Source organism: Coloeus monedula (assembly GCF_965178545.1).
Source record: "Coloeus monedula genome assembly, chromosome: Z".
In the NCBI taxonomy this organism is placed as follows: Eukaryota; Metazoa; Chordata; class Aves; order Passeriformes; family Corvidae; genus Coloeus; species Coloeus monedula.
Window position 1 is genome coordinate 65,473,957 of NC_138822.1, and position 144,179 is coordinate 65,618,135.

The following is a 144,179-nucleotide window of genomic DNA, read 5'->3' on the forward strand; positions in this document are numbered from 1 at the left end:
ATCAGAGCAGGAAAAACTGTGCCTTCTGGTTTTTGGAGTATTTCCTTGGTATTTTTGATGAAGTGAAATCTCTCCTTGGAGAAAACACATTGTCTGCTATAATGCATGCCTGATGGGAGCAGGGAAGAAAAGGCTTCCCTTTCAGAAGCAAATTGGAGGAAAAAGCATAAAATTTAAGGACAGAAATGAAGCAAAACTTTGAATGTAAAAATAGCCCTAGTCATCCAGGTGTTACTTTGTTAATCACAGCTCACTGGCAAGTCTCAGAATCAAGGGCATTGTGTCATATTAGGCTGAGGGAGTCTTGAAATGTGAGAGCAGGTAATTCAGTATCCACATGATATAAAAGGCTAGGCTGAATCATAGTCTTCAAACACATTATGAAACACTTCCATTCAAAAAGGATGCCATAGCCCTTGGCTTTCTCCAGCCAACATTATATAATGTGTACAATAACAGAATAAACAACTTGGAGAGGTATGACACAGAGCATGAACACCTACCTCATCATCCAAGCTAGATGAAAGATATCATTGTTGGAAAATGAAATGAAACAGGCTCACAAAAAAGTCCTGTTTCTTAATCTGGAGGATCATTACACAATGTAACATACTATTGACTAAGACTGTTTCAAAAACAATAGTGTTAACATTATGTTTTCTAATTGGAAATAAAAACTATGTATAGGACACAAAAATTTTCTTTAGGTGCCATCATCAGCGGACATTGTTGTCACTAGGACCACTGGTTTCAATTTAATAGAATATTCACTAAATATGTAATATATTCAATCCCCTGAGGCCACCTAGTCCACATGCTGTTTGATTCTGGCTATGAGATTTCTTTGAATCAGCTTTTTTGTAGAATCATTCTTTCCCTGTAAAAGGGTCCTTTTGAGATATGTAAATCTGTCCTATCCTTTACTAAATAAGTGTACATATATATTAGGCCATAAACAAGGCTCTTGACCCGTTGTAGATAATAAATATTTGCTAAATATTTCAACCCTTCCTGGACCAATTCTTTCACTAGAAGAAAATATAATCAAACATCCCAGTTATCCTGAACTCTGCTGGCTATAAGCTCATCTGCTTACTTGTCTTACCACCTTTCTGTAATTCTTATCTTCTGCTTTAGAATAAGAATTAATGCTTAGTTTTCCCTTTCTTGATATATATTATTTCTGAAAGAGTGGCTTTAATCTTCTCTCTAAATAGAGTAAATTAGACTGTATCATCTAATTTTTGACTTTGGGATGTCTGGTAAAACTTCTTTAAAAATTTCTAAAATCATTCATACTTTCTCTGTTCCTGTTAATAAGTTATTTAGCTTTTAATTAGTTACAACATTTTTTAATGAGAGAAGAAGATATGAATTACAATTTAGGAAATATACATATTAACCAACACAATGTTTTTAAACAAAAGGAATTCTGTAAGCAAAAGAAATTGCTTAAAAATAGGGCTCATTGCAGGTAAAGAAATGGTAGGTGGCAACATTTAGTGATGAAAAATAAAGTTAAAATTTTCCTAGTTGAATGGATTAACCTTGATAATCTGTGGTTTTTCATTTTCTTCGTTCATAAGTCTGGCATAAAAAGTGAAGTCTTGATGACAAAATTGGGTATCTGGAGTGTTGCTTTCCCCTGTCCAAGTGAGACAAGGAGATCAAAGCAAGCCCAGCAAATATATACAAAGATCATTAAGGGCTTGGAGTATTTATCATGCGAAGCAAGGATGCACGAGCCAGCACTGATCAGTCTGGAGAGGAGAATGCTCAGAGGGATCTTATCAGCCTGTACGGATAGCTGGCGGGTGGAATAGAAGGGGTGCAGAGAAGATGTAGCCAGACTCTTCCCTTTGGTGCCCGAAGGCAGGACCAGCAGCAATGAACATGAATCAGGAAATTCCCTTCCAATATAAGAAAAAACTTTCTTACTGAGAGGGCAGCCAAACACTGGAACAGATTACCCAGGGACGTTGTGGAGTCTCCACCCTTGGAGATGCTCAAAACCCTGCTGGATATGGTCTTGAGCATCTTGCTTTAGGTGACCCTTGCTCAAGTTGGACTAGATGATCCTGAGGTCCCTTACAACCTCAACCATTCTGTGACTCTGTGAACCTAGAGGATGATGCTGGCATAAAAACCAACCAAACAACCAATTTATAAACTAGCCATAAATAAATCAGATCAGAAATTTAAATGGTAAAAACCTTCAAAATAAAGAAATTCTGCAGAAACGCTCCAACAAGAAAAATTAATTTAGAGGTTGAATTTGATGAGTTTATCAAAAGTATTAGAAGACACAGTTTCACACAATAGTTTGTGATAAGACTAATCCACTCAGAAGATAATTTCTAGTCTTAATTTTCAAACCCAGGATTTTTAGAGCATGAAATATGTACAGATATTTCATACATTCTCATCTAGCCACAGTCGGTTTCAATTAAGTGGTCGCCTCCCCTAAAGGCCTACCAGCATTAGTGCATATGTAATTGTTTCCTCACCCAGTTCTCTAAAATTATGCAGTTAATCTTAAAAACACCGTAAACAGGTTATCTCAAGCATGTTTCTAAACCAAGTAATTTCAACAGAACTGTTAGAGAGCGATTACAAACATAAATCCAGATGAGTGGTGGTCCTTCACATAAAAGCTTTGGCCAGTAACAATGGGGACCAGCTTATCATCTTATATCAGCTATGGGCAGAACAGTTCACCTTACTGTGGCCAAAACTACTGGTATGGATCTTCATTTTTTTTCTAGACAAAGAAAAAGGAAGGCAACTGAGATTAAACAGAGCTGCGGTTGGAATACCAAGCTTTATTACGGCCCCAAGTACACCTCTTCTCCAGGAACTGTGGCCTCACCTCAAGTACTGTTTGAAATTTTGCACACCTCAATATATGAGGGACATCAAACCATTAGAGCATGTCCAGAGGAGAGTGGACATGATGGTGAAAGATCCTGAGGGTAAGACTTAGGACCAGCAGCTGATTTCACTTGTCTTCTTTGGCTTGGAGAAGACAAGGGTGAGAGGTGACCTCCTGGCAGCCTACAGCTTCCTCCAGGAGAGCAGTGGAGGGGATGGTCCTTATCTGCTCTCTCTGGTCCCCAGAGACAGGACACAAGGAAATGGAACCAAGCTGCATTAAGGAAAAGTTCAGATTGGACATTAGGAAATGGTTCTTCACTGAGAGGGTGGCCAGTCACTTGAACAGACTCCCCAGGGAAGTGATCATGGCAAAATGCCTTCCAGAGTTCAAGGAGCACATGGATGATGCTTTTAGTCATCATTAGGTTTAGTTTTAAGCAGTCCTGCGAAGAGCAGGGAGTTGGGCTCAAAGATCCTGCTAGCTTCCTTCCAACTGGAGATATTCTGTGTTTCTCTGATTCTATGATTTAGCTGACTAAGGCTCAAGCTCACCACTGGCTTCATGCAGCTCTGTGACCTTCAGTCAGAGGTGTGCCCAGAAAGAGTGGTGTGACAAAAAGTTGTAGGAAGTGGGGTCCTGTCCACTTTTGCTGTAGAGCTGCTTCTAAGCTCAGGCTCTTGCTCTCAGTCTCTTTGGTCTTCCACCTTCTGGGCTCTTGGCTCTGATCCTGACCTGGTCACATGATATTCTGGCTTGATCTTGGACTGTCTCATCACTACAGGCTTGTCTGGTGGTCTGATCTGTGAGCTGAGCCTTGATGCCACCACTAGACCTGCTCTGCTCTTTGTGCTCAGATACTGTGGGACTGCATCCTTGCCCATGTCCTGCCTGCTTTCACCCCTGGCTCACCTGTCCTTAAGGTGGCCTGCCCTCGCTGCTTCCTGCTCGGTATGGCAGGGATCCCTTGGAGGATTTGGAGTAAATTCCCATGCTAATCCTGTAGGTAGAGCTCTTAAAAATCATGAGTACATCAAGGAATAGCTCTACCTTTAAAAGTACCTGACCTCTTATATAGAATTTCTGCTACCAAGAAGTCAGATGAGTGTTTGAATCTACTGCTCTTCTATGCCTTAGAATGGAGAAAAAATTGAGGGGAAAGCACCTGATTTTGTTGCAGGGTGAAACATCCTGACAGCAGCTTTTGGCCATCTGAGCTTTGCAAGCTACTCTATCGAGCTGATTCTAAACAAATCAGATGAATGCTACTGTATTTGGTGACAATCTAGGTAACACAAGTTTAGCTTAGCGATAGTATTGTAAAAGAATACTCCATATGTTTGAAACTTAGTAGTGGACCTGGCATTGGCAAGGACAGACAAGCTGACATCTACCCAAACCGATAAGTGTGTCATGAACAATTCAATTTCAAGAACATACATTTTTACATTTGAAAAACTAACCCCCAGTGTTATGATAAAGGCAATTTTATGTTAGTGAGATTTCTCAGCTGTGAAGGCTCTTATAAGAACATTATTTCCTATAATCTGAGGAAGAAATAAATGAGTACAAATTCCACAGTAGTGGAACTACTTTTCTTTTCTGATTATCTTTTGAGCATGCAGTTACCATTTAAATATCTGATCATGAAGCTGAGGTGCTTCAGACAACAAAATCAGCATCAAGACTTGCTGATGTTTAAATACACTAATTGTGGGGATGTTTCTTTATGTTTAATCATTCTTCTTTGCTAAGAATGAGCTAAAAAAGCTTTTAACTTTAGGTGTTTTAATTCTAGCATGATAACTATTATTAGAATATTAGAATTTTTGTTTTGCTAAAGACTCCTTTACTGACTAGCAGAAGGCAGGAGGGATGTACACATAATGCTACAGATTGCTAAAGCATTCCATTCCACAGAGCTAAGAATTCATGTAAGGTACAGACTCCCACTTCCACTGACAACAGTTTCTTGCCATATAAGATAGAGCAGGAAGCAGCCAACAATGCTGGCTGTCTTTCAGATCTCAGTGACTCATGCATATACTACTTTTCTAAGTTAATTCTTAAATGGACTCTCATTACCAATACTGAAGATTTATACAGTGTCTTTCAGCAGCAGAGAGATCACAGTACTTTATAAAAAGTGTAAACTGTTTAAACACGCATAAACAAAAAAAAGGTACTGCCATGTTCAGATGGAAAATGACAGCTGTAGAACACACAGTAGCATATAAGGTCTAGTTGCGCAAAAATGAGTAAGGAATTAGCATTAGGGTGCCTTGCTATTACAGCAGTCCTGACTCATTAAATCATATCCTATTATAAGAGCCTCCAACTTCACTTTTACCCTGGATTACCTGTGCCCTGTAAGAAGGGAATCAAAATCACTAGAGTTGTGAAAAGGAATTTTGTTGAGGAAAATGTATTATTTGAACCTGAATTTAGCAAAGACAGTAGAACACCTGTGAGATGTACTCTGACTATCTAATGAACACTTCAGAGTACTGAAACAATAAACAGCACAATTATTATTACTGAGGTATCAGGAACTCATTCTTATGTAATATGCAGATCATGATGATTCAAGAAAAGAGGTTGCTGCAGACACTACCCTGGGACATTTTTCAGATCCAGTTAGGGACAGTGTGACCTGCAGAAAGCAGCTGTAACACTTAATGAAACAGTATTGTTACTTCTTACTGCTCTCAGAAAGAAACTATGAAAACAATAACCATGCTCAACTCACCCATGATGAAATGTGATGGTTAGACAGAAGCGTGGCTCCTGTTCTCTAGTTCTCAGAACGTACAAGGGACTTACGTACACTCTAAGTGTCCTACCTTACAGTGTATGTCGGTTATGTTAAAAAGGGATGTCATTGAAGACTTAAATGTCAATTACTCTTGTCAATTTTGTCTTATCTGCTGAACAAGCCACAAAAATAAACTCAGTTGTACACATTTTTGAGATGTCTAGCTGCACACCAGAAATACCAACCTCTATAAACAGGAATAGAGTAAGACCATAAATAGAAGAAGTTTTAGAAATGAAACTCCACTCCCTGAACTAGAAAAGGCTGTGTTTAAAACCCTTACTTGCACATAGCTTTATAATAGACATAAATTTCTTGTTACACTCAAGCTTCTACAAAATCAAGGAAAACCTGAATCCTAAAAGTTCAACTAATTCAAGAACCTCAAAGTATTTTAAGAAGGTGAATAAATATTAGCACCTACTATACATGGAGCTGATTCACTGGAAGATAAGCTGTTCGGTTTGTGTTCCCTGCACTTCAATTTGGCATTTCACTGAGGTGTTTAATCCTCAGTCCATAGGGCCCTCCATGGCCTGTGAGCCTAAGCAGGCAGCTTCAGAGAATGATTTGCATTGTGGAGGGCCTGTTCAGAGGTACCAATCTTTCTCCAGCTTTTCAACTTTGTTCAAATGTAGGTGAGACTTTTGTGGCAATGGCTAAAATTTTGCAAATCAGCCCAGGCATAATGTCACAGTTGGTATATTATCCTGTGATTCTCATTTCTTATCTGACCTGCTACACTAAACTACCTCTGGGAAAAGCTCTGAGAATTTATAAAGCTGTATTGATAATGATTTTTTTTCTCACCTTCCCTTTAAAATAATCCACAATTCTAGAAGTCAGTTATTACCTGCATCAGTCGTGACCATAACAGAATGGACTAATGATCCAGGAGAGGAAAAGATGTCAAATAGCTGCTTTATCTATCTTGGATAATTCTTTTTCCTTTTTGAACTGTAATAAGACCTATAGTGGGGACAAATGAAGGCTACATTAAGGCATGATACACTTTAGTTCTTCAGTTATTTATTACAAAAGTAGTAAAAACAATGCCATTACATAAATTAATCCACTTAGAGTACAGAAGCATTTGATCATTCTTTAATCAAATATTAAAGAAATGTACTTGTATGTTCTGTTACATTCTTAAGATACAAAAGCATGCAGCATGTTAACCTATGGAAAATGCACTGTCCCAACATGTCTTGTCCTTGAATATATATAGGAGTAGAACAATTTATAAGGGTTGTTTGAAGTGAATTAAGTACAGCAGCAATATTAATCATGATTTTCACTACTTTTGTCTCAGATACTCAGACCTAACTGTTAGGAATGACAGCCAAACTACAAATACTTGGGGTTGATCATGCAATTTACAGAATAAAGATAGACTGCAAATCTACTTAAACATGAAACACCAAAGTTCTCAAAGATTTGTAGCAGAAAAAGAATCCTTAATCCCCAGTGCTGCAAAGGAGTTTTGTTGGCTTAAGTACAGTTGTAAAAATCAGAATGTTTATTGGCTGGCACATACTGTGAATGTATCATACATGGTCAAAAATCTGCCAATAAAACTTTCACAGCTTAGATATTTAACAGGCTGGAGAAAAAAATAAATAGTCTATTTACTTGATAAAACTCTAAAAAAACCCACCATTGTGTAATGGCACAAGAATTCCACCTAGGTCTTCTAGAAACAGAGATATTCAGCAAGTGGAGTACACCATGCCCAGAACATTAATAAATATACATAAGGTTTACTGAAGAATTCATGCTGTATGTAGGAAAAAATTAGCTTCAAGGAATTAGTTTATCCTCAGACTGTACAAATGATAGAAGGGTAGCTTGAGATTACACTGAGTGAAATATTTAGCAGCTTCCTTATATATTTAGCAGGAAGATTCTGGACTACTGATACATGTCAACACATCTCAGTGAAATGAATACATTTACTCAAAGCTTGTCTTCACCACACACAACCAAACACTTCACAGACCGTTCAGTCACTGTTGTTGTGACCCTTCACACTGTTGGTGTGTTGCTTTCATGGAAGTAACTCTCCCATTTTACATGTCTGTATTACATTCCCAGCATTGTATCTTATTTTATTATTTCTGGATTTTTTGAGTGCTGTTTCCATTTCTCTGCCTACTCACTCTTTGTGATCTTTCATCAGTGGATCCTTCCCTGACAGATACAAAATTAATGACTATCTTAAAATACACTCAGGCACATACATGACTATAAATAAAATAACAGGGTCATTTAAAGGAATTCTAGATTAGATGTAAAAGAAAGTGCAGACTTGCAAAGTAGCAATTCAGTGACAAAACTACAGTTAACATAAACACATGCTTAATGTGGTCTTTTAAAGCACTCTGATGGTATACTAAGGGTTGTGCTGTTTTGTGCAAGTTGTAGTTAATGCTGAAATTTCTTTTCTCTCTTTGACTACCTAAAGTACAACAGCTGATGAATTCAGAAAACCAAAACAAGTATCCTGATCTACCATGGCCTCATGGTTGAATTATTCTGAATTTGGTAAAGTGCAAGCCACAAATGAAGCCTCCCCATCTGGTAGCATTCCCATAACCTCTCTTCATTCCTATTAAAGATGCACTGCAACTTTCAGTCATGGTGGTAGTCTGGGCCTGTCTTCTCTACCTAGCCATGTGTTTTCACAGATCTTAAAAGGAGCAAAATTATTGTGTACAAGACTTTTACTACTTTGCCAATATCACCAGTGAATAGCTTCATAAGCTATTAGGGGGAGAAGGACAGCCGGAAAAGTAATTACACAAGATCTGTTTTATAGGAAAAGTGAATTAAAAATCCCTGCCTTTTATTTCTTCCCTGCCACAATGAATAAGGTACTTTTCCTCTTTAAAACAATAAGGCAGAAAAGACATTGAAAGACAGACAGATGAGACAACTTCTATTGTGTGAAAGACTGGAACTGGAAATTAATTTTGCAGTGGTTATATTAAAAAGCTTGCATATAGCTGCTGACTAAGTCAGTGATTATTTTGGAAGATGTATCTGAATTTTTCATTCAAGCATCAGAAATGTAACTGTGTCCCCTCTTGCCGAGTACGCAATTTTACCAGAAATAGGATATACTTACGTAATGGCCCACCTACTTTTAACTTAGCTACACAGCACACAAAAACTTCTTATTGTGATACTATTACATACAACATCTCAGAAACAGTATCTAAGATCCAGTAAATTGAAGCTGTTATATTTTGCTAAGATTTACAAACTACAGACCAAATGGGGACCCATAACTTCTCTAGAGTTTTAATGCTCACATAAATGGCTGAGTAACACAAGTACAGAGATACATGTACAGATAGCTACCAAAGATCTTGGAGTCTTTGGGGGTCCTGGACTGGACCAACTTCATTACAATTTACAAAAATGGCATGAGGGAAGACCCAGGAAGACCTGTTGGTCTAAACTCAGTACCTGGAAAAATTATGAAGATCACACTGGCTGCAGTTGAAAGACGTAAAGACATTTAAAGAACAATGCAATCATCAGGCAGAGTCAACACAGTTTCACAAAAGGAAAGCCCTGTTTAACTCATTTGATACCCTTCTATGGCAAGGTCACCTGCCTCGTGGGTGAAGGAAGGAGGTGGATGTAGTTTTCCTGGATTTAGGAAGGATTAAGGATTCTTAATGGATTAATCTTGGATTAAGGCTTCTGATACTGCCTCTCACAGCATCCTTCTGGACACCTGCCCAGCTGTGGGATGAGCAGGTTCACGGTGTGCTGGGTGAAGACCTGGCTGAAGGGCAGAGCTCAGAGGGGTGCAGTGACTGGGGCTGCATCTGGCTGGTCACCAGCCACCAGCGGTGTTCCTCAGGGTGCAGTTCTTAACAACATGCTGTATCCTTGGCCAGCCCTGAAGTGGTCAGGCAGTTGTACCAGATAATGCTTGTAGGTACGTTTCAAAAGAAGTATCGTATCGTATCGTATCGTATCGTATTGTATCCTGTCCTGTCCTATCCTATCCTATCCTCAAAAGATATTACAACAGACTGAACATGACACACACTTTTTGAATAAAAATGCACAAATAATGCAATTTTCCACATAGCAAAAAATTGCATTCGATATACTGAAACTAAAGCAATTTAGATTATTAGTCAGGTGTCCTGTCAATAACTCTCTAACAAAACATATTTTTAGTTGCCTGTTTTCCGTCCTTGAAATAATATAAATATTCACATCAAGAAAAGGTATATGAAAGCAGAATGCTGTGGTGGCATTTGTTGGTATAGTACAGAGAACTGATCCTGAACTGATCAATACAATTTGAGTGATTGCAAGATCCTCTCATGTATTAAGCTAATATCCTAATCTACCCTTTGCACTGGAAACATAATGAAGCTGTTATTCACATCTGTGTGTCTGTGCAAAGGGAGAAGGGAAAGCTTGGTGCAACAGACGACATTTTTTGATTGATTTTTCAGTATGAGCATATTAAAGGCTCAGAATAAACCGAGATCAGCTAACTATTTTTGCTGACGTCAGGCCAGTGGGGAGCAGTGCAACAGACAGCGGCTCCTGTCCGGCCATGTAGGCCCGGGAACAGCCACGGTGTGCCCACCCGAGCGGGTCAGTAGTCTCTAAAGGACCAGGACATACAGGTGGCATCTTTCCGAAGTAGTGGCAAGGTACCCGCGGTCTCATCCGATCGTTCCTCACATCCGAGCGGCCCCAAAAGGGGCGAGCGCACGGAGACACCACAGGGCTCCCAGCTCTGGGGCGAGCGGCGTTCCAGCTTCCACAGTGTATTCCACGTCGTGAGCTGCCCATCCGGGTACCTCGGAAACGCCTTCTCCCCGGCTTACAGCTTTTTTCTTAATGGACTGACGAGCTCCTCCGCTCCTCGTCGTGGAAGCGCCCGCCCCGCGGAGGCTCCGGGCGGGGCTCGGGCAGAGGCAGCTGCGGACGGGGCGCGGCCGGGCCGCTCCAGCCCCCGCGGCGGGCGGGCTCTGCTCCCCGCTCCCGCCCGGCCGGGCTGGGCGGGGCAGGCGCCTCCTTCCTGTTTCCGCTCGGAATCCCGGAGCCCTCCAGGGCCGCGGTACCGCGGGGCAGCGGCGGGCGGGGGGCGGCCCCGGGAGCGCGGCTCGGGCGGGGGGCGCCGGCGGCGGGGGGCATCGCCGTCCCCTCACGGCCCGTGTGTTCTCTCCGCAGGGAGCTCGGCTCGCCCTTCCGCCGCTCGGCAGGCCCGGAGGGTGCCCGGGGCCGCAGGTGAGGCGGTGCCGGCCGGGGCGGGGCGGGAGGCACGGAGGGAGGCGGTCGAGCCTTTCGCCACGGAGGCGCTGCGGTGGGCTGGGCTGCCCGACTGCCGCCAGTTCAGTACCCAAAGCACTGCCGGGGCTCCCTCGCCTCCTCTGTAGTGAAACCTACAGAGGGATAAACCAACGAGACTGCCTTTCCTTCACTTCCAGAGAACGGCAAACCGCACTTTTTTTCCATTTAGAGTGTATTCTTGGTAGCATTTGCAGCTCTGTTGGATTAAATGCCTAATTATTCTATAAGCACTGAACTTTAACGTAGGGTCAATGCTTTGTATTATATTTTCACATACTATGCACTGCTTTTAATTTCCAGCAAAAATGGTCTTGTCCTTTGATAGTGAACAATGACAACTTATATTAAAATCAGAGAATCGTTAGGGTTGGAAGGGACCTCTGGGGATCATCCAGTCCAACCGAACTGCCAAGGCAGGGTCACCTAGAGCAGGTGACACAGGAACCTGTCGAAGTGGGCTTTGAATATCTCCAGAGGGAGACTCCATGACCTCCCTGAGCAACCTGTTCCAGTGCTCAGCCACCCTCAATATAAAGAAGTTCTTCCTCACATGAAGGTGTAATTTCTTGTGTTTGGTTCTTGTGTATGTGTGCTTTATTTTTCTGAGTACTCAGAAATTTTTTTTTTTTATTATTCCATAGGGTTTTCCCAATAGCAAAACAGAAAAGATGTTCGATATTAAGGCTTGGGCTGAGTACATCGTGGAGTGGGCTGCCAAGGACCCCTATGGCTTTCTCACAACCGTGATCTTGGCCCTCACGCCGCTGTTTGTAATTAGTGCAGCACTGTCATGGAAGCTTGCAAAAATGATTGAGGCCAGGGAACGAGAGCAAAAGAAGAAACAGAAACGCCAGGAGAACATTGCAAAAGCCAAACGAACAAAGAAGGATTAAATGGGCAAAAATGGCCTTCCTTGTGCAAATAATCCACTTTTTAAATGAAATACTTCTACATTTTGTGTTGTAACTGTCCTTTGATACTTGATCCTGTTATTTCTTGAAGTATGAAATTTAATACTTCCAGTGTATTTTTTTTCCTGCTGATTTGTGTTAAAATTTGCCCAAGTGACACTTGTTAGTCGCTATATTTACTACTTGTATTCTAGTGGAGATTGCTTTTCTAAATTCGCATGTTAAATTAAAAAATTAACCTGTTGGGTGGCTCTGGAGGTAGATTTTTTGTTTCTCTTAGCCAAGCTATGACTTAACAAGTGTCTTAAAATTGTCAAATGTAGGGGAAAATGTGAATAAACTGGATTACAGAAATGTAAGTTTTGGCATACCTTGAGAAGAGCTGTAGAGACAAGCTAGCTGTAGCATTAGATAGCAGACATGACTGATTTTTTTTAAGGTCACTGCATATGGCTGTGTGTGCCCATAGTGGCTGCTGCAGTGTCTTTGATGGTGGTGTTTGTCTGCAGAAATAATGTACCTGAGCTTTTCCTGTTTCCTGAACTACCAGCCATCAACAGCCTTTAACTTCAGCCCAGGTTCTAGGAAACGGATTGCTTGTTCTTATTAGCTTCATTTCTCTTAAGGCACTCATGTTCTATAAAATGCAGTACTATGTTGTTTGGTCTTCCCTAACAATCACCTGAACACTCCACCTGTAACAGATTTGTTTTTACCTTCATAAATTCTTTATGCCTCAAAGAATAGCATAAATGGAGTGAGACCAAAGACCCAGGTGGCCTAGTCTTTTTCCCCAGAGACCTACAGCAGATGGCTGTGCAAGGATGATGCACAAGCTGGTGACAGTAGTTCCGCTTGCTAACCTTCTGGCTACCTTTGATTTAAGACTGGAGTTTAGGTGGGATTTTTGTTCTTATGGCCCTTGAAACTCGGCTGCCTTACAGGTTGCAAGATGCTGAAATAGTTAAAAAAGTCAGGTTTGTGTTGCAGATGCATCAAAATTATTTAACCTTATTTCCAATTCATCTCTTCTTAACAGAACGGATTAATTTTTCAAAGCCTAATTTCTAATAATAGTCTGTGGTGGCCGAGCTCGTAGCAGTCATTAAAATTTTACATTTTGCATATTTCTGAACAGCAGCACGGAGTTGTGCATTCTAGCAGCTACACTTTGATCAGGTTTAAAAATAAAACCTTAAAATAATACCATTGTTCAAATGGAGAGAGACCTATAGAGCTGGCTGACACCAAGGGGGATCAGAAGTGGGGAGTCTAACTGAAATTACTTTAAGTAAATGTGAAGTTGATCCCATTTCAATTTTGTTGGTGAAAGCTAGCATTATTAGAATACGACATTTGGGCATTTTATAAATATGTGAGATTAAGTCTCCTTGTTTTGTATGAAGTGTTGTCAAATATGTATGTGTTCCACCTTTGATACCTACATAGCTTGAAACACAGGGAGGAGAACTGATGAGGGATACACTCCATAAATAAATTTGATACTTTTTGAAAAAAATTGTGTGGTCTCTATTTTTATTTGAAGTTCTCAAATATCATCTCTAAGGAAATAATCTGCACATTTCATGTATCTAAACTATGGCCAAAATGATCTAATCATCTAGAGAAGTCCATGGATACACCAGGAATAAAACTAATTTTTTTTTAATATTCATGACAGTCCCTTGTCCCACACCTAGTGTTATTTTCCAGGAGCTTTATCAAATATTCTAGCTTCTATTATAACAGTTTTATGTTGTTTAACTGATTTTACCCTGTGCAGATTGCCGTCTGCACATCAAACATTACTGAAATATGTTGACTGGTTTTTAAGTTACAAGAACGTCTCTACAATGAGTACAGTGCGTAATCAGTGCAGTGTCATAGTGATTCCTGTTAATGAAATCAACTTTTCTGTCTGCTTGCCAACGGAAAGCACACTGGCACTGCCAAGGGATTTATTTTGAAGAGACATCTTGGGCAAGGTTTGGGAGAATGTAAGTGTACTAACTACTATTTTTACATCAAGAACAGTTTTTAAACTAAATTATTATTCAAAGAAAAAGCCAATTTAGACTTTAAGAAAATTTAGATAGTCTTTTAACTGTGAATTCAAGAGTAACCTGATGAACAGCAACTGTCAAAACCAAACTTAGTTACACATCCTGTTTTTCACTAAACCGAAACATTTTACAATACTTTGTCATGATTCAGCCTATTCGAATAGTTCTGCAAAAAAACGCGCAACTGCTTTAATACTACTTTATTGCACTTTTGTATATAACAGCTGTGTATGTTCTCTGTTAAAATATTTATCCATTAGCAGTATCTGTCCATTAAATTGCTTATTTATTTTGACTACTACCAGTGCCTGGTGGCATCCAGGCCCCTGGCTGGAAGGTATTAGCAGTGCTTGTGGGGTCTTGTGAGGGCTCCTTCTTTCCATAGTAAGGGGCAGATGCGTGGCCTTTAACCTGAGTATGACTTGGTTCAGCAACAAGTCCTTCCTCATATTCCTTGGCCTGAAGCAGCTTATCCTTTTCAGATACATCCTTGACTTTCTGTTTCATTTCTTCTCTATAATTTTCATTCCTAAGAATCTCCTAAGAACACAATAGAAAGATAATTAGGTAAGTGAGAAGCAAATGCAATACAGTTGCAATAAAACATTTTAAGCAGTCATTGCTTTTCTTAATTTTATAAACTGCATTTTCAGGTATTTAAGTAAAATAAAACGTGGCAAAATTAATTGGTTTCCCACAACTGCAAATTCAACCCCATTTTAGAATGTTCTTAATGTCTGGATCATCTTGTTGAAGCAAAACTGCATTGTAGTGTCCACTTCGCTATTCTGTTGGAGCAAAAAGAAGAAATTAAGAAATTAAACACAGTCATCAATAAATGTGAAAATACATTGAAAATAATAATACTTTTTGCATTGTTTCCTATATAGGAGTTGGTACTTACAGGTATTTATCATTTGCATCTCTTAATGTAATTCACTATGCCTGTGGTGTTAGGTATCTGTGCCTCGGGGTACAGTTTTGGGAGAAACAGATGTGCAACCTTTGGGGTCTTACTAGTGCAAGATTAAAAAATAAATAATTAAAATCATAAAATCACAGATTGGTCAGGTTGGAAGATAGTGCAGTGGGTCATTTGGTCCAACCTCATTCAACCTCCATGCTCCAGCAGGGTCATCCCAGAGCCCAGGGCACAGGACTGTGTCCAGATGGTGCTTGATTACTTCCAGTAAGGAAGACTCTTCAACCTCTCTGGTCAATCTGTTACAGTGCTTGGTCAACCCCACAGTAAAGAAGTTCCTCCTCATGTTCAGGTGGAACTCCTGTGCATCAGTTTCTGCCCATTGCCTCTTGTCCTGTTGCTTGGCACCACTGAGCAGAGCTTTGCTCCATCCTCTTGGCACCCTCCCTTCAGATACTGATAGACATTGATCAGGTCCCCTCTCAGTCATCTCTTCTCCGCTTTTCCTCAGTCCCCTCAGCCTTTCCTTGCAGGAGAGACACTCCAGCTGCTAATCAGCTTCGTTGCCCTCTGCTGGACCTGCTCCAGGAGCTCCATGTCTCTCTTGTCCTGAGGAGCCCAGAACCAGGTGAGGTTCTCACCATGGCTGAGTACAGGCACAGGATCACCTCCCTCCACCTGCTGGCAATGGTCTTCCTAGTGCCCTCCAGGATCCCACTGGCCTCCCTGGCCACCAGACACTCTGCAGGTCCATGGACAGCTTGTTGTCCACCAGGACCCCCAGGTCCTTCTCTGCAGAGCTGCCCCCCAGCAGGTCAGCCCCAGCCTGTGCTGGTGCCTGGGGTTGTTCTTCCCCAGGTGGAGGGCCTGGCATTTGCCTTTGCTGAATTTCAGATGGTTCTTCTCTGCCCATCTCTCCAACCTGTTGAGGTCCTTCTGAAGGGCTGCACAGCACTCTGGGGTATCAGCCACTCCTCCCGGGTTTGTGTCAGCAGCAAACTTGCTGAGGAGGCATTTGTCCCTTCATCCAAGTCACTGGTGATAAGTTAAACAATACTGGGCCCAGTACTGAACCTTGGGGGGCACCACCAGTGACAGACCTTCAACTGAATCCTGTGCTACTGATTACAATCCTTTGGGTTCTGCCATTCAGCCAGTTCTCAATCCACCTCATTGTCCACTCATCCAATCCACACCCCTTGAGTTTTCCTACAAGGATGTTGTGAGAGACAGTGTCAAAAGCCTTGCTGAAGCTGAGGTTCCACTGCTCTCCCCTCCTCCATCCAGGGAGTTGTTCCATCATAAAAGTCATTCAGGTTGGTCAAGCTTGATTTATCTGCAGTGAATCCATGCTGACTACTCCTGATCACCTTCCAGTCAGCCATGTAGATAGAGATGGCCTCCAGAATGAAGAAAAAGGCTGAATTCTTTTCTCCAGATTACAAGTATATGGGAAGAGTTAAGGAGAAACTATGTTAGTACCCTTTTCCATGAGCAGAAGACCATGACATTATTTTAGGAATTCAGGTGTTAAAATATATGTGATACCACCAAGAGTTGAAATAGCAATTATGAATACCTAAGAATGCTTTAAAAGACAGTATTTAAAGTATTTAAAGAAAACCTTATACAGTGGGTTGACCATGGCTGGATGCCAGATGTCCTCCAAAGCTTGTCACTCCCCTCCACAGCTGGACAGGGGAGAGAAAATATAATGAAGAGTTCACAAGATAAGGACTATGAGAAATCACACACCAAAATACTGTAACAGGCAAAACAGACTCGATACTATCACAGGATGATGAGAAGTAAAATAAGATCTTAAAATCACCTTCCCCCTACTCCTCCCTCCTTCCCAGCTCTGTCTCCTTCCCCTAGCAAGCACAGGGAGACAGGGAATGGGGGTTGTGGTCAGTTATCATGTGTTCTTGGCGCTGCTCAGGGAGAGGAGTCCTTCTCCTGTACCATCATCGGATCCTGCCCATGGGAGACAGTTCACCATGAACTTCCATGAGTCCATCTCATGAGCAACAGTCCACCCCAAACTGCTCCAGTGTAGGTCCCTTCCAGGGGGTACAATCCTTCAGGCACAGCCTGCCCCAGTGTGGGTCCCCCACAGGGTCACAAGTCCTACCAGGAAACCTGCTCCAGCATGGGCTCCTCTCCATGGGTCTGCAGGTCCCTGCTAGGACCCTGCTCCAGCCCAGGCCTCCCATGGGATCACAGCCTCCTCTCAGGCATCCACCTGCTCCAGCATGGGTCTCCTCCCTTGTGGATCTCCATGGGCTCAGGGGCACAGCTGCCTTACCATGGTCTGCACCATGGGCTGCAGGGGAACCTCAGCTCTGGTGCCTGAAGCACCTCCTGCCCCTCCTTCTCCCCTGACCTGGCTGTCTGCAGGGCTCTTCCTCTCACATACTGTCACCCTGTTCTTCTCTGAGCACAGTTACAACTCCACAAAACTTTTTTTTAAGTCTTCTTAAATATATCATCAGAGAGGCGTTACCACCATTTCCAATGGGCCCAGCCTTGACCAGAGCCACATACATCCTGGAGCTGGCTGGGACTCTCTCTGCCAGACATGGAGGAAGCTTTTGGCAGCTTCTCACAGAAGCCACCCCTGTAGCTGCCCCACTATCAACACCTGGCCATACAAACCCAATATACCTTATCTTAGAGGTACCATGGAAAATAACTCCTTAGTTCTTAGTTGCCTCTCTACTTAAATTCACAGATATGCAGAGCAAAGGCAGAACCCTTCACACAGGAATACTGAATGGAAATACACAAGTAATACACAAATGACTTTGCAAACTGAAGAGGGGTGAAAATTCTCACATGCTCAAATAGAAATATTGCCAAGCATAACAAGTTCAAGTTTTCAACAGTCAGTATAGCAAGACCTCTTTGTGGCATCTCTCAATTCCATCCTTGTTTACCACACGTCTATGTAAATCCACCATGACCTTATTGATTTCAAGTGTATGGTGTTTGTGTTAAACCACTACAAAGAAACAAGGTCAAATACCTTTGTGATAACTGAAGACCACATCATTGTCTCTGCTAAAACAACAGGAAATTATTTATTAAACAAACATAATTTCCTTACTGTGAACAGTTGTTATTAATTTAAAATCTCTTCAAGTGATTACTTCAACATGAAGTTATCATAGTCAGGTAAGAGAAGCTGTAACCAAACTCCAGATGCTCCAAGTCCATTTTAAATGTTGATATATAATTGTTCTCTGGTTTTCAGACTCAAATAAGGCTCTTTTAATCAGCTTTCTGTGGACAGAGTATAGCTGTGATATAGTAAAATAAAAAAGTGGATCTTAAAAAAAAAAGAAAAAGGAAAAACATAAGAAATTATCTTTATCAGTAAATGCAGCAAAAAAACCCCAAACTGAAGTGACTTACTCAGAATTTTCTATACAATTCATACCAGGACAAAAATTTTTCAACTATGAAGTATCTGTAGACATCCATTTTTGGCAATAAATTCATGCCACTAACACGTACACTGAAATCACTGGGATCCTGTGCTCAAATGAAAGAAAATATGAATTAGAAATATTGGGTCAATTGGCATGTTAGAAAAATTGGGTCAAATAGATTCTCACTTTGAGACTCCACTGCTAACCAATCCTTTACTCTCTGATTTGCTACAAAAAGTAACTGAGGGCTAAAAGTTAGTTTGTTTGTGGTTTTTTTAAGTTCCATTGTCAGGTTCAGAACACTTACCTTCTATCCTCCTCCAAGATGAATCACAGTATTTTATAAGATGGCTATCTTCACTATAAATTGCCCCCCAGTAAGTTTTCTGCTAAAATATAAGTACGTGAACATGTAATGTGTGCTGACCATTAAGGGAAATACAGAGTCTTTCTATCCAACCCAGAGAACATAGTATCTACCAGACAGCTGCAGTTTTCTAAGGATTAGCTTGTTCTTCCAACACTGTCTTTTTGTACAAATAAATTATATAAGCCCTTTGAACCAGCAGTTCTCAGGAAGTACATGGCATATTAAGAGTATCAGAAAGGTCCTTCAACACTTTTATTAAAAGAGAAATCTCAGAACCGGGGTTATGCTGCAAAACTAAAAAAAAAAAAAAAAAAAAAAAGCCTTAAGATATCCAGCCACATTTTCAAACAGTTGAAATCCCTACATGCAGGGGTTCACTTTGAAATGCATCAGGTCCCAGCATACATTACACATGAATAGGATACACATGATATGCCAAAAGCTAGGTCCAACTACATGTTCTACAGTTTATTTTTAGGTGAAAAGTAAACCAAGATATTTTACTCACTGCAGGTTGTCCAGCTTTGGTGATTATTTTAAGTTGTATGAGGTTTTTAACGCTTCTAACATTTGGAGCTGCATGTCTTCCCTCCTCAGGAAGGCAGAGTTTAAGAAAGTGATGTCTAAGGTTTTCTTGAAGAACATTATTATTAAGGAAATACCAAAGCAGCCCTTTGTGGAGTTTGAGGCAGCTGCTTTTCATCCAGAAACTGCTGACTTCTGCATATAATCTGACATCTTAGTATTGGTTAACAGCTGCATGATCAAAGAATGAAAGATGGCCTGCTCATAGTAGCAACACAGCCCAAGACATGTTGCTGTCTTCCAAGGGTGTTTCTGCAGAAGTCATCGGGCTGTATTTCCTGCCACTGGCATGAAATTTTCACTTTTGTTGCAAACTATGTATTTTTCAAAGCTCTCACGTAACTCTGGCAGCTGAGTTGTATCACAAAGTTGCTGCTGCAGCATGGAAATTGTATTCGCCTCCACTCCATACAAGGAGAAAAATTTAGACGAAGGATTCTAGATGCCTACAAGACTACTGGAATACCTGCTTTGTAGGGTCAATATTTGGAATGCAGTGTTCTTTTCTTTGTAAAGACTCCCACATTGTAACTTCTTTCCACTTCCTGAATAAGCTAGTAGCCTTACAGAATGAATAAAATTAGTTCCTCCTGGAAGGAAAACGTCATGAATACAAAAGAGGGTTATCCAGACTCACTCATTCCTTCAGGTGGGTCTAGCTCAGTAGTGACCAATCTTGGCTGGACACCTGTTGCTATACTTCTCCACAGGCAAACAATGGCACTGAATGCCTTCTATCCTGCAGCACCTGCTGAACCCCACAGCCTGAGGAACCACTCCTCCCCTACTCTTTCTCCCTCACTGTATCCCCCTCGGCCCTCAAGCCAGCCGTCACTAACACCAGCACTTGCCTCCCACAGAGCATTTTCAAACTTCTGAGCACAAAGCTGGGAATGGAGCACTATGGATGCAGGTGGCTAGACAGGCAGTACCAATGTACAGTGCCTAAGGGGGATGATTTAAAGGTTATTTTAACAGATTGGCACTTTCCAGAAGGTTTTCTAAAGACACTAGACCTAACTCTTTAATTACATGGGTTTTATTTATTAGTAAGTCTGAGAAAAAAATCACATTTCATTTCATATAGGTTTGTATATTGATAAATTAGAAATAAATAGCTTCTTTATGTTGTCTTAGAAACTATTTCAACTTCCTGAGTTATCTTTAAATACATATGTTGAAATACTCAGAATTTCACTTGATTTGAATAGGGTTAGCTAGTTACTGTTTGATGCCAGAACTGAGAAACAGCTGGACAGATTAATGATCTTTGAACTGTAGACAGTGCATATTCATAGAATACTTGCATTTTGTGTCTAGATTGAATCATGAATGAACTTGAACTTAGAACGCTGCCTGTTAAAAATTCATACCTACAAATCGACAAAAATTTTAAAAATAACAAATGGAATTTAAAAAATAGTTTTAGCATAGTATTAAAAAGGTTGATTGTTGTAAGACAATTTAAAATGTCAGAATCTTTCTTCATTGTCAAATTAACTAAAATTCTGGCAAAATGCTAGACATTAAGCTGTATCACCATTTTTTAGAATATCACCAAACTAGTTAACTAAACTTCATTTTCCAGTTTGACAAGTTAAATAAGCAAGATGAAATAACTGGCTATTACATCATATTTCAAGAGTAGGAGGCAGAGAGCAGACCTCATCTTTGGGAAGCACTGAATGTTCTGATCCAGGGCAGGTCTTGAAAACTCAGCAACTGAACATGATCTTAGCAGTACCAGCTTGGGAATGAGAAATAATGTGGTAAATGAAAGGCTGTCACTGCATGGCAAAAACAGAGGAGCAGTTTGAAATAGAAGCCTTACCTGGATTAGCTAAAATACTTATTTAAATCAAACACTGACTCAACTGACTGCTAATTTTGTAAAGAACATACACTAAATATCTTTGGTCAATCAACAAACGTTAATCAAATCAATGTAAGATTTGCTTTATGCAGGTTCAGTTTTTGAGCAAATCTCTGATCAGTTGCAATATCTAGTTTCAAATGCAGTACTAATACCACATTACTACCAAGATAAATCAGTTAAATACTAATTCTAACTCACAGTAATTTTTGTTTAAATTAAATCTGCAGGCAAGCAGTGCTAAATACTGTAGTACTACTTATGAACTACAGAATCTCTGGCATGAGCTGACATAGTTTCTAGGGCACCACAGTGTAACACGTGTTTGGCAAGAACACATATCAAGAGGCAAAAGAAAGAGACACTGGACTATAAAGCATATCACAAACACGTGGAGACAGTAGGAGTTTGTGCCTGAATTATTTTTATAATTCTGCAAAGATATTTGTCCAGATCTACACACATATTCAAGATCACCAATGAAACTGTAGAAGCAGCAAAAACCACAAACTAGCCTGGCACCACTGCACTCTGCCCTGAATAAAGGGCAATGCATAGCCCTGATCCCCACAAAGCAAACAAGGAACTGTAGCTGTGACTCAGTTTCAGTTTGGTCCTTGCTTTCCCCTTCATCTGCATATGATGTACTCTGTACCAGCCCTTTTCCTGGTACACTTCACTTTGCCCTCCACCCCCACTCAGCTGTGCTGTCAGTGAATTAGGACACAGAGCCAGTGCTCCATGCGTTCCCTCCCACATGGATAGGAATGGAAGAGCAGCAGCAGCTCTTTGCTCTGCAGCCTTAAAATCTGCAGCGTGGGCAACCTGGAAGCAATGGGACAAATTGGTGCCCCAATATACCTCTGTGGAGGTTGACAAGCACTTACATTTCAAATATGAAGAGAAATTTAAAACAAATAGGAGGAAAAAATCTAAAAGATGATGGCTTCTGCAAACGCTTGATTTTTTTTTTATTGACTTCTATGACTACTCCCTTCTATTTAAGGTCTTTGTATCTAAGTTCTTTATATCATCAAGTTTTTCTGCCTTTTTTTACTGAATAATAATCCTCTCTGGAATCAAGCGTAATTTACTATGCAAAATGCTATTTAATGCAACCTAAGTTATTTGAATATGGCCCAAATCCTGGTTGTGATTCTGGACAACAACAGTGGGAAATATTTTGCTCAGTGACATGTTTATCCCTCTGCTTTTTAAATATTTTTTCCTCAAACTGTAAATCATAGTGTGCAGCTTTTGGTGGCTTCAGGAGTAAACTACTCATGTGCTAAGCCCTAGTCTCTATGTAAGAATGTACAATCTCCCTGTCAGTGTTCTCATTTTACAACTTCTCAACTGAAGCATCTGAAAGCAGACAGAGGCAGAACTGTAACATGCAATCCCAACAGTGTCAAACAAAGCATTTTTCTAAACTGCATTCCATTCTCCTGAAAGGAATGTGAATTCTGGGTAAACTAATAACTGAACGTACTTTTGATCATACCATCTCTCAAATAAATAATACTTACGATCAAACAAATGGGGAGAGTGGGTATGCATTGTGCAAACTAAACAGAATTTAATTTCAATGTAAAAATTCAGGGGGTGGGAGGAAGAAACCTTATGCTTATTACAACTCACTGAAGTATGTTTCTTCCTCCCTTGACAAGGAGTTTGTCAAAACAGATAATTATGGAAATCCTAGAAATAGTTTGAAAGAATGGAGGCGTCATCACAGAATTTTTTTTAATATTTCACTTTCTATCCAACTGTGCAATTCAGAACCCACTGAAATTTATTACTGTGTAACAAGTACATACTGCATGAGAAAAGCAGTCATTTACTGTGGTTTTCAAACTATTTTCAGATCTTGATGCTAATTAAAAGAACATGCAATTCTACTCTACTTCCCATGAAATATTAATATAACACACACATGCATACGGAGCAACAGAGAGGTTTCAGTTCAAACTGAGATTTGTGGTTGTGCAGCCCAGTGTGTGCTACAGAGGAAGCAGTGTCTGTATCAACAGGGAAGTGCTATCTAGTACAAAGATCTATGTACACAGGCATGTGTTACTATAGGTTCACATCTATCACTCACAGGATACCACGTTGGTGGGTTCAGAGATAAACCACATTTCCCTCCATACCAGTTTCTCTCAGCATTGCCATAATTGCAAGTTTCCTCATTAGTTTTCTGACACCCCAAGAAAATCTGTAACTCTGTTTCTATTTCCATTATACAGACATGGCCTTAAACAGTGCCAAGTATCTCAGATACCTTTGAACCTCAGCACATTGTCAGAAGTAGTGTGTAGCTATAAGATCTGTTATAGGAGAAAATACGGGTTAGATCTCTAAATACATTCAGATACCTTGTGTTATAGATTGCAGAATTCTTTAAAAGCCTCTACAAATCTGATGCCCTCTGAAACAAGAAAAAAAATCAAATATAATTTAGGTACAGAAAGGCCAGAAGAAATAAGGTTTCCTCCCTGTCCTCCATGAGTATCTTTTCTTTCCTTTCCAAACAAGATGTGAAAAATCCAAAATATAAAGATGCCATGTTTAAAGTCAATAGAGAAGTCTGTAGTCAGAAGGAGATAGGAGCACATGCAAGACAGCACATTTACATTTACCTTACAGATTTTTGGAAGAGCCATACAGAAGGTGGACTATGGCTCAAAGAATGTAAGAGAATAGCCTCTTAAAGAAATAATTTGCACGAATGGAGCATCCTTTCTATAAAATAACCGCTGTATCTCAAGACAATTTTTCTTAACAAATTTTGACAACATGAAAGCTTAGCAGGTGAACTAATATGCATGTAAAGTGATAAATTATTAAATCTGCTTCTACAAAATAGCATTTGATTAAAATTATTTTAGTATTAGCAGCCTTTAAAACATTTTCATTAATTTAAAACTGTAAGGTCCCTATACAATGACACATTTCCTATTTGCCAAAACACTTGCTACATACATCTAGTTTTCTATATACACAATAAAGAACTGTATTAATCAACCTAGTTATTCATTACTTGTTAAACTGGTTAAAATACAACTTAGAACTGCTCAGGAATAAAGGTAATGATTTTCCTCAGCCAACCATATATGATCATTCTTAATATACATATAAAGGGGCAGATGACAGGATGCTACAGTACAGCAAAAATATATATATTCAAGCACAGATTCTCATGTTTTATTAAGGAGTATATGTACTATACACATACTGTACACATGCTCAGACAGGGCGAAGGCATGATCCAGAATTCTATATCAAGACTGATTCCCTGATTACCATAGGAACAGAATATGTTTAAGCAGAACATAAGAAACAACTTGATCTGCATTAATTTGTCAGGTTATCACCCTTATCACAACTGAGTTGAGACTTGGCATATTTCCAACTGTAAAAAAATCAAAAGGCAACCAACTGTTAACCAGTATCCCAGAAAATGACTTTAAAACCTTCCAGCACTAACATTCCTTATGTAACTGGCTAGGTTAGAAATAACCAAGGTGATGAGCAGCATTCATGAGTTATGTCTGGCCAGACACAGAAGTCCAAGTGACTTCCTTCAAAAATGAAGAAAAAGGGATGGGGGCACAAGGAGGAAAGAAACCATTAGGGATGTGGTACAACTAACACTGTACAAGTTGACTTGGAGTATTCTTCCATTAAAAAAAAAAAAAAAAAGATAGAGAGGGAAACTAAAGAAAGTGAGAGGTAAAGCAACAACTTCCGAGCAAAAGTGAAAGATTTATAATGGAAACAAGCAAACAAACAAAATAAGATCCGTTAGGTGTTTGTGGAAGAATTAATGGCCTGAATACAAAACATGATCAAGTCTCAAGAAAATCATCAACAGATTTAGCTGGTGTCATGACCCAACTACTCTGACCACTGGTGAGGCAGAACAACTCACATTTGTTCTCAGTTAAATGACTGACATGTCCTGATGATTATGAATGACATTTTATTAGCCTACAGTATTTACCAAACCATTGGTTCCCAACACGTGGTCATCAGTGCGATCAGTAAGATTTAGCTGCTTTGTGAAACTGTATCTCTCCAGTATTTTCAATTAAAAATTCATCATAGACCTCATCATGAAACCTGGTAGCCTGAGCAGCTTGGCAACCTCTATCATCAATAGCCAAGAGCTCAATCAAAGATCAGACAGACAAATATAAAATCCTCAAATGTAAGATTCAAAAAGGGATGGTAGGCTAACAGAAGTGGAACAGAAATTTTAATAAGGTTTAACATATGTCATTTGATATTACAAAGAAAAAAGAAGTGAAGGGCAAAGGACAGGAAAGAAAGGAAAACCATCCAAAAAAGTAGTTTTACAGACTGCAAAGGTAGGAACATAGGCACAGCTCCAGAAACTTATGCTTTAGGAACTTTAGGGTTGTTACAATATGTTGAGAGCAAAGTGTCATTAAAGCAAAAATGCAAAACTTGTGGGCTTTACCTCCTTTTTCAGAAATAGTCTGGTCTCACAAGAAATACATGAAAGAACAAGGAGATTTGTTATACAGGGTTCCAACATGGAATATGCCACAAATACTCCCTTTTTTCATAGCTGTCAAACAGCAGTTTACCATACCATCTTTACTGTTAAAAGGGGAATATAATATGGAATAGCAGCCAGTAAAGTTTCTGTAGCTAAAACACTAAAGCAAATCAGCCCTACAAATAGGGACCAAACAATATGCTATATGCACTTCACTACTATAATTATATTTGTAATGATATGGTGATGTAAGGGTTTGTGCCAGTTTCAAATTTGGAGAAAAGTAGATAATACATAGTGTCCCACACTATTCTCTGTAATACAGAGAAAAAAATTAGGCTTCACTATCACATATTAAAAATATGACTGGAGCACTCTTTTCACAATACTAGCACGAATTTTTAACATACTTTAACATACTTTTGAACAACTTCTTCTTACACAGGAAAATACCTATTTAGAGATTACTTGAAAAAAGGTAACTATTTTCAAATTCCTAGGTTATCACTTCTGCTCTGTGATAACGTCAATGCACAGCCCTGCAGGTAAAGTACCTTGCTGCTAAATTATTTTTCAGATCTATTACCTCATGAATCTGAAAATATAAGCAGTCCTGTAACTCTGAATGCACCATTAGTCCCAGCAATCTTTCATTCTCCATAAATTGCTTTTTCTGGAAGGTAAAATATTTAGAACACTATTGTTCCACAGTTCTCTCACCTGTGGAGACTTGCTCCCTATTTCAAAAATGAACCAACATCTCTAGCGCCAGGAGGAGTTTTATTGCACCAATTCCAGACCCAAGGCTGCCTGCCTTGGAGCAGGTTTACCTCAGAGCAACTATCATAGCAGCCTTGCTCACAGAAATGACAGAACAAAAACCAAGACACCTCCCATCTTCAGGTATCACATTAATTGGTAATTTCAACAATAAAGCTTGTTTTCATACAGTTGGTATAAGCCAGAAGTAATTATAATGAGGTCAGTCCAAACTTAGATGGAACAACTGTTTCATGACTCTGCGTAAGTAACTAGATTGGGGAGGGAAGGGAAAAAAATAAAAACAAACAAACAAACAAACAAAACAAACAAACAAAAAATCCAAACTCACATTTAGTACTTCCCTGAATAGCTTTTAGGATAAATTTAACTTGAACTTCTTTCATTCATAGGTGTATTATAGCCCTTACTGCCTCTATAGACTCAGTGGCAAGTGGGAAAGAAGGGCAGAGAGAATTAGTTGAAAGCTGTATGTTGTGTGGGAGCTTGTTTCAATGAGTTACAGTTTGTCAGCATAAGCTGACAAGCTTCCTGAGGTCATCTCAACACACAGGAAGTCAGGACAACTTTTCACAGGCCAGGATGTTCCAGAAGATCTCAGTGACCAAATGGCTGGAGATGCCAACATATCTTCACTGAACGTGACACAGTTATTTCTGATGCAAGTCAGGTATCTGCCTCTGTGGGTGTCATTTTGAATCTTCTGCAGCAAACAGTGTCTTATCTTCTCTCTCATTCCTAGCTGGTGCTTAAGCAACTTGCAGTAGAAATGCTGGGCAAGTCATGTATGTGTGTGCATGCATCTGCATACACAGATCAGCAGTAAAACTTGTTTGCAAACTCTTTACAAACTCATCAGCATGGAAGACACTGTTGGACATTTCTCTGCTTTCTCTTATGGAAAAAGACGTCGTTGTAACTCCCCCACCTCATTAGCACTCTAAAATGTTAGTGCAATTGGTTTTCCTGTTTTGATGAATCCACTGGCAGCTGGGTTTGAAACCTATGTTTTAGTATCAACCACAGTGAAAAAAACCTTGCATTAATTAAAAAGTCATAGCAGTAATTTAAGAACTTGTTTAATTGAAGAGACTTTTCAATGGTCATGATCATCTTAAAGAACCTACATATACCATCTTAAAAGAATTCACACAGATAATGACTAATAAATAATGGAGTTTATATTTCCACTTATTTTCCTTTTTTCTAAGTGTTAGATACCTACCCAGTGTGTATTTTCATCAATTAGGCAAGGAACATACTAAATTCTCCCCACAAGTGACAGATTACTGCACAGATGAGTCCACTATAAATTAAGTAATGGTAGTTTCATTACAACAATTGAAAATTTAAAGACATTTCATCTCACCTCAATGGTGGGTGGATCTTCTCTCTTTTTTCTTATCCATGCTGGAAAAAAAAAATCAAACTGATTATTTCAAAGATCACAAACAGTATCAAAACTCAAAATTATTATGAATTTGTAAAAGAAAGCAGATATTTATGAAAAAATTATAATAGAATTTGCCACAACCTGGCAAGCCATGTCATTTCCCAGAATGTCAGCACAAGACGTTATTTCCAGTTTCAATACTCAGTCTTTAGAGAAGGAAGAGGTAGGGGATGGTGTCAACTTTGTGTGGAGACCTTGGGCACAGTTTACATATCACCTTGGCTGTCAAAACAGGGCTTAAAAAGCAGGGCTTATGGCACAGGTTTATTGTTGAGCTTGCAATACAGCTTTGAGGTATACCCTAAGAAAATGACAAGTTGACCAAAGAAAAGTAAGAACAGCCTTAGACCACTGTGGAGAAAAAGGATTCTTACAGGCTTCAGGCTTTCTTAAAGCTGAACACATTTTATGTTACTACCAGGTAGAATTCCTTTACGAGTATGAAAGGTACAGCCCCAGACCTGACTGAGGGATTGCAGAGCCTGGACTGAAGCACATCCTGTGGCTCTGGGGGTTTATCCACTTCATGGAGGGGCAAGTACTGTGCCTGGGAGAAGGATCCCTCCATTTCAGTCAATTCATGCTGGAAAAGACAGCAGAGGAATGGAGGAATGAAAGCAGAACAATTGTCCTGTGGCTCAGGTTTTCTGAACAAAATCTGTAGACAGATGCCCACTCCCATCACTAACACTGCTGTTAGCTGGGACTGTTGGGAGGCAGCAATATAGAGACTCCATTGTAGATGCTGACAGGTGTCACTTTGTACTGACAATGAATTAAAGGAGAGAGCTCCAACTATTACATTATTACATTATTTAGAGGAATTACCTGACACCACTTTTTAGAAATACCACTACTGTAGCAGTTTTTCATGCCTTTTCAATTCACACTATTGGTAGGTACATGTTGGATACTTCAATGACATTTGTCTTTTCCGCTCATATTTTTTAAATTAATTAGTAGCAGAATACAAGTAGCCAGTAATGAACAGAATGACAAACATACGGAAAGCCACTTCCAAGTGCTGAGGACACAGCAAAATGTTATTTCATATGTTTGCTTTGATAATTAAGATTTTTGTTACTATGCTTGAAAATTAGAGCAAAAATAACATTTTGCTATAACCCACTCAAATTCCTGGCCTCACAGGTAGCCGTCTATAAAGTTTCAGAAATGCTTTAAGAAGGAACTCTTCCGAATTTTAGTTTTCTAATACCATCTGTGCTGTATTTTGAGGGGAACCAGGGAATGATTTAGACTAGTCTAAGACACTAAAATCTGCACAGAGTCATAGCATCATCTCACTTCTGAAAATACAATTACATAGAAGGTGAAACACTAACACCATGGCTTCAACAGCATTATGCAAGTTGTTTTAGGGAGAATAGCTTCCAATTAACATATGAACAAAGGGAGACACAGCTTAGAATTTAGCAAGGATGGGAACTGGTTAATGCTAAAGTTTAATGGTAAAATACCTGTAAAGGTATGAAGAAAGGTAATACTTTTGGTTCTTGTCTATCAGATGCCACTTCCTGAAAATACGTACTTTTAAATATCTTTCTCAAACTACTTTTCTTAAAAGCAGTCCCTGTCAGCTCTTCTCAGAGGCCTAACAAAGAATAGATCCAAATTTGCCACTGTGGACAAGTGACAGAACTATGAGCAGTCAACATCACCCTTCCTGTAAGTTTTATGTCAGTGGAAAGAAAAACAGCCCCTTAAGGTAATTCAAAATACAACTAAGTGACTTTCTATTAAATCTATAGAATTATAGGATTTATAGAACTACATGCACCTGTAGTACTTACAAGCATTTAAATTTTACAAAGATTTCAAAGTGCAAAATCTGGAAAGATCAGAGACTAAACTGAGACTGCCACTTCTCAGCTGGCAGCCTTGCAGATACTCTGTAAAAAAACCAACAATTTTATTGAAGAAAATCTTACCACATAAGCCTTTCCTCCTGACAGAAGTTACCTATGTCCATACATAGCAACAGCTTCAGAATACTGAAATACTTAGCAACATCATTCAGAAAAAAGCAAAAAAATAGTAGAGGTTTCAGATATGTATACCAGACACTAAACAGTAAAAGATACAGCTGGAGAAAAAAAAAGGAAAGATAGTACTTCAAAATGTCTCATAGAAATTAAAGCTTTAAACCATCAAAATTTAACACATTACTTTCAACAAAATATCATCTTCTACCTTGCCATGCCTTGCTTCTGACCTATGGAAGGATAATACCACTGTTTTCAATCCCACAACTCTCAGCATGTAAAAATTGATTTACTTTTTTTGAAATTGCCAGTATTTTCTTAAAACACCCGCTGCATTTTAAACTTCAGATGACTACAACAACTGCTCCCTAAAGAAAAAATTTGAAATACTACAAAAAATTATGCTGCAGTTAAAAAGTATTGCTGAAATATAAACATTACAATAGATTTTCTTTCCAGAGCACCTGTGACTTTTAGCAGTTATTTGACTAATGATTTTCAGATGAATGGAATAATTCTAGTAAAAGATTTTATCATTTAATTATCTAGCTCATTTAACAAGCTGCAAACAAAACAGTGAAGGGTAACACAATAACACATGTCCTGTGAACAGAGGCTGTGAAGTCAGAAGCATTACACAACATATTTTCATTCATTAACTGAACTCACTACCAACACTCAAAAGCAATGAAACAAACCTTAATTTAGGAAGATTTCTCATAGCAAACATTCCATAATAAAATTGTATCTATTTAAATACGTAAGTAATACACACAGTTTTAACATTGCGCTCTTTTTCTTTCCAGTTTTAACAACACTCGAATGCATGGTTTTATAAGAGCTATCAACCTTCCTTTTTTTCTAATAAATGTCAGGAGCCCAAATCTTTTTCAGCTTAACGGTACATAAAACTTGTTGGCACAAACAATGATACTATTTTCTGAATTACTACAAGGAAATAATTTTAGTATCTCTAATGAAGTGCCTAAGAAAGTCATTATTTAATGAAAGATTTCTTCACTGCCATGTGGCTGAGGGAGAAATACAGTAACAAAATGTACTAAAACCTTTTTATATCCATAAGGTGAAGTTAGTTAGATTTAATATTATCATATTCCTCTGTGCAAATCCACTTCTTAAATACTCTTCATAAAGCTCAAGATGCAATACAAGATTAAATGCAAAGAAAACATCATCTGAATTCAGGGTATTTTAGCATACTGCAGTTTAGCATCTAATAGTTTTATCAGTCTTTCAAAAGCAGTACATTTTACTAATAATTCACCTGACCACTCCTTAATCTTTGGGTTATCCCAAAGAATGGGAGGACTCATATATTTAAATCTCACCATTTTTCATGTGGTTCTCTTTGAGATAGGGAAATTCTTAAAAGACTTTCAAATCTTTGATTTTTAAGTTATCGATAAAATTTTGAGCACCCAGCACACGGTTCAGAAAAGCACCAGCACCTTATAACTCACGTGTAAGAGAAATTCATGGTAGTAAAGGAAGAATGAAGGTGTACAAAAATATAACCAATTTGCTAGTGAGTTAGCACTAGCTTTAATAAAATCCAAGTAAATAATTTATTGAAGTTTAGATATTTTGCATTCTCTCTGGAAAATATATCCAAGACAGCTGAGTAAAGAAAAAGCTCTTGCACCTTTCTTTATGATCAGCATTACACCTTTGGTGAACGCACTTTTAAATTACTGAACAGCTTTATATCACAGTCAAATATTTGTTGATGGAAAGAAGGTAAGTAGGTGCTTTATTTCGTTTTATTTGAACATATGCACACATGCATATACTTAATTAAAAGTTGATAGTTACAGCTGGGGAAAATTTCTACATGACATTCCCATTCCCCAAGCTAACAAAACAAAATGCCTTCACCACTGTCATCCAAGATGTTTTAAACCTGGCAGAGAAGGTAACACATATGTACAGAGTGCAACCAAAACATCTTCCCTGCCCTGCAGAGCTTTGACAAAATGAATCATTGCCTCCACTTAAAACTGCTGTTTCTAATTCTATCTGGATGTATTCATCTTAATTCCACCTTTGTCTGAAAGGAATTTTGCAAGTAAGCTGGATATTTCCTAACCTGAGACATTTGCATTCTTTCATCAGCACTCATTTGCATTCTTATTAGTATGCATGAAATTTTTGTTGAACCATAAGACTCCTACTGGCAGACAACACACTGCCATGACCATAAAAGTGAACATGCAAATTAAGACTCCTGGTAATCTCTAAATGTTACCAAGAAAAAGAAAAGAGAGATTAAGAGTAGATGGCAATAATACACGGCATGAAGCATGCCATCTCCTGAATCCTTGTGGTATGTAAAATTACAGATCTCCCTTCATGAGCACTTATTGACATGTCCTGAGGAGGTAAATTACACGTTCTTCAGTAGGTGAACATTCAGAACTAAAATACAGAAATGCTATCTGTTGTGTGCATCCATACTGCCTGAGGAAAAGTAGGCACTCCCACTTTGAAGCAAAATGTAAGAGACTTCACCTAAACAAAACCAGGCAATATTTGTATTATACATATGGATTGCATTCTAAATTCAAAACTATAGTACAACAGGAAATACACTTTTGGATTTTTAAAAATAAAATTAATTGAATTTTATGTATACAAAGGGCTAACACTAAGGGATTCTGTTTTAGTTTTACAAAAGCCTTAATGGACATTTCAGAACTTTCATAAAATTCACAGGTCTGAGAACGTAGATAATTTAATCCCACAGAGTGCTTAAAACATCTTTAGGATGAAATTTCCAGACAAGTCCTTCAGGAGTAAACCCTTGGCCCTGCATTCAGTAAGCTCCCACGATCAGTACACAAACACCCTTTCCAGAGTCAAAGAAACAGCTTGCACAGCTTAAGTCTATGATCTGAATGATGCTTTATAGCTTTCTACTTGGTCTCCTTTACCTTATTATATGTTTAAAACTTGACAAACACAGCACCAGAATCAGTTCCTTAGGCTACCAGCTATCCAAATTTAATGTCTTAGGTATAGAATGAGATTTAACTTGCACCCTTTTCCAATTTCACTACAGCCTGTTCCCGCTCCTTACACTGTCCTTTGTCCCTGGTTTTGTGAAAGTTCTCCTCAGACAAGTAATGCCTGTAAGTATTTCCAGGGACGGTACTTTTATTAATTTTTGTCACAAGAGGTTTCTTTTTCTAGTCATACAGTCAGTCATACAGTTGTGTAGGGCAACTAAGAAAGGGGAAGGGTGCTGGGATGACTGCTTTTAAATCAGGTGGCCATTAAGAATTGTCCACAAGTAAAAAAACCTGAGTCCTGGCAGAACAAAGACAGGTAAAAGCAGCTCTCTACAGGTCCCAAGAAAAGAAGAGGAAACAGACTCTTCAGCACAGTTCTAAAAGTGAAAACCCTGAGAGGGATAGAAAGGAGAGCCAGCCAAAACTTAAGCAGAGGCCATGGATGTCAAAGTACATACACAGGGTTTGGAGAGGAGGCCCCTGGAGATGTAAGCTTGTGCCCAACAGATTCCAAGAGCAAAGCGCAAATAAAGTAAGAAACATTAAATAAGCTTCTAACCTTATATTCATCTTTTACTGTTCAGAGGAAACAGCAAGTATTTCCTTCTGCAAAGTCTCAGTCTATTTGCTGGAATGATCAGCATCCATAATAGCACAAATTATAACATGAACACCCACAGAAAGAATGCAATGAAAATTTCAAGAGTCTGGACAGAAGATAGAAAGTTCAGCACAGGTCCTTTGGGCCTGGGAAACTTCTGGACCAATCCTAAGGAGGAAAAAATTGGGACAGAAATGTGATGAGCCTTTCAGCAAAGAGTGGCTAAAAATCTTGAATTAAACTGTTCTTACTCACATAACTGGCTTCTGTAGTATTATTTGAACTACCTACACTTTCCATTCCTTCTCATTTTTAACTCATTGAGAATTTTTCTTTTTAGAAGAGGCAAAAAAGAAGTAGTGATGAATTGAAATTCAGAGCATCCTACATCCCTAACTCACACTCCAATATGTAGCAAAGACATAACAGTTCTTCAAACAGCTTCTATACCCACAGCAGAAGTACCAGTTTTGGCTTTTTAAAATTCTACATCTACAAAACCATTTCCAAAGGTTAGACTAGCATTGGACAAAAAAGTACAGGTTAGCCTTTTTTCTGGAATTCCCACCTTTACCTATCAGAAGCATACACTACACACCCATTCTGCACTGGGGAAAAAAGCATGCATGATTCTCATCTTTCTAGAGAAATGCAGTACTGTTGTGGTTGAGGAATGGTACTGCCCAATTTGGTTCTCACACAAAAGCTCCCCAAACCACACTGTCATCCGCTTGCCCCTTCTCGCCTCCTTTTCCACCCTTCCCCACTGAGGGTGGCTGGGGTAGAGGATGGGAGGCACAAAAGACAAAGATTATGGAGTGAGATAACAATTGACTGGAAACAGTAGTGAGATAAGGAAACAAACATATATTAATACTAATAACAAAAGCATACAAAAGAGAGGGTAATTTATGTGGAAAATGCTCACTGAGGGTGATGTGAGATGACCACAGCCATGTTTTTTCTGAACCAGAAGCCACACCCTTTTTCTCAGAAGCCAGAATCCCCTTCCCCTACTCCCAGCATTGATCTGAGGTGGTATTGTATAACATCTGGATTCTGGCCACACCCCCTCAGCCACACCCTCTCCTGGCCTTTGCAAAAAATTAATGCCATCCTTGGCCAAAACCAGGACTACAGGAAAAGACTATTACTCAATCTGCAAACTGCAAATTTTCCTTTCCTCTGTGAATTCTTTGTATTTGCTGACAAAATCACAAAGAAAAAACCTCATAGTAACAAAGATGAGGAAGTTAAGCAATAAAACTGTAAACATAGTTCATAAAAACAGGAATGGCCGGTTCATCGTTTCTTCTCTAAACCAAACCTGAACAGGATGCCTTGATTTGAAAAGTCTATCTTAGGTCTGGCAGCTGCAGCTTTTTAGGCAAGTCCATATTCCCATGAGGGTACGTGATATTTGACTTCAAGGTCTCATCACATGTAAACTCCCAAAAAGCTGCAACCTCGCAGGCACCACAAATCACAGGGATTTGTGCTACATTTCTGTAGAGAGATCTAGCAGAGTCTTTTTAGTGCTACATAGATCCCAGCAGTACGAAGCAATGGGTTTGGATAGCAATTTGCTTGAACCAGTCTAAGACCATTTGTGCAAGCATGATTAGTCCACACCCATGTGAGACAGTCTGACTGTCCATGTTGTTTCCTGTTAATTCCAGCCAAGTTGTTGGGGTCTTAGGAGTTCTCCTTCTGTTTTCTTTTTCTCTTGTGGAATTTTCCCCATATATGTTTCTGGTGTGACAGGTTGCTGGGTGCTTGGGAGAAAACAAAAGACCTGGCCACAGAGGGAGGGATCCAATTGGCTACTCTCTTTCACCTGGGGTTTTCTCGTGTAAGGTGGGGGGATGCCGCGAGACTTGAACTGGAAAAAAGGGGGTTGGCTGCAGCTCCTGGTGGGCTGGTGTTCTCGGTGTTCAGAGGGAGAGAGGCTGCCATAGCTGTGGATGGATGTCCTCAGCACTGCAGGCTTCTGCTTTTGGTTGCCCTCCTTCTACTGTGAGTGGAGCTTGCTTGTTGGAGCAGCTGTTACACTGGGACCCTATTTAACACCCTACCTCACTAAAAGAGGGACTTTCTCACCATCTGCTCAGGTGCCTCAGGGAAAACCCCGGGATTCCCAAGCCAGCCTTTCCCTGCCCTGCTGGGAGCCTGGCTGCGGCCGCCCTGCCCCTGCTGCTGCTTTGAGCCTTTGCTGCTCTGTAGCCCTGCACCCCCTGCCTGCACAGGCCTCCCAGGGTTCCCGCCGCAGCTCCTGAGTTTGATACATCTCATCTCCCACCCGGGATTTGTGCTCTCCCTGCCGTTCCAGCCTGCTGTTCCCAAGGGTCCGGCCGGACACCGGGATCGGCTGTCCAGGGGTTTGTGGAGCCTTTGTCCCATCCCTTCCCGGGATCCCAGGCCGCCAGTGCCGCGTGCTCCCCGAGCTCGCTCCGGAGCGCCCCCTGCAGCCGCGGGGGAACCATCGCACCTGCCCTGCTCACCGGGAGCCGCCAGCGCCCCTGCCGGCTGCGAGCGGAACTGCACCCGAGGGGAAAGGGCCCGACAGCCGAGAAGGCTGGCACTGGGTGTGTGATTGTTTGCTGGTACTGCCAGAGTTACTGCTGTTTGTTTGCCTTGTTTTATATATATATATATATATATAAATATATATATATATATATGCATATATATATATTAGTAAAGAACTGTTGTTCCTATTCCTCATATCTTTGCCTGAAAGCCCCTTAATTTCAAAATTATAATAATTTGGAGGGAAGGGAGTTGCATTTTTCATTTCAAAAGAGGCTCCTGCCTTCCTTGGCAGACACCTGTCTCTCAATACAAGACACAAGTGCAGACAGTTAAAATTATTAAAAAATGTCCTGGATGAGAATTCATTCACAGCAAAACAGTTACCTGAAGCTTCATATATGTTTCTCAGTGTCTGTGATGCAGTGTTTGCATGACAGTCACAGAGAATTAAGATGAGCACTGGTGGCTAGAGAACTTTTGGATGAGGAAGAAGACCTTCAGAAAATTGGATAAATAGATCTCTATTCAAGCACCAGATGATTTACAGGACAAGCTTATCAGGTAGCTGCTCTCCTTCAGAAGATGGCTATCTTGGACTGACAAAGAACCAGGAACAACTAGGGTAAGACTTGCTAACCCACTGTGGGTACTGCAGCAGTATAGACAGAAAATGTTGACACTGTGGTTTTGCCATAGCTGGCAAACACTGCCAATAGTGCTGAAACACCTTTCAGAAGCTTTCAGCTGTTAATACTAGCCTCAGTTGATCACAGCAAAAATCCTAGGATTTCGTGTAATGACAATGACAAAATACAAGATGAGAACATTTTCTATTTCTCTACTGATTCCATGAAGGGATATGATGGGTCTGAAGTTTTCTCTTTGCTCAGTATCATCTCCCTCAGAGAAGAGCATGAGGCCTAATGGGAAGAGAATGAGGTAAAGCAAGTATACCAAGACATTTCCTCAAAACATGTTGTAGACTCAATTAATTTGCAGCTGACTGACAAATTAAACCACAGTAATACCTATGTATAAAAACAATTTTTCTTCCACCAATACTTTTAATCTCTTTTTGAACTCATGCAAACTTCCTGCAAGCAGAATCATTCAACAACAAGGAATTCCAGAGCTTAAATACATACTGCTTAAAATCTGTTTGCTTTAAACCTACCAACTTCTCGGAGATGTCAAGGTATCTTTCTCTCCAAAAAGCAAGTTGAGTGATGGGTAGCTTCTATGTACTGTTTCAGGGGATCCTTGCTTATGCTTCAAAATCCTGGATTTCTAGGGGTCTGAGTGCTGGAGAGCTGGCCAGAGTAACAACACATACACCAATATGATTCGAGCATCATTCTCCCCTTTATTGTTTACCTATACAAGCTTATATCTACTTTTGCAAAGATTCCCGCCCAGTCCCTCTAGACGGCCTCTAATCCGCGGGGGAGACGACCAGTGTATTGCTTTGCCAAGGACTTTCAGGGCTGCCTGCAGCCAGGTGCTTTCGAGGCTTGCCTGCAGCCAGGGGCCAGTTCGGGGTCTTTTCCTCAGCAACCCTGGTCTGTCCAATCTTTCCAGGGGTATCATATGCCCCTGTTCTGCAAGGAATCCCTCTACACTGGATTTTAAGTCACATTGTCATGGGTTAGCAAAGCATAGTCCCGGAAGTGATGTTCTTGCAAAGGGGTTCTTACAGATCCTCTATGACCTGACAGAACCTATCACCTGGCCAGTCTGAATATGAACAATTCTTTAAGCCACTTAAAATTGTGACCACCTCTGTGGTTCATATTTAAGAATGGACAAAGCCCAGCCAGAGCTCTCTCTCGTTTCTGGTGCTGGGACAGGTGGCTGCGGGTCCCATGCAGGGGCCGGTGGGCCCAGCCCAGGCCCTGCTTGGGTCAGGCCAGGCCGGGCCACGGCCATCCTGGAGCCGATGGGCCCTGTTCCACCTGTGGAACCGCCAGAGCCCTGCTGTGGGCAGTCAGAGCAGCTCAGCTCCCCCTCTCCAGTGCACCCAAGATTCAGCCAAAAGCTGCACCGCTGTCCAGCACAGATCATGTGACCAACAGCAATAAGTGACATTCCAGCTGCAAGGGTTAGGTGAGATTAACCCTTTTTGTGCTGTGAAGAGCTGAAGACCTGAGGGAGGAGAAAGAGGAGATGCTTAAAGCTGAAATTCTGTTGTAAAGCTGTGATATATCTGAGTACCCATTGTAATTTCATGAAGGCATGGGGGGTGGAGTGTTCAACTTGTACTGGTCAGCAAAAGCACCTGTGCTGAGATAGGCAGATGCTGAAGCAGCTGTAATTTGATGAGAAGTTTGAACAGGGAGAGATGGACCAGATGAGGACTTTTATCCCACATGGAAAGGGGAAGACCTCTGTTCCTAGAGATGCTCCCAGAGATAGTCCTAGAGATGAAGACAAGGAGGACCCTTTGCTCCCAGGGAAGGAGGAGGGCCTCTGTTCTTAGCGAAAAAATGCTCCCAGAGATGGGTGAAGAGAACTTTTGTTTCTGAACAGCTCAACCTTAAAATTGTACCCCAGTAATTCAAGAGTGGACCCTCGAAAGCAGTTGTGGGAAAAGCTGCAAGTCGGGGGAAGGGACTCACATGCAAGCAGAGAACCAACCCGGGCAGCTGTCTCATTGTGATAATGTTTTCATAGCATGGGCAAGAAGAGACTCCTCTTCCTAAATGGACCGAACAAGGTTATTATGGAAGTGGTAAACAGACTGAACATCTCAAGGGTTGTCTTTTTACATTGTCAGTGGGAAAAGGGAGGAAGGTAGGGGGAGGAGAAGTGTTCTGAAGGTGTGGTATGATTTTTTTTTCCCTCTTTCTTCTTTTAGGTCTGTTAATAAACTTCTTTATATTTTTCAAGTTCTGTGCCTGCTTTGCTTTTCTCCTAATTCTTATCTCACAGAAGGTAAACAGTAATGAGTATTTTGGACCAAACCACAACACTAAATTGGTGTTTCTACCCGGTTAGAAACCGAACTTGCTACACACATTTAGCCCCATACTTGGCTCAAGCACCTACCAACCTCAAAGACTGACATACACTCCTCTCATTTCTTTTTCTTCAAGAGCTGATCAGTTAATCCTAAGGAAATGCTCTAACTTCCCCAAAATTTTTACTGTATCCCAAATTTTCAGACAAGAATTTGATCAGCAGTAGCGGGATAAATTGGGTAATTATTAACAGGGTGTCCAACTCTCTACTAGAGAGAGCCCTCATACAATCTAGTAGAGAGTTGGACACCCTGTTTCCAACATAGGAAACCAAAAAACCATAAAAAAAGCAAGCCCCATCACTGTGCCACCAATAACTCAACTGACCTACATATCAATACTGCTCTGAAGGAACAATAAGAAGTTCTGTGTTATTCAATGCATTTCATGCCGGTTATTCAATCAGATCCTCCACAGGCACATATATTTTCACATTTAATAGGAATAAGTCATGTCCACATAGGCTTTATTTTTATTAAGTACTGACTTCTCAAGCAAAATTTATCCTATTTTTAAAGAGGTTACTTTAAGAATTCATCATTGTTATGTATTTAAATAAAAGCCTGCCTTACTTAAAATGAAAGATAACAAACAACTTGTTCACATAGTCAGACTTTCATTAAAAATACAGCGTCTACATTCAATGGCAAAATTATCTTGAAATAAACCCAAAATATTTACCTTCCCATTCTGCAGGAAAGTCACCAATTTGATACTGATACGCTTCACGATTAACTGCTTCTACAAATCTTCTTTCTGGTACAATCTGCCCTATAGCAGAAAAAAAGAAAGAAAAAGGCATGTATATATTTTCTATATTCTATATTCTATATTCTATACGATACATTATATTTTTAATATAATATGTATTATATATTATAGATTTTCAAATAAATTTATAATGGCTGCTCACCTTATTATTTTGGAAGAACTGTATTTATTCACATGAGTGCAATGATATATACAGGACAAAAATGAAAGATTAAAATACTGAGAAAATTATTACCATCTAGATGTCAACTTGAGATGTTATATTCCAGTAATTTCAAAAAAAGCTTCCATGTTCTATAGTTGACTTGTATTATTAATGACGAAAAACAGCACTCAAAGATCACTGGCTAGGTTTGCAAAGCAGTCAGGCCACAGCGTCTCCAGTCACTGGCAACTGCCTCATGCCTGTGAGATTTTTCACAACTGCCTATAAACTAAACATTTTCTTTGTTAAAAACCCAGAGCCAGTAGGTTGGAATCTGATAGGGAACATTCAGTATATTGAAAGCGGAGCCACTGTGGGGAACCTAAATCTACATCCCGCATTCTGATTTTACTACTACCAAAGAAGAAGAATTCAAAAGATCGAACAGTAAGGTGGTGCACAGCAGACTGACTGTCAGATATTATGCTACTGTGTAGAGAAGGAATATCTTAATTTGCTTTTTAAATTAGCAGGTACTAGAAATATATGCAAGGTTCCCATCCCTCATAGGGAAAAACTTAACAATATTCCCTAGGCTTTTTCTACCAGCTTTTTCTCTTCCTGGGGTGCTGATATGGAGAAATTTGACATTTTGAGGAAACACAAAGGATATCTGCATAAAACATTTCATTTCATAATGAAGTGATTAATGTCATTACTTCAGTATGCTTTTAACAAGTATTTCAACTGAAGTTACTTTGAAACTGAGACTTAGAACCATTAGTAGCTAAAGTCCACTCTATTATTCATTATTATTTAATACACTAAAATAAGAACTTGTATAGAATCTGAAATTCCTTTTCTAAGTATCTTCTTTAGCTTTATATTTTAATTTTTAAGCAATGAAACATTTTTCTTTCAAGACATGCCATCATGTATTGTGTGTAGCATGCCTTCATCCTTAAAATTAGATACTTTTAATCAATGTTGAAAGCTGTATGCTAGATACTTATTTGTTTTATAACTATACAATTCCTATATGCTGAGGAAATTATAGTTCGTATCTTGCTATAATATAATTTTTTTCAACAATACCATTGATGATTTAATTTCTTAAACTCTTTATCTACAAAGCAAAGCAAAACTACAGAATTACTTTCTTTCCATACAGAAGATTTCCAAAAAAGCTGAACAGGTATCTAATTAGGGCTGTTCCTATACAAGTCTCCGAAAAAAACTCTCTTCTCCAATGTTGTAAAGTTACTAGACTTTACTGTTAGAACAGCACCTTTTAAAAAACTGTCCATAATTTGAGTATTACACCATCTGAATAAACTGCCATAAGAAAGAATAATGAAGAAGTGTTTTATTTCTAACTGCCACCACAACTTCTGACTGATACTATTTAACAAAATATTCCACTTCTTATTCTGCTGCAAGCTTTCATAAAACTCCCATAAAAATTCATTCTCCAGATCCCACAGTCAAATCATACTGTAGAGCCAAACTCAGAAATTCTTTCCCAGATGTGTTATTTTGTGTACTGATGGTGGCTTTTAAGCCTCTCTGCACTTGTGATGCACACATGACACTAATTAACTTCAACTGTCTGATTTGCCTTGTCCCCTAGATTTTTTTGGCAGACCACCACTGACAAATAATTTACATAGCCTTTTGTAAAGTGAAGATTGCACTGAGGCCTCTTTAGATGTAATTAAAACCTTTTACAGTTCAGGGAAGTGGGTTTTTTTCATACTAAAGATCGACTTTATTGACTGTTTTGCTTCATATTAATTAATTCCCATGTTTTCAAACAAATACTGGGGTCTTTGCTGCAGCAATGCACAAAACTTCACTTGTAAGAGCATACATATGAAGCAATTAAAAATATCACCAACGAAGGACAGTTTTAAAATTAAAATTAACCTCATTTTCATGTGACCACTGGATGTTAGAAACACTGAAGAACCATTAATGCTTCGAGTTGGGATTATATATGTAATACAGTATATCCAATTGTGTCTTAAAACAAAAAGCAGGTCACTTCAGAAAGAATTTACCAGATGTACAGAATGTTCACATAGAATATCCGCTACAACATTGTTTACACTGAACACCAAAGTAGCCAAGATTTTCAGTTTTGCAGTTTTCAAGCAGGCAAAATGGCCAAGAAGCCTAAGTAATTGACAGATCGCTCAGCAAGTGATACAGTATTTACATATGTTATATTTATATACTTTCTTACTTCACATATTTTCTCTAAACCTGTCAGTCCCAGCCTATCCAAAAACCAATGTGTCATGACTGAAGCAGATTTGAATAAAAGCCTGAAAACAAAAGTGTTTAGCAGAAGTTTTGCAGCCTGCTGGCATAAGAAGGGCATAGCCAAAGCCAGCAAAGGAAATACACAGTGAAACATAACAGGGTAGCCAATGGTGTAATGAATCAGTTTCTAAATTTCTACAGCCTTATCTTTAGACTAAGGAGCCTAGAAATTAGGCTATATTTGCACAACAAAACCCATGGTTAACAGTAGATAAGTGTAGATGTTATAAAATTAATATTTTTATATTTCAGTAACTTCTAAGGAAGAGTCCTTCTCTGGGCAAAATATCCTAGTTATTCCACTGCAGTCACTAAATATGACATATATGTATTTACAGTTAGAAAAAGCCATGGAAGAACCTTCCAGATGAAAATAAATAATGAATCCCAAAATTGTGGTGTTCTATAACCAAATTATTACTATTCTGATATCAATTTCTAAAAACAAAAGTATACACACTATTCTAAAGATCTTTAGCAGCCCTAGATTGATTTTCACTGTTTACAAAACCATTATTTGAAAAATATTTCCTGTTAACCCTCACACAAATTTGTATAATGTGTACAGCTAAACAAACTACAGTGACACTTCACCGTGCCGTAAACCAAGTCTCTCCTGATGGGAGAGAATTTACTGAAAGTTCTTGCAAGGAGCTTCAAAGATAAATGGAGACTTTTTCTTGAGTTTCAATGCTTCCAGATAGTTGTTTATTAAGTCTTATCAGAGGAACAGAGCCACTAGCGTGACCCAGGTACAGCATAGAAGGAAGAAAAGCAGGAGTGAGAGCTTCTTCTGACTCTTTATCAAGATTTACACAGCCTTTTAAAGATATTTTAACCAATAGTTACTAAAAACGTACATTATTTTCACTTTCCTACCAATTATTCAGTAACACTGACAGGAACTGCGGAATTTTCTATCCAGTCATTCCAAACTACTTTTACTGCAGAATATGGAGTAGTAGTAGAAGAAGAAGGTTTAGAGAACAACAACAATCCTCCATTTTGATATTTTTTACTTTTATCTATCTACTATAAAGAGAAGCCCAAAACCTCTAAATTTTTCACTCTGTGAAAATCTTACATAGTAGTCTATCACCTAATTCACACCACTGTGTTTTCTAGTTCTTGTCTGACTGTTGGTAATTTTTTCCAAGGTTTGAAGCTAAAACAGTGTTGTTCAGGGGGGTAAGAACCCTTAAAAAAAGGCAGAGAAATATTCTCGGCACTCTGGGTTCCTACACTACAGCACATATAATCAGTGAGAGCAGAATTTGGACCAGCAACAGGGAAATGGATGTTTTTGGTACCTGAACTGAGCTACCTGAACATGAGCCCCTGCCAGCTATAAAGTATTAGCATGTTTTGCAGTCAGCAGATGCAAATGGTATCTCCCTCTCACACACTACTATGTTAAAGTAACAATCCCCATTCAAACTGAATGAATATCAGATGTTCATGAGAACTCAGGACCAGGACTCTTTTGGCTTGCTGATTTGCAATGTCTGTATGGTAAGAGTCCATCAAAGAAACACTCCACTAAGATTTTGGTTTTTAAATGCACAGACTGAATATGCAACCTTTGTGAATTCAAGGCAAATGGCCTGAATTCCAGTTGCCTAGCAGTGCTTTAAACTTCATGATGAAAGAAACATTTTTAAACCATACCTTTTTACTTAAGTGTTACGTGCTTTGAAGAGATTAATTTGTACTTCATTCACTAACAGACTATTAATTAATTGTCAGCAACACAACATAAACTTCACCTACTCCAAACAAAGGTTTCTAAAATTTTTTTCAGCAGTATCTACAATACTCACAGAATAGGTCACCCATTTCTTTCCTGTTTGTTAACCACCAAATAAACTGCAGTTTTTGCTAAATGTGAAGCAGTAATTAAATTACCAAAGCAACTGAACTATGAGCAGTTCTTCATACAAAGCAGAGGAAGAACTACTCCAGCACTAACAAATGTAGATTTACTTAGCTACAGGCTGCAGGAACAGCCCATCACTGTCAGAACAAGATCCAAAGTTTTCATCTCCACTGAAGAAAGGAAATACGTTTGTTGTGAAGAAAGTGAAAAGGCAACCCTTTTGAAGGTAAGTATTAATTTATGAAAGCCACTATCTTTCCTTTGCATAGATTTTTAACTGAGGGAGTCTGTTCACTGATGACTATCTTCATGTTACCTCGTGGTCAGAATTACAATGTTTCTGCAATAATTATCTTCACCTTAGGAAAGACCTAAATATTTTAAATAAATCAATACAGTATTCTGAAATACAAAAAAGTTAAGTATTTGTACCTAACATCTAACACTTACAGATGTAGTTATATTTTCTCCAATAATTAATACATTTGAAATCATCAAAAATGCTTTCTGCTTTATAAAATCATAACAGAAACACATTTCAGCTTTTAAGAGTGGCAAGGCCACAGATGTTCTATGGTTCTGATTTCCATTAACCTCAAATGAACCAGGATCAGTGATTTCCAGTTTTACAGCAATGCAGGATGAAGCAATATTAAACTTGTTCAGTGCTGACTGAGCAAGTCCAAAAAAGCTGTAAGTACCAGGCATTCATGGTCAAAAATTGTGGTTAAATTTTGCTATTTGTATTTACACCTTAACAACAATACATTTGGCTTTTCAGAGTTGTCTGCAAGTACTATTTTCTTTTCAAAGGAAAAGACATTTCTCTAGACTTCTATTGAAGGTTTCAAGCCAGGGCAATTGCTTCCATTTTTGGGAACATTTACTGTCAAAGAAAGACTCACATACACTACAAACATCACAGTCCCTTTTCACTTCTCAAAAGAATTGCCAGCTGACAAAGTCAGTAACTTCCTCTGGGATCAGTGGCCATGGAGTTTATATACATTCACACAAATCTTACGTTTTGAAAACCTGCTGTATCTTAGACTGTGGAAGTTAAATTAAATAACATTTGTTCGAGAAACAATTTCCTTCAACGGACAGACAAATCCCTCTGCTAAATACCCACTGTCATTGTAGTCCCTGAGCTCTCTCAATCTGGCAGCAGGATGCAGTGCCACCAGTTCCCACTCCCTGCTCACTTGGAAAGCCTTATGTCTTCCTCCTCATCTGTGAAGCCCAACACATACCATGTCTTTACAAAGAATCATTGTTTTGTAAATGAGTCTACAATAAGCCTACAAGAATCATGCAGCATTACATTCTTTTGGGAACATAAGTGCAAATGATAGTAGTAAAAATGACAGTTCCTTGGAGAGCTGATGGAAGCTCAGTGGTCTGCCATGAAGAAGCTTTCTCCCAACTGTTCTTTTGGTTTCTTTTGGTCTATCAGATTTAAGAAACATTTTTCTACCAATTACTGTCAAAATGTGAATAGATCCAAGAATGAAGTGCTGAATTTATTTTGTAAATATATGAAAAATAGCTTAAAATGGGAACTCAGCATGTATACAGGGAGTTTAGCAAGCAGGTAGAAATAGCACAATAACTTGTACTCTTATAAATAAAAATGTAATGCAGAAAGATAAACAAAAAGGCAGTCATAAAGGGAGGAGAAATGGGTAAATTACAGCAAGGGTATGAATTGTAAATAAAATGAAAAGAAAGACACAGCTGTGAAGAACATCCATTCTGCAATATGACCCAACACAGTGGTGTTATGGACTGGTTTGGATGATTCACTACATTTCAATTACAAATCCTTTGCAAAAACTCATTTACCATCTCCACTATTTCCAGAATAAATGCAATTACTAAACTAGCTGCACATACATTCTCAGGGTACTAAGGCTATTTTTGGGTTTCAGTAGATTTTAATGAATTTTACAAAAGCAATACAGGTGAGACATTTGCAAAGAAAATTCAGTCTTATACAAGAGGTGAGGTCTGTACACAGTTACAGCTAATATTGTACTGTACTTGAAGGATTAAAGAATACTGGTACTACTGTTTTACTATGTTTGGCTTTTATTGTGGAGGTTAGGGAAGAACACTCATCTATATCAACCACAGTCAGCCCAACAGTGCAACTTCTGAAGAAAGTTAGCTAAAGTCCTTGAGATGTATTACCCAATCCACTAATATGCATATCCTACAAACATGCAAAGAGCCTTAAATGTTATTCTTTATTCTACAATTGATGTGTTGCTCATTTTATCATATAAATTACAAAAGTAGCATCTGAAGTTGCACTTGTACTACAAGACTGCCTATTTTAAGAGAAGTGTGTGTATATGTATATAACCCCACCTGGTCCTTTTGTTAACAGGAGTCTCACATATAGAGAGTCAGATGAAAAACTGGGATGAAAATATGTCAAAAGAACACAACAAATACACTTCTGCTGTAGGTAAATTGCTTGTTCACACCTATATAGTAATTACACAAAAACTCTTGCAAAGTTGACATCTGCGCAAGATATGACCGAACAGAGGTCCTAACATTTCAGACACAGCAAGAAGGTGGAGGTAGTGCCCCTCTAAACATACCAACGTGGCTCTGAAATTGATGGTGTTGTTGAAAATCCGGGTAGAAAAAGAAGGAGCTCCAGCCCCCTTTGCAAAAATCAGTAGACATGCTGAATACTGGTGTTCTGTTCAAAAAAGCCTCTTGGGTCATCCAACAGGGGAAGTGCTACTCTTTATGGGTTACAATAGAGCTTTAAGGAAGAAAACTAGAAATACTGTTGGGAAAGCTCAAGAAAAAAAAAGGAGCTGGTGTGGCAGGGGTGTGTGTATGTGTGTACATGCAGAAATACCAGAGAATAGGGTCAAAACTTGATGTAGACTTCCCAGAACACCATCTGTGGGATACTGGCAGTCCGACAGCCCCCCAGGCAAGTTAATGGGGATCCTGACAAAGAGAAGGAGGTCTTCCTTGAAAAAAGAGGAAGCAATCTCAATACAACAGGACAAGTGACTACAGCAAGACCCTGAACAAGAAAAAATTTGTGCGGATGTCTGCTAAGTGCAGCCTGCTACAGTCAAGAGAAATGCCAAAAGCTCAAGGAAATGAAATAAGTAACAAAGACTGAAATAAATATACAGAACGGTAGAGTCTGACAGGGTGCCAAAACAGAACATGTTTTCTGTTCCATCATGGAGCTGCATCTAACAGGAAGTTTTGTACTTCAAAAATAACCTCATGGCAAAGCTAAGTCCTGCGAGATGAGGCAGTCAAGTTGACATAACGGGGTGAAGTGGCAACAGGGACTCTTCTCCCTCAGATCTCAGATATTAGCAACCTAAAGGGCTGTGATGGCACAGACACCAACATGACAAGTGACACTACTCCACAGCACCAGAGGGTGCACCTAGGGGCACTGCTGCCCAGCTGAGAATGCAACCATAGGCCTGGGATCTGGCAACCATCTTCTGCACCCGGATATTATATTCATGTTTTTATAAAACAATACTGAAGTTCCTACTTGACTCCTGGGATTCAGCTTTAACTAATCCTAAAGAATTAATTTGAGATGGAATAAAAATCTATTCTGAGACAAAAGAACATCACCTGGCCTGGGAAAGATGCATGATACATTACACTTAAAAGCTGAAAATGCTGTCACAGAATGTTCCAGTGCTTCAAAATGCCAATATTATGTACCAGATAAATATTGCAGCAATGAGTTCCAAAAATGTATGTTACCACTCTTTACCAACTTGAAAGTTTAAGCTTTCACTCAGATAAGCTAATTGAATTTGAATACCTTACCCCACAAGCAAACCATGCCTTACTTCTACTATGAGAAAGAAAAAGAAAATATTACTTGAGGGCTTAAAGACAACTCTGTATCTATAAGACAATAGGACTATACATCTTGAATTCAAAACTGTCATCTCAGTTCTAAAACAACAGAGGATATGCCTCATCCTCGATGATTTAGATTAATTATTACAATACCATTTCAACCTTAGAGTCGTTAAGAAGAAGCTGCTAGGCAGTTAATAGGCCGAAAGAAATCTTGCCACATTTTCACAATTGTTTCCTAATTTGTGAAGGTTCAAAGGGAGATACTTAAAATTAAATATCTCAAAAAGTAGTGCAAACTAGTTTAGAAACAAGCTTCTAAACATTTCTGACTCATTAACTTGAAACTGATATATGACTACAATAGGATTTTTTATGTTTATCAGTTGTATTTTTCTTTACTTTTGTGTTTATACTTACAGTAAATTTCTAGTGTGTTTTTTCACATATCTTTATACATGTATAACATATGTTATTTAACATTACATTTAAAATTTATTTAAAAGGCATTGAAGTAAAAAATAGGAAATAAATTGCAAGCATAAGTAGTAATACAATTTTTTAAAAAAAGATTGAAAGAATGCTCTACTAATGTTTATAGGAACTTAAGTTTCATGGTTATTCAGGTTAGTATGCACTTCTACAGCTTTTTATATCTGAAGTTTGCAAAATGGCATTTTTAATTTACACAGAAATAAAAGAATGTTTAGTTTATTTGGTTAGAGTTCTAAGATAAACAAGTATTTCAAATGTAATTGGTACTTTTTTAAACAATGTTAAACAACACATATTAGCAAGCAATAATTTAGTTGATTAATACTAGCAATGTAAAATCATTTACCATTCAACAGATGATTTTTTTTGTGTGTGATTACCCCCTAGCTTTACGTTGTTAGGTTACTTTTAAAACTCTTTCCAACAATTTGTTTCTTTAAGTTGGCCTGTGTGTGTGCACCCGTTAGCTAAGGTGCTTTCCAGTAACACTGATCTGGAAAAAAAACCCATACTTCAGGTGATTTTGGTGAGCTCAGAGTGGTGTAGGTGGCTAAAAAACTTAAAAAGCCTTCACATACCCAAGGAAATGCAGCAATACCTGATACACTTTCAAAGCTAATTTGAGCAGAAAAAAGATTTAAAGTGTAACAGCTGGGAATAAGGACTAACCCATTTTTTTTTTTGTACTTTTCTACTCAACTCTCGGACTTTGTGTGGTCTCTTTTCACGTTAGAAAGAGTAAATGTATACACAAAAAGCAATGAAAGAGTCCACACTTGACACTTTTCCCTGTTCTAGTTCCACAGTTCCATCTTAACTAAATTGTAGACTAAACAGAAAAAACTGAGCTCCGTGTGCTTTCACAGTATGTAAGTACCTAATCATCAAGTACTTAAATACCTATTTGAGTGCTTATTGATTTGAGAGTATTTTGCTGCCACTAAAAGCACCAGGTGAAACTATTGTAATAGCTGCCAGTAAGTTTATACAAAAATTTCTATGTGAAAGCATTTACCCTTACGCCACTGAAAGAAAAGAAGACCACTTTTTGATGCTGACCTTTAAAATTGTATAGCTTGTAATTTGTAACACTGTAATACAAGTGTTTGATACACAGAGTTTGCAACTACTGAAAACACAAGCTGTGATACTTATAAACTCTATAACCAAACAATTTCATTTCTTTGTACATCAAAGACTAGTAGGTTCCTAAATCTACTGGTAGTAAAATCAAAAAGTTACTCTACTACGCTTTATCAATTTAATCTCCAAAATGCAAGCTCTCAGAAATAAAGACACTCAGAGATTTCCATTATTGCAAAGTTGCTCAGTTAACCTAATTAGTATTCTGACTCATTCCTTTCTGGTGTGAGCAGCTAAGACGTGATCCCCATGTCTTTATATTAAGATGTCAAACAAGCAACTTTAATTCTTAAATATCAAAACCACACGACTTGTGTCTCACCATAATAAATCACAACCCTGCAGTGTCCAGCTCTGGGGAACTCCCTTCTTAGTTTCTGCAACACTTGGGTGTCTACTGACCTCAAAACTTGTATTTGTTGACCTTCCTTAACCACAGCAAAGGATGGCACCAATGCAGACTACAAACGATGAGGAAAAGGCTTCTGGGCACAGCTCAGTGGGTGTAGCTGCCTTGCAGTGCATTGAGAGCTGCAGGCAGAAATCTCTAATACCAAGATTAAAGAACACACCTAAATATTGAACTTCTCCACAGTCTTTAAGATGCATAGATATTCTGAAACAAAGTTGTCAACGAATTGACAACAAGGATACTGCTTTACTGCTTCCATCAAAAAACAAGATACTTCAGAAATATTTAACATTTTCCCTCTCCTGCCCTCTTTCTCCCTGTCTCGGTTTTGAAGACAAAACTTCAGGAGGAAACAAGCCAGAGCGAGTGTCTCCTCCGAAGGGAAAAGGGCCTCCCCTTTTCCTCGGTCAATAAGACAAATGAGTCACAAGAAGTGAAAGTGGGAAAAGAAACCAAACTGTTTATTAACACACAAACAAAACAGGGTAGAACAGCATAAAACCCCCCTCCCCCCCCAAAATACAACAATTCCTGGACAGGGAACAGACACGTGGGCTCGGACCAGCCGGGGCCACCCCGCGGGCCCGCCGGGGCCGCCCCCGCAGGCTCCCCCGACCAGTGAGGAGGGAAGGCAGGCAGGGAGGCAAGGAGGAGGGAAGGGGAAAAGAACAAGAAAAAACCCAACAGAACCTTTTCCCAGCCAGCTGGAACACAAAGGAACCCCAGAAAAGCAGCACAGCGCTCCCGGCGCGCTCGCTCCCGAGCCCCGCCGAGCCCCCGGAGCCCTTGGGCTGAGCCGTTCAACCGCCCCGCAGGTCCCGGCTCCGGCCCCGCCCCCTTCAGGGCCCGTCCTAAAGAAACAGCGTCCTTGGGCATTGAGCGGATGCTTAAGGAATAAAGCGGCTTCGTAACATCGCCCCCGGACACTCCCATAAAAACAGAAAGAGACAGGAATATACAAAATCTTGTAACCAAAAAAAGATACATTTGTTCTGTTCCATCATAGCATTTGTCTCAATGGCATTTCTTACTAATTGTTTTGATAACATGAATTTGTTTTATGTGAATGCATATTTGTTTTTTTAAGTGGCCAACATAATGAGACTTGTTACTCAGAAAAATAAATTCTGATCTTACACATTCTCTCCTATCTGTGTATGTGTATGAATGAGAGGGAGCATGCCTCAGATGAGATGAGATGAGATGAGGTTTTCACTCCTAATAAAGATAACCTATTTTAGTATATTTCAATACTATTCAATTTCTATCCTGGGAATTTATTATAAAATCAAATTACAAGTATGATAAACCTTCTGCAATTATCAGTAAGAGTCTTATTTTTCAGTTTAAAGACAATTCTGATTTACAGTTGCATTTTACATACTGTACAGATGACTAAATGTATATTTAAATATCAAAATTCAGACATTTTTAGTTCAAATCAGTTAAACTGAAAAAATCTTTGCCTTCTAGCTGCCTATATTTCTCTTTAATCGTGGTCAGTTATTTATTTTATTTATTTATTTATTTATTTATTATTATTATAGAATAATTACTTATTACAAGTAATTTGTTACTATAGGGCTGAGGAAAAAATGCTAGCCTCAGAGGTTTTGTCCTTCTTCCCCCCACTTCCCCTGCAGGCTGCTATTGTTGATGGCCTTTATGGAAATATAAATTCAATCAGCATCTGCAAATTTCATGAGACGTCCATCTTCCTGCTGAATTTCTAACTGAGTGTCAAAACAATCTGTGGATTTCTCCCTGAAGAAACACACTTTGAATTGTAAATTTCTGCAATTTTCTCATGTTAGAATTTGAACTGCACTAAAATACAGCCAGCCCAGATACAGTGCCCGCCAGATTGAGACAAGTAATTTTCTCTCTCAATCTCTGAACTCTGCCATTGAAAGGGTTAAAAATAACCCACGAAAATTTGCCTGTTTCTTTTTTATTTTACATTAAAAAATTAGATTCCATTTGCTGTTCTTTTTAGAAGAAAAATAGAAAGGCCTTCAAAACACTCCAAATACTCTCAAATCAGTTATTTGAACCCACTATTCATTCTGCAGTATTTTTGCAGTGATAAACCCCCAGAAATTTGTTGCAATAGAACTTAAAGAATTTCCTACAGTGCCAAAATGGTTCATAGCTTGTTTCTTCTAAATCTTAACTTACATTAAATGTTGATGGAAAATAGAAAATAGATGCATAAATTACAAACATCAAAACTTTAGTAGAGTTTTGAACAGTTTATTGTTTTCTGAACACAATAAAACAAAATAAAATTTCTCATTCAATTACTGTTTCTTGTAGTAGCTCAGGAGGCACACATAGCCTACCAAGTATATTATAGCAGTTCAAATACTTTGCTTTAAAGAAACATTTGTTTCTCTCTTCTGTAGGCACTGACATGGAATATATAAAACAACACCACTTGACCAATTTGCAAGCAAACTAAATAATCTGTTTATTATATAGCAAGGAGGTAAGAAAAATTCACACAGAGAAATTCACTAACAATGATTTATCTATTAATGTAGTTGAGAACTAACTGACATTCTGTTTGTTTTCTTCTCTCTGGGGATAAATACTGTGGTGGGATGGGTGAGGGGTTTACTGAACTGCACTTCACCATTACCAAAAAGAATGGCACTGTTTTGGATGTTTCAGGACAAATACCACATTCTAAAACACAAGACTGTCTTTCAGTTTAGAGAAAATTCAAATGGGCATCTTCTTTTTGTATACATCAAACTTTCAGTTCATTATCGGAATGAGGAAAGAAACGTAAAAGTGAGCTACAGAGTATTTGTGTTGCAAAAGACTTTGAATGCACTAAGGTTTTATCACCTTATAATTTCTATTTCTTTTATCACTATATCATTTCTTCAGCTGAGTCATTCCCTCTTCCCTGCCCCCTCCCTCAGTTACCTGCCCTGCATTCTGGTTTATGTGAACTGGAATGACCTGAGAGTTGATCATAAACCCTTAAAATTGATCTATACAGTTTCCCTGACTGGTTTCTTAAGTACAATTTGCTGATTTAAAAAACAATAAATATGCAAGAGCACTAGTCTATGTCAAAAATCAAGTTAGTCTCCAAAAAAGACCCAAGGAAAAAATGCTGGTACGTAGCTGGAGAAGGACTTGCACTAGGTGTTAGGTGAAATCTTATGCTCTGGCAAACAGGCAGGTCAGAGGGGCATGCTGCTCAGAGGAAAATTACTGGGCTTCCTACACTTACTAATCTCACCCCTATAAACTTGCTATTCTTAGAATGTTCCCTACTCAGCATGACAAAAAAACACCCCAACTTTGCTGAAAATTTCAACAGAACTCTGGTTTGGTTTCATTGAGTTAAAACATCCAAATCAAATAATCTTGAGACTTTATTTCACTTTTACATTGTCATATATTTATTATCTTTAACAGCAAAACAAAGACACTCACTAATCTCTCCTCTAATACAAGTAATTTTATATAGTGGAGCAGATGTTCTATCGCACATGGTTTCCAGTCACAAGTTTTAGCTACAAATTCTGCTAGGGTAGGTAGTAAGAGTGGTAATTACTGAATGTATTATAATAGCTTTCATTATAATAGATTCTTGAATATTATTTGGTTATTTTTATCTGTGGAGCCTGCCAGAAAGGAAGGTAGGCATAACAAGACAATCTAGTTCTATTTCTCAAAATATTGAGAGTACTACAGATAAGAGTTTGCTTTAATAATTGCGAAGTACAAGAACCAAGAATCCTTTCTAATGGTATTAATCATCATATAATAACCGGCCTCTTAAGGGTTTAACTTTATTTTGCATTATTTCAAAACCTCAGCATTTCTCAAAAACAATTACTTCTATTTTATCTATATCTTCCAAGTTCTAGGCCATAACACTTTATTAAAATGCAGGGTGTTGAAGCACTTCCAAAGGGAGCTGATTAAACTTCCATTGAATACATTAAAGTGCAGAATTTTCCAATTTGTGTGTGGAATTGGGCTTGCTAACCTCTAGGCATCCTACCAAAACTGAAAACACCAAAGTAATTCAAAACTTAGGGAAGTAAATGAAAATTGAAAACAGTGTTAGTAAGCAACACAAAGCTGCATAGAAGAAAACCTACAGTAGTACAAACCCAACTATAAAGTGATCCTATAAAATCTAGTATGTTCTATGTATTTCCCCAATGCCATCTTCTGCACTGTAAAGCCACTGCAGAAGTGTGATTTCTTTTTTCCTTCCAATATAATCTTGAAAGTCATTTGTGTATCAATTGCATAAGAATGCTTAAAAAGAGCAGCACTCTAAAAGGCCCCTCACCCTGAGCAAACCAGTTTTAGAACTTTATGCTGTGTAAAAAACTGCATTAGGAGGGGAATTCAGGCACCTGCTGATACGAAAAAAAAATGGATCCAGTAGCAATGTCACAAGTCAGATAAACCTAGGATGACACTAAGACTACATTTTGGCAAGGTATCAGAAGTACTACAAATAAACAAAATTTTAACTTCTATGGCATTAAGGTACATCACCTGCAGATTGCATGACTTTCCTCCCACATTAAAAACTTTTAATTTAGTAACACCTCCTACTTATACATGCATAGAAGTTCATGAAGATTTCCTTCTTCTTACCTTCTTCCTAAGACAACTAGAAAAGTTTGTAAATGGCAAGACTGCCTAAAAAGGTCGAAAGCACTACCACCTTATGAAGCTGATTTTTAAAATACAGCATAATCATTGCTAATATTGGAAGCAGGTAAAAGGGAAGTGAATAATAATAAAAAACCAAAAGGTTCAAAAGGTTACTTTCTCATTCAAAGTATTCTGTTGCAAGGCAGTCCCTATGTAATGTAATAATTCCATTCAAAAACTTAAAAAATATCTCGTTGAAAATTGACGTGAGGTTTAACCAAGTGTTATGAAGCAAACAATAAATAGTTTCCAAAGCAGACATATGCAGTAGTTAAAACTGTATTATTGGGAGGACTGTCAGTTGATTCAACATAGGCATGAAATACATACCCTCTCTGGGAACATGAACTCTCATATGCTCTACATGGCCTTCACAGTTTATGGCACTTTGATAAGGAAACAGGGATGTGATACACAAAGAACACTGCAACAGTGGCCAGTTGTCCAGTGGCATAATCTTGTACCTAAATGCTCCAGGAAAAGCCTGTAGAAAAGCACTTGGACATAAGCAAGAATGGAAAAAAGAAATGTTACAGTTGTTACTGTTGAAGGAGAAGGAAACAGAATCACAGTTCTCCTGTCAGCTGATGGATACCTAGAGAAAAATTGTCATATTAACCCAGTAAAATCCTAGGGAAATTAAAAAGTAGATGGAAATGTCAGTTTACCCCTCAGGCAAAATCTGATTAATTTCTAGAATTCTATAAGCATTGCTTAGATAACGGCATCTATAAAAACACTGCATCACCCCCAATATACACAAGGTTTATCTATTAAAAGGAAACACAGTTAATATCCAGCCTCTCAAAAAATATTTCTCAGTATAATAGATATTTGTGTGCAAATTTCCAGAAATGCTTGTGTTCCAGATCTTTGAACCATTTGCAAAACTGTAAGAATAATCATGTTGCTCAGTGATCTCCAATATCACTATTTATGATAGCCTTGAAAGCCTCATCTGGAGTGATGCCAGCTAATTAATGCATAATCAAGCACATATTATAATTTTTCTGTTATTCTACATATTAAGTATAATTTTCAAATATTTTCCAGAAATAAGATGATCAACAAAAAGAATTTAGAATTATCAAGAAGCTTGGTGTAAAAGGAAAAAGATAAGCACTAAACAATTTTTAGGTATCAGCTATCAAATGCTAGCCTTCCATGCCCATTAATAATTACAGCTGCATTCCTAGTCCCTACTAAAATTAGCACAAGTTCCAACGTCTTTCTTTCACTTATTCAAAGATTAGCTCAAACAGCTTTCTGTTATTTGCTATTTTCTCTTGACAAAGGGAAAAACCCAACTAACCAACTACCATCAAAAAACTGTTCCGCAGTGGTTTTCTATGACATTGCATCTCCTCTACACAAACTTCTCTCCCTAAAGGACTTGAGTCTTACAGAACTTAGCAGTCAACAATGCAGAAAGAGATGTTGAAGACTCTAAGTTTAATTCCTCTTGTAATATGCATCACAAATAGCAGATTCAGAGTACCACCCTAAAGAGAAAGTATGGAAAGGAGAGCAGTGTTATAAATTCATGAGTAGCAAAAAGAAAACAGGAGTGTGGACTAACTTGTACGGATTCTTCCATTCAAGGCTTTCTACACCTTTGGAATAACAAAAGAGGCAAGCATAGGAGATCCACCTTCTTTTCTGAAGGCAAACAGGGGAAGTCCTATCTATGACACAAGGTATTAGCTATCAGACTAATCCAGCATCATATCCTATACATCCATCAGGCAAGTTGTCTTCTAACAATTTTTTTCACCTTTTTATTTTCTTTAGCACCTATGAAACATCTATCTATCTTAACACTTACTAATACTGTACTGAAGAAACTACCAGTTACTTTCTTTTCAGTTCATTATTTCATTGTTTGTCAGATGAAGACACACTATTTGCTAGGTCTTTATCACACTTAAAAAAATATTCTAATGAATACTACTTCTACTGTCCACATTAAATATATTTTGCATTCTGTCTTTCATTTTACAACATGTTGCAGGTTCTTTTTCTCTACACTGAATTAAATACTATGTTTATGTCATTCATCTTCAGCCATTTTTTACTCATCACATTTACACAAATCTTTGGATGCATCCAATAGCACATTTTCCTTTGAGCCAACTCTAAGTCACTTTTTATACTTTTGGCCAACTTCCTTATGCTGTACCTTTTCCTAATTAGCGATGTCACAATTTTTTTTAGTCAGCTTAGTCTTCATTCTAGTCCCCTCTTCTCTCCCCAGTTTAGTTGATCTAAATGAAGTAATTTAATCTAGTCCAACTAGATAAAACAGGTAGACATACATACTTAACAGATTCAAATCCAGAGCCAATGTATTCTTGAACCTCATTGCACAGAAATGACTCAGTATGTTACAGAAACATCTCAGAATCTCCACATCCCCACTTGTTCACTTACAAAATGCACCAGAACCCCATTATGCCAATGTCAGTCCAAGAGTTTGCCATCTTACTCATGCAGACTATCCACCCTGGCCTAGAAATTACCTCCTATAAACTGTTCCAATTTCAGTAGCAGTTATGAGGTCTTCCATTACGTATGATTTCAGGATAACACCATAATTTTAAAATACTAACACTTTAAAGTATTAAATAGTGATGATTTAACCTACTGTGTGAACTTTAACTACAGTAACATAGGACAAAAGTTTCAGAATGCCAATAACTCTTCAAAAATAAATCTGGATGCCTTTTCAAAAGACTCAAAGCAATACTGAGTAAATTACAAACTTCTATCTAAGAACACAAAACTTTCTAAATTCACAGAAATATTGCCTTCATTGTCTGCAAGCTCTTTCAGCATGACAGAAGGCAAACTACAGAATATGCCTTGAGAAAGACGCCTGAGAAAAAGGGGCGTGTACTGCTATTCAGAGATACGCTGGTGTTGTCAAAAGGGGTAAAATATTATTGCTACTTGTGAATTGTTACTAAAATTACTCACAGTGGTTACTACACTTTTCACAGCTCGAGGGTATGAGGGGGAGGTAGGTTAAAAGTCTAGTGAATACTGCATACATATCATAATTTGCGTGGCCACTGCAGGGCCACAGAAGTGACAGAAAAAAATCTCGTAATTTGAGATAGGTCAGTTTTTGACTCTTTCTGAATCAAAACTTTACCAAAAGTCACCTTGGTTTAAATAAAATCTAAAAAAAACCCCAAAACCAACAGATTATGCTGCCAGTTTTAGAAATGATAATGTGCTTGAGAGATTGTCTCGGTTTTGAAAAACAGGTGTCTGCTAAGGAAGGCAGAAGCCCCCCTTGAAGTGGCAGATATAACCCTTTTTCCCTCCAAGTTATTATATTTTGAAATCAAGGGCCTTTAGGCAAAGATGTGGGAAAGAGGAATAACAGTTCTTTACTATTATATATCTATATGTGTATAACCAGTCAAACAAACAGCAATAACTCTGGCAGTAACAGCAAACAATCCCAAACCCAGTCCCAGCCTTCTCGGCTGTCGGGCCCTTTCCCCTCGGGTGCAGTTCCGCTCGCAGCCGGCAGGGGCGCTGGCGGCTCCCGGTGAGCAGGGCAGGTGCGATGGTTCCCCCGCGGCTGCAGGGGGCGCTCCGGAGCGAGCTCGGGGAGCACGCGGCACTGGCGGCCTGGGATCCCGGGAAGGGATGGGACAAAGGCTCCACAAACCCCTGGGCAGCCGATCCCGGACTCTCAGGAGCAGCAGGCTGGAAACGGCAGGCGAGAGCAGCAGGCTAAAGCGGCAGGCTAGAGCGGCAGGGACGAACGCAAATCCCGGGTGGCAGGCGAGATGTATCCAGATGGGAGAACCCCACGGATGCCCAGGCAGGCAGGGCGAGCAGGGCTACAGCGTAGCGAAAGCTCGAAGCAGCAGCAGCGGGGCAGGGCAGCCACAGCTCGGCCTCCAGCAGGGCAGGGAAAGCGGCTTTTGGGGTCCCGGCGTTGTTTCCAGCAGGAAGAGAAGAACGGCCAAAAAGAAGAAACAGCAGCTCCTTTCTCTGCAGCTTCTCTCTCCGGACGCTCAGAGTGAACTGACCCCACACCCAGGTGTAGACAAAAAAGTAGCCAGGCCCGCCCCACTCCCTTTTTTGTCTTTCTTAAGTACAGCTATTTGTCCCCTAGCAACATGCATATGGGAGAAAATTCCTTTAACAGAAAAAAAACCTAAGACTAAACTAAAACCCCAACAGAGATAAAACATTCTTCTACACAATTGAACAGATGGAATTTCTTATTGTTTGTTAACTGGACCAATACCTTAAATGTAATTCAAATTAAACTGAAAGATACTGCCTTCTAAGAAGAGGTGCACCATCCCAAAAACAATGAGTACTGTAGAGACTAAGATGACATTATATCACATTATACATTTATGAAATACTTAAACTAAATGTTAAAGATTAATACACAGTGGGTTAATTTGAGGAAAAATAGCCGCATTTCATACTGGCAGTTGTCATGCATAAACATGTATTTTGTGTCTCCCTTTATTTAGGGTGAGTCTGTGAGATTTAGCAATTTTTTATCTAAAAATATGTGGTTACTTGTTGTTAATTCTTGCCTGTTGCTGTTCTGCTTGTTAGTAAACTGTTATTTTTTTCATGTATATCTACTCATATTCATTCCTTATCAGTGGAATTGCTTGAACTTATAAAGGGAAGGATTGGTTGAACCTATAAAGGGAGGCAACTCATTTTGGAGTGTTCTCCTTTAGTCTCAAAGAGCAGAGGAAAAAAAAAGACATTGCAGCATAAGACTCCCCTAAATCTCAAGTGCCAATACATTTCTGTTCACTTTCCCCCTCTGAATTGTTTTACCAGTTCCAAGACTAGTTATAAATGGACCGAATCATAAATACCAATCATCGTCCAACATTAGAGCTCCCACTGAAGACTGTTTCTCTTAACTTTTCAGTCCTTTTAATATCATTTGTTTCTAACTATATTCATTAAGAGGAAATTTTCTGATTCAATCCAAGCCTTTTCCCCCTCTCATCTTATTGCCAATATTTACTTAGTTAGCCTTTCATGACATTTCCTCTATACAGTCTGCCAACAATACTGCTTTCAAAAAAACTCCACCATACCTTTTCTCACTATAGTTTCACTATACATTTTCTCTCTACGCTACTTCATTGGTTTACAGCTTTTTCTGTTGCATCAGCAAGATAAGCTAGAAAAGCCCCAGTGCACTACTGCATTTACAGCAACTTCTAACAGCTGCTCTCAGATGTATATATAACTAATAATTATCTTGCAGTACTTACAAGGCAAGTGCCTCACGGCACTGCCTGTCCTTCATCCCCACTTGTCTTCCTGTGTTTCACCTCTGGAGACACTGCAATCTTTGCAACACAAACACCCTTCAGACAAGTATTTGTAGTACAGACACCAAAACATAACTCCAATTACTTTTACTATTTCCTTCTGATTCAAGCTAAGCACCCTCCACAGTTCTGCTGAGTTTCCTATCAAGGTTCACCCATCTTATACACAGAAACAAATTCTTCTCTACCAAGAGTTTAGTCCTGCCTCCTTCTGTCTTACCATCTCCCTCTCTCTCTGGCATCTCCAAATATGTGTATGATCTTCATATTAAAATTAGCGTGTCTAAACCAGGTCTCATTATCCTCCCTTTCTATATAATCATGATGAATGCCATCATTCTCCTCCTTCCTTTCTGGTACTCAGGATTTCTCTCCAACATGTAAGTTGGAGAGATATTTTCATAAATAATCTTACATGCATACGATATTTTCAGTAAGACTTTTCTGATTTTCCACAATGCTCAATCTACCATTCAGGCACAACTACAACAACATCATTTTCTCTTGAAATGGCATATGCATCCTACCCTACTCATGAATTTATAACACTGCTGTAAAGACTGGTTTGCTAGTCAGGTGTTGGGGTCTCCTCCCCCTGCCATGGAGCCCTGGGAGAGGGGCCCTGAGGGCACAGACACGGGGTCTCCCTGCCCCTGGTCAGTCTCATTTCCCATGGGTTGGTTTGTGTTCCCCGGGGTGGCCAAGGACCCTCGGGTCCCGTGACTGCAGAGTTCTTGAGCACAGCCCCGGCCATGCGGCTGGAGAAATAAACATCTCTGAAACATCTACCACGAATCTGTCCATATATACTTTGGTTTCCACGGGACTCCTGGTTTGAAATATACTTGTTGCAGTAATCCCCGCTGCGACAGTCAGGAACTGTGGGAACTCAACTGCATCTTCAGACCCTCTGCAGGGTTTCTGTTTTCCACTTGGACTACAAGGTGCTTTGTTTTCATACTTCTATGCAAGAAGGAGTCTCCTCTGTACCCTTCTCCTCTTTCTATAGCCTGAGACAGGTGGAGTCCTATCACATATGGGTCTGTATCAATCAAGCTAAATTTATTTTCTGTCTCCTTCACTAAATGGAAGAACTCCATGAATATCCTCAAAGTAATTTCAAAATTTTCCTTTACCTTCTATTTGACGTGAAGTATAAGAATTGTACCATGAGTGGGTTGTGTTTTTGCTAATAAGGATGGCCATTACTATCCGAATTTATCTACAGTACCTCTTCTCAGGCACCAACTTTAAACACTCTGGATAAAGGGTATCCTTCCATCTCAATGACCAAGCAGCTGCTAGAGATGCAAGACACTACTGTGGTTCATAAGCATAATAAAAATCTGAAAATAAATTCAAACAACACAGATGGGAAAAAATCACGCTGTAATATCCAGGAAGATAAAATAAAAGTAGAGATGGCTCTTGTTCTTTGCCCAGCAGTACAGCAAATTTTGAAGTAGTTCTACAGCAGATGTTTTTTTTCATAATAGAGAGATGTTTTGGTTATTGCTGAGCAGAGCTTACACAGACCCAAAGCATTTTCTGCTTTGTATACGGCCACGCTGGTGAGGAGACCAGGGGTTCCTGGGAGGCTGGGAGGTGACACAGCCAGGACAGGTGACCCCAACTGACTAAAAGGATATTCCAGACCCTGTCCAGACATCATGCTCAGGATATAAAGCAGGGGCAAAAAGGAGGAAGGGGGGACCTTTGGAGCAACGGCATTTATTTTCCTCAGTAATCATGCTGCTCTCCTGAGATGGCTATTTTTCTGCATACATGGCTTTTGCTTTCCCTATTGAACTGTCTTTATCTCAACCCTCAAGTTTTCCAGCTTTTACCCTTCCAATTCTTACCCTGATCCTGCTGGAGGGGGAAGGAGCAAGCGGCTGTGTGGGACTTGGTGGATGGTTGGGGTTAAACCACAACAAGCCTCTATAAATTCACACTTGATAACATGCAGAACATATGATCTAGCAGGAGTAATTTTATCATTAAGTAATGCCTGAGTATTTTATCTAATACATCTATTACACATAGAGAGCCAAGAGGCTAGACACTGAAGCCAGACCTGATCTCAGGACATGTTTGCCAACAGAAGAAAAAAAAACAAAAACAATTTTACAGAACAGCAGTTAAAATTTACTTCCTTCCCTCACCCATCTATGAAGAAGCCCTGCATTTGCACTTCACATATTTGAACAGGATACAGCATCACACTGAATGTCTTTGGCTTCCACTGTGCTACTGTAACAGATTATCAATTTTTTCTCTTCTAGCTCATGCAGGTTATTTCCACTTAAATGCCCATTTACATTTAGGTAGTTTCAGTCCTGCCTCCTGTTATGCCATACCTTTCTACTAGAGAAAGATTTCCTTCATGTGCAGAGCACAGGGATAATACAGCTACAGGGACGCAAGAACACTTGAGAAGGAACACAATCCCTTTCACCTCAAAAGAGGACAGAGTCTGCAAGCTGATGTATGTTAATCCCCAGTTCCTTTGTCTTGATTACCAGAGGTAATGTAACTTTGTACAGGCAATTTCATTACAAACCCTTTTAAAGAGTACCAGCCATGCTGTAAACATTTGCCACAAACCAGATTACTGAATGGTGAACTAAACAATACTTACAGCCTAATCAATTATGTGGTAAAATTCAATGCAATCTTTTTTAGGTCATGAGATAGTAATTCATATTAAAAGACCTGACATCTTATGTACTTCAATAACTCACAAATGCATTACTACAAAATAGTTTGGTGACCACCCTTCATGCAAAAGGTTACTGTACAACTTCAGAGATACAGTCATAATTTGTAAAAAACAGAGAGTAAGAGACAGTGCCAAGCTGTCACTCAGGAGATAGGTCAGGATGTGTAAGTAGTTGAAGCCCTCTCTCCTTTTTAGACGCAACTGTAAGTGGTTCTAAGGTGCTTGGGTAACACACTTATTTCTTTACTTCAACTGTCTGCTCACCAGCTGCCTCAACACTACTAAAGCAAATCTAATATGCAACAACTAACTTGTGACTTACAGAACAAGCATATTTCTTGCTGGTTTTCTGGTACATTGAAACTATTTTGGTGGGCTGGTATGGTCAGGCATTTAAGGCCTCTAAATCTGATTTGGATTAGCCACCTTTCTTTTACTGAGGGGAAGATGTGAACAATCAAAGGACATGGAAGAGTCAGGCTTACGGACTGTACTGAACTGTCTTGTTGCACAGAAGCAACAGCAGCAGAAATCAGTTAACCAATTAATTACTCCAGAAACTAATTAATTACACCTCTTTGAAAATACCTATAGTCTGTTTCAGAGGACAGAGTTAGTCACTTTGGGAATACTGTGCCTGCTGCAAAAGTCTAAAAATTAATATGCTCTCCAAGAGATTGTGCCTTCCTAACTCCTCCCTGCTCTCCGAGGAAAGTCCTTGTCTGGAATGGACAAAGACCTCCTCAGAAGCATTACCTTACCATTGTACAGGATCTGCACAGACCACACAGACCTATTAGTAGAGACTCCACTGGCAAAAAGTTTATATAAAGCTTGTTAAAATACTCAACTTTATAATCTTCCCTTCTTGTGACAGGGTTAAATGGCTTCTTCCAGAACTGAAAAACTGTTTAATATACCTGCTAAAACCCTGTGTGATCATAGCAACAAATCATAGCAAATTTTCTATTTCAGCAAATATTACCACTTCTTTCTCATGTAAGAGATCTGTTTTAATCTAACACAAAACAAAAATCAGAATCTCATCAGTAATCCTACAGAAACACTAAGGAGTAAGCTACACAAGGAGGCACAAGCTCCCCTGGCAGTCTTCTAGGTTCCTCCACCCAAAGTCACCAATCTCCCACCTCACTTTAGCTCAAAGGTGCACCTTCTTTCTTTGTCCCACCTTCATAACTCACGGGACAACATGTTCAGCTTTCTCAACTGAATTACACTAGCTTAGCAACAGTTCTCATGAATGCTACTGTCAGCTTGAAGAAGAGAAGGTAAAGGATGAATAAGATCTCTCCCCTTCATCAATTACAAACTCATGTTAATCAACAGAGTCAACCTAATTTCACCTTCAGGTTCACAAGAAATTCTGGCTCCAGTTTTTTGGACTTTTTCCCATGCTATTACATATCTGGGTCAGATGCAAACCCAGAGCTGCCCATTTTCCAGTTCTGGCTCAGAAGTTGCTTACACAGCATGTCTTTTCAATTTGAGATGAAAAAAATGTCACAAAACCAGCTGATTTCATAAACTACTTGTCATCTCCTGCTTAATTATTTCAAGAACAACCTAGGAAGTTTTGGTACGTTACACTGAACCAATGCCAATGCTTATGGATACTGCATTCTTGGTTCTCAAATCAGGGACAGACTAAGAAAACTTTTTTCCTTAAAATTATCCATATAGAAATATCATGTGCATTTTAATAGCATGGAAAAATGTCTCCATTTTGATCTGAAGAAACTGTTACACAGATACAAACTATTACACTGAATAGTAAAAAGAAATATCCCAAACAGATAAGATAATAATCACAACTTATTTCTAAAACTACTCTTTTGCTTATTTTATAATCATTAATAGATTTTAGATTTTTGTTTTGTATAAGACAACAGTGGCAAAGTTCTATTGCTATTACAAATAGGAACAAAGAAAAACAATACCAGTACTTGCAAATCTCCACAGATAGGTAAAAATGTAGCCTTTGACTCGTCAGAATTACCAGAATTACCTGGATTAGTAGTTCAACTAGCATTTCAAATTAGAGGAGCCACAGAAAGTAGCCGACCTGGATTGTTCTGATCCCTGGATGCTTCTTAGCTCTTTACACAGCTTGTGCCATGAACCAGACCAAGTAACTCCTCTTGTTGAAAAAAACCAGCACACTAGGTTAGACAGGCAACAGACTCACCACAAGGCTGCACAAACACTTGTAATGAGTATTAGAAAGCAGACATGAGCAGCCAGAGGAATGAAGAGGACTGCTCTGCTGTTTTTTGGCAGAAATACTAGACTCTACGAACTCTCAGATCAGAGATTTACTTCATGACACAAATAAATATGGATGATAATTTTACTATAGCCAAATAATTTTGCAGAAAATAGAACCATTAGGAGTTTAATTTTTGGCAATTTTAGAGTCCAGTGTTTCTATTATATTGCCTAGATCATGTATTCACAGTTTGTGTTTATACATTGGGTTAAACACCAAAACACAACACATGCATTAACATAGCCATTTAAACAGATAACTGTCTCAATAGGTATTTTGCAAAAATGGCAAGAAGAAAAGTGAAATTCTGGGAGACAATGGACATTCTGTCATTGACTTCAAATTTCTTATAGAAGAACATTCAAAGTCTGCATTTTAAAAACCTGATGCAGTAAAAGAAAAAGCATAAAGATGATTCTGCTCATAATCAAGCCAGCATTTAGTAACCAACATTTCTTCACTGACCAAAAATAGGAAAAGATACATTACAACTGCTTTTGAAAGTTGTGTCACTATATCTGAAACATTCATAGTTCCACAATTAGAGGTTGTTGACACCAGATTAAACCTTTTTTAAAAGTTTCTGGAGGATCAGTCCATCTGAAGCTTTAATTTTTTCACTACTGTGATGACTGCACTAACCAGCGCTGTAGCTAACATACAGGGAAAAGCCACCACTTCTGAAGTACAAGTATATAAGGTCTCATGGGTAAACATCAACTCTAGCACTTTTCAGGCATATTTAAACAGTCTTTGCAGTCTCCTGGTAATAACCAGCTCCGAGGCTTCTCTCTTGCTCTGCCTGAACCTTTCACAACTCTCATACAGCATGAAGCTCTCGTGCATGAAGCAGGCTTATCTGTTTTTTAGTTCCTTTCAACACAAAATGAAGGCCTGTTGATAGGGGAATAGGAGAACACAGAAGGCTGCTAGATACAAACAAATTAAGCTAACACTGAACTTGCTGTGCCTGGTCTTGTGCTGGTCTGCAAAAGTAGTAGCAAGGACCACTCTGCTTTACAGGAGCAAGAGCAGAAGCAGCCAGCAGTCTTCTCTGAGTATCAATTTATTGTACTGAAGATGATGAATTAAGACAAGACTTCAAATTCCTCTCTTATGCACTGTACATTCAGAGAAACAGTATCAATATTCAGCTGACTTAAGTTCAACAATGCAGCAGTAAATTTACTTATCAACCTCCATGATTAACCTTTCTATGAATCAAACATGAACTATACTCCTGGATGAATTCCTCCCCTGATTCAGGCAGAACCTTCACCTTGACTGGTATCAGTCTTTGGGTAGCACATTATGATCCAGAGATCAAAACATGATATGAAAGAGTTCAATTAGCTTATCTGAATTTCTTCATTACATAGTATATCTTCCTGTTACAACTTTTAAATGGAAGTATTCTTGACCATAACAAGTCACTGCTATACACTAATATATTGGGTTTGTGTGGCCAGGTTCTGGTAGTGGAGGGGATGGCTACAGGGAGCTTCTCTTCCCTGAGAAGCTGTTAGAAGCTCCCCCATGCCTGACAGAGGCAATGCCAGATGTCTCCAGGACAGACACACCACTGGCCAAGGCCAAGCCCATCAGCAACACTGGTGGCACTTCTGGTTTAACATACTTAATAAGGAAAAAACGTATTGCGCAGATGAAATTGCAGCCAGAGAAGAGTGAGAATAGTGAGAGATAAAACTCTGCAGACACCAAAGTAAAGCAAAGAATGAGGGTAAGAAGGTGTTCTAGGTGCCAAAACAGAGATTCTCCTGTAGCCCAAACTTATTTCGCTAGGAGTCTTTTGTGGTCATTTGGGAACACCCCATTCCTCAAAATTCCCTTTTATGGTCCCAAATCTTCTGATGAATCTTCTTTCCTTGAGAGTATCTCAAGTATGTGGTCAGGTCATGATGCACTTCTCTTATCTTTCCTTACTCCAGCATTCTATCTCTGTTCTCAAAACTAAGACATCAACTAGTACATATTAATCACTAATATAAATTAACAATGAAGCATTAGGTGTCACAAGACTTATTAGTCACAACAAGGAGTTAGCACAAGGCCACATTGACCTCTGGGACTTGTACTAAGCACTGCATGGTACAAAACTAAGCATTAACCATGAATATAGGGGTCATACACTACTGTGCTAAAGTTAAAAGAATTTTCCAACACCTTTCCCCACTGCTGCACAGACCTCTACTCTAAGAAGTATCACTTGTTCAGTAACATCTGTAGTGGATGTTATGTTCAGTGGACATCCTGCTGCATATTGCTATGTATCTTTCTATTCTATCTTCCTGTTTGTAGTTGTGTGCACTAACTTTTCTTCCTCTTGGAGTTTAATATCCCTCTTACAGACACAAAATACCAGTCAGTACATGTGCTCATTAAATTCCAAAGCTTGTGACATTTTCAGTTCCTACAGCCCTGACCACTGCCTGGAGAAGTCTGCCAGAATCCACCCTTTCTTTGATCTCTTCTAAAATTCATACTGACTGCAATTTCTGCTGATGCTGTCTCCAGATCATCTGGATGAAAGAGGCTAGTCAAATCATTTCTTCACTTCAAGAAGGATGAAATAGCATGCTGTTTTTCATACACACATGGCCATAAACAAGAGACAGTTAGAATTTAAGATCTCACCTCTCTATTTCATCATTTCCAGTCCCTCAACCTGTCACACTCATTTCTCGATGTTCTTCCTTTCTGTGCAACCCCTGTTCCCACAGCCTGAGGATGAAACTGATGCTTCCCTCTCCTCAAAGCAAAGCAGTTCTTGTATCTGAAAATCTGGCCTTAAAATTATAAAGCCTCTGGTGACAGAACTTATTACTTTAAAAATCTAAAAAGAACACAATAGACTTACAGCACAAAGCAGAAGCCAGACCTAATTCTTTACCACCTTCTCTATTCTTCAGGAGAACTTTAAAAGGTTACAGTAGTCCACAGGGTAGCATGTCAACCTTATTCAGCTCCTTTTAACCTTTTCTACTGTGGTTTCTCAGCTGCACTCTTTTGTTAAGCTTTTTGTCATTTTATTTTATCCCTTTTTAAAACAACAGCATAGCCTCACTGCTTTTATTTAAATGCTTAATTTTATTTGTGGTCTTATTTTACAGTAAGATTTAACAAACAATTTCTAAAAAAGATACACCAAATTAGGCACCAGCAAAAACGGACACTGAAAATTTTCACATCAGAATCACAAGTGACAAAGCACATATAGAGTATTTATAATCTTGTTTACCTAAATTCATGTAAATAATGCACTGAAATTTATACACACATATTAGAAAAAATGTTTTCTGTACTGACATACTTGCACTCTCTTTTGTAAAATCTGTTCTTTTATTTCCCAACACGATTTGAAATACTAAAACTTTACACAGAGTAGGTGATTTGTTCTTTTTATGCATAGTAATAATGGATTTTTTTCCTCCTTTGGAACCAGAAAAGTAAGTTAAATTCTCCTTGTACTTCAGAATAATGAAACTGAAAGGCATTTTAGTCACAAAGCAGGCACAATGATATGCCAACAATCCTGATTGATATAACGATCATATTTGCAACACTCTCACCCCTGTTACTCCGAGCTCCACAGGTGTGAGCTGTTCAAATTGCCATGATTTAAAAACTCTGCTAAGATTTTTCTACCTATTAAAAACACCTATCTTTCTAGCACTACACTTCTTTTTTCTTTCCATACACAATAGAAGAGAGCTATTAACACAAGGAAATTTTTTTAAAGTTGTTTTACTATCTGATTTTTTGGCAAAGAGACCTAAAAAAAAGATATCCACACAAAACATTACCTCTCCACACATTTCTACTGAAAGAATCAAAACAGCTTTTCAAGCCAAATGCACAATAATTAACTTAAAAATGTACAGCATATGAATGTTAATAGTAGCAGGTAGACTGCAACAATATCAGCATCTCAGTTTAATACCAACATATACACCGAAGTTCAAACCTGGCTGTAGCAATGGCCAGATAATATGCAAGTTACTACCTGTCCTTATGACAGGCAGGTACTTATTGCAATTCCTGTTTTTTCAAGTCAGAGAGATTAACATACCATGCCTCTTGCCAGTTTGCTTCTGGCAGCTAAAGAAAAACATATGGAACAGATTATCATGAGTGCCCTCATGAGGCACATCCAGGAGAATGAGGAAATCAGGCCCAACCAGAATGTGTTTAGGAAAGGCAGGTCCTGCTTGAGCAACTTGCTCTCCTTTTATGACCAGGTGAGCCCCTTAGTGGATGAGGAAAAGGCTGGGGATGTTATCTACTCAGGCTTTGGTAAAGCCTTCAGTACTGTGGTCCATGGCAACCTCCTGGAAATGCTGGCAGCCCACGGCTTGGACAGGTACACTTATCTCACAAAAAACTGTTTGGATAGGTGAGCCCAGGGAGTGGTGAATGGAGTTACATCCAGCTGGTGGCTGGTCATGAGTGAGGCTCCCCAGGGCTCGGTAGTGGGGCCAACCCTGTTCAATTTCCTTACTGATGATCTCAATGAGGGGACTGAATGCACTGTCAGTGAGTTGGCAGAAGACACCAAGTTGGGTGGGAGCATTATCTATTGGAGTGATCTGGACAGGCTGAGGCCGATGGTGTTCAACAAGGCCCAGTGCCGGGTCCTGCCCTTGGGTCACAACAACCCCAGGCAGTGCCACAGGCTGGGCCAGAGTGGCAGGAAAGTGCCCAGTGGAAAAGGGCCTGGGGGTGCTGGTGACAGCAGCTGAACATGAGCCAGGGTGTGCCCAAGTGGCCAAGAAGGCCAGTGGCACCCTGGCCTGGATCAGCAATAGTGTGGCCAGCAGGACCAGGGCAGGGATTGTACCCCTGTACTTGGGCCAGGTGAGGCCACACATATATTTGGTTGTAATAGATACATAAACTGTATGAGGAATTTATTTTTCAGTTAAAAATATATGAACACTCTAAGTATCACTGCATGTTCTACTTCAAGAACATTTAATCATGTACCAAGCTATGGCAATGCCCTTGAATGCTCTGGCCAGTTCTGGGCCCCTCACTCCAAGAAAGACATTGAGGTGCTGGAGTGAGTCCGGAGAAGGGCAATGAAGCTGGTGAAGGATCTGGAGCTCAAGACCTGTGAGGAGCATCTGAGGGAGCTGGGGGTGTTTATCCCGCAGAAAAGGAGGCTCAGGGGTGACCTTATTGCTCTCTACGACTTTTGCCTGACAGAAGGCTGTAGCCAGGGGTCAGCCTCCTGTCTCGGGCAACTTGTGACACGACAAGAGGAAATGAGCTCAAGTTGTATCAACGGAGGTTCAGGTTGGACATCAGGAAGAATTTCTTCATGGAAAGGGCTGTTAAACTTTGGAACGGCCAGGGAAGTGGTGGAGTCACCATCCCTGGAACTGTTCACTAAACAACTGGATGTGGCACTTAGTGCTGTGGTTTAGTTGACATGGTGGTGTTGGTCATAGGTTATACTAAATGAACTCCGAGGTCTTTTTGATACCTTTATGATTCTATATCACTGCAAACAAACTTGGATTTTTCAAATATTAATGCTTTTATAATCTGCGATGAGCTCTTCAAAGTGCAATTGCTTTGCTATGTAATGTATCAGCCAGATTGAAAAGCTATTTTGTCATTCCAGAATTACTGTCCTAGCAACTGGCAGTCTGCAGTGAAAGTTTTATTTCTGTACAAACATACATACACACAATTATTTTAGAACTATGTTTCTGTATTCTATAGTCTCTCCAGAAAGGAACACTCAGTGAGCTGGCAGTACTTGCTGTTCTTCTTGAAACAACGTTGCCACCACCTGGACAAACCTCTAAATGCCAGGTATTGCTGGGGTGTGAGAGTCTGTACCAGAAAACAAACAAACACACACTTTCTCCATAGAATTATTTCCATAACCAAGATAATTAAATCTTCTAAAATTTGGTTTTCTATATATGAATCAATATTCAAATTCTGTGTTTCATTAGTATCTTAACATTAGACATGTAAAACTAAAATTTATTAGCTTTCCACCAACATTTGAAAAACTAACTTGAGAAAATACTTTTTATGCTCAGTAGTATTATTTACCTGCAATTCTCAACAATCAGCTTACAAATGCTTCATACAATCACTATCAGTTTCTGCCTCTTCCTCAGACTTCATTCCTGTTAGCAAGGAAGCTAACATTCAGAGTCAAAAGAAAACCATAGCTTTTATCTCTGAAGATATGCTTTGAAAATTTGTTGCTTCTTCCACTCTCTCCTATTCATTGTAAAGCATTACAGGAATGTTTCAGTCTAGTCTTCAATAAAAAAACTGTATTTTATACAAGATTTTGAAGAAAAGTAGAAATTCTACTCTAAACCTCTGATGCACAGGAAGGTGACAGGCTACTATCCAAAACAGAAAACAAGGAGCTACTAAAGCTATCAGAGAAGATTCCTTTATTCTCAACAGAACGTTAAATCTTTCTAACTTTCATTAAAAAATGTACATACTTCCACTGAAGACTGAATTCAACTAGATATAGGACAACATATATATAATGCAACTGAATAATTAGTACTTTTCTTCATATAGAATTCTTCTTCATACAGTTCTGGTTTGTTGAGAATTTAGTGCACAAGATACAGGCTTATGCAAATGTGAGTGGGCATTTCACCTGAAGAAAATGTTTCTCACAGAGGTCAGTGCTTCCTTCAATTATGAGCAACAAAATTTACAACTGAAACTTGGTAATGCCACATGTATTTCTCAATGGTATTTAATAAGAGTATTGAGAAATTTTAGCTTACCACTTTCCTTCTTAAAGCCCACAGCATCAGAAGTTTAGGCTGCATATGGCCCCTAACGCAGAGCTTGTGCAACATATAAAACCTATGGAATACAGAAGGCTTTGCGCTTTTTCCAGCAGTTCCTGATAAGCTGAAGGTCCAAATCAAGTCAAACCTGAGTATGCTGTTCCCATAAAGAGAACTTTAAAACTTAAGTCATGCTTTTAACACTCCTATATAATGTTTGAAATAAACTGACCTCTTGATGATGACCTACTGTTCTTATAAAAATTTGCATATGCTGGTACTTAACAATGCTCATTTAAACTCTTAATCATTGTAATAGATAAGAGTACAAACGAAGATATTGAAAAAGTTTAAATATAACCTGCTCATTAATCAGCCTTTTGAAGAAAAAACTATATACCAGATCTTAAGTATTTAGGGCCCCTTATCTTCCTGCATTTTTATAATAAATTGGTTATTAAGAGTCTTTATAAATTATTTTCAATGGAAATGGAATCAACTATTCCCAGCAAGATATATTTGGCTGTAATAAATGCATAAACTGCATGAGGAATTTGTTTTTCAATTAAAAATATATGAACACTCTAAGTATCACTCCATGTTCTACTGCAAGAACAATTAATCATGTACCAAAGCTATGGCAATGCCAACAGTATGTTATATAATAAGAAAAATAAATTACTTACATTGATAAATCTAGTCTATTTAGTGAAATACTTGTCCAAGATACTGAAATGAGTCATCAATTACTACTACTCAATCGCCTATTCCCATCTTTTATCACAACCAACTGAAGAGATATCTCAGAGTTAATGAGTGATGCTGGACATTCCTCTCATTACAAGCTTGGTGTAGTTGTAATATTTTATCACTGTCATCACTTTAAGGTGATCTTGTAAAAACCCACCACTTATAGAAAGTCATTAAGTACAGAACCATCTTTACATTCAAATAAGCCCATCTCATTATGTTGTTGAAGGTCTAACCTGACTTTCAAGATCATAGCTTTTTCCCCCATCTGAAAATCAAAGTTCTTGATAAACATTAAACAATGTACCTTATCTCCAGTTTCATGTTTTCAGGAAATTAAATACTCTAATTTTGAATTCTCCCATATTCCTGTTGAGAGAACAGTTAATTTTTTAGGGACTTTTCACTCTATATTGGCACTTAGTTTCCATAACTCTTTTTCTATTTCTAGCCATTACTTTCTTTACTGAATCTAATGACTTCTCATTCTTATAGTCTAGGGACTTTGAACATTCACTTTCTCTCTTTCAAGAAAAATAAGACAACCAGACTGAAACAGCATTATTTTACATCTGTCTTCCCTTCCACTCCAAAATGCTAATCCTTTCTATATTCACCCAGGAGAATTACAATACTCTCGCAAACTCATGTATTTTTGCAATTACTCATTAGAACATTTTGAATGAAGGCAAAACACATGTTAAAATCAGCACTTGCATATCACTGACACTTCTTTAATCTCCACAATTATTCCTTTCATCCCAACAAAACCTGTTCAAGTTGCTGGCTCTTCTCCTAAGAACCTAATTACTCAGAGGCAGTCAAAATCAGGAATGCAAGGTAACTTTCCTATGATGACAAAGAGGTAAAGGTGGTCTCAGGGTACACTTGCTATATCTTGAGTTTGACCTGGACATCCAAGAGCTTAGGATATTGGTGAGACTACATCTACTGTAGTGACTTGAAGCAAAGCAAGTGTGGTTTTGTAGATAATCCTGTGTTGTCTCTACTTACCATGTGCTGATTTGGATCTTGAAGTAGTTTTTGAGTGCATAACTTGTTTTTTTTAAGAAGAAATCCTCATTTATAAAAAATTTCAAAAAATAACAGCATATTAGGTACCATGGCAACATGAAAGCCATACCTGCAGCATACACCTAACAGTTTTTTTACCCCTTTGACATTTACGAGGTCTGTATTGCAGATACTCGGTCCTGGAAAACAGACTAAATTTAACCTTAAGTAAACTCTCTGAATCACAGATGATGGAGGTGTAAAGAAACTCAACATCAACCACTTGTATACACTGACCTGCTCCTACTAGTCCCTACTACTGACAAGGCCCCAGGTTCCAAGAGTGTCCTGGACGCTGGACTGAGTGTAGAAGAGTGCAATTCACAAGAGACAGAAAAAAAGCCATGAATTCTTTGCATCACACTCTCCATTATTCTGTTCCAAACCCCTGCGAAAGACCAAGGCAGGCCAAAAGAAAGGTATCAGATGACTTTTGATTGAAGCAGAAGGTGGCAGAGATACTACTATTTACTCTCACCTCCAGCTTAAGGTGGGATAATGGTCTGAAACAAAGTCTGGCCTGTCCTGATAGACCTACCCTGTCTAAATGAAGAGAGAGAAAGCAAGACCTGTCTGTTTTATACTGTCTTTCTGCAATATTTGATTGATCCAGTCCAGTACAAAGGGATCAAGCCATCAGGCCCGGCACGGTCCTAGAGATATTCAGTCCTCCCTAAATCCATAAGGCAGACAGCAAAGCATGGTGCAGACACACTGCAGTGACCTTGCAATGAAACCTGCGCACAACAGCTCACTGGTTTCCTCTACAACTCATTTTCTTTCCAGGGTTGTTCCCACCCTGCACTGGTCTCTGTATGGTTAGGACACTGGGTGAGCTATGAATCACATACATGCTGCAGATCTTCCTAATGTACAACAAATATTGCTTGTTTTTAACACTTCAAAAGAGAGCATTGCTTTCTCAGCACTTTTACATTCCTAGTTTCTTTTAAAAACTGACCGTCAGAAATTTTCTGTTTACATTTTAACTTCTATAGACCTTCCTCAATTTCTATTACCTTCACCACCCATATCTTTAAACTTCTTCACAAAGTTACTAAAGTCCACAAATGCCAGGTGTAACCCTGTTTGTACAGCACAGGATGCTATTCAAAAATGTTGTGGGAGGCAGTTAGTTACCACCACCAAAGGCAGCAACCTTCTGTAATCACTTCACTACTGTCAGAATGAATTTTCTCCTCAGCCACAAGCCTGAGGGAGAATTGGCACTATCCTGCTCTGGAATAGATGAAACTTTGTATCATTTCTATATTGACACTGTAAGGATGGCCATCCACAGAAATAACAAATTCCACACATTAATTACACACAAATTACAAGTGGAAATGAATAATGAGTGTGTGGGGAAATTTAATGGACATAGAATCTCCTACATCCAAGTAACCCCAAACAACAAAGGTCAGGGAGAACTGTATCTTAAAACAATAGTGAACATTCACAAAGAAGTCCATTTAGTAAGGGAAGTGGATGATAGTCTGTCAACTGGAAATGTAGGAAGCAAATGGGTATCCAAATTAAGAGGTCACAGATATGAAATTTGTAACAGCACAATACTTTGATACATGCTGTACCACAGTAAATTTGTCAGTTGTGTAGATCCATGTTCTCAGAACCCTTTAACCAATAAATTATATGCTTTCTTTTTAAATAAGTATGTCTTCCTCCCAGCTGGTCCCCTAGTTGAATTTTATGGCAGTTTGACAGTGACTTGCCATGAAATACTCACAGCTACTTCCCATTTCCTCCTGCACAGTTTGGCCTGCAAATGTAATAAAAATGTTTTATTGTTCTTCATCCAAATGTCTCATAAAAACTTTTGAGTAGTTCTGCCTTTGACAGGCAACCAGTGGATTCCCTGCATCTGACAGGGTAGCATTTCAGACTACTCCAAGAACAGTTGCTAGCCTCCTATGCATCTGCATAGCAAATTCATAACCCATATTCTTAAATTTTGCACACAAAAAGGTCTAAAAACCACTGAAGTTTGTCCAAGCAGAAAAAAAATTTGATACGAACGTAGCTTCTCAAACCAACAATTTCACATCAGTTTTCACTCACTACCTTGTGAATATACTTAGGAGACACTGCTTCTCAATTTTTCCAGCACTCATACCAGTTCATATGACTCACAGAGGTTTTTTTCTTTTGTGGTCACTAAAAACTTATTATTTAGCCCAGGTAATTTATTGCTGTACTTCCTGGTCTTCATCCACATTAAGGTAATTTGTACTTGTTCTTTTAACCACTGGAAGAGGTACAGCTATGAGATGTCCTATGTAAGTTTTCACTGATTCTTCCTAAGACATTCACAGAGTATTTCCTGTCTGTTTTCACAATTTTTTGAAGCCTGATGCTGTTTTCATTCTACTTATTTCCCTCTCTCCTTAATGACTGTTAAAACCCACATCTCATGGTCAAGTATGTCTAACAGTGAGTACCAGCAACTACTGCAACACAGGACAAATCAACAGAATAAAAAGCAACATTTGATCACTTTCATAAAAAGAAATCACCATCAATTTCCTGTTAGTGGAAGTCATGCTTCTTTCAGAGTTCTGTCACTCTGCTGATACTGAGGGATTAAGGGTTTTTTTAGATCAAGCTAAAGGACAGTGACAAATATACAGAAAATAAGCAGAATTCTTACAAGCAGTATTTTCACAAAATCATAGCAGTAGTATTTCCCACATGAACTCTCCTGTTCTTTAATTACATAAAAAAAGAATAAGGGAGAAATTACCAACTATGAATAATCTGACACTCACCGACATAGAAGATGTCATCTTATTCCTCAGCATGTCAAATTTCAGATGATTTGTAAAAAGCCTTCTCTTAATTTGATGCCAAAGATGGAAGAGAAGAATGGGAAGAGTGAATTAAACATTAGGCCTTTGCCAGATTCCTTATTCTGCCTTTTAATACACATTTTTTCCCAGATAATATGCATTTGACTGGGTCAAACCAAAGGAATTAAAAAGCTTAAGGGTAAACTGTTAGAAAAAACTAAGGTAAGTATGGTTAGGAATTATTAGACACTTTGTAGAAGTTCCAGCTTTTCTCTTTGTTTCAAGACATCTTGCAGAACCTTATGCCATTTAACTGTTTATCCACTTCATTCCCACTTCTGTGCCATTTCCAGCTTGCAATTTATTCTTCATCAGTCATTTTATTTTATTGTTTTATTGAAGTTTTCTACAGGAAGTAGAAAAGTATTTTCAACATCAAATAAATGATTGTGAAAAGATAGCAGTGAGGAAGAAAATAGAGAAAAGAGAAGATCCCTCCCTTCTGGTGGCAGTAAAAGATTGTGTCAGGGCAAGCTGGTGGTGCAGAATTTTCAACATATCAAGTGAAAGTTAAGCAGAAGAATGAGAGAAAAAAACCTACTAACAGAGGAATACTGATAATTCAGCAGATCTGCATTGTGTGATCTGTATAACTGAAACAGACTTCAGGCGCAAGAGCCTTAAGATTCACATAAGTACTGTTCTCACAGACTACAGCCAGAGCAGCAAGTGTGGAGCATTTAAGAGCCAGTCCTTCCTGTCAAAGCAAAATTGGAGCAACTTCAGCTGTGGAGTGTAATTCTCAGTATTCTTGCAGTCCATCTGAAGAAAAACTGGGAAACACAAGGGCTGCCACAATGTGTTAGATACAACTATTCCAATTCTTTACTAACTTTAAAAGCCTCTTATACTGTGCTCCTGCAGAGTTCAATAGCTACGTTCCACCTCTCCTGTCCTCCTACTGACACTACACCTAAAGTTCCAAACACAGAGGTAAACCTTAAAGTTGCAGCAGTTGGCTTTCACTGTGAAAGGCATGCCAGCATAAATCCTAATATTGAGAAAAAACTACCACTATTTCTGACAGAAGTAATTTTTAGCTGTTTAGTAGGAACTGACACTGCAGCAATCACACAGAAGAACTCTGACTGTAGTTTTCACTGTTTCTTGTTGCTAAAAGACAAAGCCTTTTGTACACTCCTCAATGTCACCATGAACCCCAACAGTGAGAAGAGCAGAAGTTGAAAGCAGGATCGAGAAACCTGGAAGCATATTAACTATAGCAGCACATTAACCCTGAGGAAAAACACACTACTGACAAAAGGATGTTCACAATTTCTTCCCAGATACTTGTCTGACACTTGCTTTAAGTCACTGCCAGTTGTTCAGGAAGTTGCACAGCAAAACAGGTCAGGCCAACTGCTTTGAAGGGAAAATGACTCCAACTGACATTATGTGTTTCTAAAGAGAAGGTGTACTGGTCAAGTAACTACACAGTCTCAGACTTTCTGCTTCTCTTTGTATTCTGAAGAATACCGAGTAAAAATACCTCCACAGTCTCAGGATGCTCTAGCTGATGCAGTTATACAAAAGATGTGCAGTACAGCAAGCAGATAAACAAGCCTGTGCAGGGAGAGGAAAGAGGACTGTGAAACATTATAGCATGTGCATCTGGCCATCTTCAGGGAACCTGCCTTCCATTATTTATACATAGCACAGCATATCCATAGAGAATAAAGGCATCCATAGACAGTAAGCGCATCCACACTCCTGGAATAAAGACAGAAACCTAGAAAAGTGTTTTTCTACAGGAGTGGGATAAATGTACATGTAAGAATTAATTTCACAGAATAACATCATCAGTCAGGTTGGAAAAGACCTCTGAGATCATCAAGTGCAACCTATGACCAACACCACCATGTCAACTAAACCACAGCACTAAGTGCCACATCCAGTTGTTTAGTGAACAGTTCCAGGGATGGTGACTCCACCACTTCCCTGGCCGTTCCAAAGTTTAACAGCCCTTTCCATGAAGAAATTCTTCCTGATGTCCAACCTGAACCTCCGTTGATACAACTTGAGCCCATTTCCTCTTGTCGTGTCACAAGTTGCCCGAGACAGGAGGCTGACCCCTGGCTACAGCCTTCTGTCAGGCAAAAGTCGTAGAGAGCAATAAGGTCACCCCTGAGCCTCCTTTTCTGCGGGATAAACACCCCCAGCTCCCTCAGCTGCTCCTCACAGGTCTTGAGCTCCAGATCCTTCACCAGCTTCACTGCCCTTCTCTGGACTCTAGCTTTTAAAAGCATATGCTGAAGCGCTCTGAATTACCAAGAACAGTAAATAATTACTGCCTGCCTATCAACTTAGTACAGGCTGCGCTCCGAAACCCTCCAGTGATTGGCTTTACGGTTATTATGGCATTAGCCTACTGAGAAACCCGCACGTGTTTCCCGATGCGCGGAACGGGCCCGCCCTCGACTCCCTCGGCAGAGGCACTTTCCTTCCCTTTACTGATCAAGCCACTATTTTTTATCAGCCGCTGTCCAGCCGCCCCGCCGGCTGCGGGTGAGGGGCCGCGCAGGAGGGCGGGGCGCGGCTCCCCCCGCGCCCGCCCGCAGCCGCCAGCGCGGCCCCCGTGCGTACCTGCCCGCCTCTCGTGCTTGGGCACCCGGTAGTACTTGTTGCCAAACTGGTCGGTGCCCACCAGCTCCTTGGTGGGCCCCACGAGGCGCTGCCGCAAAGCGCGGAGTGCCTGCCAGGCGCGGCTCATGCCGGGATCCCGACGGCAAGGCCTCCACCCACAGACACCGAGACGGCGACACGGGACACAGAGCACGCACCGCGCTTCGGCTCCGCCCCCCTCCCGCCTGAGGGCGCCCAGCGCCGCCCTGCTCCGCCCGATGCCGCCCATGGGCGTCGGGCGCGCCAGCAACGCTGGTTGCCATTGGCGCGCGCCGGCCCCCCCCGAGCCAATCCCGGCCGCGCCCGCGACAAGATGGCGGCGTGGCGCGGAACGGGCCGGGCGCTCTCGCCATGTTGGGGCTCATGGCTGCTCGCCAGGCCGGGCTGGACGACCCCGCACGGCTGCGCCGGGCCGAGCGCACCCGGAGGTACCGGGGCCGGGGCGGGTGTCCCTGCGTGGAGAGGCCCTGGAGCGGCAGCCCCTGGCTCCGCCTTGCCGCCGAGCCTCATTTGGCCCGGCCCGCGGTGGGGCGGCCCGGGGCGGGGTGAGGGGCTGCACCGCCGCAGCCCGACTGTCCGTGTGGGCCGGGGCGGAAGAGCTGGGCAGCCGCTCTCCGTGCCCACCCGCCTCGGAGTGCCCCGTGGGGTTGTGGTGGCGTGCGTGGGTCAGCAGCCCTGCTGTTTGTGTACGGTGTACTCCGCCCTGGGCGGAGTGCGCGCAGCGCGGTCAGCTGTGCCTCACTCCCTGCAGCTCGGTGTTACTGCCCTTGCTGTGGGCGCGGTTCCTCCAGGGGGTTCAATCCGCGAGCGGCTGTGCTCCGCTTGTCAGGAAACAGGTGTTTGTAATGCTCATGAGCCCTCATCTGCTCCTCCTTCCTTTTCCCAAACCCGGCATTTTGGCAGGTTGAAGAAGAGTTAAAATGCAGGGGGTTTATTAGCTTCCTAGCAGTTTTTGTGGGAAGCGGTGGCAGCACAGACGGATTTGTTAGTACTCCTGCTAAAGGTTATGATGTGATGTTAGTTCAATATCAGCGAATTTACTTTGCAGCTGTGTTTCAAGATAAATCCAATAAATCCTACCTACCGTTCAGTCACTCACACAATTCCATCAGGAGGATCTGTGTTGGCGACTTACGGCTTTATGGGGCTGTATCATCGTAGAACAGATATTTAAAATTGAAATGAATTGTGGCTAATTCAGGAAGCTTCTTTCTGGGTGCATTTTGACAACACAATTATGTCCCTCTGTGCCCTCAGCACTCATGTAGCATTCAGTGCTGAGGACTGTAACACCCTGGACAGACTTAACCTTACTTAGATAATTGTCTGCTTAGCATTTCCCTTCCTAAACTTTTAAATTTTGACTTAAAAAAAAATCCGTAGTATTAAGTGGATTGTATTTATAGCTGCTTTTTAAAAGTTATATGTTTTAACACATTTCCACAGGGGGATTTCTTGTTTCCTAAAATTTCATCAGGAACTCAAAGGTTTTAAATTGGGTATCTTGTATATGTCAGAATTCTTATTCTAGGTGAATGCTTGCATAACTATATTAAACATGTTTTGAGAGAGCTTAAATGACTTGCTGCTTTTATAGCATGTCTACAGACATGATGTTGGGGACCTGCCCATAGCAACCTAAGGTTTTCACATCAGGATTTTTTGCCCCTCAAGCTGAAGCAAGTAGGGACACTCTGCCTCACAGCTTTTCGGTTGCCTACTTAGTTACGTTTTTGTTGTGGTGGTGGTGTTGTGGTTTGTACAAAGTGGTGCTGTAGAAAGCTCTGATGATCTTGTGAGGCTAAATTTTATACCAGGTAATATGATTTAATGAAGCAGAATATCTCTTTTTTGACTATGTAATATTAGCATATTTAAAAATACAAGCTAAGAATTGCAAGTCAGAAAAGGTTGTCTTGGAAGCTTTGTCATTGAGGGTAGCCTAGTTTTTTTTTAAGGTTGCAGAAAATGTAGCATACAAACTTCGTTTCATTAAAGGAAATACTGTAAACTTGATAAACTAAATCTATTCGTCCACTAGGTGTCCGTAGTTCCAAGCAGGATGAAGCTGGAAAGGCTGCTACATGGTGAAGCTTCAAAGTAGCCAGTATTTGTTGTGATTACAAGATTGTTAATGATTCTTTTTCTCAGTACTGTCAAATTACATTCCAGGTTTTGCTTAATGTGTTGACCCCAAGAGCAGCTCTGCTTTTTCTTTGAGCCTGTATTACATATTTATTTCTCTTACCTTCCAAACAACAAAGTATTTTTTCTGCCAACTTCACAAGACTTATTTCTATCGCCGTATCATGTAGTTTTGCCAAAAAAAAAAAAAAAAAAAAAAGGCAAGGATGAGTTAAATGTAACTAGGTTTCAGCTGTTTAGAACTACATAGTAGCATTTGATAATTCTGTTCTTGTTCATCTCTCTTTCTTCCTTTTTTTGTGGGTAGGGTCCTAAGTTTGGAATTAAATAAAGACAGAGATGTGGAAAGAATACATGGAAGTGGTATTAACACCCTCGATATTGAGCCTGTTGAGGGAAGATAGTAAGTATATACTTTAGTTGGTAAAAGTGTACATAAGTAATTCACTGTGTTGTGGTAGTATGGATTTGTTTTCTTGTTGAACACACTATTACATTGAGCATATTGAGATTATGAGTGTTTAAACTTTTGTGTTTTATTAACACTTTCAGCATGTTATCTGGTGGATCAGATGGTGTTATTGTACTTTATGACCTTGAAAACTTGAGCAGGAAACCAAGTTACACATGTAAAGCACTTTTTACTGTTGGAAGGTAAGTACTCCAAAAGTCTTTTAACAAAGTATATACCCCTTGTGTGGCAAGAATTAAACCTGCAAATTAATGTCTGTTCTTATTTCTAGAATAAAAGGACTGTAGAAAATAGTGCCAGAAATCTTTGAAGGCTAGTCGCAAAGATTGTTTCTTAATTTGTCTACTCTAATAGTTACAAAATATGTACAGTGACTCTGATATTGTTTGAGCAAATCTATAGGAGTTTCAAAAGTTAAAATGAAGGACAACAATTGTACTCATATGGAAACTAAAGTTAGACAGTTTTACATTGCTGTAGACACCACAAAAAAAGTCACACCTAGTACGCTTAACTTCGTATTTTAACACTAGAAAAAGAAGAAAAAAAAGAAAACCCAAACCTTCCTCTAGTTCATAATTTTTCACCTATGCGTTTTCTTATTATTTCATGTTGAAATTTGGTGCCTCTATGCCAATAACTGAGAAAGACATTTTGGTACTGCTGTAGAAATATTCCATGTATTCCCCAAATATATATAATGCATGTATTTGAGTAAATATACTTCTAAGCAGGAGAAGAATTGCTTGCGTAATCCCGTTCATCTGTTCAGAAAAAAATCTAATACCTATTTGCAGTTGTTTATTTTCCCTCTCTCTGTTTCCAGCTTTACTAGTAGCTTTTTTTAGTTTATCAGGTGTTCAGCAGGTACAGAAGTGATTTATACAGAACTTCTTAAGAACATGTTTGAATGAAGACAAATATGTTACTGAAAAAATTGGATGTATTTTTCTAAAGAACAGGGTACCACCATGCTGTGTGTAATCTTTATAAAGAGTCAAAGTCTTTATTCATTTGTCAGGCTGTCCCTGCAGGCAATACAAATTTCTCCATTATAGACATTAAGTCTTCTAGCAAAAGCTGTTTTTTCCTTTATTTGGATAGTAGGGTTATCTAGTAGATTAGAACTTCATGTAAGACTCACAGTAAGAGATATTCTACTTTGTAAAAGTTTGGTAGCTGCATTTTCCCCTTATTTTTTCCCAGTCTACAAATTATTTGAAGTCTAAGAGTCAGAGTCATCAGGAGTCAGATATACAACAGCAGAACAGATTTGTAACAATAAAAGGCCTTAACAGTATCTAGGACCATAAGAAAGAAAAAGGCTAATAGAACATACATCACCACCAATGGATAGGAACAGAATCTACTGCTGCGTTTGGTAAGTGTTGATGGCTGGGCTTCTTGCACAAGCCTATTTTGAGTTGTATTTAAAAACATATAGTGACTGTACATCCCCAAATCTCAAAACTGAAATGAATTCTGAAACAGATGCAGCAAATTGAAGAAATTCATGCTAAGAAGGTACAACATAGAAGCTGTCAAATCTGTGCTAAAATAATGGCATCATTAACTTCAATTAGGTCAGTAGAAATATTCCATCCTTGAAGATTCTGTTTAGGAGCATTGTTAGTTGGTAGTCTAGTTTTTGGCTAGGTGTTAATTTGCATAGATGCATCTTTTATTTCTTACCAGTTGAGGCATAAATTTTATTAGTAGAATTGGATTTTGTGTGACACTGCTCTAAATGACAGGCTTATGATTATTATTGCTTAAATTACCTTAGTAGGTTTCTTGCCTCAGTTATTTACTCCTAGTATTCTTCAAGCTTCCTAGTATGTTACAAATACATACTGTAGCTAATTAGCTACAGTTTATATATAGCTTCAGATATTTGGAATATTACTCAGAGTTCTTGACATAATAAATGGATTTATACTTAAGAAGCACTTTCCCTCTGACTGTCTGGCTCCTATCTTTGAAGGATATAGTAGTGCTGACATGTTGTGAAAGTTTGTCTGTCTTCCAAGTTTGCAGGGCAGAACATAGGTCTGGTCTCAAAGTTGCTTAAAAAGAATAAGTTCTGCTAGAGGCCCTTTAAAGGTGTTTCTGCATAGACCCTAAACCGGACTTGCTGATGATCCAATAGTTTAGAACACCAAAAGAGATAACTCCTACAGGTGGTAGGCTGTGATTTACCCTGTGTTTCTCATCTAGAATATAGGGCCACTCTTGCAGATTAAAAAAAAAAAAACAACCTTTCCCTGTTTTCCTGGGAATCAGCACAGAGAGTTTTAACTGGTTTCACATGATTCATGTTGGCCTGTGACAAAAACTGGCATTTGAGAGTAATGAAACAGTACCAGTTTCTAGATAATATACATAATATGCAGATAATCTTTAAGGTAGTCTCTGCTACTCAAAACATGTCTAGGAAGAATGAATGACAATGGCCTTACTATCCATAGAATTAATTCTGTATTTGTCTTTGGCAGAAAAGGCTGGGATATTTTGAGAAATGGGTGAAAATACTTCAGATGGAATGAACTGGGAATACTGTACATCCTGAGACATGAAACTAGGCTGAATGGTGTGTAGCCACTACTAAGTTTAACCAGATCAAAGGTGATTCCTGCAGAGCTACTGAAGAGTTTTTTAGTTCATTCCTCATTCCTGTGGATTATGGTAGAACTGATTGTTCTGGTGCAGAGGTGAACACAGTCCAGTGCTGTGCGCTTACAGTTATTGTAACTGGATAATTAGTTCCGTGGGTTTAGATTTTTCTGCACAGTGCATAGAAATCCCTCTCCAGGAGTAAGCTTGCTCTGAGTCAGGCTTGATTTCCTGGCTCTGCAGGTCATCAAGATTTTTAGCTTGACTTCTGCCATGGTTTAACCCCAGCCAGCAACCAAGTTCTGGACAGGTGCTTGCTCACTCCCCTACCAGTGGGATCAGGGAGAGAATCGTAAGGGTAAAAGCTAGAAAACTCCTGGGTTGAGATAGTTTAATACAGAAAGCAAAAGCTGCAAACACAAGCAAAACAAGGACTTAATTCACTGCTTCAGCCATCTCCAGGAAAGCAGGGCCCCATCACACATAATGGTCTCTCGGGAAGACAAATGAAATAATTCCAAACATGTCTCCCCCTTTTTCCTTCTTTCCCTCAGCTTTATATACTGAGCTTGATGTTACATGGTCTGGAATATCCCTTTGGTCAGTTGGGGTCATCTGTCCCAGCTGTGTCTACTCCCAGGCACCCCCAGCCCCCTCACCAGCATGTCAGTATGAAAAGCAGAAAAGGCCTTGGCTCTGTGTAAGCCCTGCTCAGCAATAACAAAAGCATCTCTATGTTACCAGCTCTGTCCAGCACAAATCTAAAATGCATCCCATGGTAGGCACTGTGAAGAAAATTGTTTCTACTCTAGCCAAAACCAGCACACCTCCCTGAAGAATAAATGCATGAAATCTGTTGACTTTTAGCACTGTGCCAGAGTAACAGGCCATTCTAGGGTATGCCTCAGAGATGGAGGAGCAATGCAGAAATCATTAAACTAAGCTCAAAAGTCACTCAATACCTCTTGCTTAGTATTGTCAGTGCTGGCTTCAGGCTAACTCTCCTTAAACGTGTCTTTTCGTTTGTAGCAACCCAAGTGAGCAGAAAGGTTTATTTGCTCAGATTAAATCAGGTCTATAGATGTCATGTAGAAAGGGAAGATTTCCTCAACTCCTCGTGTTAGATTAGTCTGTCAGTGCCCTGGGAAAGCTAAGACCTTTGTGCCCAACCAGCCCCTCAGCACACTGTTACAGGGACCCTTCACTGAACAGTCCTGCTGGATCGGGGAGTGGTTCAATGGCCTTGTTCAGGGACACACACCAACAGCATAAGAGAGACACCTCAGTGGGGCTTCCCACTTTATTTGAGTATATTACCCACTGCCAGAGACTGCCAGTGTCCATGAAGGACTCACTAACTGTGGAATAACATTATTAATAAGAGAAAATTGTGACAGGTTAAGGTTCAAGGCCTGCCAGTCGATGTTTCTGACTGAAAACATGTTCAGACCAATATACAGACAAGATTTAATTCCTACTAAAGCGCACATAGAGTAAGGTTCTTACCAACAGGTGTCCCTCTGGGGAAGAAGAGACGGATCACTGTGTTAACTGATCCCAGAAGTTACGATGGAATCTTCCTCAGCTTTTCACCATTCTTGACTTACTTCTATACTATTCCATTATGTTTAGTTGGAGCTTGAGTTACTGTACCTTTGCTACTGATTGGTGTAAAATTCTCTCCCTTTCCTCTTAAAGATACAGTCAATCAAAGGCAGAGTGCGTGCTCGGTGAGGGTCAATCTTACCTTGGGGGTGGGTAACTTGGAATTAGCTCAGTTGATTAGAGCTTGGTGCTAATAATGCCAGGGTTCTGGGTTTGATTCCTGTATCGGTTGTTCACTTAAGAGTTGGACTTGATGATCCTTATGTCTCCCAATTGAGAATATTCTGTGATTCTGAACTTTGGGATAGAGGTCTGTGTTGGTATTACAATTAGATGATAATGAACCAAGTTCATCAAAGGTGAGTGATTTCACCACAGTTGCTGGTTCAGCAGCAAGACATCTTCTCCTATCTCCCCTGGTGGACAGGTGCTATGTGGTTTATCAGATAGAAAGTACCCCTCCCTGCACGGAGTTCAACAGTGCCTAGCCATGATGTCTTGTCTCCATCCCCCATTTCATGCTGCTTAGCAGGTGCTTGAGGTTGCAGATTGTGTATATGGAGAATCATTATGGAATAGCTTTCAGTCATGCTCACCACATTCCATCCAGAAGCAACTGCACTTGACCCTATAATTCCCGTATCATTGTAACTTCTGTTAGGATGTCAATGTGACTTCTCAGTTTCCTCTAATTTTACCCCCAGCCATTTTTCCACATAATCCACCCATGACTAGTCACTCAAGCTTCACAATATCCAAATAGAATCTGAGAGTGTTTCACACTTTTATGCAGTGTGGATCATCTAATATGTTTCTAGTGTGTGGTTATCTGGTATTACTGGGGATAGCAAATAGGCGAATGGTTTCATAATCATCCAAACCTTAACATACAATATAAGTATTAGAACAAAAAGCAAAAGAGTTACCATCAACAAAATGACAACTAAGTGAAGCACTCTGTTGAGAATTCTGGTAGCTGTTAGTGACCATCCAAAAAGGGTGTCCCACCACTGGTGTTCTCCATCTTTCTTCACCTACTCCATCACATAATTTATTTCTTCCACATGATTATGGACAGTAAATGAAGCCTGTTGTCCAGATAGACTTCATTTTTTTGGATTTGTTTTCAACTAGCAGCTCAGGTCTTTGTGCTGTAACAATTTCTTTACCAGCATGAGGTTCATACCAATGGGAGTAAGCTGCAATCTTGAATCAGAGTATAATTGGATTCTAATATTTTAATAGGATACAATAGGAGCTGATTAACTAAAATTACGTTCCATAATGTTGGCAAAGTTATAGTACAATATTAGAGTGATTCCTTGTATCTACAATAATGTTATCCACAAATTGAAAATCACAAGAGGGTCTCATACAAGCTCATCCTTTACCAATATACACAGTTTCCAAGTTTTCATTAGGATGAATCTCGAAATGAGAAATATATTGCTCGATGTCAAGACAAATGTCTTGGGTTTCAATGGTGTTACATTCACAAATGTATCCTTGTTGCTCTCCTGCAATGCTCATGTTGGCATCAGTAGTCTCCCATTTATTTCCATCTTTTTAGGTCCATACTCTCTGCTCCAGAGGATGAGTATAGTTCTATTGTGGTTTAATCCTAGTGCAATGACTTGGGTATATATCATATAGTGAAGCATTATGTATTGTTAACACAAAAGCTGTGGCTGTGCTGCTGATGGGACCACAGGTAAAACTGACTAAGTACCAGCAGAACTGGAATTTCTTTTGAGATTCAGTTGTATTATCCCAAATTACCTCTCAAATTTCAATAGGTAATGGTTTCTTCACCTTCCCTTATGATTGTAGCTGTCATCAATTGCATCCACAGTTGAGCTTGGATAGAAGTAAGAGCTAAAGAAACATTGATTTGGACTATGCTAAGTGCATCTGTGATCAATTGATGGTCTTTTTCATTAACCCCCTCCCGCTGAGGTAATAGATCCATTTGAAACCATTGATTAGTTCCCAAAGCCAAAAAGGAAGATCACAGAGGGTGTTTCAGTTTATTTAAGTCACTACTTATTGTAACTAGTTTTGTTCCTTAATAAATCAGAGTCTATGCCATTTAGAACTCCCCATCCTCTTCCCAGGATTTCAGTCACATCCCTCCTGGTTTTCCTGGAAGAAATGAGGGTTTGTTTATGCAAACATGCTGTCCATCCTGCATAAGAGGTTTTCAGGAGCAGTGAGCAAGTTGGTTGGATTGGAAACATTATTCTGCATCAACAGATCGTTGGGTTAAATAACATTTACTGTTGATCTGTATTCTTGACTAAGTAGGAACCAATGTTATAGGTGTGAGGAGGCAGTTTGATAGGAGGCTGAGGCTGAGTTGTTAAAAATGACACTTCAGCAATTTTGAATTGAAGGCCCTAGTTCAATCAAGAGTTCGGGTCTGTTCAAAGACAAATCACAAGTGTTGGATGGGATATTTTAAAGGTATGCCAACACTCATATTTAGAAGAAGAAGTATGTATGTTTTTTTCCCTTCAGCGTAAGTCGCTACATTTTGACATAGCTTACAACAGTATGTAAGACTGTTGTCATGCATTTAGTTATTTTGAATTCAGCATCCTATTCGGATGATGTCTCCTTTAATTCCTTTCAGAGGTGAAAGGTGTTGATTTTCATTCTCTTCTGTGATGACCCACTCCTTCCTATAAAAGGTAGTGTTATGCAGTGCTGCTGTAGACAAATTTAGGCCAGGCATAGGTACATCCCGAAGTCATAGTCTTGTATCCATGGCAGTACTGAAGATCTACATCTCTGTTGGCATGATCCCCTCCAATACTTACTGCTTGTTGAGGCCAGGACACTTGAGAGAACAATGCAGAGGTAAGAGCTGAAGCAAAGAATTCTTGTGAGCCCTTTTCTAGCTGCAGTTGAACTGTTTTGTCATAAGTACTGCATTTAGCTGGGATGGAGTTAATTTTCTTCATAGTAGTTTGTATAGTACTATGTTTTGGACTTGTAACCAGTCTTGATAATGCACTGATGTTTTAATGGGTGCTGAACAGTGCTTGGTAGTGTCAAGGCATTCACCATTCATCACTTTGCCCCTTCAAGGGGTGGACAATAGGCTGTGAGGAAACATAGCTGAAACATCTGACTCAGATTAACCGGAGACATATTGATATTCCATACCGTAAAATGTCACGTGTAGCAGTTTAAGCCTATGGTGAGGAATTACCTTTGCATCACTTTACTGGCTGGGTTTTTGTTTTGGTGGTTTTTTTTTGTTTTCCTGGGGGAGTAGGGTTTGTTTTGATTTGTTCCCTTTTATTTATTGAAAAATGTTTATCTCAATCCACAACTTTTCACACCTTTGCCACTTGAATGCTCTCTCTCATCCCATTGCAGAAGGTAGAGTGAGCAAACAGCTGGTTTTGGGCCCCTGAAGCTGGATCCATGTGAATCCAGCTCAGATAGGAGTGGTCTACCAGGTTTTTGAATGACATGTATTATTCGGACCCTGGTCAGTTGAGTCTGTATCCTGGAGCTGTCAAAATTGGCTCTGCTGTCTGTTCTTTGTACCACAGTTAATTATTAATTATATTGCATTCTGTAAATATCCACAGTTCAGTCAAACATTTCCTATTGTTCTTCTTCTTTCATTTCTGAATGCAAATATAAGTTACTCTCAGTAACTTAGCCTACTGCTCTCAGGTGACTTTGGCAGACAGGGATTGACAATAACTATGTAGCTGTAATTATTCACTAATACTAATGAATTTTTTGAACTGTATACATGATTGTATTTTTCAGTGGATCCATTTCTAAGAAGCATAAATGGTTTGTAGTATTAGGGCTTCACATTTAACATTAAATCTGTAAACGTGGCAACTTAAACATTTCAAAAGACACTTTTTATGCTTCAGTCTTGAGTGTCTAGATACATGCTACAGTTAGCATATTTTGAAAAGGTAATGATCTGTGGTTTCTTGAAATGAAGACTCTTCAAAGTAATTAGTGTTAGTTGAATGAAAATCAAGCCAACAAAAGTATTGTTCTTGAAAACTTCAGGACAAATTTAAAAAAATGTTTATGTTTTCAATTTGTCAAATACCAAGACAACTACAAGATGATTATCAAAACTCTAACCAGTTGGAATATTTTCCTTGATTTTAGGAGTCATCCTGATGTACATAAATACAGTGTGGAGACAGTCCAGTGGTATCCTCATGACACAGGCATGTTTACATCCAGCTCATTTGATAAAACCTTGAAAATATGGGATACAAATACTTTACAAGTAAGAGATAGTTTCTACAGCTTGCAGCCTTCTTTGTGTACATGTTATTCATAGGATATCTGAAGTTCTCCCAGAGCTGAACAGGACTATGCATCCAGAAGATGAAAACCAACCACCTGTTACAACTGTGGGCGGAGCAGCAGGGTGGTGTGGTCCTGGCATTCGTGTACACACCTTGGTGTGTACTTGCCCATTTCTGAAGACGTGAATGTCTAAACCGTAGGAGAGCTTGGAACCCTTGGGAGAGTTCCTTTCTGCTTTTGCTGTGAACAAGAATAGAGCTAGTTGAATTTTTCCTGGGTAAACTTTCCAGCAAGGTCTAATCTGCAGTTCATTCGTGGGGTTTGTTGAGTCTAATGGCAGTGTGCAGCAAGGTGACTTATTTTGAGTAACCAGTGTCTAATAACCAGTGCTTTTGAAGCACTGGTCTTGGCTTGCAGGATCCAGGTCCAGAATTCTGCTGTTTTAAGCACTATAGACACCATTTCTAAAAATCAGTAGAGAATGAGAGAAACCATTAAAAATATGCTAACCAATGTAACTGACATTAATAAAGTAAACAGATTATTTAGGAATTTATGTTGCTTTGACTGACTAATCCTCATATCTTCTGTTGAACTGTGAATTCATGACTGCAGTTTGTCCTGTTCCCTATGAGTGTATTAATGAACTTACATTGATACTGTTTGCTGTTTCAGGCATAGTGAAATAATTTTTTTTGAAAGGAGATATGTCATCCTAGGGACATAATAAAGGAGAAAATTTTACCTCTTTTTTTTTTGTTTCTTTCTTTTTTTTTTTAATTGTGAGTTATGAAGCTATGCTTGCAGTTGCTAAACCTTCTCATAAACAATTAAGTATTATGTTTCCAGATAGTTCTGCAAGCATCCCTTGAAAGACATAGTGTACATGTAAAGGTTATTAAATGACCTGTTCTGCCACCAAATGGTGTTTTTGAAAGTACAGGTGACTCAGTTTTAAGAGATTTTTCATATACAGTATTTTAGAATGAGACAACAAAAGCAGTTTACCTGGAAGCAATTGTAGTTATCAAAGTAAATATTAAAGTTTATTAAAGTAAATATGTTCCATTAATTTTAAATACTCATAAGGCAGATAGTTTTATGTGGAAGTGTTTTAATTTTTTTTGGAATTGAAAATAGTGTGTGGTATTTGTGAATGACAAGGGGCTCTAAACTTAGTTTTAAGTGCCTTCTTCCGGTTGACTCTATTTCCGTACTACGACCTTTTTGTTTACTTACTAGCTTTATTAGTTTTTGATAACTGTAACAATTTCCATTCACACTTCTCATTAGCCAATTTTCTTGGTCTTTCTTTTGAGTTGTCTCTGAGCTCTGGTGTTGTCCTACTGTTGGAAACAGGCTTACTTTGGGATGTTTGTGTGATCTGGTTTCTAACCAGGAGAGTTATTATTACTATGTAAATAGTAATAATTGTATTAGTCTTACTTGTAGCTGTTACTTGAAAAGTAATGGTGAGCATTTACATTCTGCTAATATACTTGCATTGTCATTAATTTGATGTTTTTATTATCAGCCTGCAGATATATTTCACTTTGAGGGAACAGTCTATAGCCATCACATGTCTCCAGTTGCTACAAAGCATTGTTTAATAGCAGGTATGTATCAGTTTTAAAGATATAGATATAGATAGATAAGGTTTATAGTAATAAGTAATACTCACTTGGGTTTTTTTCCCCTGCTCTGTCTTATTTTTACATAAATCAAGTCTTCATAAGATGTAAGTTCACTGATAAAAGAAAGCATTATCCATTAGCTGGATGATGTCAGTGAGAGTATCGTATTTGTTCTTCTGAAATAATGCATCAATAATTCTCCTTACTGATAAAATTCCTAGCTATAATTAGATTCTTTCATTGCATAAGTTAGCATTTAAAGGTTATTAAATACAAATATAGTAAATTGTGTAAATAGATCTGTGTATTGCTTACATGTACGCAGTTTAACTATGTTTAGCAAAAAAATATTGGAGAAGGTATTTTTAAGTTTCCTAAGTATGGTCCTGTCTACCTGCAGTTTCTAAATTTTGTTTGTTACATGGTAAATTTGTTTGATCTAAAAATGCAAATCTATTAATAGAAGCACTGCTCTGACTGAATGAGCAGTTATGCAGCTAGCAATTTTCTTCTATTTTTTTGTCATTGCTAAGATTTTTTTGTTGTTGTTCTCTCAAATGCAGGGGAGTTCTTTAGCTGTCTTTGTTTCTCTTGTTACAGTTGGTACCAAAAGCCCCAAAGTACAGCTCTGTGACTTGAAGTCTGGATCCAGTTCTCACATTCTGCAGGGTACTTTTTAGTCTGAAACATAAATGTTAAACAATAACTACTTTGAGTAAAAACAAATCCAGTAAAGAAACACTGTATACAATGTATTCTTTGTCAATAACGTGACTAATTTATTTGTAGCCAGTTGTGAAAGTTACACAGTGGCAAAAGGTTCTTTTGGATGTTTTTCTAGTGCTAATGAATTGCAGAATACAAACATTAATCAATGAGCAGTTACTACAGATGTTTGGGCATTTTCGTGATCTAATCAATACTGATTACTATTTATTACATGGTTAAGTGTAGTCATTGGTTTGGGGGGTTATGGAGTGCCATTTAAAAAAAAAAGACTAAGTAAAACAACAGAAACTCCCTACCACCCCCCAGAACAGAAACCCCCTACCAAAACAAAAAGAAAACTTCACTTTTTTTAACAAAATATCCCATGGAGGTGTTTGAATGGATTTGTTTAGAAGTTTCTGATTTCCGTAGAACAAGTTTTCTATAAAAGGATGTTATCAAATCCTTTGCATTTTCCTAATTTATTTAAATATAGGTTTTATTGTTCCATAATACATTACTTTTGGCACTTAATGAGAATTTGCCTTTGGTGTCTCTTTTCTAATGTGTACTTTTTGGTGTGTTGGTATATGCTCAAGAGAAGACAATTATGAGGCAAATCTTGATGCTTCAAACCAGCTGAGTAAGAGGCAGATCTGATCTAGAAATTGTAGAGAAACATTAGGTCAGACACAGCAATGTGCAAATGCAGCTTTATTTCTTCACTGGCCAGCTAAGTGTAAGAGGAGCCTTGGTGATTTTTATTTTTATGATGCAGAGCTTATGCCATTAAACTCTTATGAACTGAATAAGCTACAACAGGCATCTCATATTCTGTTTCTAGAACCAAGAGCTCCAGAGAGGGCAATGACAAAAACAGTTCTTTAAAGATCCTGTTTTGTTTCATCAGGGCTTCTTAATTTTAGCACAAGAGTTAATGCTTTCCAGGCACAAGCTCTGTTGTGTCTTTGTACACAGCCTGTAGTAGCCTGTTACCTCAAGTACAGTATTGGAGAAATAAGTGGAAGGAGAATATGTTATTGATTTAGCATAATCTAGTAATTCTTTGCGGAACTGAAGCCATCAGTAGTGTCTTGACCATATGTAGTGGTTTGGTCCAAAATACTCATTACTGTTTACCTTCTGTGAGATAAGAATTAGGAGAAATGCAAAGCAGCCACCAAACTTGAAAGAATATAAAGAAGTTTATTAACAGACCTAAAAGAAGAAAAAAAAATTATACCATACCTTCAGAACTCCCCCCCTCCCCCCACCTTCCTCCCTTCTCCCACTGGCAATGTAAAAAGACAACCCTTAAGATGTTCAGTCTGTTTACCACTTCCATAATAACCTTGTTCAGTCCATTTAGAAAGAGAAGTCTCTTCTTGCTTGTGCTATGAAAACATTATCACAACGAGACAGCCACCCACTTCCAAATATTGTTCAGTCCATTTAGGAAGAGGAGTCTCTCTGTTCATATGTGAGTCCCTTCCCCCGACTTGCAGCTTTTCCTTCCTGCAACTGCTTTTGAGGGTCCACTCTTGAAGTTTTTTGGGGTACAATTTTAAGGTTGAGCCGTTCAGAAACAAAAGTTCTCTTCACCCATCTCTGGGAGCATTTCATCTCTAGGAACAGAGGCCCTTCTCCTTCCCTGGGAGCAAAGGGTCTTCCTCATCTTCATCTTTAGGACTACCTCTGGGAGCATCTCTAGGAACTGAGGTCTTCTCCTTTCCCATTTGGAGCAAAAGTCCTCATCTGGTCCATCTCTCCCTGTTCAAACTTCTCATCAAATTACAGCTGCGTCAGCATCTGCCTATGTCAGCGCAAGTGCTTTTGCTCACAAGTTGAACACTCCACCCCCCATATCTTCATGAAATTACAGCAGGATACTCTGATATATCATAGCTTTACAACAGAATTTCAGCTTTCAGCATCTCCTCTTTCTCTTCCTTCAGGTTTTCAGCTCTTCACAGCAATAAAAGGGTTAATCTCACCTCGGCCTTGCAGCTGGAATGGGGCTTATCACAGTGGAGAGGGGGGAGAGCCAAGCCACTCCGGCTGCCCACAGCAGGGCTGTGGGGGGGGGTTCCATGGCTGGAACAGGTCCATCAGCTTCAGGATGGCCGTGGCCTGGCCTGGCCTGGCCCGAGCAGGGCCTGGCCGGGCCCACTGGCCCCCACACGGGGCCCGCAGCCACCTGTCCCAGCACTGGAAACGAGAGAGAGCTTGGAGGGGGAGTTTGTCTATTCTTAAATGTGGATCACAGAGGTGTTCACAACTTTAAGTGGCTTAAAGAATTGTCCATATTCAAACTGGCCAGCTGATAGGTTCTGTCAGGTCATGGGGGGAAGCTGCAAGAAGAACATCACTTCTGAGACTCAGCTTGCTAACCTATGACACCATACATATGAATATTTTCACTCAAGCTAACTCTAGCAGCCGAAGTGGAGGTAAATGCATGGCTGTAGTTTAATTAATGGATCCCAGTAAATCTGTCTGCCCTGAGCCTTCCAAGTGTATCCTGTAATACCTGTATCTTGGAGATTTTTCCTATTATACTGGTCATCAGAGTCCTTTGATTAATTCGGGTAACGGGAAAGCACCTGTTAGAAGATGCATGAGGAACAAGGTGGTTCACACCGCCTCTAAACTGCATTAGCAAAAATGTATTTGTATGATTTAGTGTGTTTTCCAACAATGTGCTTCTCTTATTACATGAAACATGATTGAAGTCTTTCCATTTAGGACGTCTTACCCTTCCCATTGTCTGTATTTATTTAACATTACTTTCCAAGTTTTAAAGTGTGTGTGTGTGCGTGTGTGTGTATTAAAAAGGAAAAAAAAAAGAAAGTATATATATGTTGGAAAGGACCTTTCAGATCACTGAGTCCAACTGTTAACCCAGTACTGGCAAGTCCACCGCTGAATTATGTCCCTAAGTGCCACATCTACACATCTTTTGCATATCTCCATGGGTAATGGCTTGACCACTGCCCTGGACAGCCTTCCTGCCAGAATTTTATTTGGAAAATACAGGATCCTAACAGCCAATCAAAACGTCCATTGGTGCAACTTGAGGCTGCTTCCTTCCTGTTGTATGTTACTTGGGAGACTGGCCCCTCCCCCCCGGCTACAGCTTCTTTTCAGGTGGTTTCAGAGAGCAATAAGGTTCCCCCAAGCATCCTTTTCTCCAGGCTAAACACCCCCAGATCCCTCAGCTGCTCCTCACAGGTCTTGTGCTCCAGACCCTTCATTAACTTCATTGATATATTAATAGTTAAGGGAAAAAAATACCAAAAATTCAGGACAATACTCTCAAGATAAAATGAGTAAAGTTTTAATTGTAAGTATGTAAGGTAAATACAGTTTATATTGAACATTATTAAAGGATTTGAAGAAAAATAAATGGCAAATTCCTTCTGTGTATGAGAACACCAGTATTGCACAAAAAGCTGTGACAGTGCTGTAATGTGTTTTGCATAGGTAAAACCATCTTTATTATCAAAAATTATATACATGTAATACTGTGTGTATCACTTTCTGCTTACTGCGATCCCACTCAAGCAAGAAGAAAGAGAAATAACTTCTATCCCAAAATAATACAGCTTCACAAAATTCAAATTGGTGTTACAATTCAAATTATTACTCTGGCTTGGTGAATCCTATACAACTGAATACTTGCTTTTACTTTCAGTTATTTACATAAAATGGTGTGTATAATAAGCTTTTTCATGTAATTTTTTAGGTCACAGGCAGGAAGTGCTGGCAGTTTCTTGGTCCCCACGTCATGAATATATTTTGGCAACAGGAAGGTAGGGATGCTGGTGAACTGCTACATGCACTGAAATATTTGTCGGTAAAAATTCTATGTATTTTTTATGCAGGCCTTTTACAATTCAACTGCACTTCTAGAGTTAATCTTCTTCATTGGCTTTTACCTATTCACAGTTTTATAGCTTCTCCCTAGAAAAACAAAACCTGAAGAGCTGGTCAAGTCATGCTTTTTTATGGCAAGTTTGTACTGAGTTTTGAAACACTAACTGTAGCTACAGGTGTACAAAAATGGTAGAATATTAAGGAGATACTCGCTTCTTACTGTTTATGAGTGTGTGCATCGCTAATCTGTTTTATAATAAAGTAAAACATGTCTGGCTCAGATTACCATTCTGGTAATCACACTTCTGTCAAAGAGAATAGCTTGGGTAGCTTAGCTGATGTGTAGTAGCTTTCCAAGCTGCAGTAATTCAGTGAATATGGATGTACATTGATATTCCTGGGCCTTTTTTGTTTTTTGTCCAGACATTTTTAATGTAAAAAATCCTCTTGGCTTTTTTCTAACTTTTTGTGTATGTTAGCTTTTGATTAGAGGGTGACATTTCGTGCTATTTTTAGATGCCATGGTTTTTTTCTTTTGAATTGCAGAGAGGAATGGCTGTTTTATAAGTTTAGAGTGAAACCTGATACCAGATTTGCAAACTTTCGGGTTTTGAAGTCAGGCTTCTGAAAGGCTCATCAAAGTTGGAAAATGTTTTAACAGTGTGTTGTTTAGGGGTTTGTTTGTTTGTGGGTTTGTTGTTGTTGTTTGTTTTGTTGTAGCAGATGAAAAATTGTTTGCTTGTAGAAAACTTCTATACCAGTCATACAATAGATCTGTGATAGCAAAAGCCCAAGTTCTCAGATCACCATTACAGACAATGCTGGAGCCTGTAGCTACAGTTTAATCAACGGAAGAATTAGCAAGTTTATTCCCAGTCTGTGTATGTTGTAATCACAGAGACAAGTGTATTGTATTACAAATGAAGGTTCACTCTTAGGTCCTGACAGTGTACCAGTTATAGTTATTAATACCAGTAAATGAAAGTCTGAAGTCAGTCTGAAAGTGTTTTTAATGGAATTCTGTTCACTTGAGTGTGCCCACATGGTGAATGTTTCAGAACAGTTGCTGGACCAAGGGGAGTGTCAGGTGGGTTGGCCAAAGACAGTTCCTGAACCATGGTGCACTCAATTCCCCTGATTTATGCAAATCTGTTTTTCTTAGTGCTGATGGTACAGTAAAATTATGGGATGTGAGGAGAGCTTCTGGATGTCTGAGTACACTTGATCAGCACAATGGAGAAAAGTCCAAAGCGTCTTCTGAGGCAGGTAATACAGAATATAACTGGTGGTAATTCATATGTAACTAGAATCATTCTTACATTGCATGAATGTTTTGAATTCTAAGACCAGCAAGGAGTGTAGTGATAATCCAGTTGTTACTTAGTACATAACAGAGGCCATTCAGCTTTGTTCAGTTACTTCTGTTATAGAGTCAGCGTTTGTTGTTTGAGATCTTGTTTAGAGGGATTGCCTTAACAACAGCAGTGTATCTGTTCTAAATGGCTTTCCTATAAAAAGGAAAATTTTGTTACCTTTTTTTGAGTAGAAGAATTCATTTATGCTGTGTATTAGCCTCTGTATAACCATGAATTTGATGGAAATTCAAGAAATTACTGAGAGGAAAAAGGTGTAAAGAAAGCTAATACTTAGTCAAAAAAGGAGAAATACTGTTTAATGAAAAACAAAATTTGGTGTAACTCCAAAGACAATTAGTGGCATTTTATATCTTCCTTTGTATAACATGGTGACTTGTTCAATCACAACATCTTTCTTATCAATTTTATTTTTGTCTGACAGGTTCGAGATGAATTTTTGGTAATCTAATATCAGTAATATAGACTAGGGCATTTTATTTATTGAAATATATATGAACAAAACCAATAGCAGGTAATAATTCTTTCCTAATAAAATTTTTAGAAAGCAGGTCACACTTTTACCTAAAAGATATGTCTAAATTGGGTACTGCAGTATAATGCAGAGAGGTCTTATCCTGACTGCTTCAGAGCTGACCAAAAGCTACAGCCTGTTGTTGAGGACATTGTCCAAGTGCCTCTTGAACACTGACAGGCTGGGGGCATCAACAACTGCGTGATAGATTGAACAGAACTGGCCCTTGAATTGCACCCTGAGGAACACTGCTGGTGCCTGTTAGCTGGCCAGATGCTTTTATAAACAAAAAGTTAAATTATTAATTAACTGAATGTAACCATTTAAACAGCACTTGAAGGGCTCTGCACTGAAGTAAAAATGTACACAAAATAGTAATTCTTCTCTAGAAACCTGAGCCAGCTCTCTTTCCTGGCAGCAAACACTGCTCACAATGGGAGAGTTAATGGTTTATGCTATACAAATGATGGACTTCACCTGTTAACCATTGGTACAGATGAGCGGATGCGGCTCTGGAACAGCTCCACTGGAGAAAACACCTTAGTAAGTTTTCAAGGAACTTCAGTTACATCTTTACTTTCATTTAATTTTAAGAGATGTATAATTTCTGCTGTTGTCAGTAGAACTTTGAATTCATTTTCTTAAAGGATGTAACTGCTTAATTACATCACTAGAAGATTTGGTGAAAATTTTTTTTCTTCCAGATTTCTTTTCTTCTACTTATTATAAAGAGTATAAAGATGCCTGGATCTACTTAAAGATTGAATATGGTAACTCTAAGTTCATGAATTTGAGAGTATAGCTATAAACACTTCATACAGTAATAAGAACTTTAATAAGCAGTAACTGTTGGTAGAAAGTTTTGGGTTTTTTTAAACTATTATTTGCCAGGGTACTATTTGTGGAGCCATTGGCCATACCTGACAGTTTCACTGACTGCCTGGCTTTCTTGCAACTCTTTCTGTTTTTGTAGAATCTCTTCTGTGGAGTACATGGCAGTGTTAAAAAATATCTTTTTATCCATCCCTCCAGATTTGTGTCTTAATCACACAGCAGCAGGAATGAGGGGTGGGAAATGTGTTAAACCTCTGCTGCTACTCCAGTCCTTTCAATGACTTGTGGATTTTTTTGTGCTGAAGGTTCTTATTTTAGTTTTCTGTTCAGTAAAGAAAACTGTTTTCTTTGTTCATTTTGAAAGAACAACATACTAGGTAAGTCAGTGTTCATGGAATTTTAGTCAACTGTAATTCTTTTCTGTCATTGCTATCAGGAAAGGAAGAATTTTTACCTCAGAAATCTTTTTAATTCTGCTGCTTAGTTTCAGAATAGAGCAAAAAGAATTCCTTATAGATATTTAAATAAAAAGACTTTTTTCCATGCTACCCATATTTGCCGGCTTGTTCTCAGCACCTCATACAGACACATCTTTCTGTCTTCAAATCACCATCAAAGTAGATAATACAGTTTGTTCACTCTCCTATTACCAGCTGGATCACTGGTTTTTTGGTTTTTCTGTGCCTGTTAGTTCATTTACTTGTTTCATAGGCTATTTTACAGTTTTCTAATCTGGTATGGAATAACTTGACCCTGCTTTGCTTTTTCAAGTCCAGAGTTACATTGTCCATAGTACTGTATTTTCACACACTGCCTAGAGGTATTGCTTAAAATAATTTTAAGGCATCAGGAAACAAATAAATGCCTGTACAAGTAATACAAGTTCACATAGTCCTTTTATTTCCCTGACTAGCCTGTCCTTTTGACCGAAATAATTTTTTTCTGTCTTTCAAAAGGTATAGAAATTAAGCCATACATACGATTTTCTTTTAACAATGCCGCTCTTATGTACAATGCTTGAAAAACTCTCTGTGTTAATCTTCATTCTCCGTACCTAAAACTGAAGGCCTAGAATTAAGACAAAAAAAAAAATCCCAGTTGTGAAATCTTTTGACTATGAGCTAAGAAATTTGTGAAGTTCATCAGGTAAATATTCTAACACAACATCTTGGTCAGGTTCTTCTTAATCCATTTTACATCACTTGCCTGAGTCCAAGTTCGAGGCAAATATAGCATCAGCCACCATGAACCACACAAGAAATTTGGGGCCTAATGGGTTGTTTCAATTAGTAAGAGAACTGAATGTTGAAGTAGTAGACATGTTGTATACATCCTTCATCACAAAAAGGAGTAGGACATCCTGATTCTAAAAAACCAGATTTTTGTCTTTGCTCAAAGACAAAGCCAGTTTTTAAGATTTTTCTTCAGTTCTTGTTTTCGCAGCACCCTTTCCTTTCTGTTGTTCCTTTACTAACCAGGAATATTAACACAGAATCTATCAATTTAATAAACTTTTCTCAACTTTCTCTCCTCTCTTTCTTTTTACATGCCTTTGTTATGAACAGTGTTGTTGCTTGGGAGTTGTTGGTGTTACAGCTCATATTGTTGTGTAAAGGAGCTTAATTGCTCTTTATCAGCAAAGTAAAATGCCTTTAAAATGCTAGCATTAGCAAAACATAACACAGTCACTATTTACAAACACTGTCTTCACAAAATGAGCAGTATTATCTACAGACTATGTAAGCACCAGATCTCATGCAAATATCTTCTCAATATGTAAAAAATATCATCCTCAAATACCTCATTGAAGTGCCTGTATACCAGTGCATGTAGCATGGTAAACAAATGGGAAAATTCGGACACCTGTGTGCAGTCACAAGGCTTTGATCTCACTATAGTTACAGAGACATGGTGGGACAGCTCACATTACTGGATCCGTGTCATGAATGGCCAGGAAAGTGAGGTGAGAGAATTGCCCTTTATGTAGGAGAACACCCAAAACATATGAAGGTCTGTCTCGAAGAGGATGATGTGTGAGTTCAGAGTTTATGGGTTAGACTTAAAGGGCAGACTAACAAGGATGACACTGCTGTGAGTGTTTGCTACAGGCTGCCTGATCAGAAGAAAATGGATGAGTTCTTACACTGACAGCTTGAAGCAGCATCAAAGTCACAGGTGTTGGTTCACCTGTGGGGACTGGAGCATCTCACTTAAGGGGAAAGGCTGAGAGAGACATGGGCCTACTCCTGTTGGATCTCATCAATGTCTGTGAGTGTCAGAAGGGAGAGTATCAAGAAGATGGAGCCAGGCTCTTCTCATTGGTGCTATCCAATAGGATGAGAGGCATCGAGTAGAAATTGATGCACAGGGAGTTCCACCTGAACATGAGGAAGAACTTCTTTGCTGTATGGATGACTGTGCAGTGGAACAGATTGAGCAGAGAGGCTGTGTAATATTTATTTCTCAGAAATATTCAAAATCCATCTAGACTCATTCTTGAGTAGTGTGTCCAGGGCACCCTGCTTGAGCAGGGAGGTTGGACTAGACTGACCTCCAGGGATCCCTTTCAGCATTGCCTATTCTGTGAGTCTGTAAGCCTACTTTTATGATAATTAAACTCTCTTTGTATGCATTTATATGATGGTTGAGAGAGATTTTCTCTGTTCTATTATATTTTTCTTACATAGCTACATTTTGCTATGAAATAGCATACTTTAAAAAGGAGCAACAAGTCACCTTCTTTCTTGCCTGGCTCATGGTTGGCTGATGCTATATTTGCCTCAAGCAATTGATGCAGTATGGATTGAGAACCTAACCATGGTATTGTGTTGGAATATTTACCTGATGGACTTCACAGATTTCTTAGCTTATAGTCAAAAGCTTTCACAGTTGGGATTTTTTTTTTTTCTTAACTCTAGGCCTTCAGGTTTAGGTAGGGAGATTGAAGATTAACACTGAGTGCTTTGCTAACATTGTACACAGCAGTGAATTCTGGTTGTCAACAAAAGTTAAGAGCTTAGGTTATAAGACAATACTGTTTAAAACATTTTTGGTTTTTATATATAATGCTATATAGTATTAATGACTTTAAATTTATAATACTGCTGTTAGAAAAACCACTTCTTTTAAGTCACAAGATAATACGTGAATTTGAGGTGTTCATAGTGGATTTCTCCCTCTTCATGAAAAAAAATAGTCAAACTTGTAATGCTTTGTTTTAATTAAATTTGTTTAGAGGAAGGCTATACTGGATTCCATGAATATGTCTCTATCTCCTTATAAATCCACTTTTGATGTGTGATAGGACCTAAATAGACTGATATAACCAACTGGAATATTTCTGAATATGTTTGGAAACTTCACTTTCAGTCTTCTCTGAGATTTTTATGTGCATAGGACTTGTCAAGAGCTTGAAACTCTATGAAACTGTAGCTTGAGACATTAGTACAGATGTTAATAAGGTGCTCTTACACTACTTTAATTTGCAAGGCTTCCCTTACAGCTCACAAGTAAGGTCTTAGAAATTTTTCATAACAAAGCTACCCTGAGAGAAAAAGGACAAATAGTGTTTTATTTAACTTGTAAATAATTTCCTTTTCTCATACCTTTGGTTATTAATATTGTTGCTGTTACTGTTTGGTTTTTTATTGCTACTTCCGGTGAATTGTTTTTATCTCAACCCATGATCTCTGCCATTTCTGCTTTCAATCTGAGGCAGGGGAGCAAGTGGAATTTCCAAACTGGAAAATACTATTCCTAAACCACAGCAGTGGTAATTCCTCAACCATGTGTAATTTCAGTGAGCATTTAGGTGCTTGATGCAGATCCAGCATGCAACAGCCTGTGCAAATCCTATTTCTTAGTGTGGAATTGCTAATTTTTAGGCATTTCTTTCTTTTCCTCTCTTAAAATTGATATTAACAAGAGTGAGCTTTAATGGACATAAAAATAATTCTCTTGATAGACATCTGTAGTTTGAAATATCAAGAGATAATATTAATATAACCCACAATTAATTTTATTGAGTATTAAACATGAAGTAAAATTAACCTTTTCATATAATTTCCTGTGGGTTTACTTAATAGCTGACTATGTACTCTATGTGATCATTCATTTTGCAGGTGAACTATGGGAAAGTCTGTAATGAAAGTAGGAAAGGACTCAAATTTGCCATCTCTTGTGGTTGTAATCCAGAGTTTGCCTTTGTTCCATATGGAAGTACCATTGCTGTTTATGCAGTTTTCACAGGAGAACTGATAACTATGCTTAGAGGACATTATAGTACTGTCAACTGCTGTGTATTTCAACCTCATTTTCAGGTAAGTAAAATACAAGCAGTATTCCAGACAACAGGAATATTTATGCATATTGGCATACCATTTGCACTTTAAAAGCATTCATTTTTCAGGGGTATGCTTTAATCAGAGATCATAAGAGGGAGTTCTGTGGCTTACATGTCATGCCAAAAAAGTTTAGTCAAGTTTTTGGGATGACCTTTTCTGGATTAGGTTCCTTCCACTGTTTTTTCTGTCTCACATACGTAGCTTCTCAATATACCTTTAGTAATTTTTGGGCTCGTGTGGTCATTAATAAATCATATGCATGAAGGCTTTTGCCTGTTTTCTGTAAGGCTGAAGAGGAGTCATCTATCTTTCTCAGAGATACCTGAGACTAACCACAGTAAGAAAGAGTGTGAAGTGCATTAGTACTGCTGTGAGTACTGAGAAGGCTCTCAAGTACTTTGCTTAAGGTGATCTTGCCCAAATGCCTGTAGTTAAACTTAGGATAAAGTGTTGACAACGCTGAGAGATTCTTAAATTAATCTGAGGAGATTTCAGTTGAGAAATACCACAACATTACAGAGACTTGTGGTGCTGACAGCTTTTTTTTTTCTTCTCTGCCTTTTTTTCTTTTCCTCTTCCCCTCTGATATATTTTTCTCTTGTAATAAAAGAGTTAAGGATAACAAAGGTTAATTTGTTGTGAGATACTTTAGAACAGATTGTTCATATGGCATGTATTGTGCCAAGAGCAGAAAGGATGATAGTATGGATTACATAGTGGCCCTCACGTGTTAAGGATTGTACCTCATGTTCAGCTCCTCCTTCCTTGTGTGTTGTTTCTGAGTATCCAGCAGAAATATCTGAGGCAGAAGGGGCACATAATACATTTTCATGTGTCATAGAAGTGACTCTGGTAGCTTCTGCTTTGAGTCCAGTAACTTTGACTGAATGTTGCTGTATCACTGAGACAGACTTCACTGAAAATTACGGGCATGTTACGGACACGCAATAGACCCTAAGCTAGGCCTTGCTAGACCTGGAAGGCAGTTCTGATATGAATAGTCAGTGAGAAACTACATCAACTGAAAGGTGGAATATTCACATTGTAGCTAAAGCACATCTTTTCCAGAATGTTCTTGAAAAGCTCTTTGTGTTTTCAAGAAGAGTTTCCCAACAAAACTTCTAGTGTGTTTATATATAAAGTTACCTTTGGTGTTCGTTTTGATAAACTGAAGAGGTGAGGCTAATTAGGTCTCCGTGTAAAACATGTTTTACTTGTTTTACATGTGGTGTCTCTACCTTGGCATCTAAGATCCCTGGTAAAGGATCACTTGTATATGCGTATGGACGAAAGAACTACATCAGTCACTATATCTAGAGGTTTGTGGTGTCGACAACTTCATTTGTTTATCTGATGTGATTCCCAATTCTCTTTAAGAAGCACCCTTTTTCAGAGTTCAGTTCTATACTGTAGAACTGTGACTGGATTTTCTTTTTCTGTAAATGCTTTGCTTTCAGTTGTATTAAATAGTTGGTCTGATGGAACAACATTGCTGTAATCAGGGTGTCAACACCAAAGGTAGTAGTACTGTTATTTTGACTGTGTTCACACATGCACTTCAAGGTATCTTATCCTATCTTGAGGAAATTAAGTGCATTCATCAGTCTTTATGTAATTCCATGTTGGGGTTTGAGGAGCTCTCCTGGTTGGTTTTTTTTTTTCTGTTAAAGGAATTTCCCCCATACATGTTGCTAGGGGAACAAAATGGCTGGGTACTTAAGAAAAACAAAAGAGCTGGCTATGTTTTTTGTTTCACCTGGGTATGTGGGCAATTGGTCTCCAGCATTCAGACGGAGAGGGAGGCTGCTTTCTTCAGCTGCTTTTTCCTTCTGCTGGAGAAGCCCTGGGATCCCTCCTTCCCTGCCCTGCTGGGAGCCGGCCGTGCCCGCCCTGCCTCGCTGTTGCTTCGAGCTTTCGCTACATTGTAGCCGTGCTCATCCTGCCTGCCCAGACCTCCGGGGAGTTCCCCGTTTGGATACATCTCATCTGCCACCCAGGATTTGTGCTCATCCCTGCCGTTCCAGCCTGCTGTTCCCGAGGGTCCGGCCGGACACCGGGATCGGCTGCCCAGGGGTTTGTGGAGCCTTTGTCCCATCCCTTCCCGGGATCCCAGGCCGCCAGTGCCGCGTGCTCCCCGAGCTCGCTCCGGAGCGCCCCCTGCAGCCGCGGGGGAACCATTGCACCTGCCCTGCTCACCGGGAGCCGCCAGCGCCCCTGCCGGCTGCGAGCGGAACTGCACCCGAGGGGAAAGGGCCCGACAGCCGAGAAGGCTGGCACTGGGTTTGTGATTGTTTGCTGGTACTGCCAGAGTTATTGCTGTTTGTTTGACTGGTTATACACATATAGATATATAATAGTAAAGAACTGTTACTCCTATTTTCCACATCTTTGCCTAAAAGCCCCTTGATTTCAAAATTATAATAACTTGGAGGGAAGGGGGGTTGCATCTGCCATTCCAAGGGAGGCTCCTGCCTTCCTTAGCAGACACCTGTCTTTCAAACCAAGACATTCCAATAGAAATTACAGTTTTGCCAGTAAAATTCCATTCCTGAGAATGTAATGTTTGTAAAATTTATAGTCACCTGTTTTATTTTACTCTTTCAAGTATTGTTAAATCAACATGCTGCAAAGTTATTCACAGCTGTACATTGTATTTTGTTACTAGTTTTAAGTAAAATCAATTTTGCTTAACAAAACCTGCTCTACTGCAAACTGCGTTGAGTGGTATTTATATACCTTTATTTTAACTCTACAGTAACTGAATCATTTAATAATCTTTTCCATTGTCATGTTTAAGATTAAGGAAATGTCAGTTCATTCACGTCTATATCATTCTGCTTTTTTTTTTTCCTTTCTTTCTGAATAGCATATATGCTCAGTTTCAGCTTTGGAGTTTTTAAATACTTACCAAAATGTAATTAACTTAAGCAAGCTGGAAGTTTTCTTTGATGATTCTTCTAAGTCTCTCTGGTGTAAGCTATGTATCCACTGGTGAAATGTGTAGCAGATGGCTTTGTACTATTTTTGTTACTTGTTAGTATTTAATTGGACTGTTGTACACTGTTCATAGGAAACAAGGTCTACATCTTTTCTGCGGTTCTGACCATTTCCATCTAGTATTCTCTGTCATTGTTAAGAGTGTTATTCATATTAACAGTCTTGTCAAGTTTTTGTGCTGTCTTTAATCCTGGTGACTGATTTGTGTCCTACCCATCCTCAAATCTGGTCCTTAGGTTTTTCTTACTGTTTTTTACTGTACTCAGAATTTATTACTGGTATTGGTGTCTGACAGTGTCTCATGTTCTTTCTGATCATTAACTGTATTTTGATATCTTTGTTTCACCTCATAACTGGAATAGGCTCTAAAAAGAAGCTTAAACTTTGCACCAGTTATGTATTTGAGGTAAGAAGCTTGGAACCATATAATCAAATGTTAGCACTGAAAACCAAGCACCTAGCTATTTGCAATTTGATTATACTAGTCTTTATGTGTTCTCATCCAAATTAATTAGCATGTTTGTGTGTAATACCTTTTATGTTTGAGGTATGGTGTGGAGCTGTCTCCGCAGAATGGTGTGAGCTTTAGTTAATATGTGTATGTATGCCTTTTCTGATCCTAGGAACAGAGCCATAAAATACACTATATTATTGTTTGCTTAAACTGTTCCTATGTAAATATCTCTGTAAAGTTAATAAGATGTTAGTCTGCTTGAGTAATAAGAACTGCAGAATTTGGCCCTTTAATAAGAGGCATTAATTTAATAGGAGGTCAGTAATTTCAAGGGTGGTGTGGAAGAGAAAATCTTCATTGTGCAATATCTTAGATGATGTTTACAGTTGGATCTAATACAGTAGATACCAGTGTGCCATATTATCTGCTTAGAATGATTTAAGTAAACAAAGAAGACCTGTGTTTCCCTTTCAGAAAAAGAAATCGAGTAAAGCATCATGCATGAGTAACATGTCATAAAATAGTAGGTATGCAACAGGAGGCAATTTGGCTTTAAATTATAGTTGCTCATACTGTTCAAGAAATGCTAGTGACACCTGCAAAGGTATTTGGCAAATCCAGTAGTAGTAACTTATGTAAAGTTAACTGAAAGTTAAATCAGGTTTTATTTTCAATCTTTCTGTATATTCTACTGTAAACGTGGATAGAGCATGTTTGTAGTGCAATATATGTGTCTGTCGTATATTGTATAATTCTACGCAGAGGTCACTAGCTCTTCTTTTGACTGACTTAAGGTGTGAGTCACCAGTTTAGGTTGTAATAATTAATTGTAAGTATTGCTTAATGCAGTGAATATTAACTGAAGATCTTGCCATACCAGGATCAGAAAGTGAGACAACTGGTAAGAAGGATTAAATGGAAGTATGCTGATGTCACTTTGACATTGTTCATAAGGAGATTATTTTGGCATGGAAAGATCTTTCAAAGTTCTTAGTGATGTTCTGTATTCTATCAAAGAAGAAGGCCCAAGTAGAGTACTGCTGACAGAATAAAGTAGAATTCAACCTATACTTTGGTATATAGGTACATATGTTCTTTTAAGCAAGGTAAGGTTATCTCTCTTAAAATTGTAAACTCTAATCTTGAATGTGTTTTATGCATGAACAACTTCATGCATAGGACCAGTTTTTGAGAAGTATGGCAGCTCATTTGAATAAGATTACCCAAGTAAATGAGTGTTTATAGGAATTGAGCATTAAGTTTCTGCCCCAAATGTCAACATAATTCATGCAGTTCTAGAATTATATATAAATTATATAGGAGACTTACTGCAAAGACAGACCTGTGATAATGTATTGAGCTTACATTGAACCAACATAGTAATAATGTGTGCATATGCAGAGTTGCTAGTTAAGGTGTAAAAGCGAGCATACTTAAAACAAGGTTTTTATACTGTCAGCCTGAATACCACAAAAAGAACTTTGTGTATTTCATTAAGGCAGTTTAAATACATGACAATACTCAGGTGTTGTCAGACATCATATATAGTAGGCAGGAATATAATTCAAGATCGAAGGCAGATGAGAATATTTCATACCTGTTCATTTAAGTAGGACTTTGGAAAATGCAAGTGTTGTAGGTGCAAAATTCACTGCAAAGATGGTGTTAGTTTTTCTCATCAGCAAAATTTCCTCATCCTGAAGTGACATAGAAATCTGTATTTCCTTTAGTACAGAGCTAAGGAAACGAAGATATATTTGACTTGCAGGTATTTGGTGTAAGGACTGTTTGTTTCCGTGTGTTGCAGGGTGCCTTGTGCAATGGGATCTCAGTCCTCAGTCATTACCGTAATAACTAGAGTTCTTTATATTAAAAGTAATAAATTGGTCTTTCTGATCTATGCCTTCCCAACAGGATACAAGCCTCACACTGTACTCTCTTTTGTTCTTTTCCTTCCCTAGGCACAGTGAAACTACATTTACTTAATACTTCTTTGTTCCATACATATGCTCTTTTCTGACATGTATTACTAGACTCTTGATTCTTCTGGGTTTATTCCTGGTTTTTAATTAAAATAAAATATTTGCCTTTTTTTGGTTGGTTTTTTGAGGTTTTTTTTACTTCTCCATAAACAATCTCTTAAGGTTCTGAACTGTTAAAATAGGCATCTTTTCAGGAGACAAGAGAGAGGGAAGAAGAAAAATGTATTTAAGCAATAAAGATCATTTAAATGTGGGTTGTGCTGTTTTGGTTCTCAATCTGGGAAAAAATATAAAAACATACTTATTTCATTTTGGCATATTATTTAAAGTACTGCTTATCCAGATTATAGTATAAATTAGAAGTCGACTATTTGCCTTTATTTTTAAATGAGATTCTGTACCTTTTTTCCTGCCCAGTATGGTATCTATGTCACTATTCAGTACATTTGTGTGAAAGTAACTTTTGCTTTTTTTTTTTACAGGAACTTTATAGTGGTAGCAAAGACTGCAATATCCTTGCATGGATACCAGCTCCACGAGAGCCAGTTCCTGATGATATTTCTGAAAAGGTAGTGAATTTTTGAGTTCGAACTGTATTTTTTTATGGCTGTTATAATTGGGGAGGTTGTGTGGAAATTCAGTATGATGTGATTCACCATCAACATTTGTAACAATTCCTAATTAAGAGGAGAATCACCTATTATTTCTGTGCAGTCTTTTGATTGTTGTAGGGTCTTGAGAAGATGTTTTCTCTGATGGCCTAGTCAAATCTTTTGCAGTCTTCTAGCTTCCTACTTAGATAAGAGTAGTTCATGTCATTTGGCTATGGGTCTTTCAAATTCTGCTTCCTTAATTTCCAAAGTGCTTTCTGTAGTTTGTGCTGTTTTGGAATTGTAAAGGTGCTAGATTGTATTTCAAATTGTTTAAGAATATACTGTGTATTAAGCAGTTAGATTTGATGTGAAGATATAATAAAGGAATTTCTAAATAACATAATTTTGTGCCTGAGGCAAGATGTTCAGGGCGATTGCAGGGAGGATCATGTGTAAGACTGTTTTCCAATAGAGTACTTTCTCTCTCTTAGTATTAGAACTGGGCAAGAAATATTTCAGTGAACAGCCTGAGTGGGAAAAAGTTTATATTTTACAGAACTGAAACCATTCACAGAATCAGAGTCTGGCAAACTGTACTGATGTTGAAAAATGAGGGTGTATTAATGTTTTGGCCCGTATGAAAATTCCACTTTTTAAAATTCCTGCATAGTTCCATTTTAGATGGGGAAATTAGAAGAAGCATAAAAAAGTTGTGACATTTGCTTTTTGTAAGTTTTTGTACTTCAAAACTATCCTACACTTAAGCAGAGAAGAAAACTGTAGTTTCAGAGGTTTGATACCCTAAACCCAAAATGTTTGACCTGCAATTAACATTTTTGCTGTGAGAATTTTGATGTGAGTAAACTTATTGTGTATTTTTCTTAGTGTGAAAAACAAAAACCCACAGCAACAAGATTATTTACTTGGCTCTGATTAGAACTGCTCCTTTAAATTTGACACAGTGGCAGTATGTAATATGTGCCATTGTTTTGAAATTTGTTAAGCTACAGCTGCTGTTTGCAAATGCTGTAGATGAGCCCTGTCTTTGTAATAAAGCAGTTCTGCTGTCCACAGGCCACTAATTCCTACTCCCTCTCAGGTGTAAGAATAGCCATTTGAGTGCCTGTATGACCAGAATCTGAAGCCGAATAGAAGAAAAGAAAAAAATTTTACCCTAAGTCACTGAGATTCGGTCCACTGCATAGCTACACAAACCCTTTAGTTGGACCCTAGTGGGGCTGAGGTGAGAAATATTTCTTGGATGTGGATAGAGGCCAGGGCTGCTTCCTGAATCTGTAGTGCTCAGTTATGATGGGCCAAGGATATTATGACCTAAATTAAGACAATGGCACACAATAAACACAGTTATAATATTTGTTATATTTTGTACCAAACATTTGTAATATTTCCAGTCAGTCCTCCAGATAATTTATGCTGAAATTGGAATTAAATACAGTACTATTTCTTTTCATAATTTATCATGTCTCTAATCAGCAGGATGTCTAAAGAAGTAATCCAGTACTAATGAGAGACAGAATAGTTTGTCTACATGTAGTCATTTTAAAACTGCATTTAGTGTTACCCTTATTTGATTATAGTATTTTTAATTAGGCAAAACACTGAGAATTTTTATTTTCTCTAGTCTCTGCCTCAACAACATTTAAATCCAGCATATGAAGACGCATGGAGCAGCAGTGATGATGAAGGCTGAATTTAAATTATGAGCTGATATAAAGTTGACATTCAGGCACTGCATTCACAGACTTTATCTACAGAATTGGACACTGTTGGATTTATCACAACTGGATTTTAGGTACAGTTCTGTTAGAGCAAGGTGTTTCACAAATAAGTTTCCACTGTTCTCTGTTTCTTTGTCACTGTAAAGTTAAATCTACTTTTTCATACTTGCTGACTTTTGTATTTACACATTGGTATACTTTATTCAGTGTTGAACAGCTGATAAAGAGAAAATAAAAGCCCTTGGGACCAGTCAAAATTACGTGGTTTCTATTATCATTAGTACATGAGGAGAAAACCCGTTCATTTCCAAGACGTGATACAGAGGATTTTCCATGAAAGAGGACTAGCTCAGAAATACTTCTGACTTACTTCTATCAATGTCTTGGTGGAGCAGATTGTATCCATTTTCAAGTGCCTATGTGCTGTGGGAGTCAACAGATTCTTGTGCCTGTCCTTTTTGCATTTTCAATTTTGCATGTTTTTCCATAAATGCAGTATTCAGTTCAGAAAGAGATATAGCTGGGATCCTCTGTTCAAGTATTTATATGGTCACCCTATCATCTAATATCTGAATCTGCCGCAGAAAACTAAGAATAAAAACTAGTTTAGAGTTTTAGTTGCTCCTGTTATCAGGTTTTTAAGATCAGTCTTCTATGTATGAATCACACATCCTTAGCAAACATGAAGGATTCCTGGGCAGAAACAGGGTTCAGGTACAGTACAAGGCAGACAGTAGATCGCATTTCAAGTTAAAAATATTGAATGTAATCCTTCCAAACTGTTTTCATCTAAAACATTTTGTGGTCCTAATGCCTGCTCTGTTTTGAAAGGGAAGAGTTTTGTGGGGTTATTGTCTCATCTAAGTTATTAGTTTGTGCTTCAGACATAATGTAGTCTCTGTCGCTAAAGAATGTTTTCAGATTGCTTAAAGCATCACCAGCAAAGGTATCAGTGAAAATAAGGTCCAATATAAAAGCAACAGCACAAGCTTCACTGGAAAGGTCCACTCTTAAGGGCATACTGAGGAAAAGCAAATAAAAATCCAGAGTCAGTCAGTCCAATCCAAAATAAACCAAAAATTATGCCACGTAACTTATAACTGAAGTTAAATGATTTAGCAAAGGATTCATACAGGATTTGCTCTAACACAACAATAACTTACTTACAGACCTAACTTATAACTCTAACATACTTAGGAATCTAGGCAAGCAGCATTTCCTGTGCATGTGGTACAGAATATGCACACTTGCATGCACACAGACACAGAGATTCTCTAAAAGGTACCTGTGAAAAATTCCCCTCGAAGGCAATGAAATACCCATTTCAGATGCCTTTGTGAAGGGTGGAGCCTTGAGGAGTTGGGGGTATCACTGTTCAGGGATTCTCTGAGTACAGCAAACTTGGGAGTTCCCTGACTCTGAGAGGCCCCACTCAGAGGGGCATTGCTGGTTACAGCTGCTGCTCCATGAGAGCTCGAAGGGTGTCACTTCGAAGTGCTGTTTGTAGGACTGCAAGAGCTTTGGTCATAACGGTGTTCCATCCTGGCCACACTTCAGGATGGCAACTTCCTTTGAAAGTGTGAGAACAAAAAATATTATCCCACTTGGGTTCTTATTGAGGCAAAAAAAGTGTCCCAGGCTGTTCATTAAAAAACAGGAGCTTGTTAGACATCATAAATTCCTGGGAGCAGACAGTGTTTCTGCTGGTAAGAGAGGCTCAGTCTGGGTGCTGTTTGTCAAGGCCAAGGCCTAAGGAGCATTTCTCAGATCACATCAGGAGAGGGATGTGATGCACTATTGCCGAATAACTTTTTACGTGTCAGTTTTTGCCTAAGTTATGCCATGAATGAATGCTGTGTGGGATTCAGCTCAAGAAGAAGTGGGCTGTGAATTATTTGTCCAAATATCTTCTTACCCAGATGCCTTTGGGTTTAGTGTCTCAAACAGTTGAAAATAGAAATTAGTTGCCTTGGGGGTCTGTTGCACCTACTGGCCACTATTGTCTCCTTCATATTAGTGCTTCCAAATCCTCTTCTGATATCAGTTGGCAGTGGTATTATTCTCCCTCTTGCCTGTTGTCCTCTGCTGGAAGGAGAGGTGTTTCTGATGAGGGAAATGAGAAACACCTGTCTCTCATGTGGGCAAGAATCCAGACACATTCTGCAACCCAGCACCTGCAAGCCTTCCACACAATGGCAGTTGCTGGTGGCATTTAGTTAGCAAGGTTTAAAACCTCTTGGTACTAGCCAGCATCTCAAGCACCAGTTTCTGTGAAAATTCTGCTTTGAAGAATGGTATTTATGCTATTATTTCCTTCAGTACTTCTAGTTTTCAGCACTTGTGTTAAATTTTTTATTTAAGCTTTTTCTAGAAAAAAAAATTATTTTATATCATCTGCATTCTTATGGTGGCTGTACTTAATTACTAAGTAAAGTGTTGGTGTCTTCAAAATGAAAAATTTTAAAGAGCAGTGAAAGTATATTGTATATGATTTTTCGCTACCAAGAACTAGGTACTAAGCCAACAATATCAGTTGCAACTGCAATCTCTTGCTTGTGTGTAAGTTAAATGTTGTAATTAAATCTGAGGTTTCCCCTTTGTTTATGCCTTTCTGCTTATATGCTTATGGTATGTATTTTTATAGTATCAAAACTCTTTCAGAACCAGAAATGGAGCAAGTAGATCAGTATAGACTTAATCACACTTCCCATCCTTTCCCATCAGTCAGAAAAAAACTACGTCTAAAAATCCAGTCAGATGTCAAAATGGTTGCTCTGTTCTTACTGAAATAAAATTATTCACTTGGGAGTCAACTAGCTCGTAGCTGGATTCTTGCTGTTAAAAACAGCAAAAGTTACAAGTTTAAGGAAAGGACTTAGGCTGGAATGAACTACATTCTTACCTCACTAGTGGTACTGGGATTTAGTAGTCATGCTGTATCAGAGAACATAGAGAATCTAATCTTAGATTCTTGAGAATTTAATCTTCTCAGGCCATTCTGGGAATTGAATATTGCTTAGAAGACTTTCTTTGTCTGCCAAGGCAGAGATTTTTATTTGAACTTAATACAGTAAGTATCAAAAGATGGAGGAGAATTTATTTGCTCTTACAAGAGAGCAAAGAGTTTTCTTTCCCTTCTAGCCTAAGGAAACAATGAAGGTGGAGTCAGACTGAGCTAGTCCAATTGAAGAAATAAGAAGAGCCTAAGACAAGTCTCCTTCTGCTGAAGTGGAAGTTGAGTTCTGTGGGGGCAGTAAGATAGAACTCTGATTATTTATGATGAGGTTATGATGCTCAGAAAGTATCTGATATTAAGACAACCAAGAAAAGCCTTGTTCTTTTTTTCTTCCTGTACACAGATCTGGAAGAAAGCACTAGCACATGAGAATTTCAGTATAGCTAACTCCCAAGTAGTGGGAATAACGAGTTAACACCATATGCTTACCTCCCTTTGCCCTTTTTCTGTCCCTGATATACTAGCTCTTGCACACAGACTGACAAATCTTAAAATGTAGGGATTAGTTTGCCACCTTTTTTCCGCATTGTTTGGGTTTGTAGTCAGGCCAGGCTTCTCACAAGGCAACTGGGTTTTTTTAATCAAGAATGATTTTCTCAGTCAGCATAGGACCCAGAATTTAAGAACTTCATTGTTCCGGTTTGGCCAAATTTAGAAATAAATCCTCTGAGAGAAGGCAGGCTACAACCACCCCTCCCCCACCAGGTTTTGGAAAAAATAAATTTTCCTCGAAGGAAAGTGAAAGAGATTAGAACTATTTAGTTAACAAACACACAGGAAAAGGATAATAATGCTAAATGATAAAGCCTCCTCCTCCTCTGCTGAGAGAAACCTGGGGGAAAATTTCAAGAGTCCTTCTGTAGATCTCTCTCTCCCCCTCCTTGGAGCTGGGATGGGGTGGTGGGCCCACCTCCAGGGCCAAGGTCTTGGTAGAAAGTTCTCCCAATGTATTCTGATGTTGAAACAGTCCAGCAGAGAGAAAAGGGAAAAAATGAAGTCCCAGGAAAACAAAAGTTCAACTCCCTGGAGGAAAAGGAGCTGAGGAAAAAAAAAACAACAACTAAAAATACCTGCCGAAAGCTGGCTGGAAAGAAAAGCAAACTGGGTCCTTCCCTTCCCTCTTGCTCTCCTGCTCCAGCTGGAAAAAAAAATCTCTATCTCTGTGTGACCTTGAACAAGCTGCAAACTGCTTTGGAAAAGTTTTGCTCTGTTGGGGTCCCTTCCCCCCTGCCGTGTAGCCCTGGCAGAGGGGCCCTGAGGGCACAGGCACGGGGTTTCCCTGCCCCTGCTCAGCCTCGTTCCCATGGGTTGGTTTGTGTTCCCTGCGCGGGCAGAAGGACCCTCGGGTCCCGTGACTGAGCAGTTCCTCGGCAGAGCCCCGGCCATGTGGCTCCTTATCGCGGACCCCATCCCTGTCTCGGGGTCCCCGGCTGCTGGACCACAAGTGAGGGAGCAACGCCGTAGGCGCCGCGGGTGCCATGGGCCACGTGCAACAGAGAGGCAGCCCCCATGAGCAGCCAGGAACTGGGGGTCGGCGTGGAAGCCCGCTCCAAGCACACGGCTTGGAGAGCCCTGTAGAGCAAGAAGCAGCAGTTTCCATAGCGACACAAGGAGCCGCGCAGCGCTGAGCCAAAACGGGGCCACACTCAAAGCAGCGTGGAGTTTGCGGAGCGGAACCACTCACAGGGCACGGAGCCAGCGGCGATGGCAACGCGGGGCCGCGCAGAGCCCAGACACGCCGGAGCAGCGCCGCTCGGAGAGCGCGGAGCAGCCACAACGCGGGGGCCCGGCCGAGACGTCGGAGTCGGCGAGGCGGCGGCCATGGGGGATCAGCAGCCACGATGAACACGCAAACACGTGATAAGAGAAGTTACAGCAATGAAAATCACAGGAACTGTGAAATGGTACAATGTAAAAAACAACTATGGATTTATAACACGAGATGATAAAAGGGAAGATTTATTCATCCATAGAACTGTCATTAAAACGAATAACCCTAAAAATTACCTGCAAAGTGTAGGAGATGGGGAAGTTGTACATTTTGATATAGTGCAAGGAAAGAAGGGTTCACAAGCAGTGAATGTTACTGGGCCTGGAGGTATTCCTGTCAAAGGCAGCCATTATGCACAGAATTATAAACAATATCCATCCCAGCAACTTCCCTACCCGCAACCTACTTTCCCCTTTTACCCTATATCCAATATGAACCCTTTCCTAAGTTTACCCCATCCCCAGTTTATTCCTAATCCGTTTTTCACCCCATGGCTTCCCTATACAATTCCCTCTCCCTACAACTCCTCTCCGATGCCGAGGGGGGGATGAAAAGGGAGAGGGAAGAAATTAAAACCTCTCCTGCCTCAGTTTCTCCACAAAGCATGCCCAGAGAGTCCTGTCTCCCTTCTGTCAGCCTTAAGATGTTCCAGAGAATCTGTTGGGACATTCAAAGACTCAGGAGGGTGGCTTGTTTTGTCTTGAAACTGTTCTTGTTATGTTTATCCAGTTGTTTTCAATGTTAAGTTCTAAATCTCTTCTTGTTAAAAATAAACAGGTGAAATGTTGAGGCCCTCCCTCCCGACGTGGGGTCCTGGGAGAGGGGCCCTGGGGGGGAGACACGGGGTTTCCCTGCCCCTGCTCAGCCTCGTTCCCATGGGTTGGTTTGTGTTCCCTGCGCGGGCAGAAGGACCCTCGGGTCCCGTGACTGAGCAGTTCCTTGGCAGAGCCCCGGCCATGTGGCTGGAGAAATAAACATCTCTGAAACATCTATCAAGGATCTGTGTGTCCATATATATTTCTTTTCTACGGGCCTCGTTGTTTGATACATCGTGTTACAGTATCCACACTGTAACGTTGCTCAGTTTTTCCTTCCCCCTCTCAGGCTCAGTTTAAAGGCATAGAAAGGCACAAAAATTAATTTCTGGGCATAGGGCAGCGATATGGGATACACACCATAAAGTCACTCCAAGACACCCGTCAAGGTAAACCTGAAGAAGTCTTACATTTGCCAACATCAATAGGATTGGTTGTTGTGGTTTTTTCCCCTTTTTTTTTATCCTTGTATTAGAGTTCTTGTCCTACCTTGAATGTATACATACACATATATCTATGTACACAAGATATAAAAATATTTGAAATACCTCTGCTTTGGCACCATTGAAGGAGAGTTCTTGGTTTTGTTCCTACCTCATTTTTTCATGGAGGCAAGGGTCTGGTTCATGTGGATGAGAATTGTAAGCTCTTTAGTGCACACTGGCCTAGGATTTGCCGTAGTGAATCGGTAAGCTTACTGCTAGCTTAGTACACATAAGGTTTGCAATACTTAGTCACATTATGGGCATATCAATTAAACCACAAAAACTGGACAAATGGGGGGGGGTTAACATGTAAAGCATAGGAACTAACATGATTAAAGAAGTCCTTAAAGAAAGAGCTTGACTATTGGCTGCATACTTAGCCACCAAGACGTGTGCTGAGGTTTTGACACCTGAGAGATGTTCTTGAAGGCAGTATATTAGTTTCAGAGGTCAGCAGTTAGTGCTTATAATACCCAACTATTGAACAAAAGTATGTAAAACATATCAATAAAGTCCTTTGGTGTGGTTAAGGCTGAGTTATGAAATGGACATGCCGCCTTCTATCCTCCCCCATTTTTGGTGGTTTTTTTAGTCTATTTTATAAAAATAATGGGAATGGAGGATAAAAAGGGATGACTGAGTGGCCAGGAATTCAGGCAGGTGCATAACTACTCCCCACATCTTCATCCCTTCTAATCATATCCGTGTGTATAGTCAGCCTGACCCACCAGCCCACAGGCTCTGCCCAGATGACAACTAACCAATGTCATCCAACATGCTGGCAGCCCATAACCACAACCAGTCCTGCCAAATTCCACTAAGCCCAAAAGACTGAAAAAAAAAATATTTGGAGCTATTAAGGCAGCATTCTATTTACATATGAAAGAATATTTTAATTGCATAGGCATGCAGCATTGTTCCTAATTTTCATTTTATCGCCATTTGCCTTCAAATTAGTTAGAAAAAAACACAAGATATTTTTAGTGACACATTTTATCTTTGTGCTAAGGAGTCTTTCAGACACTCACTGAGATCTATACACTTGGAAGATTGCAAATCCACCCTTTTCTTACAGCTGTGAGGCAGAGATATGTCTGCAGTTCTAAACAGGTTTTGTAATAAATTTCCTCATGCCAAAATGGAGATTATAATCAGCAGTTTAAATCAGTCCAACCAGTTATTTTTACAACCATATGTTTATAATCTAAAGTAACATGTTTAAGCAAGAATAGGGTAATGTATTCAGCAACAAAAATGATATGTATATGCCTTTGTTTAATACAAAATGGATTAACACGGGAGGCAGAGAAAAGGGGCTTATTAAAAGATTTTTTGGCTGTTCTCTTCACATTAGGAAAATACTGAGCATTGTCCCTTCCTATTGTTTATAATTGCATGGCATTATTGAGCAGAATACTTTATATTAACCAAAGGTCTTAGGTCCTAACAGAATTATTAAAACCTTCTAAGAAAATTTTGAATCATATTTTTAGGAAAGTTAGCTCAAAATACATATTTATTATAAATTAAGGAATATATGACGATTTTGCTGGAGATCATTTTTAAGAATAAGCTTAAACTTGGTAGCCAGCCAGTTCCATTTGTACATAAAATTTAAAGCAGATTCTTAATCATCTCGGTTTGTAGTCCAGGATGGCCTCTGAAAGAAATATAGCTATTAATGCCTGCCTGCAGTGTTTTAATTTCATCCACACAAATGTATCTTAGTCTGTATGACGGATCTTTAACATGTCATTGCCATTTTAAGAAAGGGGGAAGCCTGGGAAGAAAACAGAGAGACGAGAGAAAAAAAAAAAATCCTTTTGTCAGACTTAGGGCGTGTCTGTTCTGCAGGCAACAGCGTGATACAAAGCTGTTAACTTGAGCTGATGTGAGCAGCCCCACCACACGCTGGTCTGCCTCCGTGGGGACGCTGCATTGGTTCACCTGGATGGATAGTGTTACAGTGCTGATACTGCAACACACTATCAAACAACAAGGCCCGTGGAAAAGAAATATATATGGACAGATTCTTGATAGATGTCTCAGAGATGTTTATTTCCCCAGCCGCATGGCCGGGGCTCTGCCGAGGAACTGCTCAGTCACGGGACCCGAGGGTCCTTCTGCCCGCGCAGGGAACACAAACCAACCCATGGGAACGAGGCTGAGCAGGGGCAGGGAAACCCCGTGCCTGTGCCCTCAGGGCCCCTCTGCCAGGGCTACATGGCAGGGGGAGGGACCCCAACAGATGGAGCTTTAGTGATATGCTTCTTTCCTATCTTCTGTAGGAACACTGTGTCAAAGGACACAGTGAGCATAGCTGTTCGGGGAGCCCATGTTTGCTGCGATAGAAGGCACACCAGAGAGTGGGTGTATGTTAAGAATATCAAGTTCTCATGTTTTGTGGCAGTTAGAAGGGAGTGTCTTGTGTTGCTCAACAGTTAATTACTGTTGCTATCACCTCCTACACTGTTCTGTAACACCACAGGAAATCAGCTGGTGATTATTCTCATGCTAGCAAAGATGAAAAAAAAGTGGTTTGGGACTTCATAAAATAATAGATTTTCCCCTTCACTAGTTCTTCCAGGTGGAGTATATGGCCCAGAGAATATATTTTTGTAGCTGAATCGTGCATTATGGTCGATGCGAGTTGAAGTTAAGCTAAGTGTCCAAACAGTCTGATGTTGTTCACTGGTTTTGAACTGTCACTACTGCAACAGGAGCCTTAGACTGAGCAGTTCTACACATCTGTGGGAAATGGTCACATTTGGCATGTGCTTGGAATGTATTGCATGCTCTCAGGGTAGTGCACAAATTGTTTCCCAAGAAAAAAGTAGTCTCTAGAGTTGCATGGAACTTTGACATCTGAACACTATTCATCATTATTTATAAAGTAAGTTTCCAGAACACTTAATTGCTTTGCAGACAGCTAATATACCTGAGGGCCTAAATGAATGTTTGAAATAGCTGCTTCATCCTGTTCTGCCACTGATTAACTATTGAAGTTTAGGTTGACTAATGAAGTATATCAAAGTAATTTAAATAACACTCATCAGTGAGCTGCTATATTAAATATAGATACCAGTGATAATTGCAGAATCTTGTGGTATAAGAATTATATTGCTGTGTAGCAGAATTCCCCTGTGTTGGACTATAGGTTTTACTACTTCAGGAGGCTTGCTTTGTGTGCCCTAAACAGGTAAAAGGTCTTACTGGTACATCTCATATCAGTAAGAAGGTTTATTATGTATTTTAGTGGCCTTGAAAACTGTGCCAGCAAATATTTTTCCCTGCCAGAAAGGAAAAATTATGCAAGTCAAAAGGTCGTAAAGACTGCTCAAACACTAAGTGTGACAGGCACAAGAAAAATAAGAGTGTCATGGCTTAATGTCAGAGAGCACTAAGCACCACACCTCTGGTTGCTTACTCCTCCAGCCCAGAAGGATGGAGGGGGGCAGACAATGGAAGGGTAAAAGTGAGAAAACTCATGGCTTGAGATAAGAATGGTTTAATAATTGAAATAAAATATAATTACAATTATAAATTGTAATTAAAAGGAAAAAGAAAAAAACAACACACACCAAAAACCCACAACAACAAAAGAACAACTAAACAAAGAAAACGCCAAACCACAAACTGATAGAACTAAAACTCAAGAAAGATGATGCAAATAAAAAAAACTGCTCACCTCTGACCAATGCCCCTCCCCACTCTTCACTTCTCCTCAGCTTTATATGCTGAGCATGATGCCATATGGGATGGGATATCCCTGTGGTCAGCTGTGGGCAGCTGTCCTGGTTGTGTCCCCTCCCAACACCTTGTGCCCCCTCAGCCTCCTTGCTGGTGGGGTGGGGTGAGGAGCAGCAAAGGCCTTGACTTGTGCTTGCGTGAGCACTGCTCAGGGAAAGCTAAAAGATCCCGGTGTTATCAACACCGCTTCCAGTGCAAATCCAAAACACAGCTCCATGATAGATACTATGGAGAAAATTAACTCTACCCCAGACAAAACGAGCACATAGAGGAAACAAAGGAGCCATTCTAGTTTACAGATAAAAAGGTAGAATCCTACTTGTGCCACAAGATACATAGGGTGTGCAAGTTCAGCAATCCTCCAGTGCTACATGGTGGTACGTCACCAGGGCTAGCACTTGCTTCTGTGTTGCCCTGGTCTTCCAAACCTGGAGGTGAAGGTCCTGCTCTGTGTGGCCCAGGTCATGGCAGCTGTGAAAGCTACACCTTTCACACTGCTGCATCTTCCCTCTATCTCCATTGCTTTATTTAGGGTAAATAAATGCAGGTCCTTCATGGTCCCCAGCTCCTGCCTCCTCTCCCTCTCTATCCAGCAGGGTGTTCATAATCTTTTCTGTTAATTTGCATCTCCTTTCTCTGCTGCACATAGCCATGCCCACACCACTCTCCAAGCCAGGGCATAATCCTGGCCTGTGTGTACACCAAAGTCCTCGATCCTTTATTCATCCAATGTAATTCATCATGTTCTTCTTAAAATTGGTAGCTCTGTTTGCTTTTGAAGTATCACCCAACCTCCCTGGGCAGTCCTTAGGTGTGTCCTCCTCTTTCTTCTTGATTTCCATTTGGCTACATGCTTAGGTACATATAGAGGTTTGCTAGTTCAAATAATGTTTTGACCAGAAGAACATGAACACTTTGATCTGAAAGCCATTTGACTGTGCTAGAGCAGAAATGTAGCACTGTGTAAGGAAAATGGGAGGGAGATTTCATTAGCTTTTTACAACCCCATATTAACATATACATGCAGTTTCTGGAATAACACTGGCTGCTTGTTAACTCGCTTGGACCTGGTACAATATTTTTCTGGGAACAAGCAGCTCATTAGTTTTCACACTTGGAGCATTTATTCATTAAAGTCAGTCGAAAATGTTGTCTTGAAAACTTGGCATTTAAATATTTTTTTCATTTTGTAATCGATTTTTGTTCATTATTTTCCCCAGTCACCTGCAGCTTCTTAAAATCTTGCAGTCATATACAAAAGTGATTACATAAATCAAGGTCTAGTTTATCTAAAGAGACTTAGTTAAATAAAAGTATAGCTGAAGTATTACAGAAATCTTTGTAAATCATCAGCACTACTTCTACTAACAGCTATATTAAAGTACTTCTCAGTTTTGTAGTAATTTTTGCAATGTGACCAACTGTCAGCTTTGTTGTTTATGCTCATTCATAGATGATCTTCCTTCACCCAAATTAACATTGCTGCTTTCACATCATGATTTGTTAAATGCCATTTCACTAGTCCAAACTGAATTAATTTCTCTTAAATGTTTTCATTGCCTTGTCTCTTGTCACCATGTCCAAGACAGAAGCTTCCATGGTACAGAGCTGCAAGCTCTGCTCCATGAAGAATTGAGATTTAATTTATAAGATGTTTCTGCATTGTGCTTTCAGCACTATCCCATGCCATCCCACTGTAGTGGGTGTCCCAGGCCAGTGTTAGCCCAGAAAATGGACAACTGACCATAGCTGACAAACATTAGACCTTGCTTCTTTTGCATGATCATATCATCCACTCCTCTTCCTTTCTGTTATTCTAAAGCTTTAATCCCTTCAATGTATCAGTTCTCATAACAACACAATACTATTAGCAGAGGTACATTAAACATATGAATGATTTCATAAAGGATGAGAACCTTCATCTAACACTAGCAGAAAAGCAAAGAAGTATTTTATTGCATCCACAGATTATAAATATTATAAATTGTATTATAAATTATTATAAACTGTTATGGGATAATTAGTCAAGAAATAAAGGGACTGTCTAAGTAACATTGCTTTACAGTGCCTTGACAGAGACACCTGGCTTTGTTAAAAGCTATTGTCAAAAAGGTTTTGAGGAAAGTAACAGTTCTCCCAAATCTTACAAAATCTGAGCTCATGCTACACAAACCAGAGAAGATTTCCTTGATTAGACTCTACTGTTTTATTCCAAATCCACCAAATGTTATTCCAGACAGAGCTGTCACCTATTCAAAAAGACAGAGGTATTACCAGAAATGACAAAATCAGGGAGAGTCAGCCCTGTTCATGTCTGTGCTATCTCTGCCTGCCTGCAGTTTTTGAACCACAGTGTTTGCAGTTTTTGAATCCCACAGGACTGCTAAAGACAGTACAGTTGGTTACAGGGATGTCCTTGGCAACTGGGTGAAAGAGTTCAAAATGATTAAAATTTACTGTGCATCACCTCTCCTTAGGTGGCAAGAAAGCAAGGTCTGGTGCAGAATTGGATTGCTTTTTTGCTCTCCATGAATGAAAATCCTCTTATGTCTTGGTAGATTCTTAAAAATAAAATGCAGCATAATTAAAGGAGTTTGTAGGGAAACTCTTCCACTACATCTGCTCCGGTTACTTCTTTCCTTTTTTTCTGTTTTATATTACTTTTTATATTACTCAGACTATTCTCCTCCCCACCTTTCCTTGTAGCCTGTTTGAAAAAATAAGGTGTTTTCTTATAAACTCTAATCTAAAAGCCTTTTAACTGTTAAAGATTAACCAGCAAAGCATCTGCGAAAAAGCACACACTTCCTTGACATTTGACTCCGTCCTGCCACATTGAGAAACTGTGCTATTGTAATGCTTCAATAGCTTGTTCACGCTTACCAGATTGACATGGAGGCACAAAAGCAGGCTAATGTCGTGCCACATAATGTCGGGAGCTGCAAATGCCCCTAACTATGAATGGGTGTAAGGACCTTTCTTTCAGTGGCACAATTTATTGGAGATTTTGATCTTAATAAAGCTTTCTACTGAGTTTTCTGAGAGTGGTTTGTGCACTTTCAGAATGGAACAGAGGAGGGTTGCATGAGTGGCTGTATACAGAGGGAAAGGCATGAATACAGCAAATCAGGCCCAGGTAGAGGGCATAAAAGAAAAAGGGCCTTTTAGAAAGGGTGACTGTAGTTCGTTGACCCTGCTGGATGTTAGGTGCCCAAAACTGCTCTGTCACTCCCCTCTACAACTGAACAGGGGAGAGAAAGCAAAAAGCTCATCAGTTGAGACAAGGACTGGGAAGGGATCACTCATAGATCACAAAACAGACTGAACTTGGGGATATTAATTGAATGTATTACTAAAAAGATCAGAGCAGTATAATGAGAAAATTAAAAACACCTTCCCCCACTCCTTTTTCCTTCCCAGCTCTGTCTCCTTCCCCATAACAGTGCAGGGAGACAAGGAATGGGGGTTATGGTCAGTTCATCATACATTGTTCCTGTCACTGTTCAGGGAGGAAAGTCCTTCCCCTGCTCCACTGTGGAGTGTCCCCCATGGGAGACAGCTCTCCAGCATGAGCTCTTCCCACAGGCTAAGTTCTTCACAAACTGCTCCAGTGTGGGTTCCTTTTCATAGGGTGCAGTCCTTCAAGAAGAACCTACGGCAGTGTGGGTCCCCCACGGGGTCACAACTCCTACCAGGAAACCTGCTCCAACGTGGGCTCCTCTCTCCATGGATCTGCCAGTCCCTGCCAGGACCCTGCTCCAGCACAGGCCTCCCATGGGGTCACAGCCTCCTCGCAGGCATCCACCTGCTCCAGCGTGGGTCTCTTCCATGGCCTGTCGGTGGATCTCTCCATCCTTGTGGATCTCCATGGGCTCAGGGGCACAGCTGCCTCACCATGGTCTGCACTATGGGCTGCAGGAGAACCTCCGCTCTGATGCCTGGAGCACCTCCTGCACTGATCTTGGGGTCTGCAGGGCTGTTCCTCTCATATTCTCACTTTGCTCTGCTTTGAGTGCATTAACATCTGTGCAACAACTTTCTTTTCCTTCTTGATTTGGCTGTGGCCAGCAGTGGATCCATCCTGGAGCCTGCTGGGATTGGATCTCTCTGTCATGGGGGAATCTTCTTGCAGTTTCTCACAGAAGCCACTCCTGTAGTCCCTCACTCCTGCAGTCCCTCACTCCTGCTACCAGAACCTGGACACACAAACCCAATACAATGATGTACATGTGCAGCTGGAAAAGCAAAGCTTTGAAATTAATATTTTAGATCACACAATATTGCTTCAGACAAGAACACTCAATGCCTTGGTGTTGACAGGAGTTTTCCAAAAGGTATCTACACATGTTGAATTTGGGGGCCAAATGTGGTTCAGATTTTCAAAACGTGACAACTTTATCTGAGTTTACCTGGATTAACAGATATTTTGACTTTTCCTCTATACAAGTTGGTGAAAAGCAGTTTCCAACATCAGTGAAGAGTTTCCTACATGACATTTTGCTTAGTCCTCTTTTAGTGATATTAATATATTTATATCTCATCATAAAATCATGGTAGAAACCATTTCACAATTTAGATTGAATTAGACTGGACTGTGAAATTTCTGGTTTTTTTGGGAATTTCAGTGAAATTTCAAGTGGGTATGTTGGGGCCCTCCCCCCGCCGTGTATCCCTGGCAGAGGGGCCCTGAGGGCACAGACACGGGGTTTCCCTGCCCCTGCTCAGCCTCGTTCCCATGGGTTGGTTTGTGTTCCCTGCGCGGGCAGAAGGACCCTCGGGTCCCGTGACTGAGCAGTTCCTGGGCAGAGCCCCGGCCATGCAGCTGGAGAAATAAACATCTCTGAAACAGCTATCAAGAATCTGTCCATATAGATTTCTTTTCCATGGGCCTCGTTGTTTGATACATCGTGTTACAGTATCTGCGCTGTAACAAACGGTGGTGAAATGCTGGCAAGACACCGATCCCTAAGGACAGAAAATTCATGAGTAAAAACCACTCTAGATCTCTCTCTTCTTGCCTTGGTTTAGATATTCTCTATAAATTATGGAGGCACTGTGGAAAGACTCTTGGCTCTCAGAGCTGCATATGGACATTTATCTTAAACATAAAAAGATTCTTGAACAACAATTTGTAAATTTTAGCTTAATTCAAGCTCAAAAGGAACTGAAACACTTCCTGGCATGGTTGTTTCAGAACTTTTTCTATGTTTCTTGGGATTTAATTCTTACCAAAGACTTTTGGAAGACCATTTGGACACAGTTAATTTCTGAGTCAAAATATATGCCGATGGAAGAATATTTTCGTGAATATTATTTAATTACCGAGACTGTTGAGCAATGTCAGCTGTGTCCTGGCGAAGGGAAGCCTGGCGCAGGGACCGTGCGGCCCAGGCCACGTGCACCGAGCGCTCTGCGAGCAGCAGCGAGGCAGTTCCCGCGTGCGGGCGGAGCCACGCGAGCCGCAGTGTCGGTGGCGGAGCGAGGTGCAGTGGGAGTGGCGTGCTGGAGCAGGGTGTGGGGGGGTCGTTGCTTGGGGGCCCGGCCGAGACGTGGACACGGCCCCAGGCAGCGGCAGCGCAGCTGAGAGCAGAGGAGACGGATCACAGGGAGCTGAGTGGTGGGGCCCAGCCCGTGCGGCCCTGAATGAGACCCCGGGAAGAGCGCACAGGCACGAGCAGCCCCGGCAGCACTGACAGCCCTGGCAATTCCAGCACGGGAGCGAACGAAAGAGAAAGCAAAAACGCAGCGAGACAGAAAACAGCAGCCACGCGATAAAAGGAAAAGATCACCATAGCTAAGGTTTTAGGAATAGTAAAATGGTATAATGTTAAACAGAATTGTGGTTTTATAATGAGATGTGACAACCAGCAAGACATATTCGTTCATAGAACTGCTATTAAAAAGAATAACCCTGAAAAATACATTCCAAGTTTAGGAGATAGAGAAGTAGTAGAGTTCAAAATTGTGCAAGGTAGAAAAGGGTTACAAGCAGCAGAGGTCACTGGGCCTGATGGTGTTTCTGTGAAAGGCAGTATACATGCTAAAAATTGTAGTCATGTTAGACAATATCCACATTATAAGACACTCCTACAGTCTCCCTTTCCTAATCCCACCGTTCCCTTTTACCCTATATCCTATTATCCCCAGTGTATTCCCAATCCGTTTTTTCATCCATGGTTTCCCTCACAAAACCATGCTTTTGCCAATTGCTTCCCCAAAAATCCCTTTTCAATGCCGAGTGGGGGATGAAGAGGGAGAGGGAAGGAATTAACTATTGTTGTTTAGAGTTCCAACAGGTACAAATGGAAGAAACCCTCTCCTACCTCAGTTTCCCCACAAAGCATGCTCGGAGAGTCCTGTCTCCCTTCTGTCAGCCTTAGGATGTTCCAGAGAATCTGTTTGGACAATTAAAGACTCAGGAGGGTGGCTTGTTTTGTTTTGAAACTGTTCTTGTTATGTTTATCCAGTTGTTTTCAATGTTAAGTTTTACATCTCTTTTCGTTAAAAATAAATGGGTGAAATGTTGGGTCCCTCCCCTGCCGTGTAGCCCTGGCAGAGGGGCCCTGAGGGCACAGACACGGGGTTTCCCTGCCCCTGCTCAGCCTCGTTCCCATGGGTTGGTTTGTGTTCCCTGCGCGGGCAGAAGGACCCTCGGGTCCCGTGACTGAGCAGTTCCTGGGCAGAGCCCCGGCCATGCGGCTGGGGAAATAAACATCTCTGAAACATCTACCATGAATCCGTCCATATATATTTCTTTTCCATGGGCCTCGTTGATTGATACGTGTATTGCAGTATCTGCACTGTAACATGGGTATTCAATTTTTGCCTTAAAAATAGAAGTAATTAGTTTTATTGTATATTAATTTGTGATCTGGAAGCTTATGGATCCCATAGCAGAGACAAAACCCAAATATCTGAGAACAAGAACTAACCCAACTGATAACCAAGAAGAGACTGGGAGAAAGGGAATGTTGTTGGTTTTTTTCATTTATTTATTTTTAATTTGCTTTTTTGTTGTGGTGGTTGTCACACTAACTTCTATATGTATGTAGAATGACTTCCTTCTGTGTTCTCTGCAATTTGCAGAATCTTAGACCAGAGGGTTAGGGGACATGTCCTGACAAAGAGCATTTATTCCTGTATGGCTTCATATATGAAAGTATTGCCACCAGGAAAAAACAAAGGTGGTTCTTCTCCTCATCTTCAGTATCTGACAAAGAGACAATCTGCCTTAAGAATGGGAAGAGTGACTAGAAAGCAATAGTAGGTAATTTAGTCCTTTTTTTTTTATTACAATTGTATCTATCAAGAGACATTTCAGCTGCATTCAAGAACCTGACATGTCTCTGAAAACCTTGACCTAAGTTTAGAATTTCCATTTTGTTCTCTTGCATCTCTCAACAGAAAAGATGAGCACAACAAATATAATAAAGGTTTACCTCAACTGCAGTAAGTCTCTCTATAAAACAATAGTTGTCAGGAAGGGAAAAGATTAAACAGAAATCTTCAGAGTATTCTTTAGAAATACTTGAGAAGCCATGTCTTAATCACAGAAATGACAAGTAGCATAAGTTACTAGTTTTCTGCTATCCAGTTTAAGAGAAATTTTTAAGTTCTAGAAATACTGAATTTTTCCTATGTCTAGAAATCATAGTTTTATGAGTTTGTGGGTGTCACGTGCACAGAGAAAACAGTACCTCAGGTGCAGAAATGTTCCATGAACGTAGGACTTGCAAACTTCCCTGAAGACTTAGCCCCCAAAATGTCTCCACATGAAAAACATCAGACTATGTATTATCTCATAACAGTCCATAGACTGATGCAGAGGTAACAATCAAGGAAGTGCAGCTTTTTTGGGGAATGTTGAGATTTTAAAATAAGTTTCAATTGCAAACAGTTGCATTAATCTCAGCCAATCTGTTTGAACTGTTCTTATAGCCCATTGCTTTGCCTGTGGTTACTCTAGAGTGAGTGTAAAGGCATGTAAAAATGGGTGGAGGTATTAAAACAAGCGCCCTGAAAAGGACTTCTACAGAAGAAATTCTTTGCTGTGAGGCTGCTGAGGCACTGGAACAGATTGCCCAGAGAAGTTGTGGATGCCCCATCCCTGGCAGTGTCAAGGCCATGTTGGATGGAGCTTTGAGCAACCTGGTCTAGTGGGAAGTGTCCTGCACATTGCAGGGGGGTTGCAGCTAGATGATCTTTATGGTCTCTTCCAACCCAAACCACTCTATGATTTTTTTTCTCAGCTCCCACCTACACCTAAAAGTGAAATAATGCTGCACCATTTGTCATGAAGCCACATTCCCCCTCTCACGTTTTACTCCACATCTATTCAACAGCAGCAAAGAAGGAGTAGGAGGAGAGAAATAAATACAACACTACTGTGAAGCACACAGTAAGACATAATGGTGCCTCATGCAGTTGCCTAACCTGTCCCCAGATTCAGCTGTGAAATATGACAGAAATCTGCCTGGGAAAAGGTCATAAGCAGCAATACAGGCCTGGGATGTAACAAAAATATGCCCCGCTGCATTTTAAGTCTCTTGCGGACAAGTTTACTTGCTCAGCTAAAATAGACAGATAATGGTCTTTTTTTATTTTTTAAGAAACCATTTGGTTTCTGATTTCAGACTGTATGTTTCACTAGTTTGTTTGGTGTGTTTTCTTTCTTCAGTACTGGATTTAGGTCCAGATTCTCCAGGACAGAATGTCTTTTTCTAGTCATGTAACTATCAATATATTTAAGCCTGGAGCCTCAGTTTGATAACTCTGATTTACTCATTTAGACAGATTAAGAAGACATCTTTATCTGTAAAATTCATTGTTCTGAAATGTTCCAAGTGCCATTTATGGTGAGTGGAATGGAATAAAAGAATTTCAAGCACTTTGTAAAAAATCAGACTACTTATCTCTGTAAGCATGTCACATCTCTATCAGCAGTAGTGCTGCCTGCTAGTAGTGTCTTCTTAAAATATATTCTCATGGCTCTCTGGAAGATCAAGGACAATAATGGCAATGTAAATGAATCTGTGTTGGTCTGCAAAGGGGTATTGCTTGAGTCCATAATAAAGTCAGGCCAGTAAAATCCCCAAAGCGGATTGACACACAGACAAATAACAGCCCAAGCAACTGTTTGATAACCTTATGGGGTCAGCTCCTCTCCTGTCACCTCTCCTCCTGACATGGTGCTTATAAAGTACAGTTTAGCTTTGTCAGGCTAGCAGACTGAAGAGAGTTTACTCAGTCCTTGAGGAAGGCTTTAGTTCTTTCCTCTGGGTTTATTGTTGCTGTGGTTACAGACACTTGAGCTGGGAAGAGTAAAAGGAGTTCAGGTATGTTTATGTGAACTTTCATGACAGTAAAATGTAGATGCATATGCTTTAGAAGAACTTTAATCACAATAGGAAGGCATGCTGGGAGCATTGTGGTGGATCAGTTGTTTCCTGTGAAAATGTCAGATTTGATTGTAAAAGTTAAAGAAAAGAGGGATACAACAAGAAATGCAGGAATAAAAGTTTCTGTAACACTGCCTTCTTCCCCTGGGAGGAAAAGACAGTGAAGAGTATGCATGGCTGTTTTAGCTGGTCAGGAGTATGTAGACAGGATCAGAATCCTTTGTTTGGAGAAGGCTAGAGATAGTTTTATGTAAGTGAATACTGAGTACATCTTAGCTATTTGGGCATGTGATTTTATTTTTCCTTTGTTTTGTTGAGGTCTTAAAACTCTCTGCTACCCTTTGGAGAATGTTTAAAAGGCACCAAAGAGAGAAGATGCAAGAAAGGACTACAGTCTTGATACCTATTTCCATGGGATGAGCTTGTTGCCCAAGAGGAAGGAGAAGACCATGGGCAGAACTGAGTGTGAAAGGGTTTTTGTTTGGGTAACAACACTGTGAGGTGAAATCTTTGTCATCTTCTCCATCTGGAGTGTAACAGCTGAGTGTAACAGCTGTGATTTTTCCAGGATTTTGTACTGGGCAGATGGATAACTGAATGGAGAAACTCAGTGCATCAACAGCTGCACTTCATACTGGGAAAGTGTGATTTGCTGCAGCTTCAGGGTTAGGTGATTAAATTAAGAGATACCAGAATGAGTTATTAGTTTAATTCTTACTGCTTGTTCTCACTCTTAAGCAAAACAGAGGTGTATCAATATTATTTTCATTATCCTTCTGAATAAAAATATACAATAATCCCAACTCTTGGCAAATTCTGGCAGATGATTATTACAGTTTATGAAAATTGTCTGAACCAATGAACTTGCTCCAAATTCTCACTGACATAACTAAGATGGGGATCCGCTATGCCACCTATAAGCAGAAACTGAAGCTTGTTCAGCTGCTTTCCTCCCTGAAAATTCTTCTTCTTCATGGTGTAGCATACAGCCGATGTTTAAGGTCTTGAAGGTTTTGGGTTTCTTTAGAAAGAAGATTTTGAGATGATTGGTTATATTGTCTGGTGGAACCCTGTTGCTTTAAAAACAATGTTTTCCCAAAATAATGGGGGAAAGAGGTCAAGCTAAAAGCCTCCTTCTTCAGAAATTCAAGTCTGATTTCTGTAAAGATACTGTTTCTATAAGAAATTGTTTCTTAACTTTCTCCAAAAGTTTTGTTGTACGTATTTTCCTTATTTGCTGTCTTTCCTGCACAGCTTCAGCTCAATATTTGAAGGGATTGAAGGCTGTAACCTGTCCTAGAAAAAAATATCTTTAAGATGCTTCAGGTTAGTCCTTCTAAGATCTTACCATGCAGTTAGTATCTAACTGTTCTGATCAGTGTCTTCCTCACTCCAAAGAGAAGCATAAATGCCCTTCCCGCTGAGGGTGGAATACGGTGTTCTCCACTCTCGAGATTAAAACAGATCTATGACTCCTCCAGCATTTTCCTCATGATTGCCAGTGCTACTTTGCAGCACACCTGCCATCTGAACATGCACTGGAAGACGGTGAGTTTTTGTGACTCTTTGAGGGTTTGTGATTCTAATAGGTTGTGGATGTGACTGCAGGCCTGCATAGTGCATCCTTTCATAACGGAAAGCCATTGGGTGTCCACATTTCTACATCATAAGAGAAGATATCCCTTTATGCCTTTTGCAAAATTACTGAAAAAACAAGTACGTGGGTGGAGAATTTTGTTCTTGTTTGTTTGGGCACACTTTTTGTTTTGGTTGGGGTTTGTTTGTTGGTTTTATTTTGTCATTTATTCTTTCTCCTTAATTTTGAAAGCCTAATTTAAAATATCTGATCTGAGACAGTACTACACATATGGGAGACCACAGAAGTGTCATTAGCTGTGAAATATAACAAAGATTTCTGTTTCATTGATTAGAAATTAGCTTATGCAATTTGTTTTTCAGGAATTGTCTTACAGGCATTTTGCCAATGAAGATGCTCAGTTTCAAAACAAACCTGTTTGTGTGTGGAACCCAGCTATGACAACACAGTACAAACTACATGCCACACAATTAAAAATTTGTTGAAATTCCCAGCCTGTTCTTCTTAGCATCTTCTCTAAAAACTAATCTAAATTAGCAAGTTCTTACACTTAATAAATCGGTCACTTCTAAATTTATTGGAGCCATAATTAAGAAAGAGGCAGTACTTATTTTAATCCATTTGAAACATATCTTGCCTACGGCTCCTTTTCGGAGTGTCTTGAACAGCACATCTGCCGCACAACTATTTTTCCATGATTTACCTTTCCTTGAGCATTAGCAGCTATATCTACAGTTTTGAAGTAACTTCCTAATCTCTGGCCTGTTTACCAAGCACAGGTGACATAATTGTCATGGGGAGAATGGGAACAAATATAACCTTACTTGTGTGAAATCAAATGGGGACTCCAACCAGGCATAACTGCAACATATTCCCAGAAATTTGTTGAATGCCTTTTTCCCTTGATTATGCATTTCTTTACTTTTATTTTCCTGCCTTTCTTCCCAATCCCATCTGCAGAATGTTTTTATAAAAATAAATAAATAAATAAAAATCCATTAAAGGATTAGGTTTCCACAATGTATTGTTAGGCACATGTAATGTGATCAAGAAACAATTTTAGAAAGTAACTTCTTGCTATGATTTTACTGTAGTTTTGCATTCCTTGAGAAATGTCATATCTGTCAAGGCAGAATGGACTGTGGATTTGTTATAATTAATTGTAAAGCTCCCTTTTCTGGTCTCTCATTTTTCTTCATATCTCAAAGACTGGCAGAGAAAGGGAAAAGAAATTGCTTCACTATTAGCAAGGTTATGCAATTTAGTAGCTTTTATGGGAGTCCTTGTGGACACTGGCACAAGAAATATGAGAAGGGACAGGAGAAAAAAGTAGATGGTCAGCTTTTGAGTAAGGAGAGGTGAGCTTTCAATGGCTTCCTCGGAAGTTTTGTAGATTTCTGTTTCTCACTGTGACACTGAGTTGCCTTACAAGTTATTTCCTGAGCCTAGTTGGTCTGAGAATGAAAGAACAAACAAAATAACTCAAAGGTTTTGATTTGAAGGTCAGTTCTCATTCCTTAACACAGGTGTACCATCCTTGTAATGCATTCTCACAGCAAAATGTCTGGAATCTGGCAAAATTAGCTGAAGCTTTTGCACAGACACAGAACATAGCAGAGAGAGATCTCTTTGACAGGCATTCCTGTGTCTCCAGTTCAAGGAACATGTCAGCCCATGAACTCCTAGAGTGTGATGATTTACTAGTGAAGAAATAGGAAAATTGTATGAGAGAGAGAGAGTTATTTACACATCTCTGTCATCACATGCTGCTTAGGTAAAGAGTCTGTCTCTTTCATGTTCAAAGTGCAAACCAGCAGCTACTCAAGCCTACACCAAAGATCTTACTTTTTCTTATCCTTTCAGATGTCGTGTAGCACATGGCATGTGTGGATGACACAGACAGCTACATCTTCACTAGCACCAAAGAGTTTTCATAAGCTATACCGGTTTGTCTTTGCTTGCCTCATTAACTCACTTGTTTCTACAAGCGCAAGACAAACTTTTCATTTGGTATAAATCCTTGTTGATTATTCTGATTCGGAGATGCTGTAATATGTACTAGTAGCTTATTGTTATTGAACTTCCCACAGCTTCCTATGCCCTTCTGGTGGATTGCAGCATGGCACGCACCTGCCAGCTTGGCCAACTATAGCCTAACCGGCACAGTGCAGGTGTTCTGCCAAGCTAGCATTCACTTCTTTGTTGACCTTTGGTTTTGGCGGGGTTTTTTTAATGATACATGTTAGAATCCTTCTGGAGTCATGGAGTTCCTATTCTCTAAAAAGAACTTATGTTTCCAGACATGTTTACACACCCAGCTCGTAGGTAAGGCTTTCCGGCCCAGGAACAACAAACAGGTCCCACAGCCCTCCAGCACCCTTAAAAGATTGCTACTTCCTTTAGCTTTGTCTGTGTGAGTTCCTGCGGGATAAAACTTTTGCTCCCCTCCCTGTCACTAACACATACAGGTAAAATTTGACTTACAAAATATTTAAAACAGTTGCTAGATGGCATCTGAATTAGAATTCTCAGCTGTGGAAAGCTGTAAGATGTAGGATCCAGAACAGCCACTGTCCACTAACTCTTTTCCATATACTGTTTTCAGACATGGGGCAGACTAAAATTAAAAATCTGCTGATGCAAGGTTATGATTTTTGGGAACAAGCTCACCAGGTGTGCTGGCTTTGGTTTTCTTGGTATGTTCAGTCAGGTTTTTTTGATTGACTGCAATGCACTTTTTGCGGGTGATTTAATTTTCTTCCTGGTATAGATTGAGTTGCAATCAGCCTGCATTCAAGGAATACGCTCTGAAGAGGTGAGTCACTACCAGTTTTCATTTGAGAAGCCCAGTGTGTATATAACAAAGTGCATTATATAATGTGTGTGTGTATGCATTCTAAGTTTATTTGTATATACAGTATATTCTATATGTGTTATTCTATATGTGTTGTACTATATACATTATGCAGAAAGTTTAAAATATATACATACATAGTAGAATATATATATAGTACATATGTATATGATGTATGTATGACACCATGACACTGCTTCTATTAAACATCCCCTTCATGACATTTTTTGTACACTTAAGATTATTACTTATACTTTCGCAAAAGTCATTTTTCACCCTACTAGACTACTCCTGCCTAGCATCAATCTCAGATGCATGACAGCAAAACAATTTTCTATGGACCTAACGGTTTTAGTACCATTATTTGAGACAGGTGGGTTTACACAGAAAGTTCTCTATCTGAATAGCTTTGTTATAATTGCAAGAATTCATCAAATTCACTATTGTTCAAATGTCATAACTGGAACTCTACATGTAGGTCAACGTGTAACTATTGAAACAGGCTGACTTGACAATACTGGAGTAGCCTGTTTGTGATGCCAAGAAGCCATGCAAACCCAGCAGTGACTACTCATTTCTGTACAGTCACCTGCAGTGTATGTCCCCAGATGGAGGGGGAACCTCCCTGCAACACTCAGCTCATCCAGAGAGATACGAGCAGGACTGAGTCATCTTCTCACCTTGTCCCACAGCAAAACTGATGATACATGTCTGAGGAAGAATTCCTTTGTCGTGTGGAAACTGCTCCTGGAAAGTCACTGCCAGCATTACACAAGGGTCCATCATGGTGTTCTGGAAGAGATCCAGGCAGAAAAATGACCAGAAAGCCTCAGCTACATGAAAGGCACTGTTCTGGCTCAGAGGATTAAGAGAAAAAGCAAAATTTTCTGCAACAAGCAGTTAGCAGAGTCTGAAAGTAACTCCAACTGGAAAATGAGAAGGAGCATAGAGGGTCCTTTTTTTGCCAATCCAGCTGCCAAACACTGCCTTGTGACAGCTGTGGGAGCCTGGCCACCTGCAGCAGAACCTGCCTGGGATAGGTTTGGCAGTTGTGACTCAGAACACTGGTACAAGTGTGCAGGCAAACCAGATGTTCTCCAGAAAAGCAAAGCTTGCAAACAAGATTTGGGTTACCCTTGCGTCTCTTCAAGATTGGTGTGCAGATATTTGTTGTTGTTCTTGGGATGACTGCCTTGTACTGTGTCAGCAAAAGCACCTAACACTGTTGCTGGACCAAGGAGTGGTTCCTGTGGTTCTCCTGGTGATCAGCTATTCAAGGCTTCAAATACAGTCCTAGAGAGTACTTATCTCTAAAAGACTCTTAAAGCATATGAGCTACCTGGATTCTAGTAAGGCAAAAAAATAAGGTAGAGCATTGGCTATCACTATCCATAGCAAGCACAGTTCTTCATGCATCATACACCAGTAGTTATGTCTTTAGCATCTTGTAAAGTCCGGTGAGCTGTCTCCAGAGTCTATGTTTATCTCTTGTCCTGTTCTTGGATGGGACATGTAGGGAACTTAAAAGATTACTTAAATTTACAGTAAATATCATGTGCAGCTTTCACATGCTAAGAACTGAAAAATCCTGCTGCTAGCTCCCTCTTTTACAATGTAAATGTCTCTGACTTGCTGTGTGTCTCAGTTTTCTTTGTGAGTATAGGGCACAGCTGTCTCCTTCATGCTGCGTTTTTCCCGATGCATGTTAATGATTTACCTGCCTTGAACAGGTCAACCATTATTTCTGTTCTCTCACAACCCTCACAGACTTGCTTGATGGTCAAATTACCTTCGCTCCTGAAGTGCATGGAAAGCAGCTGTTGATGGCATCAAATGTGTTAGAGCTGTTGGTTTGCATCTGGTTATTGTTTTTTTGGCTTGCTTTTCTTTTTCGTATGAATGACAACAGCTGCGTATTTTGAAGCCTACACTAACCTACTTTTTATTGCTATGCACGCCAGTGTCACAAGTTGTCTTAGCCAAGGCAGCCCTATCAGGCATGGCAAAACAGATTTTGCAACACAGGAGGAATATTCATTGCTGGCTAAGCCACAGCCCTCTAGACAAAGTCAAGACTTACTACTCTTAAGGCTCCCAAGGACTCTGTCCGAGCAGGGATGTGCTGGTTCCTAAGGTTTTTTTGTGGTTTTTCTTGCCCAATATTTTAGAACAAAAAAGGGTTTGAACCAAGAAATAAAATAAAAGGTTTTAACTTCTAAATGCTGAAGGGAAAAGGAGATGATTTAATTTTGTTTTGTGATTTTCCCCTCCTAGGTAAGACATACAGTATTGCTCAATGGTTTATCATATTTTGACATATCCCTTTTGGCCAAACCAAATGATCTTATTAAAATGCTCTTTCAAAAGCCCAGAGATTTCTTCACCTGTCATAATCCTAACAATTCCAAAAGAAGCATGAAGCAAATCCTAAAGGACAAGATCCTCCTCCTAATCCCCATCCTAATCAATTGCTCACTGGTATGGAGCTTCTGCAGGATCTCTGTTACAAGCACATTGTTTTCCACATCCCACCATCTATCTGTCAGCCTCTCATAATGTTTCCACACTTTCAACAAGCTTTCTATGCAGGTTCTGCCTCTTGTTATCACAAACTTCAGGTCTGAGCTTTGAGCTTCTTGCTGTCCTCCAACTCAGAGATTCTGTTCTCCAACTCAGAGATGTGCATCTCTGCACTGACGTGGACGATGTATTCATTTCACAGCATCAGCTCACAGACCCTTCATCTTGTGTATTTCTGTCCATCATCAAATGAATTTGCTTCTTTTCTTCAATTTGTCTTCATATCCTCTCCCTACTCCTTTTTTTTGCCAAATCTTTTGACTCAAGCAATCATCCATGCTAACCATCTCAAAAGGCTGTAATTTCTAGCCTTTTGTGGACTAAAGTGATAGACCAACTAAAATGGAGCACCTGTTTACACACTAGAAGGTCCCCATGACCTTTCTTTGTGCCCCATACTTCTCCAGATGGGAGTCACTGGGGACTGTTACCATCATCCTAAACATCTTCTAAGAGAAGAGTACTGCATTTTTTGGGGTAGAAGTGTTCCCTAAAGCAGTGAGCCAAAGCTGACCAGTTGTGCTTTGTTTATAAAAAAAGGAATTTTTACATTTTCCTGGTGTTGCCTTGAGCAACACTCAGTTGCCACGGATCCCAAAGCAGCATCAAGAAGCCATGTTGCAGTTTTCCCCCTCCATGCTGACAGAAAGTGCTAGCGAGATTGAGATCTAGGGGCATCTGGAGAACCCCTCAACACCACAGCAGTGGACCACAGAACAGTTTAGCCTGGAAGGGACCTTGAAGTGCAATTAGTTCCAACGACTATGGGCACCTTTCACTAGATCAGGTTGCTCAGAAGCCCTCTCCAACCTGGCCTTGAACACTGCCAGGGATGAGACATCCACTTCTCTGGGCAACCTGTGCCAGTGTCTCAGCACGCTTATAATGGAGAACTTATTCCTAAAATCCAATCTAAACCTACCCCCTTTCAGGTTAAAGCCATCCCCCCTTGTCATATCACCATATGTTCTTGTTAAAAGTCCCTCCCCATCTTTCCTACAGACCCCTTCAGGCACTAAAAGGTACTATAAGGTCTCCCTGAAGACTTCTCTTCAGGCTGAACAGCCCCACTTCCCTCTGCTTTTGCTCACAGGGCAGGTGCTCCAACCCTCGGATCGCCCTTGTGGCCTCCTCTGGCCTCGCTCACGAACGTTCGTAACTCTTAGCCCTGAGCGAGAGAAGACGTGCGGGGCCCTGCCGGGGGCGGTGCGGGACGGAGCGAGGCGGTGCGGTGCGGGGCGGAGCGGGGCGGGGCGGGGTGGGGCCCTGCCGGGGGCGGTGCGGAGCGGTGCGGAGCGGGGCGGTGCGGAGCGGGGCGGTGCGGAGCGGTGCGGAGCGGGGCGGTGCGGAGCGGTGCGGTGCGGAGCGGTGCGGAGCGGTGCGGAGCGGGGCGGGGCGGGGCGGAGCGGGGCGGAGCGGGGCCCTGCCGGGGGCGGTGCGGGGCGGTGCGGGGCGGAGCGGAGCGGGGCGGTGCGGTGCGGTGCGGAGCGGTGCGGGGCGGAGCGGGGCGGAGCGGGGCGGGGCGGGGCGGAGCGGGGCGGAGCGGGGCCCTGCCGGGGGCGGTGCGGGGCGGTGCGGAGCGGTGCGGAGCGGGGCGGTGCGGTGCGGTGCGGAGCGGTGCGGGGCGGAGCGGGGCGGAGCGGGGCGGGGCGGGGCGGAGCGGGGCGGAGCGGGGCCCTGCCGGGGGCGGTGCGGGGCGGTGCGGGGCGGAGCGGTGCGGTGCGGTGCGGGGCGGAGCGGAGCGGGGCGGAGCGGGGCGGAGCGGTGCGGGGCGGTGCGGTGCGGGGCGGTGCGGAGCGGTGCGGTGCGGGGCGGAGCGGTGCGGTGCGGGGCGGAGCGGTGCGGGGCGGAGCGGGGCGGAGCGGGGCGGGGCGGGGCGGAGCGGGGCGGAGCGGGGCCCTGCCGGGGGCGGTGCGGGGCGGAGCGGTGCGGGGCGGAGCGGGGCGGTGCGGGGCGGAGCGGGGCGGAGCGGGGCGGGGCGGAGCGGGGCGGTGCGGGGCGGGGCGGGGCGGAGCGGGGCGGGGCGGGGCGGGGCGGAGCGGGGCGGAGCGGGGCGGAGCGGGGCGGAGCGGGGCGGTGCGGGGCGGAGCGGGGCGGGGCGGAGCGGGGCGGTGCGGGGCGGAGCGGGGCGGAGCGGGGCGGAGCGGGGCGGAGCGGGGCGGAGCGGTGCGGGGCGGAGCGGTGCGGGGCGGAGCGGGGCGGTGCGGGGCGGAGCGGTGCGGGGCGGAGCGGGGCGGGGCGGAGCGGGGCGGTGCGGGGCGGAGCGGGGCGGTGCGGGGCGGAGCGGGGCGGAGCGGGGCGGAGCGGCCCGCCCCCTCCGCGCCCTCCCGCGGGCCGCGCGGTGCCGCCGCGCAGTTGCCGCCCAGCAGTGCGGGGACAGGTGCGGCTGCGTTGCTGCCGCGCGAGTGGAGCCGGCGGGAGCGGGAAACCGGAGCGCGGGCACCGCGGTGATCTGGGGAAGAGGAGCCTTCGGCGTCCTTCCGCAGGGTCTGTCCCGCGCTGGGGCGTGCAGGGCTGGGCGGGATGGGATGGGGCTCGGGCTGCCTCCTGCCCACCTTCCTTTCAGACTCCCTGGCTGCCCCCGCGTACCCCTTTGTCTGTTCCGCAAACTCCCGGCTGTGCCGCGCTTTCTTACTCCCCACCTTCGTCCTCTGGCTGCACCTGCATCCCTGGTCCTTCTCCCTGTCTGCACCCTTCTGTGCCATACTTCCAGACTCTCAGGCAGTGTCCTGTGGTGCTTCCTCCTCCTATGCCACTGAGTGTACTTCACCCTGCAGTGCCTGACCTCCAAGCTTTCCGTCTGTGCCCTACACCGCACTTTGAATGCTCCCCTGAACCCTTTGACTGTGTCTGGAGCTAAGCAGTACTTGTTCCTCCAAACCCTCTGGGCTGTGCCGCACACCTCTCGGTGCCTGTCTCTCAAAGCCCTCTGGCTATGCATCACATGAACAGAGCTCACCTTCTTGTCGTGAAGAACAAGGTACATCGTGGCATGTGCATGGCCCCACTGCATCAGGGACCTTACTGTTTAAAAACGCTTTTTTTCCTCACACACCTTTCAACCCCGAAGAGTGGTCCCAGGCATCAAGAAACTGAGGTTTCTTTCTCTTCAAGGGTGAAGGTTGGAGATAGTCAGGGAAGAGGTGTGGCCCATGTGCTTAAGATGGTAATATTAAAATGTAGGGCTGGAGGGGTGATGTCTAGCCAGGGGTAATCTGGCAAGTTGGAAGGGTGGCTGGCTGGCTTGCTGCCTTCCTCCTCTTTGGAGACAGGTCACCTTTGCTGCCATGTGCGGCAGGTCCATCCTTAAGGACTGGCCACACCAGCAGTGAGGCCATGAGCAGGTCAGGGAAAGCTTGGGGAGCTGAGGAGGCCACACTGGAGCAGTCTTCTAGACTTGTCCTTTGCAACTGTAGGTACATTGTTAAAGAATTGTAAGTTTGTGGATACTTAATTTGTAAATATGTTTTGAGTCGAAACTTTGGCTTGGGTCTCGGAGTGTTGTAACCAAGACAGAATAGTGTGGTGGTTGAAAAGTCATAGTGAGGCTGTAAACTAGGTCTTACTGATTTTTTTTTTTTTTTTTTTGGCTGGCATAGGAAATCAAGGTATGTTAATTAAAACTGTTCAGACAAACCAGAAAACTTACAGTCATGTGTGGATACTCTCTTCCTTACTTCATTGTAATTCAGTTCTTCCCAGACTCATGTGTAGGTCTGTACTGAACATTGCCATGTGGGAGAAGTTTGAACAAGTTTTTCTGGTTGCTGGGAGCAGCCTGGGAACAACATGCTGTCTGATTTATGCTGCTGCTCAACACTTGGGGTGCTGCCTGGGAAGCATTCAGGCTGCCTTGGAGCTGCCTCACGTAGAGGTAGAATCATGGTGTATTGACATGGCATTAGGCAGTGTGGATGTACCCTGAAAATACTTCCATGAGGAATGGGAGCACTTGTACTCACATGTTTGCCTGAAGAAAATGTACGAAGACCTAGGATTTGAAAACCTAGAGAGAGATAGGCTTAAACTGAGGCATTGGAACAGGTTGCCCAGAGAAGCTATGGATGCCCCATCACTGGATGAAGGTCTGAGCAACCTGATCTAGTGAAAGATGTCCCTGCCCATGACAGGGGGTTGGAACTTAAGGATCTTTAAGGTCTTTTCCAAACCAGGCCATTCTATGACTCTATGAAATTCTTCCTAGGCAGCACTGCTGTTGAAAATGAGGGGAATAATGCAACTTTATGGTATTTCAATATAACATGTGATCTTTCTATTAAGTATTTATTGGTAGAGCAAGACAGGTTCTGGTACAGGAAGCAATATTCATGGAATGTGATGGGAAAGATGCCATAGCATTAGTCAAGTAATATATGCCAAATAGGATTTAACTAGTTATGAAGCTCCCCTAATACTGTGAAATACCTATCAACTAGTTGCATACCAGTCAGGGACATTCTGTATCCTGACATGACAGCTTTTGCCTCACTGTGCCCTTCCCAGCTTTGTTTCTCTCTGCTGCAGTGAACAGAGAGTCTTTTTTTCCCCCTACTGTGGACTTCTGCTCTTCCTCTGGTTTAATGCTTGTCTTATCTCTCCCTCTGGCCTTCCCCTATCTGGTTGCCTAACACACAGATTTATGGAGGTGTGGGCAGATGCAGAGCAAGGCAGAGGCACAAGCAGTGGGATGGGCATGGGAGGTATGTGTGGGGTGAGGGAAGTGGGAGGACATCACCTCTGTGCCATGTTCAAGGGCAGGGGGTGGAAGGGAGCCAGGATCCCCTTTTGGATCTTCATTAGCTGCTTATGAAATCATGTTTGTCATATTCTGGATCTAACTTGGCAGATGTGGCATCCCTCCCTGCCTGATGACTCTGCCTCAGCATGGCTGTCAGAGGCTGCTGCCCCATAATTTTCCTGGTGAAGGCTGGTGTGAGCTCCCTCGTCTGCCCCAGCTGAAATAAGATGGTTTAGCTGTCAATTATGGGTTAAGACCAACTGCTTTGTTTTGTCTGAAGTGGATCAAGGATGACTTGTAAAATACAGATAGTAGAACTGTAGTATACAGGCAAATATGGATAGATGGGATGTCGTCATCTTCAGTGGCACAGCATACTTTATACAAGTAATGTTACAGCCCAACATTCGTATTCACTTCAGGGTAATGGATGTCTGAAACTTTAAGATGTTTCTCAAAGCCTGGGTAGCTGAAAAGGAAGAAATACTTGTTCCCCTCACTATTCCTCTGTCCCTCTTCACTGTTCTGCTTGTCTTTTGTGAAGTTTCAGCATGTGGCACACACAGGGGGAATGTTGTTATCAGTTTCTCGTTGCTGTATTAAATTAAAGAAATGGCAGACTTGATTATGTTTTTCTCTACTGCAATTTATAGATTGTTAACTTTGAGCAGCAGTTTTGGTAGGCCTGAGTACTTAAAAGGAGGTTGGTCTGTGCTTGAAGCTGAGTGGTTACTCTGCGTTGTTGCACAGTGCTAGGGAGCAAGTCCCATGTGCTTGCCCAGGGACCTCACCCAGAGCAAAGGCTCAGTGCTGCATGTAAAGGGAAAATGTGGCCTAAATGGTGAAAACTAAACCTTCTACTCCTCAAAAATATGACATTATTAAAACAAAAGAAAAGAACTAACAAAACAACTAGCTAATTTTGTAAAGCTGATTGTTCTTTTTTCTTAAACAGTTCCTTTTAAAGGGTACCTCTAAAACTAGAGGGTCATGCAGTAGTTTTAGTGCCTGTTGTCACATTTCCAATTTGCCAAAAGCTTTACAAAATTGCCAGTGATGTAGCCATTAAGATTTTTTTTTCTATGTGTATGATAGTTGAAATCCAAAAAGTAAAAAATTAAATACATAAGTTTACACTGATAAGAGACACCAGAATAACTCAGGTGTCTCTTATCTTTACTTGTCTTTGGTTTCAGTGTTTAATGCTGACCATTGACACGGAAATACTGCATAATTTGGTTTGGGGGGGGACAGGACTGTTTTTTTGTTGGTCTATTTTTACAGAATTCACAAAGTAAAATGCTTTCAATGTGTCTGTCAATATTTGTCTTTTTTTCTTTTTTCTTCTGCATGTACTTTGTTATTTTTGTTCTGTCTGCTTACGATGGCTACACACAGCAATTTATCACTGAAGATGTTGACTAGAAAACACCTGTAAGTAGTATGTGAATGGAGTAATGTGAGATGAATACACAGCTTAGAGAAGCAGAGATTTAAGCATCTTTAAGGGTTATCTTGGTTCGTGATGAGAGTCTGAGGAATTGAATTTCAGTAGCATTTCATTTCAAAATCCTGAGGTAGCACACAAATCTCTTAAAAACTACTTGTAAAGCCTATCCAGCCCAAAGCAAACTCTGGCTTCCACCTGCAGAGAGGCACAGATGTCACAAGGA

The 144,179-nt window shown here is 40.0% G+C and overlaps 3 protein-coding genes across 4 annotated transcripts; 2 read left to right on the top strand and 1 right to left on the bottom strand.

Moving 5' to 3' along the window:
• The first annotated feature begins 10,762 nt into the window (after positions 1 to 10,762).
• On the top strand, positions 10,763 to 12,283 carry SMIM15 (small integral membrane protein 15). The gene is made up of 3 exons (XM_082301524.1): positions 10,763 to 10,785; positions 10,899 to 10,955; positions 11,660 to 12,283. Exon 3 carries the CDS (start codon positions 11,687 to 11,689, stop codon positions 11,909 to 11,911), a length of 225 nt encoding a protein of 74 aa, XP_082157650.1. The 5' UTR covers positions 10,763 to 10,785; positions 10,899 to 10,955; positions 11,660 to 11,686; the 3' UTR covers positions 11,912 to 12,283.
• A 1,920-nt stretch (positions 12,284 to 14,203) lies between these two features.
• On the bottom strand, positions 14,204 to 79,467 carry NDUFAF2 (NADH:ubiquinone oxidoreductase complex assembly factor 2). The gene is made up of 4 exons (XM_082301523.1): positions 79,283 to 79,467; positions 39,801 to 39,890; positions 27,854 to 27,894; positions 14,204 to 14,532 (listed from the first exon to the last, which is right to left on the bottom strand). Exons 1-4 carry the CDS (start codon positions 79,407 to 79,409, stop codon positions 14,275 to 14,277), a joined length of 516 nt encoding a protein of 171 aa, XP_082157649.1. The 5' UTR covers positions 79,410 to 79,467; the 3' UTR covers positions 14,204 to 14,274.
• A 205-nt stretch (positions 79,468 to 79,672) lies between these two features.
• On the top strand, positions 79,673 to 111,700 carry ERCC8 (ERCC excision repair 8, CSA ubiquitin ligase complex subunit; the record flags this gene model as incomplete). 2 transcript variants are annotated; one of them, XM_082301521.1, is made up of 12 exons in its annotated part: positions 79,673 to 79,749; positions 81,774 to 81,869; positions 82,019 to 82,120; positions 90,309 to 90,432; positions 91,990 to 92,071; positions 92,690 to 92,758; positions 96,543 to 96,609; positions 97,836 to 97,939; positions 98,979 to 99,103; positions 103,516 to 103,713; positions 109,653 to 109,742; positions 111,406 to 111,700. In XM_082301521.1, 12 exons carry the CDS (start codon positions 79,673 to 79,675, stop codon positions 111,472 to 111,474), a joined length of 1,203 nt encoding a protein of 400 aa, XP_082157647.1. In that variant the 3' UTR covers positions 111,475 to 111,700. The 2 variants fall into 2 exon arrangements, with proteins under 2 accessions (XP_082157647.1, XP_082157646.1); XM_082301520.1 differs by having other exon boundaries at positions 109,653 to 109,739.
• Between the last annotated feature and the right edge of the window lie 32,479 nt (positions 111,701 to 144,179).

What these genes read in the sequence shown, in the direction of transcription:
- SMIM15 (XM_082301524.1), top strand. Translation starts at nt 11,687, where the DNA reads ATGTTCGATATTAAGGCTTGGGCTGAGTACATCGTGGAGTGGGCTGCC.
- NDUFAF2 (XM_082301523.1), bottom strand. Translation starts at nt 79,409, where the DNA reads ATGAGCCGCGCCTGGCAGGCACTCCGCGCTTTGCGGCAGCGCCTCGTG. An exon ending in CAAGCACGAGAGGCGGGCAG is followed by an intron (nt 39,891 to 79,282) that starts GTACGCACGGGG and finishes TTTCTGCTATAG; the next exon opens with GGCAGATTGTACCAGAAAGA. An exon ending in AAGATCCACCCACCATTGAG is followed by an intron (nt 14,533 to 27,853) that starts GTGAGATGAAAT and finishes TTGTGTTCTTAG; the next exon opens with GAGATTCTTAGGAATGAAAA.